This window comes from Rhinolophus hipposideros, assembly GCF_964194185.1.
Source record: "Rhinolophus hipposideros genome assembly, chromosome: 23".
NCBI lineage: Eukaryota > Metazoa > Chordata > Mammalia > Chiroptera > Rhinolophidae > Rhinolophus > Rhinolophus hipposideros.
The window spans coordinates 9,560,108-9,673,396 of record NC_138069.1 but is presented as its reverse complement, the minus strand read 5'-3'; the positions used below and the strand labels follow the sequence as shown (position 1 = coordinate 9,673,396).

The 113,289-nt window shown below is 47.2% G+C and overlaps 3 protein-coding genes across 5 annotated transcripts; 2 read left to right on the top strand and 1 right to left on the bottom strand.

The window, feature by feature from the left end:
• The first annotated feature begins 24,269 nt into the window (after nt 1-24,269).
• On the top strand, nt 24,270-34,889 carry IRF1 (interferon regulatory factor 1). Of its 3 annotated transcripts, XM_081035243.1 has the most exons (12): nt 24,270-26,567; nt 26,892-27,005; nt 27,800-27,957; nt 28,973-29,064; nt 30,303-30,402; nt 31,197-31,373; nt 31,494-31,543; nt 31,646-31,778; nt 31,961-32,083; nt 32,565-32,614; nt 33,432-33,573; nt 33,881-34,889. In XM_081035243.1, exons 2-12 carry the CDS (start codon nt 26,911-26,913, stop codon nt 34,003-34,005), a joined length of 1,245 nt encoding a protein of 414 aa, XP_080891369.1. In that variant the 5' UTR covers nt 24,270-26,567; nt 26,892-26,910; the 3' UTR covers nt 34,006-34,889. The 3 variants fall into 3 exon arrangements, with proteins under 3 accessions (XP_080891369.1, XP_080891370.1, XP_080891371.1); XM_081035244.1 differs by lacking the exons at nt 24,270-26,567; nt 26,892-27,005; nt 27,800-27,957 and adding an exon at nt 28,016-28,233; XM_081035245.1 differs by lacking the exons at nt 24,270-26,567; nt 26,892-27,005; nt 27,800-27,957 and adding an exon at nt 28,240-28,278.
• Nucleotides 34,890-45,342: 10,453 nt separating this feature from the next.
• LOC308491984 (uncharacterized protein) lies at nt 45,343-112,074 on the bottom strand (the record flags this gene model as incomplete). Its single annotated transcript, XM_081036204.1, has 5 exons — nt 45,343-45,667; nt 65,017-65,059; nt 98,411-98,527; nt 111,485-111,965; nt 112,054-112,074. 5 exons carry the CDS (start codon nt 112,072-112,074, stop codon nt 45,472-45,474), a joined length of 858 nt encoding a protein of 285 aa, XP_080892330.1. The 3' UTR covers nt 45,343-45,471.
• LOC308491748 (SAP domain-containing ribonucleoprotein-like) lies at nt 82,527-83,397 on the top strand. Its single transcript, XM_081035767.1, has one exon. The coding sequence runs from the start codon at nt 82,532-82,534 to the stop codon at nt 83,162-83,164; it is 633 nt and encodes a 210-aa protein (XP_080891893.1). The 5' UTR covers nt 82,527-82,531; the 3' UTR covers nt 83,165-83,397.
• Nucleotides 112,075-113,289: the final 1,215 nt, after the last annotated feature.

Genomic DNA, 113,289 nt, shown 5'->3' with positions numbered 1-113,289 from the left:
CTTGCGGGACTTGAGGAGTTGAACCAGCAACCTTGTGGTTGAGAACCCACTGGCCCATGTGGGAATCCAACCGCAGCCTTAGGAGCAGGGAGCTCCAACCGCCTGAGCCACGGGGCCGGCCCCTAGAATGTTTCTTAATGTAATTTACCACACTAATCAATTAAAGAGATAAATCTCATTACATCGATGCACAAAAAGCATTATTGTAATTTCATATCTATTATAATTATACTTTTAGCAAAGTTAAAACAGAAGGGAACTTCTTTAATCTGATAAGCTTACAGCAAATGCTGTGCTCAACGGTGTGATATGTAAAGAGCACCCCTTTAAAAGCAGAACAATGCAAGAATACCTGTAGGACCACTGTGTGTGCACTGCACAATCCTAGGGACCATTATATACATCAGAGACACTGTAAATTTCAATATGTATTATGACATTTTCCCACCAGAGACAAGTAAAATGTCTGGAGAAGAGGCTTCTTTTTCCAATTTGTACAAAGTCTTTATATGGACTAGTGATAGCCTTGGATACTATCAACTATATTTCCATTCAAAAGGTCTTGGCTTTGCAATAAGATTATAAATAGAACTAATTAATATGAGGATTGTAATGGGAGAAAAAAATTCATATACATGTATGTATAATGCATATATATACATGTGGATGATACAATATGACAAAAATAAAACCTAAAAGAATGTAGAGTCAATCAAATGATTAAAAGGAAGAAGAGTTTAGCAAGTTGCTGGATCAATATACAAAATCAGTTACATTGTTACACATCATCAATAAATAGAAATGTAATTTTAAAGAAGATATTTATATGACTTACAAAAAACAAGGTATCAAAGAATAAATCTAAGAAAATAATGGGAAGAAATGTTAAACTTTACTGAAAGACATTAAAGAGGACCTTAACAAAGTCCATGGATAGGAAAACGTGATTCGGTGATTTAGAAACTGATCTATAAATTCAATGTAACTCCTATCAAAATTCCAATGTCTTTTTTTTTCATGATGCTTACTAAGCTGATTCTAAAATGTACATGGAAGAATGAGGGTCCAAGAAAGGCCAATACAATTCTAAAGAAGGAGATCAAAGTGGGAGAACTTGTGTCACTGGATATCAGGCTTTAATAATTAGGTCAGTGTGGTATTCACATGGGGTAGAGCAATGGTTTTCAACAGAGGGTGATTCCCCCCCAGGGAATATTTGGCAATTTTTGGTTGTCACAACTGAAGAGGAGATAGGGATACTACCATCATCTCGTGGGTAGAGGCCAGGGATACTACTAAACAACTCACAGGACAACCCCCCCCAACAAAGAATTATCCCATTTAAAATGCCAGTACTGCCAAGGGTGAGAAATCTTTGGGTAGAGATCGACCAATAAAAACTAATTAAAAAAGAAAAAGAACATATGACCTTGGGGTGGGTATATCCAAGCTGAAACACTCCTATGGGGTAACTTGAGGAGAATTTCTGTAATAAAGGGACCATTATAAAAGTAAGAACAGGGTGTGGAGAAACCATGAGGGTAAATGCAGCACTCTGGCAATAATAGGAGTGGTAACAGGCCCGGAAATAGTTATTAAAACTCAGAGATACAGAGGGCCGTGCAGAGAGGGCCACTGGTAAAAGCTGGAACCTTCAGTCAAGGGACACAGCCAGCCTGCAGCAACCTTGCAAGGACAGAGCTGGGAGGACTAGTATCCTGACTTGACTTACCTTTGATTGCCTGTCAGTACGCCTCATGGCCAAACCCAGTGCGGAGCCCATGAGCAAAAAGTCATCAATGTAGTCCAGACAGGTCTGCCTCCCAGGACCCAGAGGGGGTAAAGAAAGGTCAAGAGTGGATATGAAGGAGCAAACAGGAGCTCTTTGGCACAAGTGGAAGGATTTCATAAATAAAACCATTGAGGAAAAGATCAATATAATCAACATTCCTCAAATTTACTATAAGGAGAATGAAAAGACAAGCCACAAGCTACAACAAATATTTGTATCACTATAAATGGCAAATGAGTAGTTTCCAGAATGTGTAACAAAGTACTCTCAATCAATAGGAAAAAGATAAATAACCCACTAGAAAAAAAAGGTTTTTTAAGGTAAATGACATGAATAAGCATTTCTTAGAACAGGAAACACAGATGGCCAATAAACTTACAAAGAGATGTTCAACCTTGTTAGTAGTCAGGGAAATGCAAAATTAAACCACAGTGAGATAACATTTCCCACCCACCTGACTGGCAAAAACTAAAAAGTCAGATATTACATGTCTTGCCGAGGATGTGAAGTTAAAGGAATTCTTACACGTTGTGCACAGGACAGTAAATTGGTACTTTTGAAATGCAGTGCCTAGTAAAACTGACGATGCGTGTATTCTGTGACCCAGAATTTCTGGTGTATATTCTAAAGAAATTCTTGCACATGTACATCAGGAGATATAAGCAAGTATGTTCCTAATAGTATCGGGTTTTTAAAAACAAACTTCTTTTAGAATAATTTTAGATTTACAGAAAAATGGTGAAGACAGTATAGGAAGTTCCTACGTACTCCACACCCAATTTCTTCTATTATTAACACCTCACATTAGAATGGTACATTTGTCACATTAATGGACTAATACTGATACATTATTAGTAACTAAAGTCTATGTCTTATTCAGATTTCCTCATTATTTACCTAACGTCCTTTTTGCATTATTGTTTTTAATAGCTAAAACTGGAAAAGAAAAAAAATCCCTAAATATCTGTCACTAAAAAAGAGATAAACAAATTGCGGTTTATTCGTTCACTGTATTATAGTAAAGTAAATATGGTAGAGCAAATGAATATACAATTGTATTGGTCAACATGGATGAGTCTGAAAGCATTTTGTTGAGCAGTAAAAGCAAGTCTTAAACACATCTAACATGATTTATAAAAAGGTCAAAAATAGGCAAAATAAAATCATATATAAATTGAAGATATTTACATATGTGATCGAACTATATAGATTAGCAAAGAAATGATTAACCACAAAAATCAAGAGAGTGGTTACCTCTGGTGGGAAGGGACTGACATGCGATGGAAGAGACACCTTCACGGGGATGGAGTGGTGGACACGTGGGTTTTATTTTATTATGTTTTAAACTGTACATGTAAGTTGTATTTTCTTCTGTAGGTGTATGTTTCATAATAATAATTTTAAAAGTTCTTATCCCCTTGCCATTTTTCCCCCTAAAGCATATTTTCCACACAGTTCTCATCCTCCAGAATTCTGGCCTAAGGGAAAGGTGACGAGTTAGAGTCAGAGCAAACAGGAACCCCAGCCTTCCGTGCCCAAACCAAAGAAACATGATCATGTCTTTTATCATCTTTTCAAACCCCACCACACATCGTTGTTCTTCCTGTTTCTCAGAAGCTGAAAAAGGTGCTGACATAATGTGATAAGTGGAAGCGAGGCTGTTCACACAGATCCGCCCAGAACCCTGGGTCTCACCCCAGTGGACAGGCTGGACTCTCAGCTGCGGTCAGGAGCCAAGGCCAAACCCAGGCTCTTAGTCGGGGAATGTTCCCAAGTTTGAAGATTCATGGAGCAGGTGGCTCTTGCTGTAAGGGCAAGCAAGGCCACTGTCATCTGCCTCAAAAGATGCCTTCTGCAACCGCAAGAGGCAACTTCTTAGCAGATCCCTTTGCCCAGGCACTGCTGGGCTCTGGGCATTGGACTCCAGTGGGGGCCTGGGAAAGTCTGCCACCCCATTCCTCCACATACAGCCCACCATTGTCTGTTCACTTGGTTGTTTATCCATTCACCCCGCCAGCACTCACTGAGCACCTACAATGTGCCAAGCACTGTTTATTCTCAGCACTGACAACAAATCAGGGAGCAGGGCACAGCGCTGGTCTCGCAGCATTACACCCAATAGAGGGGTCAGACAACAAAACCACTATAAACTGTGGTAAGTGCTCTCCAGGAAAAGAACAGACAAAGGTAGAGGTAAAATAACCCAAAGTCAAAGCATAAGCATGAAAGTCAGGCTGCCTGAGTTCAAGTTTTTCCGCTAGCACCTATACTTGAAGCAAGTTAATTAACCTTTCTGGGCCTCAGTTTCCCTTTCTGTAAATTAGAAATGACAATCAAACCTACTGAATAGAGTTCACTGAACATGTATTCTTTCAACAAATATTGATTGAGCACCTGTATGGGCCAGGCAGTGTACCAGGCACTAAGGCTGAATAGTGAAAGGACAGCCAAGGCCATTCCCTCATGGTGCTTAAATCATGATGGAGGGAGTCAGTGGATAAGCAAAGGCCTTTTCAAATGGTGGTAGAGCGAGGGCTGATGTGATAGAGATTAGGGAGGTGCTGGGGAGCAGGGGCCTCCTTATATGTCAGGGAAGTCTTCCCCGAGAAGGTGACATTTGAGAACAAAATGATGAAAAGGAGCCAGCTATGTGAAAGTCTGGGGGAAGAGATAGCTGCACAAAAGAGATTAGCAAGCGTGAAAGTCCTGAAGCGGGAATGAACTTGGTGTGGTTGATGAGTCGCAGGAAGGCAGCGATAGCAGGAGCACCGTAGGTAGGTGGTGGGCAGGAGATGAGGCCTGGAAGGGAAGGGAGGCCTCATGCAGGCCACAGAGAGGACCGTGCATTTTTTTTCTAGTAATAGGAAGTCACTGAAAGTTGAAAGCAAAGGAGGGATATTATCCGACTTACTCTCTTTAAAAATCTCTTGCATCTGTGTGGAAACAGACAAGGGTGTTAATGTTTAAACAAGTTAGGAGGCTATTGCTCTAGGGCTGGAGGCTTGAACTTGGGTCTCTGTGTGACATGGCGTGAATGGTGTGGGAGAGGCTGGAGGAGGCAGGATCCCATCACGCAGGGTTGGTAGTGGACACCTGACTTCTGTCTTCTCCCACCCCCTGCAGCATCTTCTCTCCCTTCCGGAGTTATATCTGATGCTACTCTCTGCAGGAAAAGCCCTCCCCCACTTTGAATTCCATTCTTTCTGAAGGTAGTAGGGTTCCCTGGACCCGGGGTCCCTGCCTCCTTTTCCCCCACTGGCTGACTCATGACCCCTGAGACATGGATGAGAAGGCTCAAACACCCATTTGCCCATGTGCAAGTCCAAGCCCATTGCCAAGGTGACTGGAAGACCCCAGGGGATTGTGTTCGCATGAACACCACTGGGGCCCTGCTCCTGCTCCTGGGTAGTTAGTTCATCCAGACCTTCTCCAGGAGCATTGCTCTTGTTCTGTACCCAGACGGGATGCAGCCCTTTCCATTGAATCCTGGTCACATAGCAAAGCTGACCGGCCACCCAGATCGCTCTGTGGCAGAAGCAATCTCAAACTGATTGCTGTTCTTTGGAATATTGTGTCCACCCCACTGTGGTGGATCTTCTTTTTCTCCATTCCTCAGATCCTAGCACAGTGCTGGCAATCCATAAATATCAGATGGTAGAATGGAGAAATGAATGAGTGCAATGAATGTGCCTCACTCACTCCCTCCTGCCTTGTCTCCAACCGTTTGCCATCTTGCCAGCTCCCCCTCCCTCCTCACCCAATTCCAGTTCATTTCTAATACTACAGAGCAATTTCTGTAGCCTTTTTATGATCTTAGCTCATTGTTCACCTGTGGACCCACGATTTCAGCTCCCTATCCCCCTCTACTGGCTGATCCAAGTATTTCCCTAAGAATTCCGGCTAAAGCAGGACTCTGTGACTGGCTGCAAGGCTACCATTGAAGCCCCTGCACACGCTGTGTTTCTAAGAGTTTAAGGTGCTTAAAATACATCAGAAAAAACAGAGAAGCCTGTCTGACGTGGAAGCTTAGGCTGGAGGAAGCCAAGCTCTGCTTACCGTCCCCTGGCTGAGGTAGTTTTCTGGTGTGTTGACATATCCCCACACCGCCCTCTGGTGGCTGACAGATGTTAATTCTAGAACCATCTGTCCCCACCTCAGAGGGGAAGCACGAGCCTTGCCAACATCATCCTCCCAACAGCCCACCCACCAGATGTGGGCAGAGCCAACTCCTTGGACGGAGTTCTGTATGCTGAGCAGGAGCCATTAGATTTCTTTGGGGAGGGAAGTCTACCTAGGTGACTCTCAGCAGTGGCCTGAGTCCAGTCAAGGAAAAAGATCTTGAGTAGCTACAGATTGCCCAATCTTGGGTCTCAAGTCCTTCTCTTTACCACTCCATGCCTCACGGCTTCTTGCTCCTCACCCTAAATAGTGGGACCAGTGGGCAGCAAGAATAAATCCAGGGGATGAGGGTGACTCCAGCCAATAGGCACTGACAGAATTAGAATTGTATCAAAACATCACTTTTTATCTCCTCATCTTTCAGCCCCACATCAGTGTTTGTTCTATGGGAAAAAGGACCTGTCCTACTTATCCCTCAGATCCTAGCACAGGGCTAACAATCCATAAATATCTGATGGCAGAATGGAGGAATGAACGAGTGTAATGAATGTGCCTCATTCACTCCCTCCTGCCTTCTCATCCTGTCCCTAGAGTGCAGCACGCTATATGGCTTCTAAAAGTTTCTCAACTACCTCCCCTACTCTCCCACCTCCAGCCACCTAGTGACAATAGGTTCTCCTTGTTGTCAGAGCACTGGGTTAGGAGTCAGGAGTCCCACCTCTGCCATCAATCATCAATGAGCTCTTTGTCTCTTGTGGCCCCATCTGTAAACTGAAATGGGGCTCTCTCTTGGCCTTAGGAAGTCAGTGGATAGAACAGTGCCCAACCTTACTTAGGACTGTGATACCCTGACCCACAGTCTGTCTCTCTCTCTCTCCCCAGCATCATGTATATATATATATATATATATATATATATATATATATATATCATGTATATATATATATATATCATGTATATATATATATATATGGCATGTATATATATACATGTATATATATATGTATGTATATATATGTATATATGTATATATATGTATATATAGCATGATATATATATATATATATATATATATATATATATATGTGGTGTGACCAAAACATACGGTGAATGCTGCTGCTGATTGCCATCCAACGGAAAGGCAGGAATCTTCAATACGGAAAGCAGTGCCGTGGAACCTTAGTAACAGTGTGTTAGAAGTTTCAAATTGTTCGGTGTAGTTGGGTATGAGCTACGGTTGAGAGAAGGTGTGTTTTAAAGTGTGCTGTAAATCATCTTCCATAATGACAATGCTCTGTGTCACACATCGCTCCAGGTACGGCAATTTCTGTCAAATAAAAACATTACGGTGTGTCCTCATCTACCTTATTCACTGGATCTGGCACCGTGCGACTTCTGGCTCTTCCCCAAAGTGAGAATGACCATGAAAGGTAAACTTTTTGTTTTGTTTTGTTTTGCTTTTATTGGGAAGGGGAACAGGACATTATTGGGGAACAGTGTGTATTTCCAAAACTTTTTCCAAGCCAAGGTGTTGTCCTTTCAATCTTAGTTGTGGAGGGCACAGCTCAGCTGAGGTCCAGTTGCCCGTTGTTAGTTGCATGGGGCGCAGTCCACCATCCCTTGTGGGAGTCGAACCAGACAACCTTGTGGTTGAGAGGACGCACTCCAACCAACTGAGCCATCCGGGAGCTCGATGGCAGCTCAACTCAAGGTGCCGTGTTCAATCGTAGTTGCAGGGGGCGGAGCCCACCATCCTTTGCGGGACTTGAGGAGTTGAACCAGCAACCTTGTGGTTGAGAGCCCACTGGCCCATGTGGGAATCCAACCGGCAGCTTTTGGAGTTAGGAGCACGGAGCTCTAACAGTCTGTGCCACCGGGCCGGCTCAAGATAAACGTGTTGAATCGATTCAGGACATCAAGGCAGCCACGACAATCAACTAAAGACACTCATGAAAGAGGACTTCCAGAGAACGGCTTTAGAAAGTGGCAGGAACAATGGGATAAGTGTGTTCGAAGCAAGGGAGTGTATTTTAAGAGGGATTAATGGCAATGTGTCTTTTACTGTAATAATTTTAATTTAAATATTCATCATATTTTTTATCACACCTCAGATATATATTCATAAAGGTAAAAACCAAAATCCTCTCAGAAGTATCCTATCAGTTGGGGACATGTTGTTCCTTTATAGCCGTAGTGTCATTCACTCCTCACACCAACACTGCCAAGTGGGCACGTTGATTATCCATGTCCCATAGATGAGGACAGTGAGGATCAGGGAGGATTCGAGAGGCCAAGTAACTTGCTCAGGGTCACACAGCTGGTGAATGGTAGGTTGGGATACAGCCTGACAATAAATGATTAAGAGTTGGGAGCGCATTCTGAGCAGAGCAAAACATGTCCTCAAAAGCCCAGCTGTAGCATGAGCAGGCCCTGTGTTTTCTGTTGCTTAGGCTGTGTATGCAAAAGTGAGACAGTGCTCGCTGCGAGCAGCCACAGAAGGATTTCACAGTTGGGCGAGTGTAGGAGTGGGCAGCGGGTGTTCCATTGTTGGAGTCCCACAGCTTCCGTTCCTGGAACTCTGGGTTACCAAGCTGTCAATGTCCTTGTTACTGGATCCAGTACTCCTTGAGGGCAGCCACTGTGAACAGATCAATCCCCCCCAAAAGCTTCCTCCTGCCACTTAGCAATTTCTTTTTCCACTCCTTCTTACCTCCCCACCCCCAGGCAATCACTGATCGGTGTCCTGTCACTATAGATTAGTTCGCGTTTTTCTAGAATTTTATAAAATGAGATTATCCTCAGCCTGGTTTCCTTGACTCAGCAGAATTATTTTGAGATGTATTCATATTGTTGCATGTATCACTAATTTTTCCTTGGTTGATTTATTTTATTTTTAAATTAACATACAATAAAAAAGACTTTTTTGGTAAACAGTTCTATGAATTTTAACATAGGTATAGATTTGTATAACCACCATCATGATCAGGATACAGAACAAAAAATTCCCTGGAGTTACCAATCCCTTGTAGTCCCACCGCCTTCCACCCGGAACCCCTGGGAGCTACTGATCTGATCTCCATCAATATAGTTTTGTCTTTTCGAGACTGTCATATCACTGGAATTAGGCATATGTAGCCTTTTGAGACTGGCTTTTTTTTACTCAGCATAATGACTGAGAAATTCATCCAAATTTTGTGTTCATTTCTCCTTCTCCTTCTCCTCTTTTCTCTTTCTCTACTTCCTCCTCTTTGTCCTCCTCCTCCTCCTCCTTTTTCTTTTTGCTCTGTAGTATTTCATTGTATGGATGTATGAGTTTGTTTACCCATTCGCTTGTTGGATATTTGAGTGGCTTCCAGTATTTGACAATGATGAATAGAGCCGCGATAACCATTTGTGTACAACTATTTGTGTGAACATACAACTTCATTTCTCTGGGATTTGCTGGTATTTGCTATATGCAAATACCAAATAGGAACTTCATTTCTCTGGGATAAATACCAGGTATTTGTAGGAACATACATCTTCATTTCTCTGGGATAAATACCAAATAGGATTGCTGGATCATATAGTAAGTGTATGTTTAACTTTATAAGATACTGCCAAACTGTTTTTGCAAGTGGCTGTATCATTTTGTGTTTCCTTCTGCAGTGTATGAGAATTCCAACTGCTCCATCTCCTCACCAGCACTTAGTCTTGCCGATATTTTTTATTTTAACCATTCTAATAGACATGTAGTGGTATCTCATCATATTTTTAATTTGCATTTACCTAATGGCTAATGATGTCAAAACATTTGCATATAATGTAATTATTGATATATGATGGCCTGAGCCTGCCATTATATTTTGTTTTCTGTTCATTCTCTCATTTGTCATTTCTTTTTCTTTTCTTATTTCTTCCTTCTAAGGTCTTTATCTATTTTAGCTATCAGGCCTTTATCCAATGCAGGATTTGCAAATATTTTCAAGTGTATGGCTTGGCTTTCCACTTTCTTGATGATGTCTGTGTTGTAAGTCCACTTTGTCAATTCTTCATTTACGTATTGTGCTTTTGCATCATAGCTAAGACATCTTTGTTTAATCCAAGGTCACAAAGATATTCTCCTATGTTTCCTTCTAAACATTTTATAGTTTTAGCTCTTACATTTAGATCTATAATCCATTTTGAGTTAATTTTTATGTGTAAGTGTATAAATCCCTCTGTTTTTTAAAATTGGGGAATATTGGGGAATAGTGTGTTGTCGAGGATGTCAAGTCGTTGTTTTTCAATCTAGTTGTCAAGGGGTGCAGCTCACTGGCCCATGTGGGACTCGAGCCGGTGACCGTGGTGTTATGAGCACCGCGCTCTAACCACTGAGCGAACCGGCTGCCCTATAAATTCTTCTTTTGCATGTGGCTATTCAATTGTCCCAGTACCATTTGTAGTTAATCCATTTCGATGTAGTAATCCATTTTGAGTTAATTAATTGAATCACATTGGCACCTTTATTTATTTATTTATTTATTTTTAATTTTTTTTTTTTATTGGGGAAGGGAAACAGGACTCTTATTGGGGAACAGTGTGTACTTCCAGGGCGTTTTTTTCCCAAGTCAAGTTGTTTTGTCCTTTCAATCTTAGTTGTAGAGGGTGTGGCCCAGCTTCAAGTTGTTGTCCTTTCTTTTAGTCCTAACCTTGGAGGGCGGAGCTCAGCTCCAGGTCCAGTCGCCACCACTAGTTGCAGGGGGCGCAGCCCACCATCCCTTGCGGGACTCGAGGAGTCGAACCAGCAACCTTGTGGTTGAGAGCCCATTCTGGCCCATGTGGGAATCGAACCGGCAGCCCTCGGAGTTAGGAGCACGGAGCTCCAACCACCTGAGCCACCGGGCCGGCCCACATTGGCACCTTTATTGAAAATGAATTGACTATAAATGTAAGGGCACTCTCAATTCTGTTTCATGAAGTATAAATATAAATTAAATAAACATATATATATTTATGTTTGTATCAATACCATACTGTTTTGATTATTGTAGCATTATAGTAAGTTTTTACTTGTATTTTATTTTTCATTTTTCATTGAGTTATATTTGCATAAGTTTAAGGTGTACAACACATTGGTTGATATATTTATATTGCAATATGATTGCCATAGTAGCATTAGCCAGCACTTCTGTCTATTCACGTTTATAATACATTTTTATTGTCTATAGTCTCTGTACTGTGTATTAGGTCACCAGGACTTACTTATCTACTAGTTGCAAATTTGTAACTTAAACAATATCTCTCCCACCTCCCCGCCCTCCCAGGCCCCGGTAACTACCGTGTTACTCTCTGCTTTTATGATTTTGGTTTTTTAAGATTCCACATGTAAGAGATATCACACAGTATTTGTCTTCCTCTGTCTGACTTATCTCACTTAGCATAATGTCCTCAAGGTCCATCCATGTTGTTGCAAATGGCAGAATTTCCTTTTTTCTCATGGCTGAATAGTATTCCATTGTATAAATATACCACATCTTTTTTCTCCATCCAGCCATTGACAAACACTTAGGTTGTTTCCGTATCTTGACTATTGTGAATAATGCTGCAATGAACATGGGAGTGCAGATACAGACATACCTTGGAGATATTGCGAGTTGGATTCCAGACCACTGCAATAAAGGAAATATCCCAATAAAGCGAGTCACACAAATTTTTTGGTTTCCCACTGCATATAAAACTTATGTTTACACTACAGTGTAGCCTGTTAAGTGTGTAGTAGCATCGTGTCTAAAGAAATGTACATACTTTAATTTTTTAAATTGCTTTAAAATGCTAACTATCATCTGAGCCTTCAGTGAGTTGTAATCTTTGGCTGGTGGAGGGTCTGTCCTCAATGATGATGAAGACACAGTATCAGTGAAGTGCAATAAAGAGAAGCACAGTTAAAACAAGGTATGCCTGTATCTTTTCGATATCCTGTTTTCATTTCATTTGGATATATACCCAGAAGTGGGTTTGCTGGATCATATGGCAGTTTTATTTTTTGAGGAACCTTCATACTGTTCTCAATAATGGCTGAACCAGTTTACAATCTCACCAAGGTTCCCTTTTCTCCACATCCTCCCCAACACTTGATATCTCTTGTCTTCTTTTACGATCACCATTCTTACAGGTATGAGGTGATATCTCATTGTGTTTTCAATTTGCATTTCCCTGATGATTAGAGATGTTGAACACCTTTTCATGTACCTATGGCCATTTGGATGTCATCTTTGGAAAAATATTTAGTTCCTCTGCTGTTTTTTTAATTGAATTGTTTTAGTTTTAATTGTATTGTTTTATTTTTAATTGTATGAGTTCTTTATTAACTTTGGATATTCACTCCCTGCTATGGTATGAAAAAGTTTTCTCCCATTCTGTAGGCTGCCTTTTTGTTTTGTTGACTCTTTCTTTCGCTGTGTAAAAGTTTTAAGTTCGATGTAGTCTCACTTGTTGTTTTTTTCTTTTGTTGTTTGTGCTTTTGGTGTCATATCCAAAAAAATCATTGCCAAGGCAATTGTCAAGGAGCTTCTTCCCTGTGTTTTCTTTTAGAAGTTTTATAGCTTCAGGTCTTTAAGTCTTTGGTCCATTTTTAGTTAATTTTTGTGAGTGGTGTAAGATACGGGTCCAATTTCATTTTTCTGCATGTGGTTATCCAGTTTTCCCAATACCAATCTGAGTAACAGTGAGAAAAAGATTTTTAAAAGAAAATCTCAGCAAGCCCCAAACAGTATAAACCAAAGAAATCCATGCCCACATGTATCATAATGAAACTAATCTGTAGGTTTATTTCCTTCGCCAAATTTGAAGTTTTCAGTCATTATTTCTTCAAATATTTTTGTCTTCACTGCACTCTTTTCCCTCTCTTTCTGGAACTCCAATGACATGAAAGGTAAGCCTTCTGATATTATTTTTGAGACTCTATTCATTAAAAAAATTTTTTTTCTCACTCTTATTCAGATTGGATCATCTTTATTGGGCTATCTTCAAGTTTACTATGATTCATTCTTATGTCCTAGGTCCTATTCTGTTCTTAAGCTTATCCAGTGAGTATTTAAATTTTGAAATTTGTATTTTTAAGTTCTAAAATTTGTGCGAGTATTTCTTTATTTTTTACATCTTCTTTTGCTTGGTTATGACTTTCTCTTTGCATTCATTACAAGAATGTTTGCCCTTACTTTTTGGAGCATTTTCATTAGAGTATCTTAAAGTCTGTTACTTAATTCCAACATCTCACTGTTGGCCTTTTTTGATAGGCTTTTGCCATACAAATTTAGATTGTCCTGGATCTTCGTATGCCAAGTAATTTTGTTTTGAATCCTAGACGTTTTGAATTTTACGAGAATGGGTCTTATTTGAATACTATGGAGAATGTTGATATTTATATAATAGCAGGCAATTGACTCTTGAGCTCAGGCCACAAGTTCTGACCAGCCTTCTGTGGATTGTGGTTTCACTGTTAGTTCCATTTGCAAAGCCTTTGCAGTGCTGTTTAGATTTGTCCCGTATGTGCACCCTCCAGTGGTCAGTCTGAGAACGGAGTGGTGGTTGATCCTTTAGTTCAGTTCTTAGTACTTGGTATGCTGCTTAGGATAGAAAACACTTATACTCACTTGGGAGGTGAGCCAGGAGTTCATAAACAACTTTATGGGGCCAGTTTTCTGAGTTCCTCCTTCTCCGCAATCTCCTTGGTGCTTTGGGATTCCCTGGGGCTCCTCTTCTTGGTCCTCTGGTCAAAAAGCTGGAGTTTTATTTACTTTGCTCTGCTGTGTACTTTCTGCAACTGTGCCCTCATCCAGGACCAAGTAGCAAATGGATGAAGAGAGAGAGAGCAAGAGCGAGCAACTCGGTTTTTCCCAAATCTCTTGGGACTCCTCCAATCAAAGTTTCCCTCCCTTAGAGTTTTAGGTGCCTGCAAGCTTCAGATGGCACTGCAGCAGGAATGTTAGGGAGCTGGAGCATGAGAGAATGAAGACAATTTATAAGGGAGGGTATTTCCTCATTCTCTTTGAGCATTAGGAGTTCCTTTCCCATTCTTCAAATCAGAACTAAAGGGCTTCTCCAAGACTTTTTCACTGTCTGTGCCCTGTTGCCCACTTTCAACTTTCAGACTGCTTTCAGTCCAGCCCAGGGAGCAGTGAAGGGAAAATGGGAAACTCAAGTTCAGTGGTACTCCAAATTCAGATTTTCTTCCCGAATTCACCTGCTACTACTCATACCTGCTCTTTACAGTCCTCCACCCATTCTGTCCAGGTTTTATTGCTACATTTAGTAGGAGAGACAGGGTGCAATGAGTATGTTTACTCCATGTTACCTACTTCATTCCTTTTTATTGCCAAGTGAGTATGCCATTGTATAGATATGCTGCAATCTATCCATTCTCTTGTTGATAGTCATTTTTATTGTTTCCAGTTTTTGCTTGTTACTAATTAAGTTGCTATGAACAATCAAGTACAAGTCTTTGTGTAGACACATATTTTCATTTAATTTGGATAAATACCTAGGGATGGAAAAGCTAGGTTATATGGTTATATGGTTATATATATATACATATATATATACATACATATATATATACATATATATATATATATATATATATATATATATATATATACACACATATATATACATTTAGGAAACTGCCAAAATGTTTTCCAAAGTAGTTGTATCGTATTACATTTCTGCCAGTAGCTCAGGGGCATTCCAGGGGGCTCTATGGTATTGCCAACACTTGGCATAGTTAGTCTTTTTCATTTAGCCTTCCAAGTGGACATGCAGTGGTTTGTAGTGGACATGTAGTGAACTGAGGTTTTAATTTGCACGTCCTTAATGACTAATGATGTTGAGCATCTTTTCATGTCTTATTTGCCTGTATATCTGTATATCTTCTTTGGTGAAATATCCATTCAGATCTTCTGGCCATTTGAAAAACTGTCTTGTTTTCTTATTGTTGAATAGTAAGCATTCTTTATATACAAGTCCATTATTGGAATATGATTTGCAAATATTTTCTCCACTTTTTGGTCATCTCTGTTTGACTTTCCCTCCATATTCTGCCTGAATCCATTTCCTATTCTTCCCATTGATACTACCACCACCCTGCTTCATCTCTCTTGGGTCATCCGCCTACTCTGGCCTCCATCGTGGTTTTCTTGCTTCCACATTTGCACAAAGACTTGGACTGGCCTACAGTCCAGTCTGCAAACAGTCACCAGTGAACATTTAAAAACGCACACTGCATCATTTCACCTCCATGCATAACATCCTTCAAAGGCTCTCTATTCCCTTGGCATCAAACTCAAGTCCCTGACAATGGACCCTGAATGCCCCACCCACATTATCTGATCCCTGAGCATCTTACTGGTGCCATCTTCTGTCATTCTCCCTCCTGCACACCAGGCTGTAGCCACACGATCGTTCCCCACAAACGCACAGAGCTTCCCGTCCCAAGGCCTTTGCACTTGCTTAGCTATTCCCTCTGCCTGGAGTAATATTTGCCCTGTTCTACACATTACTGACTCTTCTGTCATACAGAAAGTTAAAATGTCACCACTTCAGACAGACATTCCTTACATACCAAATCTAGAGTATCTACCTCCACTCTCTCTATGACATCTTGCTATTTTATTTCTCTGCAGGATAGTTCTCACAATATGACATTTTCCCTGTTGTGCATTGCCTGCCTCCGCTAGAACATGTCTCATGAAAGCAGGGACTTTGACTTGTGTGTGTCTTTACCCCTCGTGTCTATAGCTCTGCCTGGCACATAGTACAGTCCCAATAGATTCTTACAGCGTCCGTGCCCCTAACACCTACCTCTGTGCCTGGTACCTGCCACAGAGTGAATGTTCACTGTCTGAATTTGTCGAGTAATCCATCCCCATGGCAGCAATGGTTGAGAAGCATCCCTTGGCAAGAAGACGGAGAGAAAACACACACATGCAGGAAAATGACCAGAGAAAATTTGCACACTAGCCTAAAAGAGATCAATTTCTCTAGAAGTGTTTTGGGACCTTGTGACAGAGTTGCCATGTGCTGTGGCATGGGCTCCTATCCAAGGGACAGCCTTACCTTGGTGGCTGGGGCTGTTATGTCCACAGAGAATGCACATGAGGCAATGGTACAGTTGACTGGCAGAGCCCAAAGGCCTTCACAAGGCCTGCTTGTCAGGAAGGGAGACCCTTTTGTCCTCATCTGCTATCTCCTCTGCTCCTGTACTTCCTGGGGTCTGCAAGTTGATTTTCCTGTTCCACAATCCTCAGCATGGTGGTTCAGCCCTCCCATGAACTGGTGACAGCTTGTTGCTCCCATGGCTCCCAGTTGCTCTCAGGCCATATGGCATCAGGCCTTCAACACACAGTGCCAGTTTCTGCTCTTCAGAGGCTCTCCCACAGGCCTCACCCCTCCCTGACAGCCCAGTAGATGAGTGGGCGAAGGATCCTCTGTGGGGAGCTTACATTGCCCTGGAGAATCAGGATGGCTGCTGGGGCCACACTTGGGGCAGGCTGAGGAGCTGCTTTCTTGAACACCTTGGCCGTCTTTGAGTCCTAAAGAGAACAGTGGCCACCCACACTATCTTGGCTTGGGAGAGAAGTTTCCATGGGGTCAAGACCCCTGCCTGGGCTCCCAGGAGCCAGGTGAAGCCTCAGGGTTCACTGTAACTAAGAGCCATGATGTAAACAAACTCCTAGAAGGTTCTTATCTGAGGTGGGGACTCCAGATGGCAGGGCCTTGGGTAGGCAGGGCTCATCAGGGAATGACAGCTCTTTTTCTGTGGCAGAAATTTCTGGGATGTGGCTGCCCAGGGTGTGGCCCTGCTTGTGGACTTCCTGGCTCAGAAGTAAAGGACAGAGGCAGCACACATGGAGTCTTATCACTCCTGTCCCCTGGGCATCTCATCCCACACTCCAAATTGGTCCCTGTGACCGGAGGCCCTGGCCTGGGGCTCAGGAGGGGGCGTAAGTCCAGATGAGGTTTGAAACTGAAGAACCAGGCAGCTGCTCATGAACTCTCTCTGTTCTGCTGCCGTGTCCTGCCTCTATTCCCAGCCTGGATTGGATAGCTGGGGCAGGAATTCTGTCAGAGAATGACTCTTCCTCATTTTAGCGTGCCGAGGGCACTGTCCCTTCACGTCCCTTCATGGCCCTGTCCCTTGACCCTCAGCCCCAGGCCAAATCCTCTGTGCGGCCCATGGGGCTTACTCAGGGAATCCGAGGGGGGCCTGAGCCCACCTAAGGCGACGTGTGCTCAGCCTGGGATGCAGGTCTTCCTGGGCCATGATGTGTGGGGAGAGGACAGGCTCTTTGTTCTCTGCGTTTGCTTGGGTCCCTGCTCTCTGGTACCTGCTCCAAAACTGCTGACCAGGAAGCAGGTGCTCTGTTTACCAGGTGGCACCTGCCTATCTGCCTTAATCAGAGTTCGTTCTCAATTCCTGTCCCTGCCCTTTGAGCCAGCATTGTTCCTGCACCCTTCTCTCTCCCTTCAACCCCTTTATTCTCTCTCCCAAGACAGGAAGTGCCAGGAGGTTGCTCTCTGTTAGCCAGCAGGGGGCACTGCTCCCACAGGGTCAGCGGTTCCAGGAGTAAGGCCGCAGGAGCCAAACTGCTCAACCTCCTGGGAACTCAGGTGGACCTGGGATGGACTCTGGTCCTGCAGAACAGCACAGGGATGATGGATTGATAGACATGCCCCATCCAGCCGTGGGGGCACCCTTATACAGCCTTCCCTGCCTGTTGTGCCTACACACCCAGTGTCAAAGGGCATGGAGGAGCAGTCTTGGTGTATCATTTCAGGTTCTAGCTGTGACCTGGGCATTCCTGGGGTAGGCTGTGACCTTCTACCTCTTGCTCTACTCTCTTTAGCTCAATACCCTCAACTCCTGGACTCAACCTAGGACCACACCCAAGGCTCACTGTCTTGCCTTGGCCCTGGCTGTAGGTATACACACCCCTTTGGCAGAGTCGGGGTCACCCTACACTTCTCCCAAAATGGAGAACCTAGGGAGGGCCTTGGAAGGGTCCTGCTCCAACATAGCCCACATCTGGACATCGCCCAAGCCTGTGCTCTGATCCTGCTCTCAAGCAGGCCTACTTTTCTCCCTCCTATGGCCACAGCCCCAGTCCACCTGGATCACATGAGCTGCCTCCTGTCCATCACCCTGACGTCGAGATGCAGCAAGGTCTCAGACGAGGACGAGGCAAGTAGGTGTCTAGGGGGCAAAATTTAAGGAGGCACTCACTCTCAGGGTCATGCAAGGATAAAGGTGGCCCCTGAGAGTGTCTCCTCAAGTTCTGTGGCCTCGGAAACTGTTTACCTAGCTCTCGTCCCTCTGTGTGCCACATGCTTCATCCTCCCCGGCAGCCACAGGAAGTTTTCTAAAGCACAAGTCATACTCCCAGTTACCACAGGCCCTAGAATTGACTTCAACAAATATCTGATGACAGACCCTGGTTCTCCAAAAGGGGAGGAAGCATGAGTCCTGCCCTAAGAAGCTCCCTGTCTGCCAGGATAGTCTGGTCTCCTGACAGCATTCAAATTTCTTCACAGTGTGACCCCCACCGGCTGGTCCAGCCTCAGCTCCTGTGGCAGCTACACCATAAGAAGGATCTATCCTGCATTTTTGAGCCGCCAGGCTGTTACTTGGGCTGTTCCCACCAGAAGCCCATTTGCTCAGAGCTCCTCCCAGCATACCGTGGCCATTTTGCCCCACACTATGGATCCAGTGCTCTGAAATACTCCCAGAGCAGCATTTCACATTGGCTATCCGACATGGTGACTCACACGTATCACCTCAAGCTGGAGAGCAGAGAATCATGCTTTCTCCCGGAGCATCCAGACAGATGGGTCTCTGCTGACACTTCTTCAGCCCTCCTACCCGTCAGCCAGTCAGTCAACAGATGCTTTCCTGAAGACTTATTCATTCAGAGAAAGGACTGGAACCTCTCACACCTCCCTGAGATCTTATCTACATCGAGCCCCTTTGTGGACCTACATTTCAGGAGAGGAAGAGAGCACACACCTGATGTTAAAAGCCCCCTCCCCTTGTTCTGTGGCTGGCTGGCCCTTGTCACTGGACTCCCAGTCTCTTTGCAGGACTTAAAGAGGCCACACATGTGAACAGGGCAATGGGAAAGGGAGGGAAAGAACCAGACAGAAACGATTACAGTGATGCCCAGGGAGCCCATGCCCCTCCCTCCTTCACCCGTCCCCTTTAGGGCATTCACAAGTTTCTGTGGAAACTGTCTTGTTACCAAGATCATCTCGGGGAAATGTGCACGCTGCTGAGACAATCTGAATCCATCATCCATCCATCCATCCACCCATCCCCATCCAAGCCAACTGGTTCTCAGGGCTCCTGCTGTGCTCAGCCAGAGTACTCAGGATAGAATACCCAACAGGGCCATTCCATTCTTCTCCTGCCTCTTGCCCTGCTTTCCTTCCATGAATGTACCTATAACTCAGCATTTGCTGAGTCTAAGCTACCAAGACACGTTCCTGTTGATATTTTCTAGCTTAAGCTCCATCTACTATTTCTGAAATGTGACTTCAAATGTAGTCCAAAACAGATACTCTGAAGACCAGGTAGTCCTCTCCCAAATCAAACTTATAGGCTAGGATCATGGTTAGGCTCCCTGCCTCAAAGACACTATTTGGACTAGGAAGAGGACCAGCATCCGTGAGTCCACCCTTGGACCACTGGAGAAGAGGACAATAACCTATTTGGTTTGGGGCCTCACTAAACTGCTGCCATGGTCACTGGGCCCCTCAGGGGCACCCCCTCATTATCCTATTTCCAAGACAGCCCCTGGAATTGGGATTCCCAGTCTGAGTCACCAGGGTCACCAGGGGCTGTGTGCACAGCACAAGCTCTCGTCTTGCAGCATTTGGAGTTTCCCTGGCCCTCTCCCAGGCCAGCCACCTGATCCTGAGCCTGGGCCAGAAGTCAGTGCTGGCCTGGATGAGGGATGCTTGAGGGTCTGTGTGGGGACAGAGTCCCAGAGAGCAGTTTCCAGGCTTTCGACCTCACGTGGAAAGGTGCTGCCTCGGGTAGTAGATGGCTGTCAGCTGTAACCAGTTAGCCATTGGCCACTGATATAAGTGCCATGGCTATGTTAGGGGGTTGGTTGGTTGGTTGATTGGCAGAGAAGCGGATGGCGGATTGCGCATTGTGTGGTTCCTGCTACCTATGTCTCCAACCCAGCGGCCGGTGAGAAATAGTGGTATGAACCCCTGTCCATGGCTTCATTGGTGTTCCTTTTTGGCCTCACGATATCCTGCGTTCTTGTGCATGCAAGAGAAAGGGAAGCGGGAGTAGAGATCCTGCATTACACATGGCGCAGCGGGCAGGGTGCCGGCCGAAGCTCTCCGAAGGGCAGTGGAGCAGTTTCTGCACATGAACACCCAGTCTTGGGAAGCCCGTGAGAAGCAGCTCCGGGAGCGGGAAATGCGATCTGCCTGGGAGAAATGTGACCCCTGGGTGAATTGGTGGTCCTCTCGAGCCTCCGGGTGACATGCCACCCTGTTGGCCATGGCAGGCGTCACCTGCTTTTTGGTGGTCCGCTGCTGCCCTGGGCTCCAGGAGTTGTGGATGTCTCGTACCAGGGTCACCACCCAGTCAGACACCTGGCACGGGGAGCAGGATTCCGGCCAGGTGGGAATGATGTCTGACTCTGAGCAGGAGGACATGGGGCCCCCACACAGTGTATGGTACCCAGTAGCCACTGTTCTCCGGAGTTGGACCCTCAAGGAAGGGTGGGAGGACATGGATGGCTCTCCGGCCAGAGTGGAGAGGGCCCTGCAGGTTCTAGCTGAGCTATTGCGGGAGGAGGCGAAGGCTACAGCCGCTAGCCGGCCGTGTGGGCTGGATGTTCCTCACCGCGTTGCGTCGTAACACGGAAGACGCGCTTAATGAGGTGGCCCAGGAGCGGGACCAGAGTCCCTGCATGACAGTCTGTCTGTCTGTCCCTCCACTGGCTAGCTGGCTGCCTCTGAGTGGCAACCACTGCTATCTGCCCTGCCCCCAGCTCTTGGGGGAGTGGTGCTCTGCTTGTTTGTTTTTCCAAGAGTCATGGTCTCAGGGCTTTAAGGAAGGAGACCCCCATCACAGACTTGGGGTCTTGAAAGCAAGAATTTAGGAGGCGAGGGCTTGCAGGTGATACTGCCCACATTGACCCCATGTATTGCTTTGTTCTGAAGAGGTCAGGGAGGTCCTAGACTCTGCCTCACTGTCCCAAACTCCCAGCCTCCCTGGCTGGGATCCAGGCCCAATCCACAATCATCCCAGGCTTGAGCTGCAAGCCCTGGGGAGGGAAGGAAGTGGCCGACCCCCACAGCCAGCATTCCTTTGTGATGACTACAGTCCGCTCACCCCATCTGCTGGGCAGTTCTCAAGGAGCTGCGGATGGCTTCCTCCATAGGGGCTGAGACTTCTTCCACACAGAGGGACCTCCTTCAACTGAGGACCTCTGCCAGATCTGACTGTACCAGGGGACCAGGAAAGCTGGAACTAGAGGTCCCCTGGGAGCAGGTCAGAAGGCCACAAGGCCCACTCTAGATGCCTCTAACTCACTCCATTTCTGTACTCATTCCATAAGCACTCACGGAGCCCCTCCATGTGGTTACCCGGTTCTCGGCCCTGGGAACCCAGGAAACTGGACCAGGAAGGCAGGGCCACACCCTAAGGGGCTCCAAGTCAAGTAGGAAGAATCCCCCAGCAAATAAAATACACAAGTGGTATAATTTCAGCAACGATAAGAGCAATGAAGACAATAAAACGGGATGTGACAGTGAGTGGTACAACTGGGGACCTCTGCCCTTTTTGGCGGGGGCTTCCCATTCCTCAGACTTCACCTGCAGTTGCACAATCCCCTGTGGCCCTAGGTATGCAGCCCCTTCGCACACACCCACATCCCCTTCTTGGTGAACACATGGGGGGGGGGGGGGCCTGGGGGCAGGTGCATTCAGGTGGGGCTTTTCCAGGGCCGGTTTTCCCCAGCTCCCGTTGGAACTTCCAGAGGGCCACTGGCCGCGACACTGGACGCGCTCCCATCCTCCACCCCCCCGCCGCCGCGCGAACCTCAGCACTCCCGGCGCGGTTCCCGGAAACTCCTCGATTTCCCTGTCGCCCCGGCGTTTGCAAGAAACCGAAACCCAGGCCCCGCCCCTACGGAGCGGCCTGGCGGAACCCGGCTGGGGGCCGAGGCCTGAGCTAGGGCGCTGAGCAGAACTGGGCTGCCGGCCTGGCCCTCCCCCGCCGCTCCCCCGCGCGCAGGCATGAGCCGAGGTGGGAGCCATCTGAGTGCCCCAGCTCGGCTCGGCGCCGACCTCCTCCGGCGGGCAAAGCTGCGAGTCTAGCCCGAGTCAATCTGACTGCAGCGGATGGCGCAGTGCCCAAGCGAGGGGGACGCGACTTTCCCCTGCAGCAACAGAGAGGTGGGCGCCATTTCTGTGCGCCTACTGTGTGTACTCCAGCCCTGGAAGACTAAGGGAGGAAGCGAAAGGGACGATAAGAAGGAAGGGCAGGGGCATTTACAAAGGGCTCTGCTGCCACAGTGTTACTAGCTTCGCCTGTGTGTGGCGGGGAGGACGGGGGTGGGGGGGTGGGGGGGGATAATGGGCACAGAGAAGTTTAGTAACTTGCCCGAGGTCACACAGCCTGTAGCTAAGGAGCTGGCTGCAAAACCTAGGCCCACAGCGGGAGGCTGGGTGGGGAAAGAGGAGGAAGTAGCCTGGTCGCGGGGCAGGTAAGTCGCCTGGCGAGGGCGGGGCAGCCAGCTGGGGAGGGGGGAGGGGCGGTCCCAGGCAGCCACCAGGGCTGCACCGCTGGGAGGCTTTCCTTTTCTCCCGCCTTCCCTCCCTTTCCAGGAAGCCAGCCAGCCCGGAGCCGGCTGCTCACCCTAACTCACCCTCAGCCGGAGCTGATCAGGAATGTGGAAGTTGGCCCAAAGGGCTTGTGCCCCCTCCCCTGCAAATACACACACCCAGCTCAGACCCGGGCAGCGTGAGCGTGGGTCACTAGGGTGCGAGGGGCTCCAAACCAAAACTCAGATTCCCCAGGGTAAAACAGGGGTACTACTTCCGTCCCTAAAGGCCAAGAAGCCTGCGGGGTCGGGTGGGGGGGTCTGGGAGAACGACAGTGGGCACAGGCGGTGATGCAGGACTCACTCGCGTGGGGGAGGAAGGTGCTGCTCCTATTCAGTCCCACCCCGGGTGGTGGCTGTTGCCAGGGACCAGAGCCCTACCCCCCCCTCCCCCCCCCCGCCCTCCTCACCCCCCCCACCGTCTAGAGGATGGGGCCCACGGGGCGGACGAGGAGCTGAGGCCTCTTTCCTCCCAACGCAGTGTTTATAAGAAATGAAACTGCAAGGGCATCAGCGGCAGCCCACGTTGACACCCTGCTCCCCCTCCGGGGTTCCAGAACACCCCAGAGCACAGGACCAATTCCTCTGCCCGCTCTTAGTGGCAGACCCCCTAGTGCATTCCCAGCCGGCTGCAGCTCCCACTCTGCCTTTAGGATTTTTATAACTGCCCAATGTTTATTCTGCTGTGTCATACAGCATTTGTGCCAGAGCTGTGAGAGGGGAGGAGTTAGTCTCGTGCCCTAGCATATCCCCAGGGCCAAACCTGGATTTAAACCGGAACGAGAGTGTGATTTGTATTTGTAAAATGAATTAGGAAACATCTTCCTTTTTCTCCAACCAGGCTCCTTTCAGGCAGGGTGAAGATGCCTGGCTTCTATTCTCAAGCTTTTGGATGCTTTCAGATGACTTTATGCCCGATTTGTGCTCTGAATTTAACAGTTTAGAACTGCCTGCCTCCCAGGTTTGCTGCGAAATAGAGATGATGGCTGGGAGGAACTTTGAGCATCTGGACCTGGAAGGCCGGGACACCTGCTGGGGGTGCTTTGGGGACCATGGCCACTTCTCTGGATAGCAGATCCCACAGGGTCCCAGGGCTGCCCTACTCTCAAAGACCTAGTTAAAACCTCGGTGCCCTGCACCCCAGGACTAACTGCACACAGCTATGGGGGAGGTAGGGAGAGACGGCAGTGTGTTCTGAGAGCCTGAGGGAGGGGGCTGGGGACAGAATTTAGTCTACCAGGGAAGAGGCTCCCACAGGGGTAATCTTGCCTCCGGCATCCTGATTGCTAGCCAGCCAGCTCCTCCTGCCAGCCTAGAAAACCCTAATACAGAGAAACTGCCCAATAAATCTACCCTCAGCGAGAGACAGTGTAGATGGGAGGCCCTGTGAGCCTCCCATCTACACTGTCCTGTGAGCCCCTGCTCCAGATCTAAGCTCCAGCTAACTCCAGGTGCAGGTATGAGGAACTCAGGCGTCTTGCAGAAAAATGCAGACTGTTCCCCAGAAGGTCACCACCACCAGACGGTAGTAAGTGGAGAAAAGCCAACAGGAAAGTTAAGAGTGAGGGAGTTTTGAAGAGGGGAAGGACTTCTGCCTGGCTGCTTTGGGGGCACTTCATAAAAGACCAGGCATTTGCTCCGGGCCCTAAAATGGAGACTGAAATTCAACTGTGTGGGGAGAGGGGATAGTGAGAAGGAGAGAACCGAGCTTGGAGGGGGGAGGGGAGTGTTGCTAAGTATCCCAGGAAGTCAGTAATGAGGAGCAAATGGAAGGAGCAAAGACATGAGGGAAAAATACAGTGTGTTCACAGAATGGAAATGCAGTGAAAAGTTCATGCATTATTGTTAATACTACATGTCATTTGACTAATGTTTTACAGTTTAGAAAGGAGTTTGATAGTCTATCAAAATTCATCTTCACAATAATTAGGAGAAATAGGCGAGAGTAGCTGTATTTTACAGATGAGACAATTGAGGCCCAGTGAGGGACAGTAACTTGCTTAAGGCCACACAGCAAGTAGCAAAAGCACAAGAACCCAGACTTTCCGAGTCAAATCCTGTGTTCTCTCCCACCGCCCTCTAGTTACTGCCAAGGGTAAGGGAGCTGTGAGAGAGGTTCGAATGAGATCCTTGGGACCAGAATGAGCAGTGATTTGAATGTGGGGCTGAGGAATCTGGGGGAACTCAGAAGGCTCCTGGGTGGTCCTGAATGTTAGGGAGATCTTCATAGTTAGGGAGATCATCCTTGTGCAGAGGCGCATGCAAGTGCATGCCCCAGGGGAGGCCGTGACAATAGCAGTCTGGTTCTGGAATGTGAAAATATGAGTTGGTGTGGGGGAAGGAAGACCCAGAGGACCAGGTGAAGCAAAGAGGGAAGGAGGATGGGAAAGCCTTCACCAGAGAGGCAGTTGGAATTAGGACGAGAGAAAGATGATGGGCACGGTGTGGAAAGGGGAGACCAGGAGTGCTGTTTGTGTGTGTGTGTGAATCCGTAAATAAGGTTGTAGGGGTGTCTACCAGTCAGACAGAGCTTGGGTTTGGTGGTCACCAGCCCAGAGAGGATGGCTGGAATCACGGAGTATGAGTATTTGGATTCAGAGAGGGGAAAGGGCCAGCCCTGAATTACTAAGAAAAACCTAAGGAAGGCTCTATGTGTTCTGCTTAGCATCACAGGGAATGTGTGATACATCGTAGAATGAGATTCATCAAGAGCAGTTACAATAAAAATTTGAGGTACTTGAACAGGGTTTAGGTTTATTTTATTGATTTGGAGTACCCCCAATCATGATAAGCAGATTCTTCTTAGAGGCTTCAAGTTAAAATAGAATCCCGAAAGTTAAAAAAATAGTCAAAAAACACTTCAAAGATGTAAATGACAATTTCATTGGTAAATCCTAATATTGGGGAATTTCTCCTAAGCAAAAAATTATTGATGTGTGCAAAGATTTAGCTACACAGTGTTGTTTGCATTATGAAAAAATGGAAATAACCTAAATGTCCTACAATAGCGGAGTAACTGGGTAAGTTTTTATTTATCCTAATGATAGAATAATATGTACCCATTACAAATGATATTGCAGAAGTGCATTTCACGACATGGAAAGATGCACATTACATATATACATAAAGATTAATATCTGTGAATTAATATAAAGTGCTTGTTTTAAAGTACCTTTTACAGTCTTGTTGCCTATACAGGGTCATTGTGGTCAATTTCTCAGACCACATGAAATTCAAACTTCCTCTCCCTAATCTCATTCTGAATTTTCCAGTGGTTATGTCAGGTTCTTAGGGACAGGACAAACACCCATTTGCTGCAGAGGACAGACTTCACAACGTGGGAGCCACTTGTTTTTGCTCTTCTTGCTGAGAAGGTCTCATCTGTCATTTAAAGCACCCCAACCATTCCCCTTCCAGGGCCTCAGGACCTTCCATTTTGCTTAACACCCAGTGAGGCTCATTCCTTGCAGTTCCTCCCTCCTCTTTGCTTCTGCCAGCTCCTGCACCCACCACCAGAATTGGCTTAACCCATCCATTTCCTCTGTGGGAAGGAGGCAGTGGAATGAGTAGCAGGTGGAATGCTACCTCAATGTGTTTATTTATACTCTGCATCATTGCAACTGGGTGCTGTCGTGGAGGGAGAGCTAACGTGAAGGGCCTGACACAATCAGCTCTGCTACGAAGAGCAATTTTCTTCTGAGTCAGCAGCTTTGGAGAGGTGAAGGAAGGAGTAGTCTGCTGGGCCAGAGTTCTGGATAGAAAATGAATGCCCAGTCCAGCCTCTAGGAGTACAGGTAAGGCAAGGTCTAGCTGTAAGCACAAGAGTTAACTAGCCCCTGGGACCTGGGCTCCCTAACCCTTTGACTAGACCCACGGCCTTGGCCAGCCCTAAGAAATCCCCCCATGCTGCCCAGAACCTCTCTGGGCCAAGCCCTGAGTCCCCAGAGACAACAGCCAAGGTGACACTGAGCAGCTCCCATGCAAGGGCCAGGTGAGGCTGTGGGGGTGGCCTTAAGGTAGGAGTGCTAGAGGGACCCAGTCTACACGCCCGCCCCGCCCCCCAACTCAGCAGTCCTGGCTTCTCTGAAACCTTCCTTTTCCCCTTTCCCTAATGCCAGCTGTGGGGCAGTCCCAGGGATGCAGACGGAGAAGGGGGAAGGTGTCTCCCTGCTCACTATAAGACTGGCCCCGGACCTCACAAACCACGCAGCATGGGGCACGGGGCTTTACAGGTATCATCTCTCTTCCACTAAACCGGCCAGGTAGGGCTATTATTTTGTAGTTGAGGAAACTAGGAGGTCCGGAGTCCCTTGGCAGGCTATACCAGCAGCTGCCAGACTGGGATTTCCTCTCGCTCAGCATCCCCAGGCAGCACCCCCACGCAGGACAGGCTTTCCTTTACTTCCTCAGGGCAGGTGAGTGGCCTGACGGTGGGTCACCCCTCAAGAAGGAGGCAGTGTGAGGGCTGAAACCCTCCCTTCTTGGCATCCCATTAGCAGCTCGAGGAACCAGCCTGGCTTTCGGGAATTCAATCCCGGTGTCCGCTCTGCAGAGGGTGGCAGGTGCCCGGGTGACCCCCTCACCTGCGCTCAGTAGATAGACGTCTTCACCCTCCAGAGAGGAGGGTGAGAAGATGGCCACAGGAGCTAGCAGGATGGGAGAATGCGGAGCGGGGAGTAACTGCAGGCTAGGGGCTGTCGGCTTTCCAGGACAGCCTTTCTCAGGGGCGAGCTGGGTGGGGGTGGAGTGGGAGCTAGCGGGGCGGGCCCGCGGTCGCCCCGGGGCAGCGGCGCCGGGCCGGGGGTGGGGGAGGTGGGGAAGAGCTGCCGCCCTGTACTTCCCCTTCGCCGCTAGCTCTACAACAGCCTGATTTCCCCGAAATGATGGGGCGGTGCTGGCCAATAGGCGCCCTCGCGGCTCCTTAGGAGGCGGGGCCACGCCCGGGCTGGGGGAATCCCGCTAAGTGTTTAGATCGCTGGCCCGCGCCGCTGCCCGGGCAGAGCGCGCCACTCCTTCGTCGAGGTAGGACGTGCGCCGGAGCAGAGGCCGAGCAGAGCCAAGGTCAGCCGTGCCCAGCGGCCCCGCGACCCGGGCATCCTTTGCCTCCTCCCCGCCCTCACCCGGAATCGCGCGCGCCGCGCCGGGACCCTCGGGCACCACCGCCGGTTCGCGCCCGCTGCAGAGGTGAGCCCGCCTTCGCCGCGGGGGGTACCAGTGGCGTCGAACAAAGGCCTGCGGGGCACGAGGAAGTGGGGGCCGAAAACCCCAGGCGGGAGAGTCGTGGGCGCGCGGCGTTGCCCGGGCCCCCGCGCGGGCTCCGGAGGGCGCTGGAGGAGCGGCGAGCTGCAGCGCGGGGAGGGCGGGCCGCGGCGTGGACCGCCCACTGGTGGAGGTTGCCGGCGCCCCGCCGCTCTCTCAGATCTGTGTGCGTGAAACCACCGGGGGCCTCTGGCTGGCGGGGTAGGTTGGTTGCGCGCATCCATAAGCGGTGCGGAGGACTCGAATGTAGGTCCGCGCGTGGGCGCCCCGTGCTCCTCGCGGCGGTCCCAGCTCCGCTTCCAGGCCCCGGGTTTCAGGCTGTGTATGCAGGTGGCAGGGACTGGGGCTTGTTGCCCTGAGTGGCTGGAGGAACTGCTGGAGCTGCGGGAGGAGGCGCCACAGGTGTTCCTTCCGAACACCCGAGCCAGGCCGGAAGGGTTAGCGTCCCAGCCTCCGCGCCGTGGCTGTCAGGGTGGTGTACAGTAGATGGGGGTTGGGGCAGGGTGACTGCGTGGCCATTAGGGAAGGTGCACAGCTCGGGACAACAACTAAATAGGGAAATTTCTTGGCATTAAGCAAAAGACGCCCCTCCTTTCCCAAAGGATTTGAATTTTGGGAGAAAAGTTCTGGTATTAAGATATCTGTGTATTATGTCTCATTTTTCTGCACATAAATCCTGCAGCCATCACTTACATGCATGTCTCCTCCGAAGACTGTCTAGGAGGAGATGAGGGAAGGGGCAGAAGTGTTTTTGCCCAAGATACTGAAAAGATTTGAAGGGCAGTTTTATTCTAGTGAAAACCTCCTCCCGGGCGATTGTAGTACCTGGTACTTGGCTGAGGGGAGGGGAGGGTACCTGAATGACATGGGGTGGGGCAGGGTAGTGCCCAGGGTCTGCTCAACAAACTCCAAACAGGAGCCTTCTGTCTTCTCTTTACAGCCAACATGCCCATCACTCGGATGCGCATGAGACCCTGGCTAGAGATGCAGATTAATTCCAACCAAATCCCAGGGCTGATCTGGATTAATAAAGTGAGTGTAACTCTGGGTTTTTCTGCCACATTTTAACCCATGTTCTTTGGGGGACCAAAGCGTCAGATGCAACTCAAAAAGGGAAGTGGTAGGGAGGAGGCAGATGTTTCCCAGTGAGTCCTGCATGCAGGGAGTGTGCAAGGCCCAGCCGTGGGCCCCACTTGCCCATCTTTTGCCTTCCTCCCTTCAGGAAGTATGGGCAGGGCACCCACCTGAGGTCACTGACAGTTTCCAGCAGCTAGACTCTCCCAGCATCTGCAGAGCTGGAGTTCTGGTCTCTCCTGAGACAGACCCCCACAAACACATGGCATTCTACAGGGCTCCAGTCAAGACAGATAGGAGGCAGAGAAGTGGGCACTGCTGGCAGGAAGGTGGCTGGCTCAGCAGGGGACCCGAGAATTAACCTTGTACCAGTGGCCCAGGCCCAAGAACCTCCTTGCTGGTGCATGAAGGGCAACACAGGCCCTGCTAATTAGTAATAACAGTATTCATAATAATAGCTACTGCTTACTGTACACTCCCCACAAGTGAGTGTGGCACCATGCTAAGTATGTGACTTACATTGTGTCATGTAATCCTCAAAATAGCCCTGTGAGGTAGAGCCTATTAATCTCCATTTTCAGATAAAGAAACTGAGGCACTGAGAGGTAGACAATGGCTTTGATTCCAAGATTTAAACTGAGCAGTCTGACCCAGAAATCTATACTGTTAACCGATCAGTAAAGAGAACAGTGAGGTCTTAGTCTTTATATTTGTCAGTGTGTTTTCTTATTTCACAGAAAACGGTGAGGGACAAAGAGGTACGGTGACAGTGCCAGGGTCACACAGGTAGTGAACATCCGAGTCTGGCCCAGGGCTCCTTCAGGTGTATGGCCAGGACCTCCTGTGTGCTGAGCAGCCTCCTCTAATGGACAGAGTTCTCATTTCCATGTTGGTGCTAACAAGCCAGAGAAGCGTCCCAGGGTGCACTGTATGGGTTCCAACACATTCTTGACAGGCAGAGGGGGGTCTTTGCTGAGCTGATGGTGCCACAGCTTATTCGAACCCCTTCTGAGCCATCCAGAGCTGTACAGTAGCCTACTTAAGCCAATCTCAGGATGGGTCAACCCAAGCCAGCTGTCAGGGTGAAAAGAGGAAGTGAGCCTTTTCCCAGACCTGGGGGGCTGGGCAGATTTAGGCCAAAAGCCTGTGGTCTCTGCGCTGACACAGCCTTGTGTGCATGTATTTGTGCTGTTCAGGAGGAGATGATCTTCCAGATTCCATGGAAGCACGCTGCCAAGCATGGCTGGGACATCAATAAGGACGCCTGCCTGTTCCGGAGCTGGGCCATTCACACAGGTGTGTGACCAGCCCAGGAGGAGCCAGGGAGGGGACATGGGGAGGCACTTCTGTTAACACGGAGGTTTAACACAGGTGGAGGGTTAACACAGATGTCCCTGGCATCCTCTGAGCAACTTGAGATGGTGTACAGAACTCAGGGGTGGGCAGGGGCAGCCCTGTATTTCTGGGGAGAGGAGCCATCCTTTCAGCAAGTTCTCAAAGGAATTTGTGAAGCGGAAACCTTAGAAAGTGTGGCTTCAGGGAGTTTCGCTAGATTGAAGTCCTTCCTAGCAAAAGCAGCTGTGAGCCAGGACACTAAAAGAGACCCAGGCCTGCCTTTTTCTTCATGTTGACCAAGGTGCTTGTCCCAAGACCCATTTGGTGGGTGGCCTCCTTTTATCCTTGAGGGATGGGGCTCTTGGCCCATCTCAGACCAGTCAACCCACCTATCAGTAACTGTTCTTTGATGCCTACTTTGTGTTTGGAAATATCAGATAAGCCCCAGCCCCTAGCCTCTGGCTGCTGCTAGCCCAAGCAGGGACACCAGGCATGTTCCGGGACAAAGAGCACCTCCAGTGCTTCCGCCCAGGCCCTTCAGTGAGGCCCGCTGGACGGATGCATTTGAGTCAAGCCTGGGCATTGAGAAGGCCCAGGGGCCAGGGCTTGTAGACTGTCGCCCAGGAATACCTACTGGTTTGAGCAGTGAGCACGAGAGCTTAGGAATACTTTTGCCTTCCTCCTCCCAGGCCAGGGGGCAGCTGAGGATCCCCACCTATGGCCCTGACGATCCTCTTCACTCCCCTGCCCATTAGGCCGATACAAAGCAGGGGAAAAGGAGCCAGATCCCAAGACATGGAAGGCCAACTTCCGCTGTGCCATGAACTCCTTGCCGGACATCGAGGAGGTTAAGGACCAGAGCAGAAACAAAGGCAGCTCAGCTGTGCGGGTGTATCGGATGCTCCCACCCCTCACCAAAAACCAGAGGAAAGGTATCCACGGGCTCCGGGTCCTCAGGAAACCCTCGGGGAGGGGGGGAGGAGGTGGGGGAGGGGCAGGCCCGCTGGGGCCGCCGTGCCTGCACCAAGGCTGATAGCCTGTCTGCCCCACAGAGAGAAAGTCCAAGTCTAGCCGAGACACTAAGAGCAAGGCCAAGAGGAAGGTGAGTACAGTCCTACGTAACCGGCCGTCGGTCACCTGTGTCAGGTGGGCAGGGGAAGAAGCCCCACCACAGTCGGGCCTAAGCTTCTTTCTCCCTCTGCAGTCATGTGGGGACTCCAGCCCCGAGACCTTCTCTGATGGCCTCAGCAGCTCCACCCTGCCTGACGACCACAGCAGCTACACAGCTCAGGGCTACATGGGGCAGGACATGGAGGTTGAACGGGCCCTTACTCCAGGTGAGTTGGGCCGGGCCTGCAGCGGCTACCCAGGTCGGGGGGATGGCTCTTGCTCTTGGGTCTAGGAGGCATTGTGCTTTCGGGTGGTGACCTGTTGGAGCTGGCTGCAGGGCGGGGGGTGCTGGGTGTCTGCACACTAAGAAAGCAGCCCGCTCTGACCTGTGGTTTCTGCTGTCCTGAAGCACTGTCACCGTGTGCCGTCAGTAGCACTCTTCCCGACTGGCACATCCCAGTGGAAATCGTGCCGGATAGCACCAGTGATCTGTACAGCTTCCAGGTGTCGCCCATGCCCTCCAGCTCGGAAGGTTTGTGCTTCCGGAGTCTCTGGCCTGTTTGCCTGACTGTTTGGATCCTGGGAGGCTTTTCCTAAGGGAGAAAAGATGCTCAGAACTCCCATCTGGTGTTGAGCTGCCTGTGGCCGGCTAGAGAGTAGAGGAAGGAGGCAGGGGCTGCATTTTGGTCTAAGGTCGCTGGTTCTCCCAGCTCCTCTGCAGCCCAGTCTCCAAGGGTGAGGAAGGAAGCAAGGGGGTGGGAAGAGGTGTGGCTTCAGGGCTTGGGAGGCTGAGTCACCAGGACAGTGTCCTGTTCTGGAATCTCCATGGCAGGCAGCTGTCCACTGGGAAGCGTGTGTGTGTGTGTGTGTGTGTGTGTGTGTGTGGACAGGGGACCTGAGGGGGCTGGAACTGCAGGATCAGCCTGGCTGACTGCCAACAAGTATGGATGGAAAGGGGGGGTACCTGCTCAGTGAACCTGGGGCCCAACCTCTCTGTTCTTCCCCATCCACAGCCACAACAGATGAGGATGAGGAAGGAAAATTACCTGAGGACATCATGAAGGTAAAGCTCCTTCCTCCCTGGGCACTCTTGTGAAGTGGTTGCTGCTCAGGGAGGAGAGAAAGAACCCAATGAGAGCAGCTACTGCTGTGACCTGGCTGCTGGCATAGTTCTCCAAGTGCCATATCTATGTGGCTGGGGACCACGCCCTCCTTGCCTGGTGGGAAAGACACTAGAAGTGAGGACAGGAGGGAGGCCTGGTTTCCACCATACTGTCCTGAAACAGGCCTTGGGGCCTCAGAGAGCTCTGAGTCAGCCACCAGCAGGACCATGTCCCTGGCCCGCGTCCTCCGCCCCAACATGCCCCAGCCCTGCTAGTCTGGGAAATGCACATCAGGTTTCAATAATCAGCCTTTGGGATCTGTAATATGGTAGGGTTTTGTTTTGTTTTGTTTTGTTGTTTTTTAAGCAAGTTATTCTCCAGGGTTTTGTTTTTCGGCTTTAGTTTTAAAAGTGAATACAAAAAATTTTTTGCAGTAGTATGCATGAGCATGAGACATGGACATAGTTACTTATCTCTAGCTTTCCTAGTCATCTCTTCTGGACTTACTTTGCTAACTGTGGCTTTAAGCTGCACTGCCAGCTGGTGTGTCCTTACCCAGTTGAGAGGGAAGTCTTGGAGATTCGGTGCCAGGGTGTGGATATGAGAATATGGGTCCAGGACAGACCCTCACGTCCCAGGCCCCTGTCCTAAGTGCACTCGCCTGCATCCATCAGAGAATGTGAAAATGGCCGAGAGTAGCATCCTGGTTAGGAAACTTTGGCTCATTGAAGGCAGGGCCACAGGGTGAGTGATGGCTTCTTGCTCCTCTGTCCCCAGCTCTTGGAACAGGAGCAGTCGGAATGGCAGCCAACAAGTGTGGATGGGAAGGGGTACCTGCTCAATGAACCTGGGGCCCAACCCACTTCTGTCTATGGAGACTTCAGCTGCAAGGAGGAGTCAGAAGTTGACAGCCTTGGGGGTAAGAGGCCCCTGGATCCATGTGGTTTCTCAGAAAAGGGAGAACCATGGAGTGGAGGGGGCGGGGCTTGGGAGCAGGACCAGGGAGCAGCAGAGAAAGGTACAACATCCTTGTTCCACTCGTCTGGGTACAGACAGCTTGTAAATTGGCTGCTGCTCCCACACCTTCAAGTTTGCCTAAAGGTGAGAGAGTTGCTGCTGTGGGATGGAAAGCAGAGGCTGCTGTGTCTGGCCTTCCGGGAGGGGGTAGGGGAGAACACACCAGCTCCCGCCTGCCATCCTCACATAACCTTCTTCACATCTTCTAGGGGATATCGGGCTGAGCCTACACCGTGTCTTCACAGACCTGAAGAACATGGACACCAGCTGGCTGGACAGTCTGCTGCCCCCAGTCAGGCTGCCCTCCATCCAGGCCATTCCTTGTGCCCCGTAGCTGGGCCCCTGACCTCCTTTTGCTCTCCTAGGCGAGCAGGATCTGGCATCATGGTGGTTGTGATACAGAGAAGCAGGACTCCTGGGGGCCCCTTGACATGCAAAGTGTGACCCCACTGCTGAGTGGGGATGGGGCTGCCCTCCTTGGGACAGTGGCTTTTCAGTGCCTGGCAGGCCAGGGTCTGGGCTCCTCCTGTGGGATAAAGCTGGCCCTGCTTCCCGGGAAGACGGGCTTCTGAGATTGGTGTCACGTGGAGATCTCAGACAGGAGTCAGTCCTCCAGCTTTGCCCTCTAAGCCCAATTGCCTGGAGGGGGCCTCGTCACTGAGCTGGCCTGAGGGGACAGATCAGTGACCTCAGAGAAGCACAGCACCAACCCCAGGGCTGGCTCTGCACTAAGACAATTGCACTAAATGAATCTATTCCCAAAGAACTGCCTCCCTTCCCAGCTGAGCCCTGGGACTGTCCCAAAGCCAGTGAAATGTGAAGGAAAACGGGGGTCCTGGGGACCGTGCTCCCTCAGCCTCAGGAGCTCTGCCCTGTTCCCTGCTCGGGCTAAGGGGCTTGGGAAAAACATGGCACTTTTTCTTGTGGGTCTTGCCACGTTGTTAATCAGAGGTATACACTAAGTTTCCCATGAGCCTTTGCATTTATTTATACAGTGCCTTGCCCTGTGCCCACCTGTCTCTTCAGGCAGCCCTCAGCAGGCCCAGGGAGGGAAGTGTGAGTGCCCTGGTGTGACTTTTAAAATTGGAAAAGCCACCTGACTAAGTCACGTATGACCAAATATGTACATGTGTGTAAATATGTACATTTACCTTTTTATAAAATTAATTGTTCTAAGGGGTGTGGCCTTTTATTTAGAGGTAAATTGTGGATGATTTTACTCTCTGTAGAACTCATTCTTGGCATTCTGGTGAGCCGTGATGTGTGCCTTATTGCAAAGTCCTTTCAGTTACGTTCACAGAGAAAATGGCAGGAGGAGGGGCCGATCATGGCCCAGGGACATGCTCGTGTAAACATAGCCATGTGCCCTTGGCTTGGTAGCCAGGACAGTGAGTTCAGTTTGGGCTGCTGGGGTCTAGGGAATATTAGGCTTTGAGTTCTCAGGAATGTGCCACTGACTGTATGTCCTGCTAACCTCGAATGCAAGTGTAGGCAGGTGCCACACCAGAAAGCTAACCATTGGGACAGCACAGTCCAGACAATCAGAACAGACACCAGCTCAAAAGAGGCCTGAGGCCTGCTGTACCAGACATTACCGGCTGTCCAATTTCTGCGGTCACGGGAACATTTTCTCTCTGCTGTCCAATACAGTAGGCGGTCACATGTGCTAACTGAGTACGTTGAATGTGGCCAGGGCTGTGGAGGCACTGAGATTTACATTTAATTAGTTAAAATTTAAATAATCACATGACCAGTGTCTACCACATTGGATGATACAGGTAAATACTAGATTGGGGGCAGACCTAAGGGGGAAGGACTGGGTGGCTAGAGAACACTGGGGACAGGGGCTTGGGCCTATTTACCTGCCAGTTCTGGAGTATTTTCCTATTTTGACAGCCAACAATAATTATTGGTGCTGAATACCAGCCCGGCACTGCACTGTGAAACAGGTCCATGCGTGAGTGTGTTAGGACAACCTTGGGTGACCTTACATGAAGCAGGTTTCCCTCCTCCGTATCTTTTCCGGCTGGGCTAATGCACACAGGATCTCTGTGATCAGGGCTACATTTGATCAGAAGAATGTTTCTGAAAACCACAGGTTGGGAACCACTGATAGATGGCAAAGCCCCCTTCAGATAAGGCCCAGATCACAGGAATGTCTGAGGGTGAGAGGTGTGGGTATGGGCTTTTCTCATCTACCTCCCCAGTATCTGGCCCTGGGGCATAAACAGTACCTAGGAGTAGGCAGGCTGGCCAAGGGAAGCCAGCTGGCATCACTGGCATTGTCTAGGGAATGAGGCCATGGCAGTAAGAAGGTTGCTCAGGGAAACGAAGCCCTGTGGACACATCTTCCATACCTAGTCCCAGAAACCACCTGGACTGTGATCCCCTCTCTAGACCCAGCCCTCAGGAGTGTGGGCCCTTGGTAGAGAAGGGAAGGCTCAGTGTGGAAATGATTAGAAAACTGGAAAATGGGCAAAGGTCTGTCTGATATTCTCTGCCAAGCTCAAGTATTGTTCTCTGATCTTGGACATGCTGTGTGAGTGGCAGGTGGCTCCTACTGGGCGGGGAGACGTTCTGCATGTGGATACCTGGAGAGACCCCAATCTCAAGCCCTGCCTATGAGAAGACCCACCTGGATTTTTTCCAGAATAGCTCACCTAGAGGCAGAGGGATGGAGACGACCTTTCCCAGCTCCTCCAGGGCCCAGCCCTTAGTGAGAAGAATCAGATGGGGGTGACTAGCCTCCTGGGGCTTCTACTTGGGAGCTTGGTAAGGTCTTCTAGTGGGTGGCTTTTCCAGATAAGGATGGCTGGGGTTGGTGTGAAGCCAGGTAGAGGGGACTGAGGAGGGATGTGAGGAAAGGGACATAACCCAGAGCAAACAGGGACTGCTGCTGACTTCACTACTTTCCTCTTGTCCTTCAACCTAATTCCTGACAGAGAGTAGGCAGTGGGTATGTTGAAGTCCCAGGTAGCTGTGGAAACCTCTCAAATTCTAATACACAAAGTTCATCACTTGTAAGTTACCAAGAAAGGAGAGGAATTTCAACCATCGGCTCCCAATCTTCAGGGCCAAGACGGAGTCCTGAGCTCCTCCAGCTCTTCTTAGCCCATGAGTCCTAAACAACTGGGACCAACTCCTTGGAGTGTCCTGTACCCCCGCCCCATCACAAGGGAGCTGGGTCCTAGGGACCAGGAGCGGAGGAGTAGTGTGGGCTAGAGCCAGACCTACCATACCCCACCATGGACCTCAGCCCATGCCTGACCGGAGAAAAAGGAAAGTCCAAGCACTCACCTAAAGGTGATGGCAGTTGACACGAACTCATTAGCTATAAAAAGTGCCTGAAATGGAGCAACATCAGTATTGCCTGAGTTAAATTTGGGCCTCATTATTTAAAGTCATTCTAAAGACCTGCCAATGCTTTTGTGGGTCATTCCAAGAGTTTCAATCTAAGCCTAAATGGTGGAAGCTCTTGGCTAATGGAGCCAGGTCATTGAAAGATGTTTCGTTGGGATTGTGATAACATCATTGCCATCAAGAACCACTTGCCAATGGGGTAAGCTGGCAACGTGGGGCTTAGCCACACCAGCTAGAACTCCTGCCAAGTCTGTAGATGTTCAAAGGCATTTCTGGTTAGTCAAAGGGTTTCTTGACTTACTCCAAAGGTGTCACTTTAATTGTGCTGGTTTATTCATTCAGCTCCCAGCGATAGGAAGAAAGTTAGAGGCTCATATGCTGGCTGCCCACACAGAGGCTCATGGCGGCAGGTCTTTAGACAAGATAGATGTAAACCATCCCTTCTTAGTATATCAGTTTTCAACATCTCTCAGGACGCGGTGTGGGAGATAAGAGCTTTCTCAGATCTCTCTGAGGTCTCAGGTGAAGACTGCCGAAGACAGAACTGAGGTCCTAGAGAAAGCCCAGAGCCTGGTTGAGGGGGAGTTCCTTCCTCAGGGAGCGATGCCCCTGGCTGGTGGGGTTGATCATGGCCAGGCTGTCATTCCCCGGAACCATGTGGTCTTCTTTCATGCTGCACAGGTCCAAAAACCCTTGTATTAATGGGTACAGTTTTCCTCAGGAGCCCTTTGGTCTCTGCCAGATGTAATGCCCTTTCTTAACGTGGGCATGACTAACCCTCCATTATGAGGGTGCCTGAAATTCATCGGATGTTTGCACTAACCTTTCCCCACTGAGCCAGTGGTCACAGGGGCCAGAGTCCTGGTGAGGGAGAATGAGGAGCTGGTAGACTCCCTTTCCCAGGAGTGGAAGTACGGGGCAGAGTGAGACTTACCTTTGTCAGCCAGGGCTCCCCGGTGAGGCCAACTCTAAGGCAGCCCCCTAGTTTTCCCAGCTCCAGGCAGCTCCCAAGAGAACCATTTCTGCTGATTTTCTGGAGCTAGGGAGGTGTAGGAGAAGCCCCCACTTCTGCAGGTGAGGTGGGCTAGAGTATGCTAAAAGTTTAATTTCAATCGGGAAGATACTGGAGGCAATGAAGCAAGGACATGGGGACTGAGTGCAAGAGGAGAGGCAGACATCCAGTCCGCCATCCCTTATCCAGCTCCACGAGCTCAGAAATGGGCAGAGCTAGAACGGACCTCAAAGTCTGGCAACACAGTCCTTGACTTGCATCAGGCACTTTGCCAAGCACCCCATATGTACCATGACACTGGTACTCGCCGCAGCCCCTTGTGAACAGACCAGGAAAGCTCCACTGGCATAAGGCGCTTGCCTAAAATGACTCAGCATATCAGTATGGAGCCTGGATTCCAACCCACATCTGTCTGCAATATCAGGCTGCCCGCAGAGGAGGAAACTGAGTCCTGGGGAGGAAATTCGGGAGAGCTTGCTCATGGCAGGACACTAGCACTTCACACCAAGAAATTACTTGGGGATACCGAGGGAAGGCAGCAAAAGCTGCAGCTTCTCTGGACACTGTACAGAACCCTGCCTCTGCCTTTAGCTCTCGTGACACCCCTCCTCCCAGGCAACATGGCTCTGGTGCTACAGGCCCCAGGGCCCCCGTGGGGTGGGGTTTGGCTTGGTTCTCAAGGGGAGGCATGCCCCACCTCTGCCCTGGAGGCCACCTGCAGTCTCCAGGGGGCGGGACACAGACCGTCTGTAACTTGTCCTTAGTGCCGGGGGCACCTCAGCCACACATGTCTGTTTGTGAAGCCGCTAGGCCTTATCTCAGCTCTAGGGATCAAAGAGGACTTTTCAGCCACTGTCAGCAACGTGACCAGAGTGCTCTTGTTCTGCTCTAAACCAGACCCTTTGTTGGGTCCGGGGGTCCTCAGGGGCCTGGACTCTGGTGACTGTACCAGCCAGGACCACTTGGGGGTTCATCCTAAATCTCAGCCACGTGGCTGTGGTCACCTTGTGGGTGTCGGGAGTCTAATCCCAGCTTCTTGGTCCCCGAGAAAACCCAGCACCCCTGGCAGCTGTCTGGTGGCTGCGCTCCATCAGGGGGGCGCTCAGACTCACTTGTCTGCTTCCTTCAGGGAAGGCCCTCCCACACCCTTGAGACCCAGCTGAGAGGTAGCCTGGGTGAGGCCCTCACTTCTGTTTCTGGCCAAATGCTTGCATTGGGCTGGGTCCCCTTCTCCATTTCTGCCCTCAGATTTTCCTTAAAAGCCAGGTGTCCAGTTCTGCTACCACTTCTTCCTCATACTCTCAATCCGGAACTTGGCCAGAAGTAGGGCAGGAGCAGTGAGCACTTCCATAGAAGTTAAAACTATTCAGCCACACGTTTGCTCAGAGAGGGGAAGGGATATGCCAGGATCTTAGTTCAGGAGTTAAGTCAGAGGTCCGGGGCCACAGGAGTCCCAGGGTTGGGGGCACAGTGTGCCAGGCTTCTCTGAGAAAGCTGGCTTCATGGAATGAGGGAATTATGTGGACACAGAGGTAGTGTTTGGAGATCTGGGGTGAACAGGGAGAGAGTCATTAGGCCAGAAGAGCTATTACTTTTCTAAAACTAAGAACAAGTCAAGAAGTCCTGTCACGTTGGCCACACCAGGCAGATGGGGGACTGGGTGGGGGCAGCTGACCTTGGCTGTGAGAGGTGAAGGGTGGCAGTCTCTGCTGGGGATGCAGGTCTCCCCTCCCAATGTTCCTTCTGGCTTGCTAGGAGGGGGAGAAGAGTTGAATGTCAGGATGTGAGAGCCATGGTGAGGGCTGGGCTTGTAGTGGTGGGAGTCTGGCATTCCCACCTGGGCGGAGGTGGGAGTGAAGGTGGGACAGAGGACTGAAGGGGTGTAAAACTTTGCAAGATTCAGAACAACCAGGTGACTATTCATCACCACCCTTCTGTCATGACCTGAGCAGCCAGAGATCTCGGCTCAGGAGACCATCTGCTCCCACTTAGGGGACCTGCCTCAAATGGAGAACTCCATTTTTGGTCTCCAGCCATACTGAGACACACGCAGTGTGGGCCTGGCGCCCTCCCACACAGGCGGAGTCTCACCATCCAGTGTCTACCCCCTTCCTGTTTGCTACTGCCCAAGTGGACTGTGGGGTACCCAATCTCTCTAACCAGACTGGAAGGTCTCCAGGGGCAGACAGCTTCATATTCTCACAGTGTTCAGGCAGGACCTGCACTTGAGAGCATCTCCTGCAAAATCTGAGTCAGCAAACCCTGTAGTCAGCATCTGCTCGCCTGCTCTGCCCACTGTCCACCTGGCTTCTCCAAGTCCTTCCCTGGGGGACAAGCCAGGCTGGACGGGGGGGTGCAGGGGAGCAGGCTGAGAGGCAGGGAGGGCACAGAGTGAGTGGTACCTAGCTCTGCAGTAGACCCTCAGGCAGAACAGGCCATGACCAACAAACGGCCGGGGCCAAAAGCCCCAGAACAAGGGCCACTGAGCCCCACAGCTTACAGCACACCCTATCCGTGTCCCTCGGCAGGACTGCTGGAGATGGAAGGCGAAGTCATTAATGACTTTCTTTTATTAACAATGTACACAAGTAAAAGGAACATAGTTTAATTGTACAGAGTAAGAAATACAGATGAATAAATAGAAACATTAATTAAAGCCACCAGCAGTACACCACCCAGAAGTAATCAGGCTGTTACATTTTTAGCGACATGAGTGCAAATACAATTTTTCACTGCCTTGTACAGATATCTAGGAGCTCTGTCCCATGCAGACGTAGGTGTGGTCTTCACAAGTGATGTTTCTGCGGGGAACATGGTAAGCTGAAGTCTCTACTTCGCTGGTTCTGGCTTGGGGTGCTTCGTCAGCCTCCAGGTTTCTCTGTGCCCAGATTCTGTACAGAGGTTGGCATCCCAGAGTCCAAAGGGCCAGCTGTCCAGGCTGCAGAGGTAATCTAGATTAGGAGGTGCAAAGGGCCGTGCTCACCTTAGGACTAACGTGTCTCCTGGGATGTGGGATTTTCAGTGCTAAAACTGAAAGTTCTGGACAGACTGGGGCAAGCTGGTCAACCTACTTGGAGGGCCAAAGCCCTTCCAGTTCCCCTCTCTCTTGCTGCCCATACGCCCTCCTGCCTGGCCTTAGATCCTCAACGCCCTCACCAAGCGACCTGGGAGAAAGGGCACGAGGAGGGCAGACAGGCAGTCATCACCTGAGGGAAGGGGCCAGGTGAGCTCTGCCTGTCCAGGGCAGCCAGGCATGCAGAGGTGGAGGGGCTCAGGACTTGGCTGCCTGCCCCTCAAGCACTGCAGTGACCCTTAGACCTGCATGTGTGAGTCCTCAGAGGCTGGGCTCTCGCCCCAGTCCTTGGAAAGTGCAGGGTCCGGGTGGGAAATGCTCAGCCCCCAGCACCTCCTAGAGCCCTGGTGCATCAGCTTTATACCCCCCTCGTCTTTGTCCACACCCACTGACTCTTCCTTCCTAGCTCCTCTCTACCTAAAACTGGGAGCAGAGGATGGGAGAAGAGGAGGCCAGGACAGGTTGAGCTGAGTGAGAAGCAGGCAGGTGGGAGGGGACCTGGGCAGAAGGGATCTCTCTGACAGTGGCTGCCATATCCTGAATGTGGTCTGGCCCGGACCCTTGTCTATGCCTGAGGATGGGTCCCTTGGAGAACCCAGAGGAGAACGCAGTGAATTATCTGGATGGGTCCAGTGTAATCACAAGGTTCCTCAAATGGAGAGGAAGGAGGCAGAAGAATCAGAACCACAGAGACGGCATTGAGTGAAAGGCTGGACCACCCTTAACTTGCTGGCTTTGAAAGTGGAGGAAGGGGCTGCAAACGGAGGCGTGCAGGTGGCCTCTAAAAGCTGGAAAGGGCGGGGAGCAGATTCTCTCCTAGAGCCCCAGAAAGGAATGCAGCCCTGTGACACCTTGACGTCAGCCCAGTAAGGACCATTTTGGACTTCTGACTCACAGAACTATAAAATAATAAATGTGTGCTGTTTTAAGCAGCTTAGTTTATGGTACGTGCTTCAGCAGCAATGCTGAGAAGCCACCTGGAGGATGTAGGTGCCATAAATCCCTTGGTTAGTGTCAGCTTCACAGAGCCACAAAGCCCTACACTCAGAGGCCTGTTGTGTTCTGGTGGCATGGAGACTCCCGAGCCATGGGTAGGGAGTGGGCCTCCACAGCTTGGGTAGGTCAACACAAAGATCCCCAGAGAATAGTACCTCTGCTGGACGCATCTACAGGAAACGGCTGCCTCCTTAAACTCACTCCCCCAGCCTCCAATGGTGCTGGCTCTGAGTCGTCCTGGAAGAGCTGCCCTGAGGTCAGGCACATCCAGTCAGGACCTGCAGGGGTTGGCTTAGGACTCCCAGGGCAGGGTTCTGTGTCCTTTCCACACACACATAATCCTCACAGCACTCTCAGTCCTCAGCCTCACTATGGGGATCCAGGTCACTTGAGGAAAAACTAGGACTAGAGGGGAAAAATGTTTAGAGGACAAATCACTAGAATTGGATGTTGGCCAGATGTGTGTAAAGCCCCTGCTTTGCCACTTGCTGGCTGTGCAGCCTCAAATAAGCCACTAGACCGCTTATAGCCTCAGTTTCTTCATCTGTACGATGGGTATAACAGCTTTTGTCTTACCAGCCTCACATGGTGTGTGGGTCTCGGGTGAGATAACACCCGAGAAAACATGCTGCACAGACAGAGCTACTATTGTTAATAAACAGTAACAATCACAACCCCACATGCCTTTGGGTGAGTGGATGACCACACATCCTGTGTCGGGGAAGAAAGGGTGAGTGCAGACTCCTCAGCTCTGTCCTGCCTGCAGTTAGGAGGCTGCAGCCTGACCAGGAGAGAAAAGCGCCTCAGAGCTCACACAGGACGTGAGAGGAGCCACCCTGCACCTTGCAGGATGTCCTCCCAACCACCACAGACTGTGGCTTCGCACATATTTTTTTTTTTTTTTTTTTGCTAAGGATAAAGTTTTCTAGAATTTCTTTTACATTAAAACCGTTTCTCCTTTCATAAAACACTCACCATTTTCACAGGGAAAAGACGGAACATGAAACTACACACAACACAATTCCAATCTAATAAATATACAATGTATATAATTTTATGTGGAATACTTACTGGAAGAAATGCATCAGAATACGAATGGTGATTGCTTTTGGTGGTGGGATTATAGGTGATTCTATTTTCTTCTTTATGTTTCTGTTACTTAAAAATGCTCTATAATGGCCTATAATTACTTTTACAGTCAGAAAAAAATTATGTATATATATGTGTGTGTATATATATATATATATATATATATATATATATATATATATACACATATGAAAAGTGCCAGGGACTTCCTGTTGTGAGGCCACAAATTGGGCCTGAGGAATTGTTTGAGCTGATTTCTGCACGGGCGTAAATCCTGGCTTGCTGTGGGACTTGGAGACTCACTTCTTTCCCTCCCGGGCCTCTGCTGGCCTGGGGAGACAAGACACTGGACGAGATGCTCTCTAGGATCTCTTGCAGCTCAGTAACTGTTTAGCTTAGTCTCATCTACCTCTGCGATATGCCCAGTTTCCCTAGCGAAGTCCTTACTCAGGCCTTGAGGTCGAGCTCACCTCCCTCACCAGCCTCGCTTCTCCCAGACCTGCCCTGGGAGTCCCTGCCTCCTGGCATTTGCCTGAATCAGTCTGCACTTCTCAGAGCCCTGCCCTTCCTTGAAGAACAAAGCCTGGCCAAACCCGGTGCAGCCTGCTGGCCTGCAATGACCCCTGCTTCCTTCTAATGTGTGCACAATAGCTACCCTTTATTGATTGTTAACTTCAGGTCACACAGCACAAGCACTCTCATTGAATTCCAGGCAACCAGCAGCGGCATAGACTAAACTGTGAACAGCACCCCCTGGAGTTGTGCAGTGTGGTGACCCTATTTGATCCTCTCTCGCCTCTGAGGATGCATTGTTGTCCCCATTTCACTGATAACGGAGGCTCAGAAAGATCAAGTTAACTCATCCATGGTCACACAGTGGGTTTGTGACAGAGCTAGGACCTGATCTTTAGTCAGTTCCCTCCGAGTCCAATGTTTTTTCCCTCTCATGGTGGTGTGTTCCTCAGCTCCCACCTTCCAGCACTGGAAGGCAGGGACAGCGTGTTCCAGAGACCACCCAGGGCACATCTCATGGTATCAGTGTTGATCACAGTGCGTTCAATCAGCTCACTTCAAATGAGTTCATTTATCATTTAATCAACACATCTTCCCAGAGTGTCGGGGACCTCTGGAGAGCAGGTAAAGGCCAGATCTGATCACAGCTATATTCCGGTATCTAGCTGTGCCTGACACATAGGACATGCCTGCTTAGTGACACTGAATCCATGACTGTTCATTCAAATAACAAAACAATAAAGTAAATACCATGAGCTAACATCTATGGAGTGCCTACCACAAGTCAGGGAGTCTCCAGGAGAGTTGAGGAGAAATATCACACAGGTGACAAAGGATTACTGTGTGGAGTTTTACATCAAAAAAGTATCTGTGGAAAGGCCATGAGAACAAACACCAAAGGAAGAAAGATGATCAGAAGCAACCCAGAACCTTCCTGCCGTGTTGGAGGCCATGCCAGCAGCTGTCACCATCACAGCTCGAATACATCAAAGCACACAAACCCACATTTTCCATCTGCATCCATGGATCTGCCTGTTCAGACCACATCTGCATACTTCTGTTGCCTCTCCAGACTGAATAAACAGAATGCTGAGGGCTCTAAAACAACTGCGGAAACTGGTGATATTTAGCTGGGGGACGAAAACGGAGGGTCATCTTGAATACCCGATGGGCTGCCAGTGGGCAACAGCCCTGGGCACCCGCTAAGGAAGCCAGCTCTCCAGAAATAGACCAGAGAAGCCGGGAACCTGGTGGACTGCCTCTCTGGGACCAGATGAGGCCTTACTCGCTACAACATACACTCTGCACACTTGCCCACACAACAAATGTTTATTAATAGTCATGCATGGCCGATTCCGGGCCAGGGGAATAAGGATTAATAAAACAAGCTCTCAACATTAGAAAGTGCCAGCCCCCTAGGGGACAGAGTCAGGAAAGCTCGTCCTGTGGCCTTACATTCCTTATTATACACTCCATAGGCTGCCGTCCCAGCCACTGCAGAAGGCCATTTTCTTCCTTGTATTCTGAAGGGGCCGCGCATAACGGCAGATAATCAACAAACGCAGGCATAGCTGAAGAGGGAATCCTAGGATGGGAACTCCAGCTGAATCAGCACTCTACGGGGGACAACGTGGGCAGGGTCATTTGCATGTGTCCTTTGCCCCTTCGATCCCTTCAAGCCCAGACAGGCCTGGACCATGGTGCCTTCCGGGCTGTTTCCACCCACGCAGGTTGACCTTTGCCGCTGCAGTGAGATATCAAAGGGTGTCTTCCAATCCTAAATGACATATTGGTCTTCCTCTTCGGTTCCCTCCAAGGCTCCTCAGTAACAGTTGTGCTTGTGCGGCCTCTTGAGAGCTGCTCTGAAAAGGGCTCCTTCTGCAGCTTTGTCCGTCCACAGCACTGCCCCGTGCTGCAGCTGACACACACACACTTTTCTTTCTTATTGTGAAACTGTAATGATGCAGAAAATGCACAAAACATATGGCCAGTTTGCTAAGTATAAAACATAAAGCAAATATTTCTATAACCACCACCCAGTCCAGAGATAAAACAACACCACCCTTCAAGATCCCTGGGCGTGCGTCCTAATCACAACCCCGGTCCCCCCTTTGGTCATGACTAAATTGACTTTTGTGATAGTGATTTCTGTGTTCTGTACAGTTTTACCTCCTCGGCATGTCTCCTTAAACGCTATAGTCTAGTTTTGCCAGTCGTTAAGCTTTTCATGAAAGGAATTGTATACATATTCTTTGTGTGTTTCACCCAACATAACAGTTAGTGAGAGTCATGCATTAGGACACTATTGTTATACAATATTACAGTTACTGCAAGTCGCCGTGGTTCATTCATTTCCACTGCAGGAACGTGCACAATTGATTTGTATTCTCTAGAGGTGATGGGCGTTTGGACTCTTCCTGTTGCTGTGTGGATATTCTGGTGCACGTGGGTAGGAGTTTGGTTAGAGAAGAGTGTGAAGAATGGGGCTACTGGGTTATAAGGTAGAAATATTTTCCTCTTTACTAGATCACTTAAGTACTTTTTAATTATGAAAATGTTTCTCGGGAAAACAGTGTTGTAACCCTGCAGCATTATCTGGGGTGGAGGAAATGAGGTATGCATGCCTGCCCGTGCAGTTTGACTGGCTTACACTCTGTCCTCAAACCTCAATCCCTGCAGCCCAGCCTCCCGGCCCCACCCCCCAGCAGCAGGCTCCTCTCTGGCCTCCCTCCCTCAGTGATGTAGCTGGGTGGGGATGGGAGGGGGTTGAGAATGAGGAAGTGGAAACCAAATATGAGGGCCACAGAGAAGTCTGGTCCACAGATCTCACTGTTTCAGCAGCATACTCCGTGGGAGAGGAATGTGCAAGCTGCCACGGAACACGCAGAGCAGGTGCCAGGCCCATGGGTGCCAAGATGTGCTACGGAGCAAGCGGCCACTTTACACTAGCTTCCTGTACATAAGTCACTCTGTGCAACCATCACCCCAACCCTGCACCGAGTGACTGGCAATATAGTACAACAGGTAGCCGTGTGGGATCTGGATCTGTTTAAACTGGGTTTACATTGTGGTTTCCCTACTCACTGATGCAAAGTTGGACCAGTTACCTGCCTTCCTTTGGCCTCAGTTTCCTCATCTGCAGAATGGGGCTACCTGACTCAGAGGGTTGTTGAGAGAGTGAAAAGAGATAATGTGTAGAAGGCGCTTAGCAGAGTGCCACAAAGGATGAATGAACAGAACTATGAAATAGGAACTCTGGTGTCCCAAGGTGGACAGCCAGGACATGGGATAGGGTGAGGGGACAGCTCATCTTGTCAAGTTGGGACCAAGCCACCAAGCTGAGGGAGCTGATCTGGTGCTGTGTGAGGACGCAATCAGTGGAGAACTGGCCAGGTGGACTTTGAAATGCGGGCACCCAGGCTGTCCTGCCCCCCTGGCACCTTTACCCAGAGCTCTCTACCTATCTTTGCTGCTTCAAAGGGCAGTGATTTGTGACAGGGAGCAGCTGGATTCATGCACATGTGGGAGCTTCAGTGCTGGTCTCCGGGAGGCCACATTGGCAGGCGGCAGCAGTAGCAGCCAATGGGCAGCAAGCCTGTTGCTAAGGTCACTGGTGAACCTTATTTGGCGACATCGGGCTGACCCTGCATTCACCTCTGAGAACCCTGGGAAACGCCAACCACAGATGTGAAATGAACGTCTTAAAACCACAACTGCATTTCCTTTGAGAAAAGATTCGGCTCTCCTCGCCAGCCTGCTCTGGACGCCTTTTGTACAATACCTTGCAACCTCTACAGAGAAAAGCCTGGGCAGGGAGAGCGGCAAGGGCTGCAGCACCGGCAGCCTCAGGACCCAGCAAGGACCTCAATGTCTTCTGTTCTCACCCTGGCAGCTGCCTAGCCCTGTCCAGCTACCCGCACACACCCTGAAGTGTTCCTGGCCCCACTTCCTGCAGCCTTGGGAAGCAGCGGGTATGAGGAAGACCCACGGCACACAGGGAGGAAGTGAGCCTACCCAGGCCCTCACCATCTGCATGGGCCACGAGGTGCAGCCTAGAGCTCAAACGGTCGGCGGTTTCAGTTTTTTCACCTCCCTTTGGTGCATCTTCTAGCTTAACATTAAATAAGTAAAACTGTTGCCCCACCCCAAATGTGGGAGGGAAGCTGTGCCTTCAGTATTTCCAAAATACTTCTCTCGCCTCATGTGTGTACAGCACCTTCAATTCTGGAACTGGGCTCACATTTGCCATCTTGTGGGATCCTTACAAGCACAGCTAAGGTAATAACAGCTAACGACGACTGAGCCCTCACCATGTGTCAGGAACATGAATTAACTCACAGAATCTGCTATAATTGTTCCCATGTTACAGAAGAGAAAAACAGGGCAAAGAGAGATTCAGTAATTGTCTCAAAGGTCACACAGCCCACGAATGACAGAGCTGGGGTTTTATCCCAGATAGCCCAATTCCAAACCCTGCCCTATTATCTTCAAAGCATGGACAACAGAACAAATCCCATTTCAGATGAGAAGGTGAGGCTGAGAGGACTAAAGGGTGGTGTGGGGCCTGCAGTCAGGACTGCTTTCCCTGTCCACAACTCCCCCAGAGGACCATCCACCAGCATCCTTCATCTGTCCCCCTTCTTTGTTATCATTGTCACCCCCACCCAGCTTATCTCCTGACCCACAGACTAAAACTGGCCTTTCTTTTCTGGGCAGCCCAGGGAGCCAAGTGGCCCAGCCTGTCTGGAAGAGACTACGTGAGCCCATCTGTCAGAAAGGGAGGCAAAGTTAAAGCCACGGAGAATGCCACAGGACACCTCATCCCCGGACCACCCTCTTCCCCTGCTAAGCCTGTGGGCTTCACAAAGCCCTGTGCACACCGGGGCAGTCAGAGTATTCCACGGCTGGCGGCTGGGGGTGGTGGGCAGCAGAGCTGGGACATCTGTCCACAGCATCCTCAGCTGGAGGTGCTGCGAGAGGCTGGGGTGTGGCCTGGACACGGAGGAACAGCAGAGTTGTCCTCTTGGGCTCTTCAGGCCGCCCTCACGCATTGAACACACACTTTTGAGTGCATCTGCCGTGTGTCAGGCACTATTCCAAGCCCTGAGGACACCACAGTGAACAACACAGAGCAGATTCCGGGCCTCGCAGCATTTAGTCCCAGTGAGGGAGATAGACATTAGGCAAATAATCACACAGATAGCTGAAACCCACAGGGTGCTATGAGGGTGCAATTTCTGGGTCTTTATCTAAGGAGCAGGAGTGTGTGGGGCTGAGGGGTTCGGGCAGCCATGCCCTGCTGAATGGAGGGATGGTGTGGAGTTAGGGGGTGTGGATAGTTCTTGGCCCCTTCCCCACTGCCCTCCTCCTCTCCCCTGCATTTCAGCCCCTTCGAAATTGGCTTCCACGAAAGCTGCTCTGCTGGTCCCCTTAAAGGTCCTGGCAGTTGGTTTTGGTGTTTCTGCCTGGGTGAGCACAGACTGGGACACGTGCGAGCGCGTGTGTGTGTGTGTGTGTGTGTGTGTGTGTGTGTGTGTGTGTGTTGGGGAGATTAGAGGCGAGGAGGGCTGAGGGTTTCTTATCTTTGATCCTTAGCTAAACTCCAGCAGCTCCATTCCTCCTTGAAGTCCTGTGTGTGCATGTGGGAGAGCCCTGGCAGGACAACCGGGTGAAGGCAGCCAATAGGAAAGAAGCTGCTAGTGTGAGATTCTGAGAAACATTTTCAGATGAACCGACAGACAGCCAGGGCTCTTCCTAAAGGACCTCTGAAAAGAGTTTTTCAACCAAAAGTGTGAAATTAGCTCTTCCTCGAGAGGAAACCCTCCCAGGGGTGAGAGCGAGCCAGCCAGCCTGAGAGGAAACTGGTGCGTCACGCAACCCTCCCTACCAGCACGGCCCTGCGTTGGCGTGCCCACTGCCAGGCTGCTTCCAAAACACCCTGTGGCTTCCACTAAATATGTTTCTCCCCACTCCTCTGCTTCCTCCGCCCTGGGGGACTCTCCCTGTGGAAAAGGAACTTCCCAGCACTGGGGGATTCGAGGCTGTGATTTCCAGTTTCATTTTCCAGTTTCCATTTAGAAGAAGCTCTGCCAGCACTCTATTCCCCATGCCACAAGGCACCACAGAAGAGCTAAGGGGCAAGAAAAAAGTGTCCCAGCCAGCCACCCGGCTCCTGGGGCTCTCAGGGGGTTGGGAATGGCCAAACCCCCTGTGGGTGATGTTGTTAAAACTCAGATTCCTGGCTCCCCAGTCTCTGAGATGAAGTTTGGGCTTCTCAGTGATTCTGATGTGATCCGTGGACCCCCCCACTGTGACAGTCACAGTCTCAGAGACCCTCAGAAGAGCCAGAGTACAGCTGAGGCACAACCCAATCCCTCTCTGAGTCTCTTCCCACAATAAGTGCTTGTGAAAGTTTGTTCAGCCTCCCTGCCCCTTCCCCACCAGGGTTTGGACACATTTCAGCTGTCAGTTTCTTGGGACTGGAGGTCTGTGGGAAGCCCAGGTTATCGTCTTCATACAGCTCCTACGTTCCCCACGCTCCAGGTTTCCCTTCAAGTTGCTAATTTGTAATAGGCATTAATAGAAACAAAACAAGAAAGAAAATTTCTACGAAGAGCCATCACCCTCAGGTCCTCTGGTTCTCCCCCTTGCTCTATTTATTTTTAATTCATAGCCTGTCTAATTTTTAAAAGGATTTAAGGATACTTATATCTGCTTTTCTTTTTTCCTGTGGGGCGTGTGCGTGTGTGTGAGACTGTAGGTGGGGTGAGTCTTCCAAAGTAGCCTTGTCCTGGGCTGACCTTTGAGGAAGCAGGTGGGCAAGTCCCCAAGTCTGGCAGATGTAGACCTTTCCTAATCTCTAAGGCAAATTTGTTCTTTAGTGTTTCTAGTATCAGTTTTTGATCAATCATTAATCAAAGTTGCAATAAAAAGATAATCTTCTCAGGACAGGGCTGTAAAGGTCCTTAAATAAACTCTTCTGTGGAGGTCTCTAAGCCAAGAAAGAAGGGTCTCATATCTATGGCTGGAGCTGGAGACAAATAAAGGCACCACCATCTCTAATCAGTGGGCACAGACATGAACTTCAGTCACCTGAATGGCTGTGGCCTCTTGCTTCACCTCTCACTGCTGCCGAAGTGGCCATGCTCTGCCTCTTGGACCAGGTGGCAAAGCTGGGGAAAGAGGCAGTAATTGGGCCCGAATGTGAGGCCTGGCGGTCACCTCCATAGGGTATGACAGCTATGGCATGGCTCTGGGGCCAGGCCTAATGTGGAGGCCAAGCAGCCCACATGATGGAGGGAACCCGTCTGATAGTTTGGCCCATTCCTGCCGACTTACTGCTGCTGTGCAGGGCAGAGTGGTGCTGGGATGGAGGAGGGCGCCCACTTGTCATGGGAGGAAGAAAGGAAATGGCTGCTCCTTCCAGGGCCCAGTAGGGGTTAGAGGCTGCAGCGGAAGGGGGGGCCTCACTCCTCCCACGGAGGACAGGGTGGGTCTGCATTGGGGCATGAGGTCACAGTCTCCCGACAGGCTGCAGAAGCTGTTTCTAGGAGCTAGAATCAATCATTACCAGGGGTAATGTGAGGCCCAGCACCAGTTCCAAGAAGCAAGGACACCAAGGCAGGGCACAGGGACCTGGGCCAAGTGCAACCTGGGCCATCAGACGTGGGCTTGTCAGGAGTTGCAACCTGGGCCAGGGCCAAGTGCAACCTGGGCCATCAGAAGTGGGGCTTGTCAGACGTGGAGTTATCAGGAGCCTTCCCAGGAGCCCCCGCAATGCCTACATTGTTCCAGAGAGCCAGTATGCTCCTGTGGACATACCTCAGATGTGCGGACTCTGAGAAGATGGGAGAGGCACTCACCATTTGCTGCACACCTTCTGACATATTACTGGTACCATTTTTTCAGACACGAGGAAGAAACGGGCATTTTCAAAGAAGTGCAACCATAGTGGTACAAGGGAGTAAAATCAGGTGTGAGAAATTGTTCAAAGGATTGGTATTCAGAACCCGGACAGAGTTGTTCTGGATGTTTCAAGGGGAGAAAGCAGCCTCAATGGGAACAGTCGAGTGATGGATGTGAGGAGAAGACTTTCTATAAGTCCAGTGTGGTCTCCAAAGGTAGATAGGTATACACATATACACATGCACACACACACATTCGCTCTCTTTTTTTGAACGAGAACAAGAAAGGAATGGAAAGATACATACTGTGGCTGTCTGAATCTGGTCAGATTTTGAATGATTTAAATTTTTCTCCCTTGTCCTTACCAATAGTTTCTAAAATGTCCGTAATACACCCAAATTACTTTTTTTTATCATAGGAAAATATACATAACATAAAATTTACCATTTTAACCATTTTGAGGTGTGTGGTTCAATGGCGTTAAGTTTTACGCTCACATTGTTGGGTAACCATCACTACCATGCAGGTCCAGAATTTTTTCATCAGCTTCAACTCAGAACTCATTAAACTAATTCCCCATCCCTGCTACCACCAGTCGCTGGCAATCACCATTCCACTTTCCATCTATATGAATTTGACTACTCTAGGGATCTCATGTGAGTAGAATACAACATTTGTCCTTTTGTGTTGTCTGGCTTATTTCATTTCTTGGCATAATGTTTTCAAGGTTCATCCATGTGGCAGCATGTGGCAGAATTTCATTCCTTTTTAAGGTTGAATAATATGCCACCGTGTGTATGTATTCCATTCATCTGTCAATGGGCATTTGGATTGTTTCCACCTTTGGGATATTGTGAATAAGCCTTATATGAACATGTCTGTACAAATATCTCTTTCAGTCCCTGCTTTTAATTCTTTTGGGTATAAAACCAGAAGTGGAATTGCTGGGTCATATGGTAATTCTAGGTTTAATTTTTTGAGGAAACACTATACTATTTTTCACAGTGACTGTATCATTTTATAGTCCCACTAGCAATACAGAAGAGTTCCAATTTCTCTACCTCCTCACTAACACTTGTTATTTTCTGTTGTTGGTTTTTTTTATAATAACCATCCTAAAAGTGTGAAGTAGTACCTCATTGTGGTTTTGATTGGCATTTCCCAAATCCAAACTACTTATTTTTTAATCCAATTCTGTCTGAATCAAGTCCTTTGTCTTCTAATTCTCGATAATAGGGACCTTTCTCCCCTTTCCACTTTTTAAGATACTTATTCTTTGTATTATGTTTGCTGCAATTGTGGTAAAATACACATAACAAAATTCACTATCTTAACCATTTGTAAGTGCCACAATGTTGTGACCTAACCCAAATTACCTTTATAATGATAAAAAGAAACAAAAGGCTATTTAAAAAAGAAGGAGAAGGAGAACGAGAAGGAGAAGGAGAAGAAGAATTAGAAAGCAGTGGATTCTCAGCCCCTGGCGACGTTCGGGTGTTTTGGCTCAGTCCAGGCAGGGACTCTCATCCATCTACTGAGCACCTTCAATGTGCCAGGCTCTGTGCCAGGCAGGGGGCTCCAAGGTGAGTGGTGTCTGGTCTTTTCCCTGGAATTTTAGCCTCTGTCGGAAGCAGTTATACCCAAGGCTATTGTGGGCCCAGAGGGCCACCCTCTCATGCGGGTGCAGCGTTGGGAAAGGTGGCACAGATGAGGTGGCACATGGTCTGGGTGAGGTGTTCGCAGATGTGCAATGCAGAAAGCAACCGGCCCATGCCGTTGGACTGTGGCAGCACTTATCACGGCTGCCATCATGTAAGCATTGGTTAATTTATGTCTGTCTTCCCTATTCGATTATGAGCATCATGAGAGCAGGGCCAGGTGGTCTTGTTCACTATGGAACCCCACTGTGCTCAGTATCGGCAGATGAAAAGGAATACTTGCTGAGTAAATGAGTGGCTGAGGAGGACAGAGGAAGCGTCTCCTTCCAGAATCCAGGCCTGAGAGGCAGGCAGCATGGCTGTACTTCACGGGGAAGAGGATGGAGGGAAGCACGACACACGTTGGAGATGGGGGCATGACAAATGCTGTAGCAGAGGAGCCAGAGGAACAGGAGAGTTTGAAAACCCAGGATTGAGAGAACTGAAGGCCGTGATCTCTGGCTAGTGGCCCTGGAGAAAGGGGAGAGGCTGGGATGCAGCCTCAGTGGAAGGAGCGGGGTCTCTCTTTTTATAACTCAGATGGCCAATATGAAAGAGACAGAAAATGCCAGTTGTTGACAAGAATGTGAAGCAACTGGAACCCTCATACACTGATGGAGAGTGTGTTCTTCCTGCTACTATTCGAGGCTTCATACAGCACTCCGGTTGCTGGTTGGTTCAGACTACCATTAGGGCCAATCAAGGGAACCCCAACATCTGCACTTAGGCTATCAGACATGAATGTCCTCTGCCCAGAGCAACTTCTAAGAAGGGCCTGAGTCCAGAGTTGGCTCTGTGCTCACCAGCCTCCAAAATGTCAACTTTGTCCACATGTCTCCTTACCCCTCATCTAAGGTCACAGCTGACAGGACTTCAGTCAGCAGAAGGTGGACCCGGCTTTTTTTCAAAGAGCACATGGGATGGGCACTGTCCCCCTCACCCCTGGCTTCTGAGCACTGTGGTAAACGGACTCCATCAGGGTGCTCAGAGCCCTGCTGAGGGGTCTTTATGCACACACAGTCCGGTGCCAACATCCTAGCCTCCAAGACTCAGTGCACAGAACTCCTCACCTACCAGACGTGTGGCACACGTGCCCACAAGGAGCCCACACAGCTCAGCTGTTTGACGCCTGCACAGTTCAAGTCTGAGGGAAGGAAAATGCTGAATCTGTGTGTCATTTGTATTTTTATTGCATCTTCCTTCTCAAGTTGGCGGATATTGTCACTGAGTGACCAAATGCCACACAGGAGGGCCCAGTAGTCCCTGGGATGAGGTTGCAGGATGAGATGAATACAGTTGATAAAAAGGTAATGTGTCATCAGGACTCACACTGTATGCGCTCAGTCTGAGTGCTACAGAGGTTCAGAAGAGTAAGAGGTCAAGTAGGGGTCGGGTGGCCAGGGAAGGTCCTGGAGCAGGGCCCCCAGAAGATAGAGCAGAAGATAGAGGAGACGTTACAGGTGAGGAAAATAATAACTGGGACCTGTATGCAAAGTCACCAGAATTCCAGAGCTGGCCGGGCCTGCACCCATGTAGGAGAGCCCCACCAGCTGCCCTTTCACCCAGGAGAGAGGCGACAGACAGCAGGCCTCCCTCAACTCCACCCAGGTCCCCGGAACACATGCTGCACTGTCCCCGGCCTGACCACAAGCCCCACATGAGCTGTGTCCCGTTCATTCTGGCCTAGAAACTGGGAAGTACCTGGCATGGGGCCCCTCCACTTCCTCCACATGATTGCTTGGGGCTCCAAGGGGACCAGCAAGGGTCATTTTTGTGGTCAGGAAATGTCTGTGGCAGCTGTGGATACCACAGGCCTTCCCTGGACCCTTCTGAACTGGAGACCACATTCCCGAAGGTGCTCAACTGCCAGAACTCCAGCTCCAATCTCTTGCTTCTTCCTGGTAGGCTCATCTTGGTGTGAGGGGGTGAAGGTTCTTTTTCCCCAGGTCCATGAGGTCCTCAGAGCCAAAATACTGTAAGTTCAAGAGTGTGTCTTCAAGAAACAGAGCAGCAGATACTAACTTGTGGTTTAATTCAATGCTTTTCAACTTTGGCTGTGTATTAGAGCCACCTAAGGAGCTTCTTAAAAATACTCATGTCCAAATACTTCCACAGACACTTTGCAAAGAGGCGATCTAAATGGCTAATCCACATGAAAATGTACTCGACTATATTAGTCATGAGGGAAATGCAAATGAAAACCACATTGTGATACCATTACATACCTACCAGAATAGCTAACATGAAAAAGACAGAAAACAGCAAGTGTTGGCAAAGATGTGAAACTGTCAGAACCGTCACACATAGCTGGGGGGTATGTGAATTTGGTACAGTCACTTTGGAAAATTATTGGCATAAGATACGAAAGCTCAACATGCTCGTATCCGTACTCACCCAGCCATTCCACTTCTACGTTTGTGCCCAGCAGAAGAGCATACGGATGTGCTCCACAGACCCCACTCGAATGCTCATAGCAGCAGTACTCATAATAATCCCAGACTGAAGACAACCATCCAAACCCTCAAACGTCCATCAACCGTTAGAGTGGACAGGTAAACTGAGGACTACCCATATGGTGGAATGCTCTACAGCGATGCGAATGAATGAACTACAAATATAAGCAACAGCTTGGTGAATCTCACAAACACAACGTTGAGTGGGAGAAGCCAGACACGAATCATACATAGTATATACGATATGATTCCATTAAAACAATATAAGACCCCCCAAACAGGCAAAACTAATTTACACTATTAGAGGTGAGAATGGCAATTACCCTTTGGGGCATGTGGGGTAGTGTTCTGTTTCTTGATCTGGTTGCTGGTTACTCAAAGTTCACTTTGTGAAAATTCACTGAGCTTTGCACTTATTGTTTTTTCTTTCCTCTCGCCCTCCCTCCCTCCCTCTCTCCCTCCCTCTTTTCTTTTTCTTTCTTTCTTTCTTTCTTTCTTTCTTTCTTTCTTTCTTTCTTTCTTTCTTTCTTTCTTTCTTTCTTTCTTTCCTTCTTTCTTTCTTTCTCTCTTTCTCTCTTTCTCTCTTTCTCTCTTTCTCTCTTTCTCTCTTTCTCTCTTTCTCTCTTTCTCTCTTTCTCTCTCTCTCTCTCTCTCTCTCTCTCTCTCTCTCTCTCTCTCTCTCTCCCTCCCTCCCTCCCTCCCTCCCTCTCTCTCTCTCTCTCTCTTTCTTTGTATGTACATTATCCTTCAGTAACAAAGACTTCATTTTTTTCCTTTTTTTAACCCAGATCAATTTAGTCAATATCTTTGAGAATGAAGCCCAGACATCAATATCTCAGATGATTGTAATGGGCAGCCAAGATTGAAAGCCACTGGTTTAATTTCTTGGGAAAAGCAGATCCACTCAATGGTCTCAAGTGGTCCTGACAAAAGGCACTTCCAGCTCGGTGGAGTGAGCTGGGGCAGGAAGAGGTCCGTCTTTGCTGCATGGGCAGAGGAAGTAGCGCGCTGTTGTAATGTGTCTCCCTAGCAGCGTCTGCTGAAAGCCGGTTGCATCAGTTTGGTGTGTAATGGGAACAAGGTGGGCCCTCACCCCGCCCCAGGGAAGTGGCACTAAGCACAGCTGCTACGGGGTCATTTCAGAGAGGTGGCAGCTGGGCCTCCAGGGACTGCCACCAGGGCTGGAGGTGCTGCTGAGCTGACACCTGGTGGGGTGAGGGGCTGCTGTCCCACTCTGGGTGTCTGTGTTTGTGGGTAACAGCCAACTCTGGGTTCCAGATGATGCCCAAACTCCCTGGCCTCTGGGTCCAGATTAGGAACTTGCAACATCTTCCTGAGGACCGCACTGCGCTTGGCTCAAATGCCTGGGCTGAATATTCCTTCCTCTTCTTGTGGTTAAGTGGCAGCCACCCTAGCAATGGTCAACCTCCAGCAGACTCTGGTCAAACTACAGGCAGCTTGGACAGGACAGGACAGGACATGGGCTTACACACGACACAGGTGTTCTGCCCCCAGCCCCCATCTGTCCTCTCAGCAGTGCATACATACACCATGAACCTGGTGCTGTGGGAGGGGCTGTGCAGAGGCCTCAGAAGCTGCCCGAAGCCCTCCAGGGCCCTCCACCAGCAAGCTTCGGGCTGGCTCTTGTGGCTTGTCCCTGCATGTCCGCCTCCTAGCATTGCGTCTACAGGGCAAGAGTGAACAGGACGGGGCCTGGGGTCTCATGCACCTCTGCTGGGGGAGCCGCTGCGGGGGCCTCAGCGGGGGTCACTTGGCTGTGGGACACAGAGTGGCGTGGGCTGGAAGAGGACAAGCTAAACTGATAGAGGCTACATCTGTCACGGATAAGCCATCACACGTTAAAAACTAACAAGCCTGTCTAGAACGGCCCAGCCTCCACTCCCCAAATTACAAAAACAAATCCCTCGAGGTAAAAGAATCAGGAATAAAACAGCTGGGTGTAAACGTGCCTCTCCACTGAAGCTGCAACTCTCCACTTCCCTGGCTCCAGTCCCTTCCTTGTGAAATGGGGGTGATGCCCCCCCGGCCTTTCCTCTGCCCAGGAGGGCTGAGAGTCTATGACTCTGCCGAAGTGGGACCAGAGAGGCCTGGGCCCTGAGGGCTGTGCCCAGGCTGCCCCTGGCTGGGACCTCAGCGCCCACATGCTACCTCACTTCCCTTGTCTGTAAAATACCACAATGGCAGCCCGTGCCAGCCAGCATGGCACTGCCCCTTCCTGTTGTCTGTTTTAAGAAGCATTTATGAAATGTTTCCTTTTCATGCTTCAGGAAATGGGTGGCCAGAAAGAGTTCTTGATTTTACCTTTTCCCTAGAAATTTATAACATGTGCTTCAAACAGGTGCATAAACTAAACTAAACTGAGGGCTGACTGGCAGCATGTAGAGTGAGGAGGCAGGTGAATCCAGGGAGCACTCAGGCTGACCTCAAGGTGGCTGCAGGGCAGCGAGGCTCTGGGCACTCCTCAAGGTGTGAGGCGTGACCACGGCAAGGCCGTGGGCCTCCCTGGGCGCCAGTTTATGCTCATCTCAGTGAATGGACAAGCACACAGTACTCCTCAGAGCAAAAGCATCGAAGAAACTGCTAACCAGGAAGCACATAGGCCTGACTGGCGGGTCCAACCTGCGAGACAATTAACGTCACATCTGGGGAATCCCACCCAGACATAGCCTGGATGTCCCCCAAATATCCATTTTACCTTAAGACCCAGCAAGGATCTGTTATCCAGGAAGGTACTGAATCCTTTTCTGAAACTGTTGACATTTCCCAGTCTGTCAAATATTTTCTAAAAGGCATCATAAATTCTCTCTCCTCGTTTCCTTTTATTTACATGCTTGGTTTCCTTCTCAAAACACTCTAACAAGTAATATTTCCCCATGTGGAGAAGTCACTAATCCAATGCCCTCTGCTATGCATTATAGTTAAAAACTAGGAAGTGAATTTTAAAAAGCCCCCGAGTAGCCCAGCGACGTCACAGAACCCCCACACAGGACTCCTAGGGGGAATCTTTCAGGCTCCCTCAGGGACTATTCTTGTTTTAGATACAATTCAGAAAAAGTTTCTATGGTCAGAGTGCCAGTAGGAAACTGAGACACACTGCACCGGTGACAGAGAAACGCTTAGGAAGGATTGTGAACAAGGGGGTGAACAGGATAAGGGGAACAGCAAGAGGAGTAGAAGCACCTAGAGCCAGCCCCAGTGGGGAGTGGTCGGTCACCACGGGCCCGAGGGACGAGGACAGGGGAGTGACTACTAGAACCTATAGAAAGCTATAGGAAAGGGCTGCTGGGACGAGCTGTGGCTTTAGGGTAGAGAACACAGACCCTGCTGATCTGAGGCCTGGCAAGGGAGGCAACTGGGGGGATACAGCACCCTAAAGCACCCCGAAATTCTTCTGCAATCTCTTGCAGGGTCTTCAATTGGCCAAATCCACCTGGAAGCCTGAGGACATGGAGCCTGGTTACCACAGCCCACAAACGTCAAGTACTGGGAGGTGTGTGGAAGGGTAGAAAATGAGCAGGGGCAGGGTGTCAGGGGACATAGCCGCACAGTCATCTGGCTTAGTCATTTAAAAGGAGTAATGTAGAAGTTGACGTGCTGTAATGTGGCACCCTCACCACAAATAAATGGGATAAAGGCCAGCCAGAGAAAGAGATGACCATGAGAAAAGGTTTAAGGAATTTTAGCACAGCGATCTGGGTTCCCATCGTGGAAAGACAAATAGCTCTACTTAGCTTAATAATCCCAAGGTAAACATGTATGTTCATAAAGATGATGCTGCATTACCAAAAAAATGTTCAAGGTGGTCACTGTACTACTTAATGGAGCTTTAACAGGGCAGGGAAGATTATAACACAATTTAGAGATACATCCATTTAAAACAAGTACAATAGGGCTGCCCGATCTCCTTTCCCTTCTGAAGTGCCACTAAAAGGTCAGTCAAGAAATAAAATAGTATAAACCCTCCAGAGCAAAGAGAAGGGTAAAGGACACGTCAGTGGGTGAGAGATTTCAGCCAAGTCTGGGAAGCAAGCGGAAAAGCAGGTGAGGAATGATGGCTCACATGGAGGAAGCTGGTCTTTTAAGGGCCCCCAGAGGGGGACACTGACAGGAGGCAGTTGCTTCACTCCCAGGATCCTGGAGGAGACCAGACCATTATGATGCTGGGGTGTGGTTGGGACGCGTTGGTTAGGGAACCAGGGAAATGGGTAGGAATTCTCCCAGTCCCACCCATACTCTGCCTCACACATCAGGAGACTGAAGACACCGAACAGGAGAGACCCAGGCAGAAGAGAGGCAAATGAACACAAGAATGAAAACAGGTGGATGAGGGCAAAGTCTGAACATTGAACAGTGGGACTCAATGTCCCCCCTCGTCATGCCACTCCCTACCCCAATAGATCAATCCCTGTTGGGGTCTGGTGAGTTTAGAACATGGCCGCAGATTTTTTTGACACTTCTTCCATTGAGAGGTGGGTCTCTGTCTCCTTCCCTAAATCTGGGTAGGTTTGTAACTGCAGCAAAAGTGATGCTATGTGACTTCCAAGGCCAGGCCATGAAAAGGCCAAGCAGCTTCCATATTGCTAGCTGGGACAGTCACACTGGAGCCCTGAGCTGCCACGTAAGAGGTCCAACTCCCAGGCGATGGGGTTAGCGAGCCCATGCACCGCTTCTCCGATCACCAGCCCCAGCTGAGCCCAGTTTTCCAGCTATCCCCGCCAAGTGGAGAACCGTCTTGGAAGGGGGTCCTTCAGCCCCAGCGTTCTAACTCCCAGCCATCCAAACCACCTTCTGTCAGCCCACTCATCCCAGCCTCGGCCCCAGATATTGTGGATCAGAGAAGAGTTGTGTCTTGTCCGAATTCCTGACTTGCAGCATGATAAAATGGCTGTTGTTTATGCTACTAAGTTCTGGGGTGGTTTGTCATACAGTAAGAGGTCACCGGAACAAGGAGTTAAAATGCTTCCCTTGAGAAGCTGAGTGGCTCTAGAGCAGTGGTCCTCAATAGGGTGATTATGCCCCCCAGGAGACATTTGGCAATGTTTACAGACATTTTTAGTCATCACAGCTCTGGGAGGGGGTTGCTGCTGGCATCTGGAGGGCAGAGTACAATGATGGTGCTAAACATTCTACAATGCACAAAAGCCCCTGACAACAAGAAATTATTTGGCCCAAAATATCAATAGTGCCGAGGTTGAGAAACCTAGCTCTAGAGAAAAGAGTCTGATATAGAGGCTTGTTAATGAAAAGACTGGCTTGCTTCCTATAGTGAAGACCCAGATGGTACGTTCTCCCCAGACACACAGTTTAATTCAGCTTTTTATTGCTTCATTCACAGACAGCCAGGACATTTGACATTTGAGGAAAGCCTCCAACATGAAGGAGAGAGAGAAAACAAACAAAAAGACTATCAAGACAAAACAAATAGACAAAAAATAAATAATAGAAAGATAGTATATCTATACAAAAAAGAATGTGATATTATGAAAAAGGAACAATCAGAAGACAAGAATGAGTACTTGTATATTAAAAATAGGAAAGCCAATATCAAAAAAAAAAAATCAACAGAAGCATTGGAGCATAAAGTCAAGGAAGGTTTCCCAAGGAATTAAACCCAAGAGGCAAAGAGAGGGTAACTAAGAGAGAAAATATTTTTTTTTAATTAGAAGATTAAAAAATAAATAAAAATTAAAAAAAATAAATACAAATTAGAAGATTAATCCAGTAGGTCCGACAGATAACATAGAGAGGAGAAAATTACCAAAGAACTGATAGAAATTTTTTTCCAAAACATAAGGACAGATAACGCAGTACTTAGAGTTAGCCTAAAATCATGTCACATTCTTCTTGGGAGGTTAGAGGGAGGAGAACTGGAGGGGGTTATTAGGAAAGCTCAATTCTCACCCACCGCAAGGAGTCAACAGATGTCTAAAATTGGTAAATCAAGAAATAATAACATACACAGAAACACAAACTAATCAGACAGTTGAAAGAGGCTACCTCTAGAGAGTGGGGGACTCAAAATATGGAGAGGAGATTTTTATTACGGGCTTCTCTGTACTATTGATATTAAACTATATGCATGCATAACTTTAATACATTTGATAAAAGTAAAATGAATACAATAAAAAATTGGAATGTGATGGGACTAAATGTAATTATTTGGAAAATTCACTTATGTGGATGGGCCATGTTCCAAGAATGCTCAATAAATTGGTATGGGTGGGCATTGACAAGGTTTAGTTAATGAGGCCAGTGAGGCAGTTGGGGGAGGGGCGTGCGGATGGGAGCTGGCACAGCAGCCCTGGGGTGGTCACTGGCTCTCTCTCCCAGTTGTATGCGGTTAGGAGACCCTCCTCTTCGGTATGGATCCTACCAGGCTGCCAAAGAGAGGAGCTGGTCATCCTTTCAGGATGACTTCTGGGAATTCATTAGTGCTGTGTATGGGTTTGACACGATTTCAAACCCACTTCTTCATGACTTAAGTGAAGTTGTTTTAATCCACCTACTTATGACAAAGACAAAAACAAAAGTTGTTTTTAGAAGTAAAGTTGTTTTGATATAAGAATGAAATAAGCTGTGTCAAGACATCATCATCTCATCTGTTGTCGTTGATAAGCGCTCAGTTGCTCAGCTGCTTATGGGCGCTGCTAGCAGCATATTGATAAGAACATGTGGAGGAGCCACTATGGCAAGTGGACATTCAGACTATAAATACTGAGAGTGTGAGGAATATCTGACAGTTTTGGTCTGGGCGAGGCAGCTCTTTGCTGACCTAAATAGCTCTCGAAGACGTTTGGGTCCTAAGTTCCTTCCTCGGTAAAGGTGACTCTTACTGGCAGTGGTGAAAGTCTTGCAGCAACTGGACACAATCATCTTGCCCTTCAACATCGGCACCACTGTTCCCTAGCAACAAGGGACTTTTACTTTTTGCTCTGGCAGCTAGCTGGCAGTCAGCTTTCAAGTGGCTAAGCCATCCTTCCCAAGTACCAACTTGCATAAAGGCACACCTCAATTCAATCTGGATTTTATCCCCTTTTATCTCCCTCGGCCTGTAACAAGAGTGTAATTAATCCATTATTGCTTTGGAGTATGTTCTTTTTTATGGCTTAGTAAGAGACATTAGTCCAAACGCTATTGGCTTGTGAAATTCCCTCAGCTAACCTGTGCAAATAAACCATTAGAGAAGATAAGCTCAGTTTCTGAGCATAATTTTGCCCCCCAAAACCAAACAAGTAGGATTCTCTGACTTTCTTACTTTGGACATGGATAAGAGGCTCGGTTTCTGAAGGTGGGTGAGACACTTGGTCCACGGCTGGAGCCACAGAGCCCCTCGCAGGCTGTGCTGGAATCAGGCTGTCTCAGCAGCCGAACGTGACTGCACACACTCATTGTCATCTGATGGGATCGATGGGCCTTGGGTCACCATATCTCCTGCCAGGGCCTCCCCAGGAGGGGCCAAAGTGGGGAACAGGCCTGCAGGGGCTTGAGCCTTACCACTGAGGTGCCTCTGCTTGGGCACCAGTCCTCCGACCTCACCGTCTTTTTCTTTCTTTTCCCTCACTCTTTCCTATTCCCCCTCCTCCCTGCTTCTACCTCAGTCCTCCAGAGCTCTGCCTTGGGGGCTGCTCAGCTGGCTTGCCTGCCAAACAGCACTGCAGTTTCTTAGTTTTATTTTTTTTTAACTTTTCAATTGTTACTTTCTTTCTTTTTTATTACATCATCATTATATGTGATGTTTATTATTAATAGAAAAATAAGGAAATATTGAAAATCACCCATTGTTCTACCAGTCAAATAAAACCACTATTTGTCCATGGATTTCCAGAACGTTTCTAGGCTGGGGTGGCCGGTTAGCTCAGTTGGTTAGAGCTTGGTGCTGGGTAACACCAAGGTTGCCGGTTCGATCCCCACTTAAGCCACTGTGAGCTGCGCCCTCCTTAAACAACAACAACAACAACAACAAAAAACCCCTAGAACCTTTCCAGACTTATACACAGGTAATACACTATTGGTCTACCCCTCATCTGGGTACTCATCTGCTGAGCACTCACCACGTGCTGGGCCCGTTAGCTGTGTTAATCTCACCGAATCCCCACAAGTCTGTGAGGCAGGTGTTGTTATGCCCATTTTATAGGCAGGAAGCAGAGGCTTCGGGAGACCACATCACGTGCCTGAGTTCCCACGCTGGTTAAGAGACTGATCTGGATTTCCACCCTACGGGCTGAGTCCAAAGCTACCTTCCTTGCATGTTTTGTAAGCTTTTTCTAGTTTTCTTCGTTCCTTCATTCCTTCGTTCCTTCCTTCTTTCCTTCCTTCCTTCCTTCCTTCCTTCCTTCCTTCCTTCCTTCCTTTCTTTTTTTTAACTTAGCAATATATGTAAACATCCTTCTTGTCAATAAACATACATCTAGGTCATTCTGCTGCACGACATGCCGTTGTATGGATGTGCTTGATTTTAAACGACCAATTCCTTTTTGTTGGGCTTCCCGATGTTTCCTTTTTTTTTTCTATTACAAACAATGCAGTTATAAATATCTTTGTACACACACCTTCACACAAATGTGATTATTTTCGCAGGATCAACTCTGGAAAGTAGAATTGCTAGGTCAAAGGCTAAACACATTTTTTAATGCTGCCCCTTTCTAATCACATCAACAGTACACACATCGGGTTACATTCCCCCACATCCGTTATTTACTATCTTCACTTTTGCAATTTGGACTGTGATTTAACACAGAATCAGACAATCCCTGTGCTGGAAACATCCTAGTATATTCATCTAGATCTAGAACCAAACAATTCTGCTAAACAAACAAAAAACCCAGAGACTCTGCCAAAGCTGCTCTGACTTTAGCAGGCCAGGCAGAACGTCCTGAGAGAGTGAGGAAGGGGAGGGGCTTGGCGGGAGGCCAGGAAAGCAGAGCAGAAGGGCCCAGCGGCGGCCCACACTGACTGGCTTTGGGGAGGCTGCCATGTTTTCCCAAGGGAGGAGGCACTGTCTTCCTGGGTCTACGGTCCTCACAGCCAGCCTTGAGGATCCACTTCTCTATGCAAGCTGTCCTCATTGTTCCCAGCGCTCACACTCTTTCCAGGAAGTCAACACAAGTCCCCTGGACCTTTACTTAATCCAGTTGCCAACACTTCAGCCCTTTGGTCTTCCCTGAATACCTTCCAACGCCTTTTAAGTTGAGAAGTCCCAAATTAGACAGTCTTACTGTTCTCTTACCTTGAAACATCATTTGCCTCCAATAGGCTGCAAACTCTGGCACCTAGGGGGAAAAAAAAAGAGGAAAGTAAATGATTGAGGCAGAGCACTGAGGCCACGCAAGCCTGGCTAGAAGTCAGTAACGTGCGCTCATTGTGGGAAGTTCTTCAGAAGCCGCTGAGCTGAGTTGGCTACACGCTGGTTCATGGCAGAGGTGGGTACGAGGACTGCCACTCGGGTGCGTTCTCCACTGGGGCACCTCCTCCTCACTAGCCTGTGAATGTTCCTACCTGGGCAGTGAGTATGAGTTGCCTTTTAGACACTCAAGTGAGTATAGGCGAATATGTGAGTCTTGAGTTTAGGAGAGAGGTCCAGGCAGGAAATGAAGATTTGCAAGAGCTCAGCAGGTAGCTTTTTAAGACAGGATGAGATCACGAAGGGGGTGACTGTCAATAGATAAACTGTCTACAGACTGAGCCCCATTCAATCGCTCAGCAAAGGAGACTGAGGAACAGCCAGTACAATAGGAGGAAAAGCAGGAGAAAGGGCTTCTAGGAGGGTGCAGGAGGCAATCCGCTGTGATAGGTCAAGTTATACAAGGACACAAGGTTCATAATTCATAATTGGATTTAGCACCTTGGAGTCACAGGTGATCCCGGTGACAGGCAGACTCAGTGGAGTGATAGGGATGAAAACCTGACTGGAACAGATTCAAAAGAGAAGAGCTAAAGTTGTGCGTTGGGGGACAGAGTGGGCTGGCTGCAGTGGGAATGCTCGAGGCAAAGGGGAAAGAGATGGGGGGGACAAATCCCTCTACTTGGCTATAAAATGTAAAGAGCAAAGCTGGCACCTCCACAGCACCTGTAACTGGCAGCAGTTGTTACCAAGCTGGGTCAGGTTACTGAGCTTCATGTAGTTCTGGCCCCATGAGCTGGCTATCTGCCTATTTCTAGACTCCCATGAGGTTATTCCCATGTTCTCAGTGTCACGTGTAGCCGTAGGATCAATGCCCACAGCTTGGGGCTGCTCCGTTCCTTACAAACCAAGATCTCACTCAGGCCCCTTCTCCTGATAGGAAGTCAGAGGGAGCCAGAGAGGCAGGGCCCCCACTCTCACCAGCTTGCTTGCTGGTGGAAGAGACAAATAATCACCAAGGAAACAGATGAGCAGGCAGGTCACTTCAGATGCGGACAAGTGCAATGAAGATGATAAAATAGGATGAAAGAGAGAGAAATAGTGTGGGATGGCCTCCTTCAGCCAGGCCCTGACCAAGTGGTCAGGTGGCCTCTCTGGGAGACATTAAGATGAGACCTGGATGACAGTGCTGGACAGGCTGGCCCCTACCGTCTTACTCTCTAGGGCTTTCGAATCTCCCAAGGCTGGGTGGGGCCTGGGGCCATGTGAGTATAGGGCCAAAATATGACATTCTCTGTCTCTTCTCTCTCTAAAATGCAGTGTGTTGATTTTCCCTCTATGATGACAAATGACAAGCATTTTCACTGAAGGAATTGGAAAATATTGAAATAAAAAAAGCAAAAGTCACAAGTCTACTTCCCAGAGATAACTACTATTTGCATTTGCATCTTTCTAGACATTTTCTATGCGTATACAGACTTTTTTAAAAAACGAAAGCCTGTTATGTATTGTTTTGCATACCTTTAGTCATGAATTTTGACAATCTGTTATGAGCAGTCTTCTCATGTCATTTAATTTTCTTCTACGTGATGATTTTCATCATATTTCATTGAATACGTACTTTCCCCATATTTTATTTAATCCCCAAACATTGGCCATTTAGACTGCTTCCAAATGACTGCTACTATAAGTAAATGCTATAATGAATGATCCTGTATGGTTTTTTCTTAGTGGAGGAAGCTTGCAAATCTCTGATTGTTTCCTTGGGTTAAAAGAAAATGTCACTGCCCAGTGGGAGTGCCACAGGTCTCGTGAAATCAAGAGGCAGCCTGAGGAGACTGAGGGCAGAGCTCAGCCAGAACCCTAGGAGCCCAGGGGTCGCTGAGATGACCCTCTGATTTACCCTAGACTTTTTGCCTCCCTCCATGGCCTGAGCAGTAAAAAAACAGTAGGCCCCTCCCATAAACCCAGTGAAATCCAAAGGGATTCCCCACCTCAGCCAGGAAGAGGGTGTCACTCTCTGACTGAGCTAAGACCGCACCCCCATCCTCCCTTGAAATCCCCTTGAGGAAGCTCCTCCCTCCAGACCTCCCTGGGGAAAATATCCAAGTGATCAGACATTCAGCCTTTCTTTGGGGGCAGGGCTCTGGGGAAACATAGGGCTCTTTAGAAATGGCAGCTCCTCTCCTATCCCTGACCCAGCCTTGCTCCTGAATCCTTGAATTCCCCAGAAGGGCCGGCAGGGACAGTGTATATCACCTATGGGAGGAGTGTCCTGAGGGACAGTGAGTTCTGGAGTGAGGTGGGAAAGCACAAGCCCAGACCTGGGTTTGAATCCCAGCGCTGGCACAAACCAGGCTCATCTTGGGGAAGTGACTTCGCTTGTAGAATGCAGGCTCCAGGAGGGAGGGACTTGGGCCTGTTTTGTTTACTGTTATATCTGCAACACTTAGCACAGTGGTAAATGCTCAGTAAATACCATGCCAGGTCAACGCACAATCCTTCCTGAGCCTCAGTTTGTTCATCTGTAAAATGGGGATAACAACACCTAACTCATAGTCTTCTTGTGAGGACTCAATAAAACGAGTAAAATAATTAACAGTGTCTGGTGTTCAACAAACACCAGAGTCCAAAGCCATGAAGAGTTGCTTCTACCATGCCTCGTGCCCCATAGCATGGGCAGGAAGCTCTGCAGTCTCCCCTTGTTAGACAGAATTAGTTTCTTCCACTCTGTTCACTACTGCACCCGGACATGCCTCTGGTATGGTTCACACCACACTGTTAGGCTTCAGGGCAGTTTTAGAGACAGGAATTTTGCCTCTGTGTCCTCTGTGCCTCTGAACAACACTAAGCGAGGTCATTTATCTTCATTCTACATGAGGAAACAGACTCAGAAAGGTCAGGTGCCTTGCCCCAGTCACACAGCTGGGGAGTGGCAGAGCAAGATTTAAACCTGGTTTCTGCGCCCCTGCCATTTTCTAGATGATTCTCTTGCAAGTGGGAGTTGAAGATGGTGAGGAGGAAGCAAGCCAGTTCCCATGTCCCCGAGGGAAAAGGCAGGCAGAACTCCAAGAGGAAGGAGGCCCTAAGGGAGTCGGCAGGATACCAGCAGTCCCCTGAGCCCCATCTCATCTCCCTGCGATCATCATGTGTGCAGCGGCCCTCCAGGGGCCTGTGGTTTGGCTGGTCTGGGACAGGCCGATGCAGAGGCAGGCGCCCCCGGGATCCCTCTGTCCATGAGGAGCCCAGCCAGCAAGGGGACTCGGGTTTTCTCAACCCAGAGTCAGGACCCCAGCAGCAAGCGTTAGTGGCTGAGGGTACCTGCTCAGGACTGGCCTAACTATGTGACAAATAGAGCTCGCCACCAGACCACAAGCATCTTGATTTACTCTTCTCTGTGACCCCAGGATCCTACTGAATGAGTGAGAGCCCCCAGCTGCCAGCATTGGGGAGTGAGGGAGAGGAGACAGCTAGACCTAAGCCAGAGATGAAGAGGGGGAAACAAGGAACCAGGTTGGAGGGTTTTTAATGACCAAAAATGACCTGTCTGCCCTCCCCCCGCTCCATTAAATTAGAGGGCAGCTCCCAGCTGATTCATCTGTGTCTCTACCACACCCAGTAGATTACTTCGTAGAGTTGGTACTTCGTTAAGTGTAGCTTATTGGAGGTTTCACTGGAAGCCGGTCCGCAGGATGACAGATGGCATCTGCCTTTCGTGCCTGGGTCATCCGGGAAAGGGCCAATCCTCCTGGTCTGGTGCCCTAGCTATGATGGCCCTGGGGAGGGGCAGAGACTCTACCAGGAAAATTGTGCTCCCTACCCATCCCCCAACCTCCACGCCAGGCCACCAATTCCCCCTTCCCTAGCCAAACAGAAACCATCTGGGGAAACCTCCTGAATCTAGGGGTGTCCCCGATGATAGAAATAGATTGGGCGTGTGGTGTAACATCTTTGTCCTCCGAATCTGGGAGGGCTGTGAGTCACGAGAAAGAAAAATTCAGAGCAATGATCTCTTTCTAGAGAGTAAAACTGCTGCTTTTGCCTGAATGGTCAGATCAGCGGATTCTTCTTGCCCCAGCCATCCCCCCCCGCATGCACGTGCTGCAGGGCTACAAACAGTCCTGATGGCCCATTAAAATAATTTCTTCAATCCTTGTTGGTTCATCAGGGTAAACTGTGTCTTCCTCTGCAGATGTGCTGTGTGCAGGGCTAGTCTCTACAAGGCCAAGCTCGGTATGCATTTATCACCTGCACATCTGCATAACCCCAGGGTACCCAGACCCTGCAGTGGGACATCCCAGAGACCAGTTATTACACATGTCCATTCATGTGGCCCTACATTAAGCCTATAGAATTAGTTCTGAACTCCTGACACAGCAGCCAAAGGCCTCCAGGCCACAGCCCATTCCACCTGTCCACACACACCCCCTTCCTTCTTGCCCTTCGCCTACCTAACACTATAGCTCAGGTAAGATGCAACTGCCTGAATCAGCTGGCACTGGCCTAAGCCAGTGGTTCTCAAAGTGTGGTTCTCAGAGCAGAGCAGCAGAACCTGTTAGAAATGCAGATTCTCAGGCCCTGCCCCGGACCTACTGAATCAGAGTCTCTGAGGTGGGGCCCAGCCTTGTGTTCTCCCCAGGCCTCCAGGTGACCCCGACATGCACCAAAGCTTGAGAACCACCTGGTGATGCCATTCCCTGAGCCCGGAGTGCCCTTCTCAGGCCATTTCTGCCTGTTATCACCTCAATCACCTTTCAAAGTCAGCTCCGTTCTATCCCTTTCAGGAAGCCCTCCAAGACCCCTGAGCAGCTGTGAATAGGGCTGTGGGGCTGGAACCCACCGCCCCATGCTGGTGAAAGGGCTTCGTTTCTGCTTCTCTTCACAGCACGAATTTTCTGCTTCATTTTACAGCGAACTGTGAGCATTTGTTAACTGTCTCCCAGACACACTCTAACACACACACAAACATTACTCTGAAAACACCTTCGGGAGGAAAGGCCATGTCTCATATCACTCACTCTGTCAACAAGCACCTACTGAGGAGGGCCTGCTGTGTGTGACAGTTGCTGTGCTAGGCACCGAAGGTTCGAGATAAAAGATGGGATCCTATCCTCCAGGAGCGCAGAGTCACATAATATGTTCTTTTTGGGTGTCTGGCTTCTTTCACACGGCATGTCTATGAGATTCATCAATGTGGTTAGGTGTCGCCATCATTTGTTCTTTTTTCTAATTATTGTGGTGTATTCCATTGTAAGGATGACCCAATTTCTTTATTCTATTGATGGATACTTGAGCTGTTTCCAGTTTGGGGCTTCTATAAATAAAAATACTACAAACACTTGTGGACATACGCATTCATTCCTACGTAGAGGTGGCGTTGATGGTTTATTGAATGGGTAGAATCTTAGCTTTTGTAGATACTGCTTAACAATTTTCCAAAGTGTTTATATCAATTTAGACGCTTACCAGCAATGTATGAGGGTTTGCCAATATTTGGTATGATCTAAGTCTTTAAAACTTTAGTCGTTTGGGTGGCTGTTATAAGTTTTAATCGGCTTACTGGCTATTTAGATATTCACTTTTAAGGTGTTCCTTTTCAAGACTCTTACCTATTTTGTCTGTCTTTTTCTTATTAACTTGCAGGAGTTCTTTGTACAGTCTGGATACAAGGTCTCTGTCAGGTATGTTGCTGAAGATATCAGTCTGTGGCTTGCCTTTTCACTCTTTTAATGGTACTTTTGATGAACAAGAGATCACAAAAGATCAATTTATCTATCTTCTCGTCTATGACTAGTGCTTTTTGTATCCTGATTAAGAAATCTTTATTTTAACATCAAGAAATCCAATGAACATAGCAATAGCAACAAAAATCGCTACTATGAAAAACACAAAGTGAAGGAGAAAGTTTGCTGGTGAATGTGAGAGGACGGCATCTGATCACGCGAGTGTGCCCTCTTGAGTGCGATGTGAACAGCCTGGGCTTTGTTCTGTGACGTGATATAGGTGAGAGGTGAGGCTCTGATCAGTTCAACAAGCATGTGCTGGTGCCCAGTTTGGACGGGTGCCGTGCCAGGTGCTGGGGTTGGCTCTGTGGGGGCCGGGGAACTGTGGCTGACTGGTGAAGAGACCAGTCATGTGTGTTAAACTGGGTCCCGCCCCCAAACGCCGCAGACTCCCCCAAGGCAAGGCCCTGCTCCTGCTCCTCTGTGCCAGAGCCTGCACAGAGAACAGTGTTGACACTTGTCCAGCTGGCTCGAGAAGGGGAAATTCTCCTCTCCTTGAGTCACAGGGAGGAGGAGTTTGCATAGCAAGCGCGGGGACCGCAGGTCCTCACCATGCTGCTTCACTTCCAAAATCCCCTGTCATGCTTTTGGATGAAGTGTACATCCAAAACTTTCCCCACGTTTCCCCCAGTTTGAACGGAACAATACCCAGGGAATCACAAGCTGCCTCTGAAAATTGACTTCCCCAAAGAAAATAAAAGAGATGTCAGACTCAAAGTCATGAGTATGTAGTCTGGAGAGATCAAGCCCCCACTTGTCCTGCTGGGGGGGAGGAGGGGGCGTGCCAGGCTGGTGGCCCCTGTCCCCTTGCCAAGAGGACCCCAACCTGCCTGATGACACAGCTGTTTTCTGCCTCCTCCAGCAGAAAGCCAGCTCCAGCATCCCCAGGGTGGGGTCCTGCCTACCCGGCTCCAGGGAAATATAGTGCACGTGGTCTTGGAAGCGCAGAGATATGGCGCTCAAGTCCCCACCATCCCTGCTAACACAGCATACCTTGTGTCTAGGGCAGGGCAGTGATGACAACAGAGTGACAGACATTCATTTCTGGTATGTTCACATTACTGGCCTTGGGGAAAACCACAAAGTGATGTCCAGCAGCACCCACGTGTCCTGTTTGTCCTGGTTCCCTATGCCTCACCCACCTTTTCCCATTTACCATACTCTCTGAACTCCAGGGTTTACCATCCTCTCTAAACTCAGAACTCCAGTGTCGGGTCAAAGGGCTTCTTGAAAATCCACAAATGGTAGGCAAAACTCTGGATGTCTGTGCATTTTCCTGGGGAACAGCTCCGTCTGTTTCCTAAGATTCTAGAAAAGATGTGTGACCTCAAAGAGGCTAAGAACACTGGACCAGGCCCTCTTTATTTAAATACAGTGTGTCAGTTTGATCAAGTTAATTTACACTAATGAGTAATACATCTTTAGCTAAGTGAGCTTCCAAAATAACACCTGGGGAAGGAGAATGCGTAGATGAAAATATATTCCTAAAGGCAAAACCGAGGGACAGCTGCAACCTGAGGGGACGATAACTTTAGAGCAGGAGGGCGTATTTGCCTATCCCTTACACAACTCCCACTGGTGAATAAGACCAATTTTCCTGTCTAGATAGCTTTTCAGAGGCTACTGGAATGGGGACAGGGGTTGGTGACTAGGATATGTCCAAAGGCATAGACATTTCTCAGATGAAGCCCAGCCCCTCAGGTTTGAGAAACCCTTAATGCTACTGAGGCTGCTAAGACCTCAAGAAAGACGGGAGACTCCCACCGCGACTTTTGGGCCCAGAGATCCTATTTCCATCGTCAGTCATATCGGATGTCAGGATGGAAGAGCCTGCCCGGAGCACATGCTCCCTCCTGAGAGGGCCAAGTCCCCAGGAGACTTATGTCTCCTGCATCCTGGGCCCCTACTTTCTGCCGGTGACAAGATGCAGCTGTTCTTCTCAGGAGCAATCTGAGGGCTCCCTCCCACGGCATGGGCTCTTCCTCCCAGACTCTCTCTGAGCTTCCTGACCAAGCCAGGGCCCTGCCCCCGCTGCAGGCAGGCGGAAATGATTCTGCAAGGCCTCCCAGGGACTCCCAGGGCTGGCTCCGGCATCAGACTGTTAAATAAGTGGGATTTTTTTTTCAGTGTTTTCAGAAACTGTTGTTTAAAAGAATATATAACCATCCAAACCGTCTATGTAACCCTTGGGAAGTCTCAACAGACATGGGACCCTATTCATAATTGTGGCCAGGACCTCAAAAATAAAAGTAGCGGGGTTGTGAAAATCGGAGAGGCTGTCGAGTTCAAGTTCTGTGCTTTGGCAACTGAGTTTAATATTTTACTCTAATTTGGGAAGTTTCTTTTTATGCACGTCCCCCTTTTTCTGGTTTTCTTTTCTTTCCTTGTTTACTGCTGTGCACCATTCCCTCTTGACAATTTCTGGGAATATCAGAACTGTCTTCCTGAAATGGAGACCAGAATCTACCCAGAACTTGGTATTTAGAGGTTTTTAGAATGACTATGCTGGAACTCATTTAAAAGCTTAGGAATATTCTATTCTTGTAGATAGTCCATGCCTACCAGGGTCAACACAGCTCCCTCCTCCTGCCCCACACGCCGGGGGGTCTGCTCTGTTTCTGGGTTGTCCTCTCAGGGGTTCAGCTCTCAGGATCTGTGCCAACTGAACCTATATGGTCCCTGAACCACAAACTCTGATTACAGGGGGAATGCAAAGTGCATGGGGGACAATCAGTGTCAAGGTGATGATCTGGGCTTCTTTCTAGAATCACCCATTACTTAGTGCTGGCCACCCAACTAGAACCTGGCTCTTGTAGGAGAGCCTCCTCTTCTTTATTAGAAAGGCTATTCTTCATTGGGTTAAAGCAGTGGTTTGGATCACAGACTTTTCTAGTAAAAAAAAAAAAAGCTGGTGAGAGCAAGGCCTCCACCAAATGCAGTTTGATACCACTTGAGGAGTGAAGAGCATGTGGACCTAGAGATAAGGGTTTATGACAGGCTTCCTGCCACTACACTCCTAACCACTGCCAAACCAGCACCAACAGCCTCGACCTCAGCCTGGAACCTTCCTGCTTCCACTAGCACTGAACACCCTAATAGAGAAGTCAGAGGTGCACAGCCCTCCAGCCCTAGAGTTTCCCGAGGGCCCAACAGCTTGAAGGAATTGAGGGGGCAGTGGAGGGTGTGGCCGCCCCAGTCTTAGTCTCCTTCAGCTGAGGGACAGCGGTCAAGAGACATCTATAGGAGAGTGGAGAGACTGGGCCAATGGTTCTTCCTCTCTGTCCTCTCCACCCATCCCTATCCCCATCAAGCTCTGATGTCAGCCCTGTCATGCCCGCCCAGGAAACCCTTGGCCACTTCCCACAGGTCCCCTCCAAGGGAAGTTCTTTAACTGGTGGGTGTGGGAAAGAGGAAGAGGAAAATTATTTCCATTCCTTTCACCTCCCTCCACTCCATGAACACGCAACTGGACAATAATTATTCATCTGACCTGGAGATCTCATCCCAGGTATCATAACGGCTCCTCTTAACACCCATAAGGAGAATAAGATATGAAGAACTACAAAATCCCAACTCACAAAACTGTGGTTGAAAAAGGGAAGTTCCTCGCTCCCAAAGTTCCCATCTGTTGCCCAGGGGCAATTAAAATGACTTAAAAAAACACCTTTGGGGTCTTTCCAAATCATGAAGGAAAATATAAACAGAGGAAGAAACACTCTCGTCTTAACACTCTGACTTGGTACCAAACTAGGTGAGGTAAACACCCTCTCCCCAGCGCCCTTCTGCCTACCTTGCCTCAGCCATATGAAGTCCCAGACAATTCATCAAACATTTATTGACCACTGATTGTGTGCTTCTAACCATTCCAGGAGTTAAGAGTTGAGCAACCTTGACGAGCTTTGAGAGAAGCAGGGAAAAGATTCAGTCAAAACTGACCACGTATCTACACTGCTAGGTTTTGAGGTTTGAGGGGACAAGAATCTGAGAAAAGAGCTGCTAAGAATACTCCAAACTGGAGGGAGCTAATCTACAAATAGCACCACAGGCGCAAGGAGCAATCAATTCTGCATTGTGGGACCAGGGCAGGTGACATTTGATCTGGGCTTTGGAAATAGATTAGGATTTTGATGCATACAGCTGGGAAGGAGCGACATTCCAGGCAGAAAGAACTGAGTGACAAAGGTCAGGGTTGGGGGCTGGGAGGTGGTATGATCAGTTGGTCATATGGGGCGTGGCATATAGTCAGGCAGCGCATGGAGTCTGGGAGCAGGGAAAGAAAATAAAAGGCAGACTGCAGTTGACGATAGCCATGGACACGTGCCATTTCAGAGAACCTGCTGCAGAGTGACAGCCTGCAGATTCAGGATCTGCTGTACCACTCCAGTCAAGGCCACACTGCCTCCTGGGAAGCTCCCAGCCAACGGCAGACTGTGGCAGGGATGCTAGGGCCTGTCCATTTCTGCCTGCAGTGAGATTCCTCTAGTGGGCGGTCTTTGTGCTGGGTCCCCATCGTGCTGGTTGAGACGTTCTCAAGGCTGCATGACAGTCGGAGTTTCTTCCTTCCCAATCCTCCATCCTTCCTCTCTCCTTTGCCAGGAGTTAGATCTCAACAACAGTCTGAAGGCTGCCTTCTCCCTGCCTCCTATCTCCCTGCTCCCTTCCCTTTATCGTTCACAGGCATCAGCCCCCAACAAATCTCCTGCACCTCAAACTCCATCTTGGTATCTGCTTCCCAGAGGACCCAAACTGACTGAGAAGGCCCCTGGATGAATGCCCAGTGTCTGAACTCTGTCTTGTTGGCAGTGAGGAGCCATTAAACAGGGGAAGCCATGATCAGATCTGAATTTATAAAAGTTATCCAGCAGGAAAGTGAGGAATGAACCAGTAGAAGGGAATGGGGTGGTGAAAAGACCGCTTCAAAGGACATTACATTTATTGGTACAAGGTTTTGACAAGAGGCAACTAGCAGCATTTATAATTTACTATGTATACACTCTTTAACTCAATAACCCCTATTTTAGAAATCTTATAGAAACACTTGCACAAATGCATAAAAGTTTAAGGATGAGGATGTTTATAGTAGCCTCATACATATTAGCACTGGAAAATTCTATGTTCACCTATAGGAGGAAAGATGAAATCATGGTACATCCATACAGTGGAATAACAACATGCACCCTTTAAAAAGAATGCAGTAGGTCTCTGTGTACTGTCTTAGAAAGAGGTATAAAATTTATTGCTATTTGTAAAAGGCTAGTTGCCAAACAAAGTATGCAGTATGATCCAATTTTCATGAATGAAATTATGCATATGTATATCTTTTGCATTTGTTTGTAAACTTAAGCTGGGGAAAAGATACATCAACTGTTGCTAGAGATCACTTCTTTGGGTGGTAGGGCTTTCACTTTTTACTTTATGCGTCTTTATAAAATAGTAGTAATAGAGAGATTCAGGCTTTCATTTTTATTTTGTTTGGTGCTTTTCTGTATTTTCCAAGCTTTTAGATGATAAACATGGTTCATTTCTCTTATCAGAAAACAAAATTTTAATTTAAAAAGCTCCCTATGTACTTGAGGAAAAGAAAATAAAAATTCTTCATATTGCCTCTGCACAAGGGGAAAAAATAAGAAAAACCTCCTGGGCTAGGTGGGAAGTCTGTCAATAGCCTGGTCTAGGTAAATAAGAATTAGAGGTTAGATGGAATAGAGCTGAACACAGGGTGGCAAAGACAGAAGTTCCAGAAGCCCAAGGGCTATCCTGGGTCGCGGGTAGATGACCCACAGAGCAGCAGGGGGTATGTGTGCTGAATGTGCTGGCCTTTGGGAGGCTCAGGCCAGGACAGGTAGTGTAAATGACAGATGACGCTGGCTCCTGTCCTACAGTTCAGGACAGTAGTTAGGGCGAGAAGCACAGGATCTACAAAAGATTCAAAGCTCGCCAACAACACTCACCGATGAACTGAAATGGAAAATATAAACAGTGAAATGACACACACACACACACACACACACACACACACACACACACACACACAGTAGAAAAAATACTGGTGACTATTTATCTCATCTGAATAGAGAAGGACTTTAAATACAAGAACAAATAGCATTTTAAAAGTCTGGAAATTTGAACAACATTCAAAATAAACATTCATCCTTTAAAAACAAAACTCATAAACAAAATCAAAAGGCAAGCAAAAATGGGGAGAATAGTCACAACAAGGATATTTAGAGAGAAAATATCCTTTATATGTAAGAAACATAGGTCAGTAATGGAAAAAAAATGCTCTAGAAGAAAAACAGTTAGAGCATTTTGTATTAGTTAGAATTTGGTCCAGTTTCACATAAAAGAAAACAACAGTGGCTTACACAAGATAGAAGTTTATTTCTCTGTCACATGAGGAGGGACAAAAAGTCCAGAGGTTGTCAGTGCAGGGCTGATATGGTGGCTCCAAGAGTCGTTAGAGACCTAGGCTTCTTTCAGTTCATTCTGCCCCATCCCTAGGGTGCAGCTCTCATGGTCCATATTGGTTCCTAGAGCTCTAGTCATTGTACTCTCCTTAAGGAAGTGGGATAGAGAAAGGGAGGGTGGGTAGATGGGCACACCCCTCTCCTTTTAAGGGGACTTCTTGGAAGTCCCATATGATACTTTTACTTACATCTCATTGGCCAGAATGCAGTCACATGGCCATACTTAGCTGCAAGGGAGCCTGAAAAACATAATCTTTGAGTTGGGTAGCAAAGGGCTCAGCTAAAAATTGGATTTGTTGCTAAGAAAGAAGCGTGGAATGGGTATTGGAAAGCAACTAGCAGTTTCTAACATACATGTGAACATACATGTGAACAAATTATCAAAAGAAATACAAATGTAAAAGATTTTAAAAGGGTCAACCTTACTAATAATCAAATAAATGGAAAGCAGCCCTGTTATGGTCTCTTCCAGCTAAGAACTTGAAGGGCCGACCAGACAAGCCATCAAGAGGATAGTCACTGACTGTCTCAGTAACAACCTCCATACAGATGCCCACAGATAGAGTCCCCGGGTAAGGGCCCTTCCACCTGCTGAGTGGCTCCTCTTCCTTCTCCCCAGAGTCTCCCTCCAACCTCAAGTGATGTCAGATTCTGTAAATGCTGGGAAGTGGATAAAATTCTGTAATCAGGGATTCTCTAGCTAAATTATGGCTACCATTAAATTTTAGGTGTTTTTGAAAGTTCCTTAAAAAGTAATATCCTCATACAAACTGAATCAGCAGTTTCAGAACTAAAAAGAACCTCTTCCCTGTGCTTGGGGTGTCACACACTAAACACGAAAACTGGGTGCTAAAATAAGAACCATTGTTGGGATAAATTAGGCAACCTCAAGTTAACTCTTTTGGCAAATTCAGAACTTTACTTCAGCCTCCTGAGAACTGTAATGTGAATGCCACCATCCCTCAGAACACACTGAAGACACAGGCAGTGTGGACTCTGAAGTCTTCTTGAGTTCGTAGGTCTATTTTTAATAGGTACTATGCCTTTTCTCCATCTCAGACTGTCACCTGTCATTTCTCACTATTTACTTGAAAGCCTACCTTTAGCACCCACTTTTAATTTTTGCCCTTTTTAAATGGTTGTGGATCGGGAAACAAAATACCAGAGCAGGTGGATATTTAGTGGAGTCTGGGGGAAATGGTCTTTAGTGCATGAGATGCAATGTGATATAATGACTAAACATACACATGCTTAGTCATATATATCAGGAACCCCTGGATTTGAGTCCTAGTTCTAGCATTTACCAGCCATGCACCCATTGACAAATTATGAAGCTTCTCTGAGCCTCAGGTTCCTTGTCTTACAATGGGGATATCATAGTGCTTACCTCATAAAGTTTATCGTACTGGCAGGGTCCTGTAGGAAACAGATGGCATACTCAAACTGGAAGGGTTTAAGGAAACCAACAAGAGCTAGTGAAGCACTTTAGGGTAGAAACACTAGGGAGCTCTTGCTACCTCTAGCTGAAGACGTGAAAGATGGGACGAGACAAGGGAACACAGAGATGGCAGCAATTGGAATGGGTGTCTGGCAGGAGCTGTGGGCTCTGGTAGAGGATGCAGTTGGCCTGCAGTGACCCTATGGGAACATAGGGGGGAAAAATCCGGATGATGTAATAAAAATGGTGGTGTGAGGTGAGCCTCTTGAAATCTCCCCTGGAATTTACAACAAATTGAACAACTGTAACTTCACAGAGGACTCCCCCTGCGCAGCAGACAGGCAAGACTAAGAGGCGCACTACTGAAATCATCTGAAGGTGGGCAAATTGGCGGGGGGCGGGGGGAGGAGAAGTGCGAAGAAGTACACGGCCCACATAGGCGCAGGACGCAGACCTAGCTCAGTGCTCCGAGCTCGCTGCATCCCAGAACTACCGCAGCTGCGAGAGAGGGAAGAACTCGGACGACTAGGGCTCCGCTTACGGCCCACAGGGCTGAGGGGGCAGCATATAACACAGCTGAACCCAACTCTCAAGGCAGAGACCTCGGAGAAAGGACTGAGGGAAGAAGGCTGAAAACGGTGGTTTAAGTCCTCACTGCCAAGCAGAGAATGGAAACCTTAGGCACTGAGACTAGCCGCCCCCTCCCTACCCTCCCAGAGTTCGCCCCACCCCCACCTGCCCGCTGCTAGAAGTGGAACAGTAGCAGTGTCAGATCAAAAGGACAGAATATTTGCAGTTCTGAGGACTGTGGTCCGCAGACACAGACTCGCAGCCCAACTAGTTCCAGAAAAGGGGAGGGAGCCATGGAAGCAGCACTGGCTGTGGTGGTGGTCACCGCCATTGCTTTGGGCAACCTCTCACAACCCATCCTGCCCCTGTCCCCACCTATCTGGCCTGATTCCTGAAGGAGTAAACAGAGCTGCTGAAACACAAGGGCTCTGAATCTGGTCCAGGAAGAGCTTTGGAACTTCAGAAATTCTTCATATCCCCCCACGGAGGTGGCACCCTATAACCCAGGCGAACTGTTGTGAGAAGCAGGCACAGTGCAGAGAAACTATAACACTACAGTGTGAGAGAGAATAAAAGGCTGCAGTCGGAGAGAAAATAAAACAATCTACCAACACTTACTGGAAAACAAAAGAAAGAACTCTTTCTATCAACCTGTTGCAGAACCCACTCCTGTAGATGTCTAGGAAGAGAAATAATGAATCATTAATAGCCATGAATAACCAAGGTAACAAGACAGCTCAGAAAGAAAATGAAAAGTCTCCAGAAAATGAACTTAAAGACATAGAAATATGTGACTTAAATTACAGAAAATTGAAGATTACAGTTCTTAAATACTCAACGAGATGCAAGAAAACACAGACAGGCAGTTTAATGAACTCAGAAACACAATCAAAGAACAAAATGAACACTTTACCAAAAAGATTAAAATTTTAAAAAAGAACCAAATAGAATTTCTGGAGATTAAGAACTCAATAAAAGAAATGAAGAATGAAATAGCCGGCTTAGGTAGTAGAGTTGACCAGATGGGGGAAAGAATCAGTGACATCAAAGATAGAAACCTGGAAATGACATACATGGGAAAAAAAGAGACTTGAAACTTAAAAGAAATGAAAGAACTCTACATGAACTTTTTGACTCCTTCAGAAAGAGCAATATAAGAATAATGGACATGCCAGAAGGTGAAGAAAGAGAGAAGGGAACAGAGAGTATATTTGAACAAATAGTCAATGAGAACTTCCCAAACTTGTGGAAAGAACTAGATCCTCGAATCTAGTTCTAGCAAATAGAACACCTAATTACCTCAACCCCAACAGGCCTTCTCCAACGCACATTGTATTGAAACTGTCAAAAATTAACGACAAAGAAACAATTCTCAAGGCAGCCAAGGAAAAGAAGAGGGTAACCTACAAAGGAAAATCCATTAGATTATCATCAGATTTTTCAGCAGAAACTCTACAAGCCAAGAGAGAGTGGAATCAAATATCCAAACTATTGAAAGAGAGAAATTATGAGCCAAGAATAATATATCCAGCAAAGATATCCTTTAGATATGAAGAAGGAATAAAGACCTTTCCAGACATACAGAAGCTGAGGGAATTTTCTAACACCCTACCTGCACTACAAGAAATACTGAAGGAGGCTATTCGACCAGTATAAATAGGGATAATTTGTGACAACCAAAACATAAAAGTGGGGAGAGTAAAGGCCTGAACCGGAATATGGGAATGGAGAAAGTAAGCATGCTGAAGAAAATGAAATACTTTAAATATGAAACTTTCTTTTACATAAACTTAATGATAACCACTGGAAAAAAAATCCAGAACTGAAATACATAACATAATAAAAGAAGAAACAGAGGGAAAAAACATAGAATACCACCACACAGAAATAATAGACAACAACAAAAAGGCAAAGAAACAATGGAGACCCAGTCTTACTAGAAAACCAAAGATAGAATGATAGGAAATCCTCATATATCAATAATCACCCTAAATGTAAATGGACTGAACTCACCAATAAAAAGGCACAGAGTAGCAGATTGGATAAAAAAAACTAAACCCAACCATATGCTGCCTACAAGAGATACATCTCAGCTACAAGGACAAACAGACTCAAAGTGAAAGGGTGGAAATTGACACTCCAAGTAAATGGTATCCAGAGAAAATCAGGTGTATCCATACTGATATCAGATGAAACAGACTTCAGCATAAAAACGATAACAAGAGACAAAGATGGACGTTTCGTAATGATAAAGAGGATTATACAACAAGAAGACATAACTGTCATCAATATTTATGCCCCAATCAGGGAACACTGAAATATACCAAGCAACTATTAACAGAACTAAAGAGAAAAATTGACCAAAACACAATTATAATAGGGGACCTAAATACATCATTGACAGCTATGGAGAGATCATCCAAACAGAAAATAAATAAATAAACAGCAGCCCTAAATGATACATTAGATGAAATGGACATAATTGACATTTATAGAGCACTTCATCCTAGAACATCAGACATTTTTTTTCTAGTGTGCATAGAACATTCTCAAGGATAGACCATATTTGGGACATAAAACTAGCCTCAGCAAATTTAAGAAGATTGAAATCACACCAAGCATATTCTCTGATCATAAGGCTTTGAAATTGGATATCAACTGCAAAAAGAAAGCAGGAAAAACCACAGATACATGGAGATTAAACAACATACTTTTATAGAACAACTGGGTCAAAGAAGAAATTAGAGGAGAGATCAAAAAATACATAGAAGCAGATGAGAATGAAAATATATCCTACCAAAACTTTTGGGATGCAGTAAAAGCAGTTTTAAGAGGGAAATTTATATCATTACAGGCCTATCTCAAGAAACAAGAAAAATCCCAAATAAATAACCTCACGTTACACCTTAAAGAACTAGAAAAAGAAGCACAAATGAAACCCAAGGTCAGCAGAGGAAAGGACATAATAAAAATCAGAGCAGAACTAAATGAAACAGAACACAAAAAGAAAATAGAAAAAGTAGTGTGACAAAGAGCTGGTTCTTTGAAAAGATTAACAAAATCGACAAACCCTTGGCTATGCTCACCAAGATAAAAAGACAGAAGACACTAATTAAAAAAATCAGAAATGGAGGGGTAACAAGATGGCGGCGGAGACGGTAGAGCTCCATAAGCTAAAGCTTGCTGAACTAAAGCAGGAATGTCTTGCTCGTGGTTTGGAGACCAAGGGAATAAAACAAGATCTCATCAACAGGCTCCAGGCATATCTTGAAGATCATGCTGAAGAGGAGGCAAATGAAGAAGATGTACTGGGAGATGAAACAGAGGAAGAAGAACCAAAGCCCATAGAACTGCCTGTCAAAGAGGAAGAACCCCCTGAAAAAACTGTTGATGTGGCAGCAAAAAAGAAAGTGGTAAAAATTACATCTGAAATACCACAGACTGAGAGAATGCAGAAGAGAGCTGAACGATTCAATGTACCTGTGAGCTTGGAGAGCAAGAAAGCTTCCCGGGCAGCTAGATTTGGGATTTCTTCAGTTCCATCCAAAGGCCTGTCATCTGACACCAAGCCTATGGTTAACCTGGACAAGCTAAAAGAAAGAGCTCAAAGATTTGGTTTGAATGTTTCTTCAATCTCCAGAAAGTCTGAAGATGACGAGAAGCTGAAAAAGAGAAAGGAACGTTTTGGAATTGTCACAAGTTCAGCTGGAACAGGAACCACAGAGGATACAGAGGCAAAGAAGAGGAAAAGAGCAGAGCGCTTTGGGATTGCCTGATGAGAAACTCTTGATGCTTTTCTGTTATCCCGCAGTTTCCATCTCTGACTCTTCTTGGTCACATATATACCTAAATGCACAGTGATGAATATGCCCAGGTCCTGCCTCGCAATGAGGGAGCATGTACCCCAGGTACATCTGTGAACTCCAGCAGTAATTTGACTTATTGCTGTTCCAACTTTAAGATTGTTGTTGTTGTGTTGGTTTTTTAATTATTATTTTGCTTGTTAATAAAAAAATAGAAAAGAAAAAAATCAGAAATGAAAAAGGGGACGTTATCATGGACACCACAGAAATACAAAGGATCATGCAAGAATACTATGAAGGAATATATGCCACCAAATTCAATAACCTAGAAGAAATGGACAAGTTCTTAGAAACATAGAGCCTTCCAAGGCTGAACCATTGAAGAACTGGAAAATCGAAACAGACCGATCACCAATAACGAAATTGAATCAGTCATCGAAAATCTTCCCAAAAGCACACCTGAAACTAATCAATTAAAAAAAAATCATAAAAAAAAAAAGAAAACCTTCCCAAAAGCAAAAGTCCGGGACCAGATGGCTTCACTAGTGAATTACACTAGTGAATGAACCACAAAAGACCCCGAATAGCCAAAGCAATCTTAAGAAAAAAGAATACTAGAGGTATCGCACTCCCTGACTTTAGCTTGTACTATAGGCCTACAATAATCAAAACAGCATGGTATTGGCAGAAAAACAGACACATAGACCAGTGGAATAGAATTGAAAACACAGAAATAAAACCACATAAATATGGACAGATACTATTTGACAAAGAAGCTAAAAACATACAATGGAGGAAAGAGAGCCTCTTCAATAAATGGTGCTGGGTGAATTGGATAGCCACGTGCAGAAGAATGAAACTGGACTGCTATCTGTCACCATGTACCAAAATTAATTCAAAATGGATCAAAGACTTAAGCATAAGACCTGAAACAATAAACTGTATAGAAGAAAACATAGGTACTAAACTTATGGACCTTGGGTTCAAAGAGCATTTTATGAATTTGACTCCAAAGGCAAGGGAAGTAAAAGCTAAAATAAATCAATGGGACTATATCAAACTTAAAAGCTTCTGCACAGCAAAAGAAACCATCAACAAAATAAAGAGGCAACCAACTGAATGGAAGAAGATTTTTGCAAACAGTGCCTCCAATAAGGGGCTAATATCCAAAATATACAAGGAACTCATACAACTCAACAACAAAAAAACCAACAACCCAATTGAAAAATGGGCAGAGGACCTGAAGAGACATTTCTCCAAAGTCATACAAATGGCAAATAGAAATACGATAAAATGCTCAACATCACTAATCATTAGAGAAATGCAAATGAAAACCACAATGAGATATCACCTCACCCTAGTCAGAATGGCTATCATCAACAAAACAAATAATAACAAGTGTTGGAGAAGCTGTGGAGAAAAAGGAACCCTCATTCACTGTGGGTGGGAATGCAGACTGGTGCAGGCGTTATGGAAGGCAGTGTGGAGGTTCCTCAAAAGATTACGAATAGAATTACCATATGACCCAGCAATCCCTCTCCTGGGTATCTACCCAAAAAATCTGAAAACATTTATCCACAAAGACACGTGTGCTCCAATGTTCATTGCAGCTTTGTTTCCGGTGGCCAAGACATGGAAACAACCTAAATGTCCTTCGATAGATGAACGGATAAAGACGTTGTGGTATATATACACAATGGAATACTATTCGGCGGTAAGAAAAGATAAAATAGTACCATTTGTGACAACATGGATGGATCTTGAGATTATAATGCTAAGGGAAATAAGTCAGACAGAAAAAGTAGAGAACCATATGATTTCACTGATATGTGGCATATAAACCTGAAAACAACAAATGAACAAGACAAACAAATGAAGAAACAAAAACTCATAGACATAGACAATAGTTCAGGGGTTACCACAGGGTAAGGGAGGAGCAGGGCTCTAGAAGAGGGTAAACGGGGTCTAATATATGGTGATGGAAAGAGAACTGACTCTGGGTGGTGAACACACAATGTGAGATATGGATGATTTATTATAGAGTTGTACTAACAATTGTCACCCCAATAAACTTTAACTTAAAAAAAATTGATTACCTGAAAAGAAAAAGAAAAAATCCTGTGTCTGCTGGTCTCCTTCCAGTATTCCCCATCGGCCAAACATGTCAGAAGCCAGAGGCAAGGTAGGGGGCAATGCAGAGCATACAGGTCAGCCTCCCAGGGCACAGAGCAAGGGGAGAGGGTTGGCAGCAGCTCTGGAGGGGCAAATGGAAGAGCTTGGAGAACTTAAAACAAAATAGAGAATGTGATGAGCCTTGTTACCCCAGTGCCTTGAACATCGTTAAGTCCACGAGTCCTCAGCAAATGTTAATTAATTTTGGACTTTGGTCTTCTTCTCTCTCCCTCTCTTGCTCTTTCTGGCCGCCTTTTTTACTTATTGCTTACTTCCTGGTTTTCAACAGGTCACGAATTGTTGAGGTAACTTCCAAGTAATCGAGTATTGTTATCTATATTGGAGGGTTTTGAGGGAGTAATGAGTATGTAAAACAGATAACCAGGTACTCTGGGGACTAGGGATGGGAGAGAAACAAAAGAAGGGGAGAAGGTAAGAGGAAAGGATGGAAGAAAGCTGTATGTTACCTATCAGGCTGGAATGAACACAGGATAATGTTACTTTATGATGAAATTTTGCATTTCCTGGGATGTGATAACCGTGCCTTTGTAGTTGTACAGCCTTGCGAGAGTTGCAAAGAAGGTCTTCCTGCCATAAATGCAAATCCTTGTTGTAACTTCTAGATTAATAGGTTTTATCTCAGTGCCCCTTCCCTCCAAAACCAAGTAGTCAAATGTGTTCACAGGGATGATCAGATGCTTCCACGCTCTCATCTAGGTGCCTGATTCAGGTGCAGCTTCTGTTCTGATTTGGGAAATGGCTTCTGGGAGTGCGTGGGTCCTCCCATCGGGAGTCCAGGTAGGAAGGGTGGCCCAGAGAGTGGACTGAGCTCGTGAACCTCAGCATCCTTTCCTTAACTCTTTGCCTGGTGTTGATTTGGTCCCTCAAGAATCTCATTAACTCCACAAACTATTCTCGAGCGTGTGGTACAGGCTCCAGAGCAGAGAATTCTGCCACTGTTCTACCTCTAGCACCCTTCTCACATTTGCTTACCCTCCCTCCAGGCCTTTGCACCAATCATTCTCTCTGCCTGGAACACACACTGTCTCTCTTTTTTGCCTGGCTAACCTCACCTCATCCTCCCAAACCCCTCAGGTGTCATCTCCTCCAGAGAACGTTATTGGATAGTGTCTCCTCCACTCAGTGCCCACAGGGGTTGGGAAGCCCCTCTGTATGCTCCCCCTAATCCTCTTTGATTCTCGCACCCACACTACTCAGCACACTGTCATAGTGTCCTGGCCTAACTCTTATCAACAGATTGAACACATCTTGAGAAGGGCCCCCGACAGATTCATCTTCCTTCCACCACCGTCCAGCAGAGTCTGCTGGCACACAGAGGACACTCGCTTAAGGTTTACTGAGTGAGTGTTTAGGACATAATTCAGAAAATAAGAAGTGTCAACCAATCCCAAAGCATCAAGTTAACCCATCTATATGTTCTAGAACATTCTTCCCTCCTCCTGTCACCCTGGCTCTCCTTCCCCAACAGCAGTCAGGACAGTTCACCTGCTCTGCTCTTTCCTCAATCTTCTTCTTTTTCAAATGTCCTCTTTTTTTTTTTTTTAAGATTTTACTGGGGAAGGGGAACAGGACTTTATTGGGGAACAGTGTGTACTTCGAGGACTTTTTTCCAAGTCAAGTTGTTGTCCTTTCAATCTTAGTTGCGGAGGGCGCAGCTCAGCTCCAGGTCCAGTTGCCATTGTTAGTTGCAGGGGACACAGCCCACCATTCCTTGTGGGAGTCGAAACGGCAACCTTGTGGTTGAGAGGATGTGCTCCAACCAACTGAACCATCAGGGAGCTCAGCTCAGCTCAGCTCAAGGTGCTGTGTTCAATCTTAGTTGCAGGGGGGCGCTGCCCACCATCCCTTGCGGGACTCGAGGAATTGAACTGGCAAACCTTGTGGTTTAGCGCCCACTGGCCCATGTGGGAATCGAACCGGCAGCCTTCGGAGTTAGGAGCATGGAGCTCTAACGGCCTGAGCCACCAAGCCGGCCCCTTCAAATGTCCTCTTAAATGCCATTTCCTCAGAGGCCACCCTGACCACCCACTCCAAAGTACTTGCTTACCTATCAGTGTATTTTAATTTGCTACCCAGCACTTATTGCTAGCATTAACATTTTATGCATGTGTTTGTTTAATTGTTGTCTGTCTCCACCACTAGACTGTCAGCTCCCTTTGAGCAGGGACCTTATCTGTTCATGGTTGTATGCCAGGCATCTCACACAGTGTGTGCCGCATAGCAAAGTGTCCATTCAGTATTTGTAAATGAATGCAAGCTACTGTTGCTGCATTCTGATCCAGTTTGATATATGTCTTCTACTTTGCTGGTGAATTAGGTGCTCCAGAGAAACTCAGAAGGCAATGGAGGGTGGGAGGGCCATCTCCATTCTCTTCCTAGTCCAAGTTGGAATATGCTGCCCATCTACAGCTTCTTTGTGGCCAGAGGCTGAGGATTCTCGGTCCTTGTGTCTACAGGCCCCAGATGCTGGAAGAGCTCTTCCAGCTTTCTGTGAGAGCAACTCCAGCTGACAGAGGAATGTACCCAGGGCTCCTAGATGGCCTGACACCCAGCAGCAAGCAGGTAAAGTGGCCAGCACTAAGGACAGACGTCTTCTTTTTCCCATACTGCCACCCTGAGAGTGCATATAGCTGCCTGGCTGGGAGCAGAAACTCGCCCTGCCTTACTGGTCGTCCCTGCCCCACCTGTTCCGGCAGAAATTGCTCTGCCAGCTCAGCAGAGGGCCAGACCTGGAGTCTTTCACCTGCCCGTGGCCCTTCCTTGAAGGCCTCCGGTTTACTGGAAATCATAAACTGTGAGAGACAGTCTTTATCACACTCTGAACAGTGCACTCTTAATATTTAACACCAGAGGCTAAAACGACCAGGGACATTGGCCTCCTGGTTACTCCCATGACTGATATTTGCACCTGGTAATTGAGGTCAAATTTGCTTCTCTTAAGTCACATGATTTGCCTCAAGGCAGGAAGGTGTCAGGGCCAGTTGTTGCAAAGAGACCAGGAGGTGATCACAGAAAGGCTGCAAACCAGCTTTGGCAGCAAAGACTATTTCTCAGGCAGCCAGCTCTGGGTACAGGAAGTCAGCTGGCAGCTGGTAAAGGACCCACAAAAGGTCTACACCCGAACATTTTACTCAGAGCCAGCTTAGGACACCTTCTTTCCTCTAAGACACCTGCTGAAAGGAGCCCCTTTGAATCCTTTTTGGAAAAGGGTGGGACACAAATTAATTAACAGACAAATTAAGCGTATTACGTAGGCCACCCAGAGGATTCTGGTCACTCAAAGTTCTCCAAATCACAGTACAGGCTCCACCCTAACCAGACACTTAATCTTGCTCCAGACTTTGCTTAACCTCAGGTATTCATCTCCTGGTTGTCATGGAAACTGCTCAGATAAACAGCATCACAGGCAACCTGTCCCCTGTGCCAGCCTTGGATCCTTCTGAGAGCAGTGGAGCTCCCTGGTGCCCACTGGTGGCCCTGCCCACTGAGCTGGAGGCAGCCCTACCCCACCTCATCTGTGGTCTCCCTCACATGGCCTGTAAAGGCACACAGTAGGTGCTCAATAAATACCTATTGAATGGAGACATCACCAGGGGGTATGTTAGTTCTCAGGCTTCAGGACCCGTAGGTAACCCCTCAGTGGTTACTGTGGCTAGAGCAATCCACCTCTACCTGTCACGTCAGTTACACCAGGGACTGCAGGCCAGACCTAATGTGGCCACTCATCTTCTCAAGTGTTCTAGTTGGCCCACAGACCACTTCCTCTGCCCCCAGAGCCAGGCGGACGCACACATGTGAGGAAGAGCCAGCTGTGGCAAGGCTGGAGGGCAGGTGAGGACGATGTCTGGCGATGCGCGCACTGGAGGCCACACCCCACAGTCAGGGCAGCAGAAGGCCCCGCCACCCGCACTCCAGTGGACGGTCACCTTCACTGTCGTCGCGTCCACCTGAGGACTGAGCACACTCTCAGACCGTGTCCCTAACTACCCCCGATGATGGAGGGCTAGCCTCGAGGGGATATTGCAAGAGGATTAAGGAAGAAGCCACTGTCCCTGTAGACTCTGGCTTGGCTACCAAAGGAGGACCCACAGTGTTCTTAGGAAAGCTTCTAAAGTAGGACAGATTTTCCCCTTCGTGACTGACACACAGCTGAGTCCAGAAAGGGGGCTGGAGGATGGACCAGACTCCCTGATCTGTCAAAGGCCACCAAGTCAGCCAGTGCCCTGTGTAAGGAGACAGCACAGGGGCTGAGCACACAGCTCGACCTGTGAGAGCCAGATCTTCATGAAACCATCCAGCCTTAGGCATCATTTAACCTCCCCGTTTCTACATTCGGTTGCTATGAGAATTAAAGAAGATAATGTATGTAAAACTCTTAGTATAGCAAACCCTCCTACATTTTAGCTATCTAACTATTCTTTCTTTCAAGAACACTGAACTGAACAGAAAAGAAGCAGAGAAATAAAATGGCATGGCATCACACACCAGCAGAAGCTTCGTCATCCACCCTGAATAACAGAAATGACTGCAAATAACAACATAGCAAAGAGAAGTTGAGCTCTTTGGCTCAGTCACTTTAGGCTCCCACATCACAGCAGATGCACGAGGAAGTCATTTCCACCCACAGACTAGTGGAGACCACTGATATGCTTAATAATAATGACGAGGATGATAAAAATCGCTACCATGGGCCAGGCACGTGCTAAGCACTTCACGCAGGTTATTTTATGTAATTCATACTGTAAATCTGTGAGGTAGGTATTCTTGGCCCCATTTCACAGATGTAGAAACTGAGAGTTGAAGAGGCTAAATAATTTCCCAAGCACACCCCCACCCACCCCCACACACACAAATAAGCAGAGCTGGGATTCAAACCCAGGTCTAAGGGACTGGATTTCTCCACTGTGCTATGCTGCCGGAAGCAAATTTTGAAGTGCTGTCCATTTCCTGCGAAAACGCACCTGGGTAGTCCTTAAAACTACTTTGCCAGGAGAAAGGGCACCAGCTAAGCCCAGTGGGAACAGTCCTCAGACGACAGAGTGACCAGGGCGGCTGCAAAGGGCATCTGCTGCCCCCTGCCCCATAGGACAAAAGTCAGCTTTCTTTTTCCAAAGAGTCTTAGGGAGACTCCTCCCACACCCATTTCTCAGGCCTGAGAAATGAGCCAGAGTCCTGAGCCAGAGTCCTGCCACAGGAGTGAGCACCCAGCTTTGCAAAGGGAGGGAGAGTTCTAGAGTGCCCACCTGACACCTGCATGCCTGTCTCTGCCCCCTCCCCACTCCAGGTTCAGTCTTGTGATGCCTGGGTAGGGGTGGGGCGATGGGGGGAACTGCAGGATCTGGCCAGCACCAGGCAAAAGTGGGGAGAGAAGTAGTGGAAGCATATCACCCCCAGCTCCCTGTCCTCAGTTCCCACGGATGCCCCTCCCTGGGGAGCTGTTAATGTCCAGGATTAAGGGACATGTGTGCTGAGGAAGCCTTGTCCCCCTACCCCTTACAAAAGCCAGAACCAGCTGCCAAAGGGTCAGGCTCAGATAGAAGTGTCTGTATATTAACCTTTTCTCCTGGAGACCAAAATGAATTCCAGGAAGAGAGCACCGACACGGCACCCCTGGAGCCCGGGCTCCTATTTCCGGCTTTCTCCATAACTCTCCATATGACCTTAAGCAAGTCACTTAACCTCCCTGGTCTCGGCTTTCCTTCCTATTACAGGGGAAGAATTACATGTAATCATCATTGTAGCTGACATTCACGAAGGTTTTCCTGTGAACCAGGCCCTAGGCTGGATGCGTCAGCACATTTATCCTCAGAGTTTCTGAGGCAGGTATGGCTTCCATGCCCATTTTCAGACGAGGAACCTGTGGAGGAACAGGAGAGCCCAGGGAATCTGCCCACAGTACACTAACGGTTGGTAAACAGGGACATGGCCCTCAGCACCATGTCTGTTTTTCCAAGCTGTTAACCACTGTGACATACAGAGTCACTTTATAAAGATCAAGGAGAGATGTCAACGTGTTTTGAAAGCAAAAGGGGAAGGGCTGCATAATATAAACATAAATCACAACCCCCTGGACATGACTTAAGGAATATTCCTAATTTCCTTAAGAACGCTCTGGAATCTGTCCACAGAATCACAGACCTCCACAATGGGAAAGATCCACAATAAGTCACTGTTTTCTTCCCCTAATGTGTTTGGGGAGGAATGCTATGACGAGCCAAATTCTACAGGTGAGAGCAGAAAGGTCAAGGGTGATGAGCTTAGGCCCTCAGGGGGCAGGTGAGGAGGGAGACAGAACCCAGTCCCCTGGCTCCGAGAGGAGGGACAATGATGATAAAAGGCCCATTCGCAAAGTGGAGCCCCTCCAACCAAAATCGAAACATGTTAGCGTAATATCCAAGTACGTCTTTTCTAACCTTAAAAACCAATTTTATTTCTCTACCAAGCTGGTTAACATTCAGTTCTAAATGTAGTTGGTCCTCCTCCCCTCCTCACTAAGCTCTGTAAGGGACAAGGCTCACAGTTACAGACACTAGAGCTAATGGCACTTAATATCGCCAAAAAGGGACAAGGTGTGTAGAAGGATGCTGAGTAGATTCAGAGGCCAACCAGCCAGGAACATACCTCAAACACACCTCAGAGCTGTGCCAAGAACAAAATCCCACCCTCCTACGGTGGCCTGCGAGGCTCGTGACCAGCCCCTCCTTCTGTGGCCTCTGCCCCTCCCTTCTCCCCATGCACTGGCCTCCTTGTCGCTCCCCAGACAACCCCATCTCAGGGCTATGAACGTGCTGTTCCCTCTGCCTGGGACAGATATTCATATCTCTTGCTCCCTGGCTTCACAAGGTTTTTGCTCAAATAGCCCTCCTTAAAGAAGTCCGCCTGGACTGCACCTGTCGCTCTGTGCCCTCAGAGCACCCAGTGCTCCCTGACACTGTGTTAAGCACAGTCTGTCTCCCAGATGGGACCGTAAGCTCCGTGAGGGCAGGGGTTTAGGTTGTTCTGTTCATTGCCGTACGCTCACAGCCCAAAGTGGAGCCCGGTACATTTCAGGTGCTTAACAATTTGCTGAATACTCTCGGAAGGAATGAACAAAGGAATGAATGGAAAACTTCAGTGCAAGTCCTCACATTCTCCTGCCTGTGCGGGAGGATTAGGGCAGTGACAAGAGTCAGCTTGTGCCGTGGCTGCAGCTGTGCTGTCACCCTGCCCGGATCACAAGCAGCCCTGCGGCTCCCACTTTGGAGGGAAGACTTGTCTGGGGACCTGTACCTCCAAAACTCCCCGACAGTCTCTGCAATTCTTGGGACTTGTCTGGACTGTTGCTGTGCAGACCAGGGAAGCCTGGCTGGGTTCCTGCCCCAGGGCTTCAGAGAGGCTGGGAAATGACTTACCCAAAGTCCTCCTTCTCCCCCTAACCAGCTCAGCGAAGGGAGTGAAAGGGAGTGACTCTGGCAAACACATGTATGCAGTCTTGTACACACTCACAGGTCACACAAAGTCAGGGCTGGGGGAAGCCTTGCTGATCTCAAGACCAACCTGTTCTCTGCAGGTAATGCAGGGGTGAGCGTGCGTAAGGACGCTGGGGTCTGGCAGATCCAACATCCACCAGCCGTTTGACTTTGAACAAGTATTTGAAAAGCACTGCTTTTCTCAGGTATAAAATGGAAATAAAAGTCCCTCCTTTAAACAGAAGCATATCTTCCTATTCAAAAGTCTGTACTTCCATGCTTTATGATATTAATGTCAAAATTCCTTGGCTTGATAGTCAAATCCTACCACCACCCAAATCAGGTCAACCCAACTTACCTGGTGTGATCCTTCCAGACTCCTCCCAGCGCCCCTGCTCCCTCCCACCTGTGTGCCTAGAAGCAACCCCGCCTGCTTTTCTCCCATCTGGGTTTAATGAAGCCCCAGGGGCAGGCCTCACAAAGTCTTCCCTAACTTGGGCTTTTCTGGGCACTGGACAGTCAATCGTGTATGAACTGCATGTTAACAGGCAGGTTGACTCTCCAATCTGGACGTGGCATGCTTGAGGGCAACTGTCTCTTCTCTTAGGACGTCTCCACACACCCCACCAGGCATTAAACAATCCACACAAAAATTCCTGCTGACTGACTCAAAGTTAAAATGCCCCCTGCGAGATTCTCTCTATTTCCCAAGGGAAGGAAAAGAAAGATATCGAAATAAATTAAAAGTGGAAACAAATTCAAATCACTCCTATTTCTGCGGGCCTGCTGTGTGTGTGTGTGGGGGGGGGAAACAGCAAAAAAACCATCTTTATCTGCAAACCAGACTTGACAAGTAGAGGAACGCCCTAAAAACAATGCACAGAATAAATCACAAGGACCAGCCTCACTTAAAGATTTCAGGAAGGAAAACACAGTTAAACTGAAAACTGTTAACTGGTATTTAAGAAAAAAACACAACAAACAGCCCGGAAATGTTTTTAGGACTCTGTCTATCAAAGTCCCTCAGGGGCTGATGTGTCCTTCAACGCCATCTCCCTAACACCTGCTTTTACTCAAAACCAACAGTCCAACGCCAGAGCTCGGTGAGTCAGAAGCAGAGTGAAACCGGACATAGAGGTACTCAGCTGTGAAACACATCACCCAGGCAGCAAGCAATAGCCACGGTATCACTGGCCAGGGCCCTCTGGCCACTGGGGTGGGCCAGGGGGAAGGTGAGCTCACAGCACGTGGGTGTCCCACACCACCCAGATTCTCTTTCTGCCTTCTTCCTCCCTCTGGTTCAGGCCTCCACTTCCCCCGCCCACCTGCTCAATACATCTGGAAGAAAGTCCTTGCACAACCTTCTACCCAAATTAATACCACATTATATCAAGTGAGACCTCAGGACCAACACATATTCCTTTCTTATGCTTTTTAAAACAAGACTATTAGAACAGAGCTTAGAAAACTCAAGTGATATGGAAAAGAATTAGATCTAATACCTTTTGATTTTAACCTTATATTAGAAAGTTGATCCTTTTGAATGCAATTCTACACCTACACAAACTAGACCATTTAAATTTCAAACAACATCAGCTTAGTTGTCTTCCTCTCTCAGATTTTGAAAAACAGGACTTGCTCAGTGTGCCTTAACAGAGTCACAAAACACAATCACCGTCTGCACAAAAACCTGTACACAAAAGTGTTCATAACAGCATCATTCATAACAGCCAAAACATGGAAACCACCCAAATGTCCATCAAATGATAAATGAATAAACAAAATATGGTATACCCACATAACGGAATATTATTCGGCAATGAAAAGGAATGGAGAACTGACACGGGCTATAATATGTAGGATGAACCTTGAAAACATCCTGCTGCATGAGAGAAGCCAGACACAAAAGACCACACATTGTATGGTGCTATTTATATAATATCCAGGATAGACAAATCTAAAGAGACAGAAAGGAGATTAATGGTTGCCAGGGCCTAAGGAAAATTGGGAGGCTAGCGGGTGATAATTCAGTAGTATAGAGTTTCTTTTTGGGGTAATGAAAATGTTTTAAAACTGACTCTGGTGATGGATGAAACAACTCTGTGAATACACTCAAAACCACTAAATCGTACATTTTAAATGGATGACTTATATGGTATTAGAATTATAATAAAGCTGTTTAAAAAAAGGACAATGAAAAAATACCCCACAACAGTAAGTTAGCGACTATTTGTGAGAGTGGCTGCCATGTGAGTTTATCAGTTTGAAACATCCACAGTTAACGTGTCCTTGTGGCTATTAGTCCTGAGTGGTCAGAGAAGTGCCCCAAAGCAGTGCTCAGGAAGGTGCCCCTGGGACAAAGGACAGCTTTTCTTTCACTGATTACAGTTTTAACTAAAATATACTTTCTTCTTATTATTTTATTTTTCAATTGCAGTTGACATACAATATTATATTAGTTTCAGGTGTACAACACAATGATTAGACATTTATATAACTTACGAAGTGATCACCCCAATAAGCCCAGAACCATCTGACACCATACACAGTTATTACAATACTACTGGCTATATTCCCCATGCTGTGGGGCCCAGTGGCACATTCTGCCTGGTCACCTGAGCCAGGTGCTGCAGGTGTGACCCTTGTTGTGTGTACCCTCCTGTTGTAGTTGAGCCTCTGTTACTATTTGCATGTCAGTGGGAGGAATTGACCCTCCGGCTGATTGGTTGTGAGGACAAGCCGTGACTATAGTGGAGGAGTTGTTGGGCAGGAGCTGACCCTATGGAGTAGGATTTGTTTTAGCAGGGCTCTGGTGCTTAACCAGTGTGCCCTTAGGGTGTGTCTTTTGTGGAGGTGGTTGGGTGGTGTTTGGGTGTTGTCTGAAGCTGGACACCAGGTGTGTTGATTCTGGCGCCCCTTGGGAGGGGCTCTGTTGCAGGCCAACTTCAGCCACTGCCTGTGTCCTGCCCTGGGCCACTTGGTGTAAGCTACAAAGTTATCTGCAGATGGTTGCCACTTGTGCCACTTGAGCTTGAAGGTACTTGGGAGAGGCTGAGCTACAAACTGAGGCTGGCTGCCATTACTGCTGGACTTAGGGCTGTTCAGAAAGAGGTATGAAGCATGCTGAGGACTGATGCTGATTGCTTGGGGCTTGTAAGCCTGTGAGAGACTCTAGGAAAGTCCACAGCACGAACCAAGACAGGACATTTGTACAGGAAAGACACTGGAAGTGGCTTGAGTAGGCCTGCAAGTTGAGTGGGGTGGGATCTCAGGGAATCACCAGGGTAGGGTGTATAGTTTTAGCTAGGTTGATGGAGATTCAGATAGATTGGACGCCTAAGTCTGGACCCTGGCAGCGGGGAGGACTCAACAAAGGAACCAAATGGTGCCTGCCCCGACAGAGCTACCCGTCCAGCCCTCACCCTGAAGCCAAATGACACAGTTCCCATATGTCCCTGGTGCTTTTCCAGCTACTGCCCCAGTGCTGAGTGAGTTCATCAGCAAGTCCTGGCATGAGCCCTTTAAGAGGAGCATATGGGACTCCAGTTGCCCTCCATCTCTCTTAACCACAATTTCTACTGGTTTTCACAGCCAGTAGTTATGGGGACTTCTCTTCCTGGCACTGGAAGCCTGGGCTGGGGACCATGTGGGGCTGGGCCCCCTTACTCCTCGGGGTGGGGGGACCTCCACAGCCTAGTCCCTCCTGATTTTTAATTGACACACATGGGTGTGGGACCAGTCCTTCTGCATCTCTGCCCCTCCTACCAGTCTCAATGTAGCTTCTTCTGTATATCCTTAGTTACAGGGCTTCTGCTCAGCTAGACTTCAGACGATTCTCAACGACGGTTTTTCTGTAGTTTAGTTGTAATTTTGATGTGGTTGTGAGAGGAGGCGAGTACAGCATTACCTACTCTACCACCTTGCCCCAAACTCCTTTAACTACAATGTTTTAAAACATTCAGATATCAGCAGGCACTTATGAGTGACGTGGTTTACAAAATAATTGATTTTGACAACACCTTGGACTTAGGTTACATCAGTTACCAGAACTAGGCTGACAGAGTCATGTTTAGGGAGCTTCAAGTTCATCAGTGTGTGTGTGTGTGTGTGTGTGTGTGTGTGTCCTCAAAGAGGTCACTGAACCTCCTAGGCACCTTTCAAATTTCTCAAATCAAACTTTTCCAATCATGGAGGTTATAAGTCCTTCAAATTAACAAAAAAACTACCTCGCATCAACTGAGCTACATAGTGACATAATGACATACATGAAGCAAATAGTAATAAAGGCAAATTTTACCAGTGTGTGCCAACAATTCAGGTCAAATAAAGTAAGAAAGAAAAATACTATTATGTAAAGTTAGGATAGCAAATTTAGAGATGGGGTTTGTTTGGGGATTGTATGTTTGTTCCACTAATCTCACTTTGTCTTTTTTTCAGGTCTACAAGAACAAATGTGATTCATCTTCTACCCCTAAGTGGCCAGCCTCACTTTCTGAGAAGAAGCAAGAGCTACAGAGCCCTGGGGCTGCCACCCTAGCTTGCAACATCTTAGCTTTGGAAGTGATTTAATTTCTGAGCCTTGGTTTCCATATTTGTAACAAAGGAATAATATCACCTATTTTTGTGGGGACTGAATGAAATGTCAACTGTGTAGAATAGTGCCGACACACTGAGGTCGGGATAGAGCTGGCACAGGTAGAGCTGAAGGATGAGGGATCATCAAGTTCCCTACAGAGAAAGACTTGTGACACTGAGGAAAGATGTCACAGAATCCTTGTCAGGCAGGGCCCCAAAGGAGGTGCAGCTAAGGGAAGGATATCACCAAACCTAGCGGGTGCTGAAAATCAGGGAAGGTCTTCGCTATACCCCTTGTTAGAACGCCAAGCAGTGGTGTAGTTGCCCTTAGCATTAAGGACAGAAAGTACCTTTATGCCCAAATATGAAACTTAGAAGGGCAAAGTCTGTTAAGCGCAAAGCTAACAAATGAGGTCAAAATAGAACACAAACAGTCCCCACCCAGCTGCTGTGACTGCAGCACAGATAGAGTTTTGGGATTAATAAGCGGGAGCTTTGAAATCACCAGCTGTGGGAGGAGGGGAGGCGCAGAGGGAGAAGCCCACCAAGGGGGTGCAAGGTCTGGGCGAGCAGACAGACCCTGGGTTCTGCTGGGCCAGAGGCAGCTCTCTGGCACAACACGAACAGTCCACCCCATGAGCAAGTGGAAGAAGGACCCCAAGGTCCCTGAAAAGAACACTTCACTTTTCCCGCTTACCACATAGTTGTTGAATTAAAAGGAACTGTTGTGCGTGAGTACCGCCTCCCTGGATGACACAGGGGACAGGCCCAAGGCGCAGACCAGTAGGGACACCACACTCACAGTGCAGAGGATCGCCCCACTGTCCTGATCCCCTCGGCAACATTCTAGTAAACACTCTTGTTTTTTGTTCTTGTAAACAAACTGAAAATCAACAAATTATCTCAAAACCCAACACGTGTGATGTACACCAATTCCTACATTAAAAAATCATAATAATGTGGAACAAATAAGAGGAAAACTGTGGTCAAGCTCTAAACTCACCCTTGGCTGGTGGCTGGCATTCAGGTCCCCAGGAGAAGGGAGTCCATTTTCTTGATTCCCTGCCGTCCAGCCCCCGGGCCTGCCTGCAGTGCAGAGAAGTCCAGGCCGTGCTGCCACCTGCAGGCAAAACGAGGAAAAGCACAATTATGGCTCAAATCGCCCACCTGAAGCCCAGAAGCCTGGGCTTGTTCTCAGGCAGCTGTGAGACCTGGGTGGAAGAGTCAGGAGAACTCAGTTCTGTGTTTGGGATTCCACCACAGAGCTGCGACAGGCATAGTCAGTAAAAATTCTAAACGGGCAAGGGCTCAAGTATTTCTGAACAACTGCAGGAAACTCTTACACCAGACTCACCATGTGCCAGACACTTATTTACTCTAACATTTGTGAACTCAGTTAATCCTCACAGGAACAGGTGAATATTTTAGGTCTCTGCCTCTTTTCCTGATGATTGAGTTAGGTTGGATCATCAAAAGGAAGAACTTGCTAACACCTGATTTCAAAGAGGGGTCAGGTATGAAACTGGGAGATTGTGAGCATCATACAGACCATTCATTACTGACGTATTTATCAACTGCCTCTAAGACCTGGGAATAGGGACATGAGCCCACAAGAGCCCACAAGTCCCTGCTCTCATGGAGCTTCCATTTGGTGGAGGGAGGAGACACCAGAAGAGATGATAAATGCTGTGCAGAGAAAAAGCAGGATAAAGGCGATAGAGAGTGATGACAATACTGTTAATATTATTCAATTATTCATTTGTTCCCAGGTTTCCCAAGTACTTACTAACCACCTACCGCAAGCCAAGCATTGGGCTAGGATGCAATGACGGGTGAAATACAGACATGGTCTCTGCCTGCCTGTACTTACATAGCAGAGCACATATCAATCAGATGATCCCCTAAATAAATGCAAAGCTGTTAAGCTGTAGTATTTGTCATAGCAGAATGGCGCAGATCCCTCTGAGGTCATCCCAGGAACGCCTGACTTTGTGTGGAGCCTCAGGAAGGCCTGGGATGGCGTGCGGGGGGGAAGTATCCTTAGCAAAAAGCACACTGTGTGCAAAGGCTGAATCATGAACAGTAAGCCAGAGATGGAATGGGGAGAGAGGAGGCAGGAGGAGGTGGAGAAGGGGTGTGGGCAGCCCTTCCTTGTGAGGCAATCCCAGCCACCGGAAGTCTTTATCCTCTGCTAACTGAAGCACCACACAAGGGTCTTAGGCAGAAGAGGGGTGTGGCTGGATGTGAGTGGTTTTAAAAGATTGCACTATGTGGCCAGCTGAATAATGGCCCCTCCTAAGATGTTGATGTCTGAATCCCTGGGAGCTGTGCCTATGGACTTTGCAGATATGATTAAATTAAAGATCTTCAGATGAGATTATCCAGGTGAGGCCAATGTACTCACAAGTGTCTTTAGGAGGGAGGAAGGCAGAGGGAGATTTGACTACAGCAGAGTACCAGATGGATGCAGTGTGAGAAAGGCTTGTTGGTTTTAAAGATGAGGAAGCAGCCATGAGCCAAAGAATGCAAGAAGCCTCTAGAAGCCAGAAAAGCCTTCTTTGTGGTAATTTGTTACAGCAGCAATAGGAGACTGATCATACACTAGCATCTGTGAATTAACAGACTACAGGGAAGGGGACGGGAGGCAGGGGCCAGTCAGCGGTCTTTGTGTTATCCAGGCAAGAGATGTGAGAGCTTGAACAACAGCGGTGGCCACCGTGGGCGTGGAGAGGATTTGAAGGACCCCAGGAGGGGAGGAGTCAGCCAGTGAAAGTTCCTGCTGCAACCTGGCAGATATTAGTGGAATGCCACAGCAGGCCTCTTTCAGGCTCAGGGTCTGGCTGGCTCCCCCTGGGCAGAGCCCAGCATCCTTTGTAGAAGGAGGAAGCTCGCACCAGGGCTGTAAGACCACTCCTCTACTCACTTCACAAGGACCTGCCAAACCCATTCCCACAAAGCAGTCCAGAGGTTTCCAGGAACAAGCTCTAAGAAGTAACAGCCAGGGAATTTGTACTAGGCAAAAGGTAGCAATCGTTTCTGCCAAGCATTAGGCCTTGCAGTGAACATTTTTTTGTTCCAAACAAAGAGATTTCGTAATTCTAGAAATGAGGCATCCACATTTAAATACACATATCTCCAACCCAAGTGACGCATAACCACAATTATACCCAACATGTAGAAATTTCATTGTCAGTAGAATAATGCAGAAATTAAAGAAAGAGAATAAATGAAAAACTAGGAGACCCCCTCTCAGCATCTACTCTATTCTTATCTAATCATACGGATCTACTGAGAAAGTGGGATCCTTATTTGGTCCTGCCTAATAGGGCTGTTGAGAAGAAACGACAATAAAAATAATTCCAAAGAATTTTTAGATATATTCTCCCTATTTTACTCCAAAAGTGTAAATATACAGCCACCAAGACCAAGTGCTGTGGAGTGTCCTAAAGGGTGACAAGGAACTTTTGGGGCACTACTCCCCTAACCCACACCCAAGTGGCTTTGCAAAAGCCTCAAACCTAACTGGATTCTAGGAGCACATAAGGACCCAGAATGCCTGCAGATGGCAAAATACTATGTGGTCCTATTAGGGTTGGAACAGGTTAAGTAAAAAATATGTATGTAGGGCCAGCCCGGTGGCTCAGGCGGTTAGAGCTCCGTGCTCCTAACTCCGAAGGCTGCCAGTTCGATTCCCACATGGGCCAGTGGGCTCTCAACCACAAGGTTGCCAGTTCAATTCCTCGAGTCCCGCAAGGGATGGTGGGCAGCGTCCCCTACAACTAAGATTGAACACGGCACCTTGAGCTGAGTTGCCGCTGAGTTCCCGGATGGCTCAGTTGGTTGGAGCGTGTTCTCTCAACCACAAGGTTGCCGGTTGGACTCCCACAAGGGATGGTGGGCTGTGCTCCCTGCAACTAGCAACGGCAACTGGACCTGGAGCTGAGCTGCGCCCTCCACAACTAAGACTGAAAGGACAACAACTTGACTTGGAAAAAAGTCCTGGAAGTACATACTGTTCCCCAATAAAGTCCTGTACCCTTCCCCAATAAAAAAAAAAATCTTAAAAAAAAAATGTATATACATATTATTTTTCTGGTGACAAAAGTAACATATGTTTACTATTGGAAAACACAAAAATCTCCTGTAGTCCCAACCATCCAGAGATAATTCATTTGAAAATATTTTCTTCCAATCTTTTTTCCAATAATTTTAGTGTGTGTGTGTGTGCAAGTGTGCATGCGTGAGTATCTCTATATCGACATCAATATCCATACTTTCTTTTTACCAATATTAGGATATTGTGTAGACTTTCTTTTACAACCAGCTTTGTTTTATCTATCAGTATATAATTTTTCCATGTGATTAAATGTACTTTTTTAATAGTTGGCAGTATTCCAAAATAAAAAGGTATCAAAATCGCTTAACCAATTCCTTATTGTTGGACAAGTGGGTGGTTTCTAACTTTATGACAGCAGAAGTCACACTGGGAGGAACAGCCTCATATATAAGAATGCCCCAATTTCAAATCTGTGTCTGAAGTTCTGGTAATTCCCTAGGGTCAGGTTTTGTACACTTCAGTCATCACCATTACACTTCAGTCATCACCATTACGACCTCGTCATAATTATATCCCGTCTGTACCATACTTAACATTTCCCTTTAAATCAACTCATTTTTGCCCGTACGTAAAGGTGTTTTAAAAGCAAACCTTATTTACTATTGTAAATAGAAAATCAGCATTATATGTCATAAATGAAGGCAACTGTAAAAATAAATACAAGAGTTAAAGTAAAAGTAAAGGAAAAGCTAAAGTAAAGGAAAACAAGAGAGCGTGGTGAAAATATAGTTGAGACACTATAAATATAGTTGAATCACATGATAATATCCCTTGGCTCATTCTTTTATATCAAAAGGGAGATTAGGAAGGTTTAGAGGGGTGTTAAAGACATAGTAGCACCAAGATGAGATTTTTCTGCTTCCCTTGATCAGAAGGCTGAAAAGGAATTGAGCAGGAGAAGAACTTCTCTCCACCGTGAGTCAAGGTTAAACAATGTCGCAAATGTGCTCCACCTACAATTACCCTGAACCAGCTGAAATAACCTCACATGGGAAGCGTGTCTTACATATACTCCGGGAAGTAGAATTACTGGGATAAAAGGTATAGACACTTTAAAAAGCTTTTGGTAAACACCAGCCAAGTTAGTATGACCATAGTTTTACTACGAGAGTGCCCATTTTACTTCACCCTCAAATGCTAAGGATAAACAAAAATGTTAAAATGTTAAGCTTTTTATTGTAAGATATTCAGCAGCTGAATTTTCAAAGCTATTTTCATACTTCTCTAGCCAATTTCTGACCCTGAGGCAGGGCCATTATATGAACCTTCAGTTAGTGGTAAGTTTATACAAACTGACATTGCACTTGGTTTAACCAAGCTAAAGTAAACTCAGTAAAACATGAGGAAGTGACTGTAGCATTTGCAAATATTTCAGGATGTTTTTGTGCCAGCAAAGGTCAAATGAGGATCAGAATAGCATGGATTCCAAAGTATACTTTTGAGAAATCAGAGACCCAGGGAAGCATTACTCATGAGACACAAATCACTACAAATTTTCAGTAAGTCAATAAAAACTCTAAAAGAAACACATGTTTAAGCCTTCTGATCCTGGTGTGATAGGCAATTGCACAAATAGGTTATAGATTAATGCAATTGTTAAGAAAAGATTTCTAAAGTAGAAGAAAGGTATTTAGCCAAGTCATCCTAGGTTCTCTACAAAGTTCCCCAAATCTTCAAAGTCTACTGACATTCAAGGAACATCGCCTGTTTGTTAACCACCCAGGCAGAGTCATGAATCAGAGTGCCATGTGTCTCGTCTTCCTACACAGGTCTGCTGGTTCTAATAAAAGGTTAAGGGGAAAAAAGATTTCTAAAATAGAAAAAGAAGACTGTATTTTGAAGCATGAAGAATTAATAACAAAAGGAAGCTTTCAGATTATTTCAATAATTCCTAGGCAGATACCCATGTGTGCATGTGCCCGTGGGGGAAAGTTGAGGGAAGAGAAGATAATTAAAAACATGCTAAAAGTTTCTTAAGTTTGGAAGGAGGTTAGAGATTCAGATTAATTTTTGGCATTTATGGGAAAATATAAGTCTATTTGTGCTTAAGAACTTAATGAGGGCTCCTACTAGGCTACAGAATTCCAAGTCACTAAATAAAAAGGAAGGAAAGAAGGAATGGGAACAAAGACACCTTGATGAATCCAGAAAACATCATAAGAAAAAAAGAAAAAAAGAAGAATTCATGATAAATATATGGGAAAACAAAATGGCAAAAATAAGGCTATATTTATCAGTGATCAAAATAAATTTTATGAATGAATTAAATTTCACTATCAAAAATCCAAGAATTTAAATGCCCAGTAATGGAAAATAGATAAATGAATTATGATATTCCATTTTAATAGATGTGTGTGTATATGTATACACCACAGAAAAAGGGTCATGCCTTACATAGTTTAGAAAATTGTAGGAAAATGCATAAGCAGAGAAAAGGACCCAGAAAAACACACCAGTTTGGTAACTATGGTTGCCTATAGAGTGGGAATATAGGATACAAGAATGAACTTTCCTATCTCACTTTATGAGTGTCTAGTTTGAATCTATTATAAGTGGCACGTAACCAGAAAAACAAGGTGAAATTTAATAAATATAAGGGCAGAATCAATGAAATAGATTATATAGAGATATAATATAGAGAACAAAAAATAAAGGTGGCTAACAAAACCCAAAGTGTTTCTTTGAAAATAGACAAACCTCCAGGGAAACGGATCAAGGATAACTGACAGAAAATGGGGGGTGGGAGGGATGACAGAAAAGAGGAAATTACAAACATAGCAGACATTTTTAAACTTATAAAAGAATCATATAAATAACTATATGACAATACATTTTGAAAACGTAGATGGAATAATAAATTTGTAGAAAAATTGCCAAAATTGGCACAAAATGATAGAAAATGTGAATTTAAGAAAATTAAATCATTTTTAAAACTTTTTCCCATAAAGTCTCAGGTCCAGAAGATTCTACAAGTGCATTTTACCAACTTCCAAGGTACAGACAATCTAATCTCTATCTTAAATATGTTGCTTAAGAAAATAAAAAAAAGAATAAAAAAGAGAAAACATTGCCCAACTTAAGGTTTCTATAATTTTGAAATTTGGAATATGAACTGTTCAAAAAATGAAAAATACAAGCCAGTTTCACTTACAAACATGGGTGGAAAACACCTAAATAAAATATTACCTAATCAAATCCAAATATGTATTGAAAATACATTATGATAATGTAATAAAAAATAGTTCAAAGTCAGAGACTCTTTCAGTGTACACATATATCACTACATGAATGCATTATGGAAAAGGTTAACACTGCTCACCATCTGTCTGTTATGCTTTGACTCCTGAGAACACCATTACACTTCTCAACCTCCTTACAATTAAATGGGACCATGTGGTTAGTCCTTGCCCACAGACTGCCAGTAGAAGTGATATTTGCCATCTCATAGAGGCCAACATAGAGGATTTGTTGAAGTACTCAGGTCCCAGCAGATGGGGAAGCAACTGGCTAGAAAGAGCCTGGGTTCCTGAACGACTAAGTGAAGAAAATCCCACTACCTCATCAACACACTTGGACTGTGTCATGAGTGATAAATAAATAGCTGTATTGATTTAAGCCATTGAAATGTTGAAGTTGTTACAATAGCTAACATTATATACCCTAATAATGCGTGGAAAATTGGGGTGGGTGAATCACATGAGCATCTCACCAGGTAGGAAAGAACATTTGACACAGTTCAATGACTAATTCATAATTTAAAAAAATAATTTAAAAAGAAACTCTTAGAAAAGTAGAATTAGGATACTAAACCCCCATCTTCCCCACCACCTTTTCTTCATAACTTGATTACTCATTGGTTTAGCCACCACATTTTGCTATTAAATTTTTCATTAGAAAGTCATACATGGGATTCTATTTATTTTCCCTGGTATCTCAGATCCTAAAAAAAGGGACTTCCTTTACTTGATAAAGGCTACCATCTACAAACATATAAAACATATAACTAACGTCATACTTAATAAGCTATTCTCTTCAAGGAATGGAACAAAACAAGGATGCCTGCTTCCACCACTATCACGTGATAGAATTATAGAGACAGTAGCTACTATGAGGAGATATTAAAAGGAAAACAAATATAAAATTGAAAGGAAAGAGACAAGTTGTCCGTGTTTGCAACTAGTATAATTATTTATATAGAACTTTCAAGGGAATCCACAGAAAAACTACTAGAATGGATAAGAATTCAGAAAGGTAGCTGGATATGAGCCCAACCTAGAAACAATCAATTGCATTCCTCCACACCAGTAGTAACAAACCCTCATCCAAAAAGAGAGCCAGAAAATGTGAAACAGAGTAACAGGCAACAATGTAACAAAATAGTAATATTATTGAATCTAGGAATTATCTTAACAAAGAATGCAAAAGAGCCCTGTGGAGAAATTTTTTAAAACTCGATTAAACTACATAAAAGAAAGCATGAATAAATGCAGAGATAGACCAAATTCATGGGTGAGATAACTTGACATTGAAAGGTATCAGTTTTTCCCAGATCAATCTATGATTTCAATTAAATTCCAATCAAAATTTCAGGGCTTTTTGCAAACTTTCCAAACTTTCCAGATTTTAAAATGTTTACAGGAGAACAAGTCCATGACAAGCTAAAAAGAGCTTGAAAAAGAAGACGAAAAAATATATATTAAGATATATAAAAGAGCCATAGTAATAAAAATAAAATCCAATCGGATTAAAAATGTAAATGTAGAAGAAACAATAAAGTCAGTAGGAGAAAATACAGAATTTTTTTTTTTTAACAATCTTCAGGTAGGCAAGGATTTCTTAAATAAAGCACAAATACCACAAACTAAAAGGAGAAAAATGATGGGCACAACTATATAAAATTTAAGGATTTATGTTTAAAAAAGAAGTAGACCATAGACCTAAATATAGGAGTTAAAATTATAAAGCTCTTAGATGATAACATAGGAGTGATTTCCCTATGACCTTGGGTTAGGCAAAGGTTTTTTAGATAATGACACCAAAAGCACAAAAAATGAAAAAGAAGATTGATCAGTTGGATGGCAACAAAATTATTTTTTGCTTCAAAGAATACCATCAAGAAAGTGAAGAAACTCACAGAAAGGGGGGAAACTATTTGCTACTCATCGATCTGATAAAGCATATGTATCAAGAATATATAAATAATTCTTACAACTCATTAATAAATGACAATCCAATTTAAAAAATAGATCTAAATAAACATTTCTCTAAAAAAAATATACAAAGGACTAGCAAGTGCATGAAAAGATGTTCAACATTAACAATCAGGGAAATGCAAATCAAAACCACCATGAGCTACAATTTCACGCCTGCTAAGATGGCTATAATCAAAAAGACAGACAAGTGTTGGTGAGGATGTAGAGAAATTGGAACCCTCATGCCCTACTGGTAGGACTTTAAAATGTTGCAGCTGCATTGGAAAACAGTCTGGAAGCTCCTTAAAAGTTTAAAAAGAGATACCACATGATCCAGCAGTTCCACTTCTAGGTATATACTCAAGAGAAATGAAAATATATGTTCACACAAAAACTTGTGCATGAATGCTTATGGAAGCATTATTCATAATAGCCAAAAAGTAACAACGTACATGTCCATCAACTAATGAATGAATAAACAAAATGCTGTATATCCATGTCATGAAACACAATTGGGCAATAAAAAAGAACAAACTACTGATATGATACATGCTATAATGTGGATAAACCTCCCAAACATTATGCTAAGTGATGAAGCCAGTCACAACAAACCACATATTGTGTAATCCCATTTATATGAAACGTCTAGAAATAAGCAAGAATATTGACTCAGAAAGTAGATTAAGGCCTGCCCACTGGCTCAGGCAGTTAGAGCTCCATGCTCCTAATTCCGAAGGCTGCCGGTTCAATTCCCACATGGGCCAGTGGGCTCTCAACCACAAGGTTGCCAGTTCAATTCCTCGAGTGTCACAAGGGACGGTGGGCAGCGCCCCCTGCAACTAAAGATTGAACACGGCACCTTGAGCTGAGCTGCCACTGAGCTCAGTTGGTTGGAGTGCAATCCTCTGAACCACAAGGTTGCCAGTTGGACTCCCGCAAGGGATGGTGGGCTGTGCCCCCTGCAACTAGCAATGGCAACTGGACCTGGAGCTGAGCTGTGCCCTCCAAAACTAAGACTGAAAGGACAACAACTTGACTTGGAAAAAAGTCCTGGAAGTACACACTGTTCCCCAATTAAGTCCTGTTCCCCTTCCCCAATAAAATCTTTGGGGGAAAAAAAAAAGAAAGTAGATTAGTGCTTGCCTAGGACTTGGGAGGGACATGTTGAAGGATACTGGAGAGTGACTGCTAACGGAGTAATAAAAATGTTCTACAATTAGATTATGGTGATAGTTACACTCTCTCTAAATGTACTGCAAACCACTGAATTGTATACTTTAAACAGGTGAATGTTATGGTTTGTAAATTATATCTCAATAAAGCTATGAATAATAAAAAGGAGACCACAAATGATGTTAATAGATGGGTGACAAGATGAGGGGAAGATTTACAACATCTACATTTAACAAAGGATTACCATTTTAATGTCTCAGGACATCCATCAATATATAAGGAGTAAAATGCAAACCAGATAGAAAAATATCAGAAACCTAAAAGAAAAGAATGGCAAATGAGATAGCGAGGCAATTCACCAATGGCAAAACAATATGATGAGATGCTCAATTAAACAGAATTGGAGTACTGCTTTAATCTACCAGATTGACAAAAATTAGTAAATTAGATAATAGCAAATGCTGACAGATGTTGGGAAAGGGACTCTTCATGTACTCCTGGTGGGCAGAAACTGATGAAGTCATTCTGCAGCAAAGTAGCCATTTTTAGAAAAAGATATCATGCAAATATCCTAGAACCAGAAATCTCCTATATCTATCTATCTATCTATCTATCTATCTATCTATCTATCTATCTATCATCTACCATCTATCTATCTATCTACCATCTATTTATCTGTCTATCTCAGAGAAATTTTTCACGAGACCACATGGAGACACCGACAGAATGTTTGGTGCAGCATTGTTTATGGAAGCAAGGAGTTAAGAGGCCACCCAATGTCTATTCTCAGGAGACGGTTAAGTACTCGTGGTGTACACTTTTGATAGAAAACTATGCAACAGCCAGGAATAATGACCTAGACTTACATATAGCAAAGTGGTTTGACTCAAAAATACAATGCTGAGGAAAACAAAAACAGTATGAGATTTATAGCACACTTCTATTTATTTATATAAGTACAACAAAAGCAAAATATGCCTATCTTTCAAATAAACACATTTTTAAAGAAGTTTAATGAAAAGTAGTTTGCAAGAACAAACAAATATGTCTAAATTTGTGGGGCAGGGGATGGGGGTGGGAGGAGGGCGAGGAGAGATAAATGGAGGATAAAGGGAGGAAATAACAAATTAAACAAAACGAAAGAGTGACTCTAAATGAATCAAAGATAATAGAGAGCCACGAACTAAGGAGTATGAGCAATTCAATTCTGCATGCCCGAGATCCTAAGGAAAATAAATAAAACCCCAGGAATTACTTTCTAGGGAAAAATGTAATAACAAAGGGCATCATATGCTAGTGGCTAAACCAATGAATAAGAAAGCTGTTGAGGAGAAAGGGGAAGACATGGGCTTGCTTGGTCTTCAGCTGAGTCATTCAGTTTTCAGGGATATGAAAGCAAGAACCTGGGGTGGTGAAAATGTGGAGGATGGTTTCACCTACACCATCCCTCCCTCCTACCGGCAAACAGAAGGTTAAGAGCATGGGGATGTAAAAAAATTTTTCCTCCCACCTTTCTAAATTCTCCTGACTGGATTAATAATCAAATTAACATGAGACAGATTAACAGGAGAAAATGTCCAAATCTATTACGTATGGGGGTTCCATAAGAATATGAGACATGAAGCACATTGGGCAGTTGAGGCTTATATGCCATTCTGGACTAAGGAAAGGGAGGCAGGGGTCTAGAATTTCAAAAGGAAAGTAGGCAATTCACAGGTAGATGAGAAAGAGCAAACCTGCAGTAAACAAATTCTTACTGGGCCACCCAGAAACAATGGGAGTCCAGCAAACAGGCTTTGCCAGATCTCTCCGTCTGCCACGCTTAATTCCTATGCTAAGGTGAATATACTTAGGTGAATATTCAATGTTCCCTTCCTGAAGCAGGTTTTTTCTGAATTCCTTTAGGCAAGCAAGGGTCAAAGTTTCTTTCTGGGGCTGCCGGTTGGCTCAGTTGGTTAGAGCACAGTGCTCATAACACCCAGGTCACGGGTTCAATTCCCACATGGGCCAGTGAGCTGGGCCCTCCACAACTAGATTGAAAACAATGACTTGACTTGGAGCTGATGGGTCCTGGAAAAACACACTGTTCCCTAATATTCCCAATAAAAAAAAATTTTAAAAAGGTTCTTTCTGAGTCTTTTGTTTCTTAAAAATAACCCGCTTAACATCAATGTCCCAAAAGGTGTATTTTGGTGGCGTGGCAAATGTTGGTCCCCCTCAAGGAGAAAGGGAGAGAACCATCATGACAGTTTAAATGTAGTTAACAGAGGGAGAGAGAAGGACATTAGGCAACTCTGAGGCGGGGGAGGGAGGGGGGAAGGAATAGCTCAGTGAAGGTTAGTCACAAAAGCAAAGAATCTGATTTTGTGGCTCATGATTAAAGGCAGTATTTTCTAAAAGCAATGAATACTCACCACCCTTCTGGGGCGGGACAGAGCGGGGACTCCATGTTTTAAAAATTAAGGCGTTGAGTCATCTTTTGTCAAATTCAGATGGCTATTTTCAAAGTTAAGATCATTCCAGTTTTGTTTCAGTAATGGGTGTTATGATCAGATCCATGTGATTTGGCTGAATTCCTTTCTTTTGAGACAAAAGTTGAGTAGAAGAGGGTTCTTGGTATTGGCTACAAAAACAGCCATCACTCAAATTAAGTCAAGTGTTTGCAGATTTCGTCACTTTTAACACTTAGTGCCTCCTCTCCCGTATGCTTGTTCCACACAACTGGTCTTGTGGGCAACTGGCATACATCTTCTCTTGCCAGGGTGTGGGTAACACCCCAAGGGCAGGGGCTGTCTCCACAGCCTTGAGGTGACGCCCAATTCTCGCATACCACGAAGGAGCTCGGTAGATTGGACCAAGGGCAAAGATCGGGGCGCTCATCTTTCACCCTTCTGCTGGCGGACGCAGTGGACACAAAGTTCCCTGGTCTGGGAAAGACTGGGTCCCAGAATGCACACATGCCTGGCCATTTCTGCCAGCCTTGAGGGTTGGGGTCCTGCAGAGTGAGTCTTCACACGGGCAGGGCCTCGGGGAGAGGCTGCATCCTGGCCTAGCTGCTCTCCAAGCCTGCAACAAAGAGCGGGGAGCTGCCAGACGCACGGAGGGCCCCGCAGGGGCGCCCAAGTGCACCAGATCTTAAAAACAGCAGAAAGCCAAACTACACGAGGGATGGGGCCCGGTGGGGGGGAGGAGGGGTCTGATAGGTAAGAATGGTAAATGAGGAGCTCCTTCTTCCCCACTGAGCTCAGGTGAGGCACTCTGCATCCATCCATCCCACTTCGATTGTATGAAAACCGGGTTGGGGAAAAGGGGTTCTACAAAAAGGGAACGTGTGATGGGAGCGGTGGCTGACTTGCCACGGTCCCACCTCGACCTCAGGAGGCCAGAGCTTTGGCACGTTCGTCGGCTCTCCGCCAGGCCTTCCAGCGGGCCGGGAGGCTCCGAGCCCTGCGAACCCCAGCCGGCCGCGTTTCAGGCCCTTCCAGCCCCGAGGCAGAACCCCGGCCCGCCGGCCCGCGCCGAAGGCCGCCTGGCGCCCCGCCCGCCGGTCCGCAAGGAGGAGCCCGCGAGGCGGCCGCGGAGGGGCTGCGCTCACCTCGCCCGGCGCTGGCTGCGGCCGGGGCTCCGGGCTCCGGGCTCCGGGCTCCGGGCTCCGGGCTCCGGGCCCGCCGCCGCCGCACTCTGCGCCCCTCGCCCCGACGGCAGCTTCGCCAGGCCTGGCCACGGCCACTTTCATTTTCCTCAACTATATCGGCAGGAAAGCGAAAGCGAAAACCGCCGAGAGGCGGGCCCGGGCCGGAGCGCGCAGGGAGCCCCGCGCGCGGGCCGGCAGCCAGAGGCGGGGGCTCGGGGCTGCGCGGGGCCGGCCGAGCCGTGCTGGTGCCGGAGCCCCGTCCACGCGAGAGGCCCGGGCTGGGCAGCGGGCTGGGCGGCCAGACAGCAAGCGGCCAGGCCCGCACGCCTCCGTGTGCCGGGATGCTTGCCCGGGCCCTGCCTGCTGGAGCCTCTTCGTGGGGTTCTGGCCTGGCCGCGGGGAACGAGCCTCTGAGGGGTACCGGTTGGAAGTGCTGAGCGACCTGGGGCGGGTTTGGCTCGCAGACCCCAGGGGTCAGCCTGCCTCCCAAGCGCAGGCACGGGCGCCGGTCCTTCTGCCAAACTGCGCACCAGCGCTTCTAACAGCCTCATTCTGGCGTGAGGTTCCAGGCTCTTCATCCTGGATCAGCGGAGAAATCAAAAGTCAATGGTATTAGTGAAATGGGGGACCCTTCCTTTGGTAAGAAAAACTGGAACAGCAAGCTTAAGGTTTGGGCTTCCGGGTCTAAATGGTGCCCATCAATACCCAAGGATTTAGACTCCAGGGTTCAAGCCCTGGCTCTGCCACTTACTAGTTCTGTGACTTGAAGCAAAAATATTTACTCCCTGAGCCTTAGTTTCTTCCCCTGTAGGAAGGGGATAATGACCATACCTACCTCAGCGTTGTAGGAATTAAATGAAACCAGGTTAAGGGAGAAAATACTTGATATTTTCTATTAGGCTCTAGCTAGGTCAGTTCTTTGAGGGCGATGACCAAGGCATTGTTTTTCTGGATGCTTGATAGACATTCTCTAATGGTCAACTGATAGAATTGAAGGTCTCTGTGATAACAGGGTAGTTTTCAAAGTGTGGACTGTGTTCTTTTGACTTGGTGGAGGGCGGGTGGGCAGGCATGGCACTGCAGTCTTTTTCAAAGTCACCACACACTTTGCCTGACAATTAGCCCCTGTAAGTATGCCACTGTACCAAGTTTCTGTTAGAGCATCACTACAAAGTTGGAGGATGTCCCTACAGCTCTGTCCAGCATCGGTCTCAGATCTGAAAACATTTTTGTAAGCATTCCTACTTGGAAAACACTGACAAGACTCCATGCTGCAAACACAATTTGCCATGTATTTGTTTGTTTGTATTTGTCATAGAGCAGTCTGATAACTGGAACAGAAAAATAAATGAACTGCTTAGTCTGCCGGAGTCACTTTGGTTTGCCTGCTGTAATTTGGGGATGTTCCCTGCGTGATGGAGGCTTGACGATAGGGCTTTCTCGGTGTCCTGGTAATGTTTGCCTCAAGAGCAGTTGGGGAAGTGTGGCAGGCCAAACGATGGCCTGGGAAGAACGAAAGCCCATGTTTCCCCTGCTAAAGGATGATGTTCTTGGTCTGCGTACGAAGGAAAAAGACAAAAAAACCAAGGCACGCCTTAGAGACTCTTGCTTGTTATAAAACAAGAATTCTTGACTCCATGAGAGTAAAGTCGAGCTAAATCTGCTTATGCATAAAAAGTATGTCTGGAGATGAGGATCAGGAAAAGAGAGGTAGAGATACAAGAAGATAAAGATAAATCCTAGTTATCTGTTACGGGTGTTAACGC

Coding starts and splice junctions, on each gene's coding strand:
- IRF1 (XM_081035243.1), top strand. CDS start 26,911: ATGCAGACGGAGAAGGGGGAAGGTGTCTCCCTGCTCACTATAAGACTG. Junction 29,065..30,302: donor GGCTGATCTGGATTAATAAA/GTGAGTGTAACT, acceptor TGTGCTGTTCAG/GAGGAGATGATCTTCCAGAT. Junction 31,779..31,960: donor TGAACGGGCCCTTACTCCAG/GTGAGTTGGGCC, acceptor GCTGTCCTGAAG/CACTGTCACCGTGTGCCGTC.
- LOC308491748 (XM_081035767.1), top strand. CDS start 82,532: ATGGCGGCGGAGACGGTAGAGCTCCATAAGCTAAAGCTTGCTGAACTA.